The sequence below is a fragment of the Emydura macquarii genome, unplaced genomic scaffold, assembly GCF_026122565.2.
Source record: "Emydura macquarii macquarii isolate MOO-44397 ecotype Brisbane River unplaced genomic scaffold, CSIRO-AGI_Emac_v2 contig_67, whole genome shotgun sequence".
Lineage (NCBI taxonomy): Eukaryota > Metazoa > Chordata > Testudines > Chelidae > Emydura > Emydura macquarii.
The window spans coordinates 11,531,635-11,661,022 of NW_027130204.1; the positions used below are offsets into that span (position 1 = coordinate 11,531,635).

General features: G+C 41.2%; 1 long non-coding RNA gene across 1 annotated transcript; it reads left to right on the forward strand.

The window, feature by feature from the left end:
* The first annotated feature begins 55,052 nt into the window (after window positions 1-55,052).
* Window positions 55,053-85,288, forward strand: LOC137143624 (uncharacterized). The gene is made up of 3 exons (XR_010917223.1): window positions 55,053-55,172; window positions 78,371-78,487; window positions 85,217-85,288. It is a non-coding gene; the product is annotated as an uncharacterized lncRNA (long non-coding RNA).
* Window positions 85,289-129,388: the final 44,100 nt, after the last annotated feature.

A 129,388-nucleotide genomic window follows, 5' to 3' on the forward strand; every position in this document is an offset into this window, starting at 1 on the left:
ATTTTACATTTATAAGGCTACTTCCATCTCCAGTGATTTCGATGTGTTTTACTATCTGCACACGTTATATGGAAAGCACTTCACCCACCACTGAAGGGCAGCCACTTGTTTAACAATGCATAGCAGTCTTGAACTACCATTTAGGAAAGGAAGCCAAGTAGAATATCAAATCCAGTTGTAACTATGGAGGAATTTAGGTAGGCAGAAGAAAACTAAGCACACTGGAAACTGGCCTGAATACCATGATGTTCTGACTCTGTATAAGAAGTGCCCTGAATTCAAGTGTTGAGGAGGACTTCAGCATTTCCATGTTATCTGAAAGACAGCAGCTCCAAGCAGCACAGCATTCCCTTAACAACATGATGTGACGTTGGTTCTGTGCTGACTCAAAGAACACCATTTACTTAACATCTTACCCTAGATCACCTGGGTTTTCTCTGAACATCTTACACCAAAGGATGAGAAGGAACACATTAACAATATTACTCCATTTTCTTGTCTCTCTCATTCCTAACTGAGGTATTTAAACTGGAGGAAACATACATGTTCGGTTACCCAACACCTGTTACATGTGTCCTCACTCCCAAGGAGGATGAAGGTCGTCTAGTGGTCACAGCATTGGGATGGAACTCGGGAAGTCTAGTTCAATTGCTGGTTCTGCCACAGACTTTTTGTGTGACATTGGGCAAGTCACTTAGTCTCTCTGTGCCTCAGTTCCCCATCTGTATAATGAGATAATAGTACGTCCCTCTTTCACAAGGGCATTGTGAAGCATAGATGCACTCAAATACAGTCACTGGAGAATAAAATACCCATACCTCTCACAGTCAGAATCATTTTGGTGTTGCAGATAAACACATCCACATGCAAATAGCTACACCCAGTCAGAACTCGGTATAGAAAAGAACTGATGTTTGCTTGTGGTTAGGGAAATCTCATTCCCCTTTTTTCCAAGGCAGAGTTCAGCCTTCCATTTCCCTTTGCTGGCCTGCAGAAAAGATGGTTGCCATTAATCTGACAAGTTGTTTCCAGCTGCTGCAAGCATGTCATTAAAAGAACTTTCTAACCCACACATCAATCTATTTGACATCTGTCATGCAGCTTAGATCATATATAGAATATTTTTTCCCAATGAAAAAGAGTCATGCTGTAAACATTCTTTCATTCCTCTTAGGCTCATGTCAAAAAGAATCATTGACTTATTTTCAGCATGTCCAGCTTTCCATGCTAATGGTGTCTACAGATCTACAAACACTCTCCATGCTTATCCTTTCCTTATATTCCTTTCCAAGTTACTGACAAGCTTCAGGGAAAGACGATATAGAGCCTGCATGAAGTCTGCTGCTGCGTACATGGTGGACAATCTAATAATGAAGCCAATTAGCTCTGTTCTTTGCTTCTATTGATAGATGGGTGAAGACTGATCTCCGGCTAGGCTCTGGATACTCCCATTTCTATTTATGTTTCTTACTCTCAGTTCTCTTGACCTATTTCTCTTGAAGGTTTAGACCCTGAACTGTCTATAACTGACTGGATAATGCTTGTATTCCTTTAGCCCTCTCTTTGGTGTGCCATGTGCCAGAGAGTTTTAGCACCATTCAATATATATAGCATGTGATTATTTCCGTTTGCCATTTTTACCCATGCACTTTCACATTAACATCCAAAATCTGGCTTCGCTGTTCACTGTAACTCAGATGTCAGGATGGATTGAAGCCATTTTTTGGAGGATGTGCATTTGAACTGGCAGAGAGTAAATGATGGATAATGAACACAAGCGTTTATTTTGTCAGGACTTCAGCATATCATTTGTTGGAAAGCATATTCTAATGAATGCCACCCACACCTACCAGATGTGTCATCCGAGATTATGCCAGTTCCCTAATAAGACTATTGTTTGATACCCAATGCCACTCACTGGAGGGAAGTGGAGAGAGTCACAGGACTTTAAATTACTCATTATTTTATTTGTTAATTTCAAGAATTTTCATGAGAAGGTGCAAAAAGCTGGGTGTGGAGTGAAGATGCTCTCATAGATTCATGTTAAATTTGAAGCAAAAATGGTAATTGGTGTGTGACTAAAGCAGAACAAATTCAGCAGTTTCACTTTGTAGGGGTCCATGTGAATGTTTTCCTGGGTTTCATAATTGCAGCTTTGGTTTTGAATTTCAATTATCAACAAACCTCAAAACTCCAAAGTACACCTGCTAAGTTTCAACTTGTCTCATGCTGAAACCATGCAAAACTCTAAATTTGTGCATGGTTTTGATGCAGGAGCTTGTGTCAAGACTTGGTTCATGGGGTCTCCTGAAACCGTTGTGACCATTAACAAACCGTTCAGTTAGCATTAAAATCAAATGAATTTTAATATGGTTTAGAGTCATGTGTTTGCACCTTGTTGACATCAAGGTCTAAGGCTCTGTTAAACCAGGCTCTGTACCATGCAGTAGGGAGCTCAAAGGGTCTGTGTGATCTTGTAAGGAGTAGAGGAACTCTATATTTTGTAATACATGGTTTCCTGCACATCAAGGCCTGAAAAACCAGTGAAAACAGGTAGCCTTGTCTCTTCTTTCTCAGCAGATTTCCAGCACAGTTTTGCAATCTCAAGAATTTGGAACACTTGAGTGCTGAACTGAACTTCCTGCCACAACCAGGGCATTGTAAGCGTCAGGAGCAATGCAAGGATGTAGGGTCTGGCAGCTGTGGGAGGAGGCTGCTGCTTCCACTCAGCAGGAGATGGAGCGCAAAAACAGCAATGGGAACAGAAGCAGTCCTTTTCCCTGTTATTTCTCAAGTGCATAACAGCAACACAAAGGTCTGTGGGATGGAAGAAAATCCAGATGGAGGGGATTGTTAACCTGGATGGTTACAAAGGATTGAACTTCTCAGGAGTGAGACATCTGGGTAAAGCCAGAGGGGCTGGATTTTTAAAAGTTAAAATATTGTAAAATGTCAACCGCAGCAGACTGATCATCATGTTTTTATATTGCATCCTCCTCAGACCTTTTTATGTTGGCGTTCAGAATAGTTGCCTCTGAATCAACGGCTAATGTTGAATAGTACTGTACCTTATATTCTGTGTGAAGTTTCATGGTACTTCTCATGGAGTAAGATCCCACTAAATCTGAGTAAAGGCATCACAATCTGGCCCTAAATCTGAAGGTGTTTGGACCTTAGGTTTTGGCTCATATCTATTAGTAATTCAGAAGGTTTAAATAACATATATATTATTTGCACACATTGGTTTTGTGGAGACTCTAAATAGAGATGAATATTTATCTTTTGTTTCTATGTTAGGGTCTCATATGCCGCAACATGCCTGGATTGGCTAACGAGAGAGAGAGAGAGAGAGAGAGAGATGGGCTGATTGTCATCTAATTTAGACCAGTGAAATTTATGTTGAACTCCCAGAATTATGATGGTGTAAAACTCGTGTGAGAAGAGACTCAGGCCTGGAGTTTATATGTCAATGCTGCACTACATCCATCCCCCTGTAGGAAGGTGCAGTGGCCTTCCTCGAAGCCTGGGCCCGAGGAATGGCCGCAACAACTAGGCCAGACAGGGATAGGTCCGGTAGCCCAGTCTGCCTGGCAACAAGGGAGCCGGACAGAGATAGGTCCGGCAGCCCAGTCTGCCTGGCAACAAGGAGGCCAGACAGTGATAGCTCAGGCAGGCCAGCCAGCCTGGCAACAGAGGGGCGGAGCTTCCACCAGGGCAGGAAGTATAAAAGGCAGGCCCCGCAGCGCAGTAGGCTGCATCGCTAGTGGCTGAGTCAGGGGCAAGACCCCGTTGACATGTTGTGGTGGGAGCACCGCCAACTCAGTGGCAAACGTCTTTGCCACTGCTAGGTCCCTGGGCTGGGACGCAGTGGAGACAGGTGGACCTGACTACCCCTCCCCACTTCCCTAGACACCCCGGTAGAACGTATTCTCCCCTGCCTGAGGGTTGGAAGCCCTGGACTATTTGCTTGCTGGTCTCACCCTGCCTTAGGGTTGAGGACCCTAGACTGCTATCTGCCTCCCCTGCCTGCAGGCCAGAGGCAACAGACTGTTCATCGGTCTCACCCTGCCTAAGGGTTGGAGACCCCTGGACTACTTACCGGCTGGTCTCACCCTGCCTAAGGGTTGGAGACCCCAAGATTACTTGCTCGCCTGCCTCACCCTGCCCAAGGGCCCGAGGTGATAGGCTACTTGTTATTCCACCCTGCCTGGGGACCGGGGCTAGGACTCGTGCAGGGACACTAACACATTCCCCTTTTAGGAAGGTGCAGTGGCCTTCCTCAGAGCCTAGGCCCGAGGAAGGGCCGCAACCACTAGGCCGGACAGGACCACCAGCCTACACCTCCAAAATGTCATAAATGAATTCTCTCTGGAGCCATAGTTGACATGAAAAGAAGAGTATTGTTGTACATATGGCACGATGGGATTGGTATAAGAAAGATACAAAAAACTCAAAAAGTCATGTTGTCTTATAATTCATTCAAACAAACCTCTGCATGGTCCTACACTTCTCTTTCCTGTGGTGATCGCCTTCACTGGTGCATATGTAAAAAAACTGCGTTGGATTATGCTTCACATTGTTCTTCCTGCATTTTTTATGGTTACAATCATCAAGGGCAATAACACCAGAGATTGTGTAATATTTCTGTAGGGGAAAGGGGTGGAGAACTCATTAGGATTTGGTCTCAAGCTCTTGCAGAGCAGTGGCTAACATCCCATAAATACTTCCTGTTGGTCCAGCTGCTGCAGAAATGAGCAAAGGGTTTTTTTTCCCTTCTTCTTTCCAGCCCTCACACTATCATTTCTTCACCATGAACTGTATTTAATATGTAAATAAAAAGAAGGCTTTTAGGAGATTTAACTGTTTCCCTTGGTATTTAAATTATTCAATTATAACTAAAGCTATTAAAATACAGTTAATTAAAATTGTTAGATTGTTTTCCCTTGCACTGATCACAGCATTGCCCTACTTCTCCCTCTAGCTGTTTAATTCCTATTAAAAATGATAATGCTTTGCTTTATTCATAAGTGCAGTAACCTTACGCACATTCTTCAAGTGATCTCTTTGGTACAAACTGTGCCATTTTTTTTTCTTTTCTAGCAGTGAAGCGGAAATTTTGCTGTAGTCTTCAGAGGTTTAATCAGCAGTAAAAGGACTCAGAATTTAACATTACCAAGTCACGAGAAATAATGCAGCTACCCAGGAAAAAAATCTGCTTTATTTTGATGCAATATAATGTCATTAGAGACTAGAAGAGAACCCTGAAGTTTAATAAAAAGTGGGACCTAAATAAAGGTTTCATAACTCACAATATAAAAATACCAGATTTACATTTTAAATATTTAATTTGAAAGGTTGCACAGCATTCTGGTGGGAATAGCAATGTAGCTGAAGTACAGATGGGTAAGTGCTTTTAAAAAAATAAATAAATAAAGGATGCCAAGGCAAGTTCATATCTTCTTGACTTTATCTTAGTAGATAAAGGGCACTAAGTGACAATTCTTCCTCTCCTCTCCTCGCCCCTCCCCTCCCTTCCCCCGTCACTTTCTGTGGCAAAGAGGAGGCTATAATCATGTGCTGCTATCCTAAAGGTGAGGGAATAGGGGAATAGAACCAACACAGCTTGATCCCCCTCCTAGCCCCTGGCAGCCCTGCAGTCATCTGAGGCTCCAGGGGCTTTGGGAAGCAGGTCAAACCAGAAAGAAGGTGTGGCATGGAGGACTGGAATCCTCACTAATTATATGATTTTCAAGTGCAAAGTCAGTCTAGTTCCTTGCAGCCTAAACTTCTTACCCTAGTTTATAACCCACCTCCCCTTGTAGCATGAGTTGATTGTGTTCAGCTGTGGCACAGGGGCAAGTGTCTGCATGGGGGAGCAGTAAAACATCAAATGGAGTTGGATGTTCGGGCATCAAATGCAGATTCCTCAAGGGCCACAGGGTTAAAAATCTATGTTCTCCATTCATCTGTGGGCTGTTACACACCCAGCATCCTCTACTGGGTGGCTCACCTCTTCCCCTGTCTGTGGTAGTAGAGCAATACAAATGTTTGCTGCCATAGGGAGGGGGGGAACACTACAGTCAGGCCAGGGTAGGCTAAGAAATTGTGCTGGTTGTAACAGTTGGTGGTCTTCCCTTGCTGATGGAAGAAGATCAGATGTCCTTGCTGGTTACTGTAGCTATCTTAGATATAGCTGATCGTGAGGTTTTCACACTGCAATGAGTGGAAGTGGAGAAAGAGGGTCTGGGTTTCAGGAAGGACCAAGTTTAGGAAGATCCAGGGCCCTAGAAATGCAAATTGGGGCTAGACTGCTATCCCAATCTCTAGAGCACCTCAGCATGTTAAACTGACCTTTCAGCATGCCCAGTCAAGGTCTCTTTCCTTCAACTCTGCCTGCCTGTTGCATCCTTTATTGGTAATGAAACAGTGATCTCTCAATGAATCCTAGCAGGGGCAGGTGATGTAGTTCTATTCCTCTCTTTCCAGAAGATCCAAGATGTTAATTCCAGGAAATTACTCACCTGCCTTGTGGGCATTCATGTAGGGTAGCAAAGAATTCTCACCTGGCACCCCTCCTGCTCAGTGTGTATGTGTATTATTAACAGCCCTCCTATATAGATAAATAGATTGATATAGGTATAGATGTAGATATGATAACTCCACCTCTATATTTAGAGCTGATCAAAAAAACCAAACATTTCTAATGAATTTTTTAAAACTTCTCTTGAAGTGTTTGGTCAAAAAAAAAAAATTTCTTTTTTTTTGTGAAAATTGTATTGAAAACTTAAAAAAAAAAAAGACTGTGTCCATCTCTATTTCCGGTTTGTCTTACCTAGTTGTAATTGAGTGATTTACAAAGTGTCTGAAATTGTTTGGGGCTTTCGTGAGAGCTTGCTGGCAGGAGCTCAGCCTAGAGAAGATGAGTGGATGTTTATGGATTAGGAGATGCAGTGGAAGAAATAGCAGAGGCTATATCCATCCCTCTTAATTTTTCAACTTTACAATATAGGGGTCATGTTAAGTACCCCAGTAGCAGCAGTGGCCAGGACCATTGCTTCTCATTTGCACCAGGTGAGAAGAGTTCAGTGTGTTTCTTTTGTGAACCTGGCTACAAGTATCCATTAGTGATTTAGGCTACAGTAATCATTGGCAATCCCTCGATTCGAGGATGATCTCTATCACAGATTTACATATGGGTCTTGAGATGACTCAGGAGTCCAATCCTGGAACCACAGATCTACCTGCAATAGGAACAGACATTTCCTAGCGGGTCAGCTGCCTGCTGGTAGAAAGTTCTTTCTTTTTTTTTTTCTTCTCTCTCTTTTCAGCTTCAAGGGTAAGCATCTTGAATACAGTAATAGGTCCATGCTTGACTCAAATGTACTGCAGAAATTGGGTATTAAGTGGACCTACATATGGTGATTTTTATTTACAGGAACCTGTATTTTATCCACAGGTTCCATACATAAGGCTACATGAGTGATGGCCTCTCTCCCAGGGTTAGACAATGACAGTGTCAGTCTCTGGACATTAGCAAGCTTACTGTCGGCTGATGTTACAATAAGGGGCTGCTGTGGGGCATTTTTTTCTCATTTTTGGCCCTTTGATTCTAGAACTTGATTCCCTTCTTGGTTCTAAACAGATTTTTTTTTTCTTAAATTCTCTTAGAGTATACTCATGACGTATCTTTTTTTAACCAGATGTTATCCAGGAGGAGTGGATGAGGCATTTAGGCGTGGTTTGTTGGGAAGTCTCAGTTTTATTGTGGGCTTTTAATTATTACATATGTTTCATGCTATAGGCTTATTATATAATTATATTTATGTACTTACTGTATTACTCACTGTATTAGTTAACAAAACTTCTGATAATAGTATGGGGCTTGGCTGGTAGATTCTTGATCTATTTTCTCTTCTGACCTCTCACGGCTGCACTAGTATAACTCCATTGACTTCAGTGGGGTTACTCTTGATTTACACCAATAATTAGTATTGGAATCAGGCCCCTTGTACTTGTCATTGAGACTTGTTACCCCCTAATGTGCGTTAATATTTGTTTGGCACCTAGGGTCATGAAAAGTCCTTTATTAAATCCATTCTTGTCACCACTCTGCTTTGTGAACTGCTTAAATGCGCTTTTCATAAATAAATCAAGTCCAACTTTTGTTATGAAAAGTGAAAAGTTCATGGTTATTGTGCATTTGCCAAGTATGATATTAAAGTTAAAATGACAGAAGCTGACAGATATGATAGGAACGGGTAAGAGCAATACAAGTTTAATACTTCATAATGCATTGGCAGATGTGTTCATTTAAGCAGTGTCGCTATGTTCAGCTGGCCTAGTGTTGCTCCATTTCCAAGCTGCTGTTCTTACTCTTCCCTGTTTAGAGAGAAGTTTGCTCCCCCAAGAATTCTGAGTTCTAGTTTAAGTTAAATCACCTTATTTGACCTTAGGCAGTTCATTTGGCTTTCTTGTATCTTGATAAATTCAACTTTTAACATTGGGTAAAAGCAAGGGCTGACTCCAAGGCAGATCTTATAAGGAGTCCATCTTTCCTAGGTAAATTAAATGGCACAGCTATATCTGTTATATCTATCTACAGGGCATTTAATCATATCACCTTGAGCTGTGAACTTCCTGGATCTTATAAACTAAGCAAGTGCAGACCTGATTAGTACTTAGAAGGAAGAAGAAGGGAAACTCAGGCACTGAAAGCCATGTTCTTGGAGACTTAAACAGACTGTGAGGAAAGACTGAAAGCCTCATATACCAGCATGATGTTAGAGGACACTTTCCTTCATGAGATGCCATATTTTGCATTGGCCATATAACACTCCCACATTTGTAAAAGATCCCCAAGTATTTCTCACTCTATGATAAAGGTATTATCCCTAGCGTCCAAGCCAACATGCAGTTTAAAACAACATTTTTCCTAGCCAAAGTCCACACATTTGTAGTTTTAATTGGACAAAATATTCTTTACATCATCTCCTAAAACACTGATGTGTAGCTGTACTGGTGCAGAATGGCTGCTTTCTAGAGGTGGCCTATATTTTGAGAGGGCCTTGTCAGGGTCCACCAAATAAGATTAGTCAGGAATGCTGGTTGAAGTAAAAAAATGGAGAATAGTTTTATTACAGTTAGAAATGTATACAGTGAAAATTCCAGTACTGAGCTTCTTAAGGTATCATGAGAGGTTGGAGAGTTGATAATCTTGTAAGGTTCCCAACCTATAGCTTGTGTACCTCCCTTTAGTTAATTGTGCATATTGGCCCTGAATAAGGAAAGCATCCCTAAAGCACTTAAGCATGCACTTAATTTTAAGTGCCTACTTAGTGGGACTTAAGTACATGCTTCAGTGCTTTCTCTATCCAGGGCCCTTAAGAATATCCTTCCTATAATCTGTCCAATAACAAGTTGCTCTCTAGTTCTCCCTAGGAAATAATTTATATATACAGCCTCTAAAAGGCTTTGTCTCTCCTCATGGTGAAAGGTGCTTGTTTATATAATATACATTATTAATATTAACAGCAAGCATAAAACACTAGGTGGTCACTTATCCAGGTATTAACCAATCTCAGATCCACATAGCTTTTATTATAAGACAATGCCTAATCAGAGTGCTTTACAGCACTTACCCGGTAGCATTAACATACGTCTCTACCTATATAGGATACTTAGAACAGAACACGTACTGCTTTACACTAACATCCACTTCTAGATGGAAAAGCCTGACACAATGGATAAGTAGGTATTATGTTGTGCCTGGAAACTGACAGACCTAGCTCTGGTCACCAATCAGAATGAGTCATTCCAGAGATGTGCACCCATCTCCCGAGAACACATATGCAAGATGGGTACTCTAACAGTTTGTACTAACATGTCCACTGCTTTCCAGTCATTGTTCTGTTCAGTCAGTGTAGGCTTTCTGCTGGCTTATAGTATCTCTTACTATAATTTAGCTCATGGATATAGTGCCACTGCTTTACTTGTCACCCAATGGTCTGCAGCTTCGTTTTAATGTCGTTTCGTCTGATGTGGCATGTGTATATATATTTAGCATCCCTATTCTATCACCTGCTGCTATATGACCTGATTATTTATATTATGTATCAAGTGATGCATGTGATAGGGCACTCAAAGTGAAGGAGCGGCTGGAATGTCAGTATCTGTAACAATCATGTCAAAATACAGTAGGTACAGTGAAGCAATCAAGACTATCTCTGGAAATCTTTTTCAAATTTAAATATTTTTCATATACATTTGGCTTTAAAATTTCTTCATGGAGCACATTAATATTTCTTCTCATTCCCTTCTGAATTTTGAGTCAAAAAGCCGGTTCAGGATATTAGCATAACTTAAAGTCACAGTTTTGGTGGTCAGGAAGTTTTGGGTGATTATTCATATTGCAGAGTCAGAATCTTAAAAACAGATCTCGGGGGGAATACTGCAAATAATTTTCCATGACAATTTAATTAAATTTTTATACAAATTAGCTTTGACTGTTCAGGAGCCTCTTACGTTCGCTTTCTTCAAGTAGCCTTACAAGTGTGTTTACTGTTCACCTAAACAGTGAATTCTGAAGCAAATATTGTAATATGGAAAGTGAGTATCACAGAATGCCGTGGAGTAGAGTGGTAGGCCTCACTTTGCTCAGCCAATTATCCGCCCAGCTCTGTGGATTATTTTCGGCCAATACAGACATTGATGAGGAACCCATTTAGGACTTTTCCGTGCTGGAAATGACATTGTGTTAGAATATGTGCTAAATATAGAGAATGGGATTTTCGGAGGGCACTAACGAAACTGGGCACCTAGATCGCATAAACCCCCTTGAAATATCTTAGTCTTGTTTTCTGTAGACAAGGTCTGTCCTGGGTTTAAAAAAATATATATTGTCAGCTGAATATGATTAACCTTGGGGCATGGCTTAAGAGCTGACCTGATTTGAAATGCAGCAGTCCTTGTCCTCACTGAAGTCTAAGTCATCTTTAATTTTGTGCTAGTTAACACGTCATCTAACACTATGTAATTTTTGGCGTTGACAGGACCTTCTAGGGCTGATGCCTGTTATCTTCTGAGGAAACCTCACACCACAATCACCTCCTCATCAGTGGGCAAGAGTCTCTGGTCTAAATACGACATCAGGGTCAAAGGTAACCATCGCTCTGCAAAAACCTCATTGCAAACCCCTGATTGACTTAATTGTTCACAGGTAAAAAAACAGCTTGTTTTTTTTAACCACAAGGCTATGCAAAAGTTTTAATTCATAACTGAGATTTAATCCTTCCATGTGTAAAAGTTTGTTTACTACATTTATGGGTTTCCCATACATGTCACATCATAATAGATGTACCGTATTATGAATGGGACTGATTGTTCTCCCCCCAAATTTTACACCAATGTAACTCCATTGATTTAAATGGACTTAATCCCAGTTTACACCTGTACAAGCATATGAGGGAATTGGTTCCAGGAGTATTTGTGTGTATGGCATCAAATACATACATGCAGCCACGTTGACTATGTTTGAAGGCAGTTTGTGTTGGTGCACATGTGATAATCGCCATCTTGGCTGATATACCAGGGATCTTCAGAGCTACAAGCATCATCTACAGGTTGAGTTAGCAATGCTGTGTAGCTGGGGCTGTAACGGAGACATGTAACAGACACATGTCCTCTGTGGATTGGGTACAGAAGGGGGAACTAAGGAGTAGCCAAAAGAGATTATAAGTGCTTCTTTGGGCACAGTGGTGAAAGAACAAGAGAAAGAGCTCCTGTTCTGAGAGCTCACAGAGCTGATTGAAATATTTTAGTCAAAATATTTTTGACAAAAAATGGCTGTTTCATCAAAACAGAAATGTCTATGGGAAATAGCTGTTTTGTGTCAATTTTTGTTTGGGAGTGGGAGAGAAGGATTGGTATTCATCAAAAAACCAAAAGCCTGAACATGAAAACTTTCAGTTTTCAGCTGAAAATGGGAAATTTTCAGCCATTTAAGTGAAATTTTTTTTCCAGCTGGATGATATTTTTCATGGGGGAAATATTTCCTGACCAGCTGTGTCAGTCAGTTTTGTTTTCAGTTGAAACTCTATTTTAAGTCAGGCTGGGACTGCCTCTACGCAAGTGTGCATGGAGGTCAGAAAGCCCAAGCACACAACCTTCCCTGTGTCCCGGCACCGGGGTTAGTCAAAAATCACAGCACAGAACTGCTCTAGGCTACTGCCAACAGCTGTGCCAGGCTCCCTGGGGAAGGCTGAAGACAGAGGACAGAGCTGCTGTATCCATCAGCCAGTAGAGGTGAGCTAGCACAGAGGTAGTACATGCCGCACTGATTGAAAGGGTGCCACAGGGTGCTTTGGCCGAGGCATAAGTGAACCTGGATGTAATGTGCCTGAATCAAGGACACTATCTCAGAGTCCTGCTGAATTGATATCCCTTACTACTTTGCCCACTACTTTAACATACATATAAATATGAAATAATAAAAGCTTCCACTTAACTTCTGAAAGTGCTGCTGACGTTTTTGCTTCTGCATTTGCAAACTATTTGTCAAGTCTCTCTCACTTACCCACTGTCTCTCTTGGGCCAGTATGCAAAATCCAGTTGTATAACTAACCTATGAGTCATTCTTCCCTTTGCAAAATCTCTTTGGGTGGGCCTTTCTGTCTTTCAGTGACACTGTCTGTTATACTACTGGCAGTTCTTTATCCTCTCCTCTGGATAGCTGTTCTGTTCATAATCATGATTTTTCCATTACGCCAGTGAATGGGTGTCATGTTTAATTATAACAGCCATTTGAGATTTCAAAGTCTATAGCCTAGATATCAAGAAATGTAACAATTGCGGTAGTGTCTTACATTAGTAAATCTGACTATTTTCCAGCACCAATAACAACAAACCTCTTAATATTTTCATTACTTCAGTTAAATCATTTTTACTTGTCAAAGCTGTAGAATGACAGATACTAGGAAAACAAAAGGCTTGTTATGTTGCTTTCACCAAAGAAACATATCAGTTCATTAATAAAGGCTGAGAGCATGTGCTCCTTATTTTTAGATTAATTAGTACTGATTAGTCAGCATTTGTTTGTTTTAAATCATGATTTTCTATTGTAACAGAGCAAATCTGAAATCTGTACGGCAGATACCCAGTAATTACATGTTGAGGAGGTCAGCTGTGATTGGTTGGTGGTTCCCTTTTGTCTCATTATTGTTGTTGTGAGTTTAATGAAAATACCAATGGCCTTGCATACTCATGTGCAAGAGGTAGTCGTGAGAAAGTGGTGTGTGAATCAAGTGGGTGTACAAAAACACGGTATGTTTGAACATCACTGCCTACAGTTAAGCTAGGTTGGCTTTGTACTTTGTCTACTTTTACAAAATATTACCTATTCTGGGAATGGTTTTCATCAGGTTTTGAAAAAACAAAAGTGAGGTGAGGAGGTTTTTCTCAGAACTCGAGAACAAACCCAACAGATATGTCCTCCATGTTCCAGTCTGCAATCTGGACGTGCCAACTCACTTCCTGGATTATTGGCTTTGCAGCTTGATGGAAAGTGCTTATTATCTAGAAACGGGGGAACAATGAAAGACAAAAAGTGAATTTGTGGACACATTTGTGAATTCTGTCATGGTGTCAGCCAGGCCGCCTTTTCAGCCAGCTTCTGTTTTGTTTGGCACTTTTAAAAAGTAAGATTTCATATGTGTTCCTGTCAGCAAAGTTTTGTTTGTGTGAATGTTTGCAAAAATAAACTTCAAGCCAGAAACCAAGATTTATTTGAGCAGGAAACAATCTTTTTTGTGGAAAAACAAAATTAATTTTGAGTGAAAGCAGAAGTCGTTCATAAAGGTTGGGTCCATGCATTTAGGAAATGAAAGAATACCTCTGCATTCTGAATATCAAATGCTCCCCATGAAGGGTTTGCAAACATAGACTTATAGAAATGTAGGGCTAGAAGGGACATCGAGAAGTCATCAATTTCAGACCTCTGCACTGAGGCAGGACCAAGTAAACTTGAACCATCCTGACAGGTGCTTGTCTCTCCTGTTTTTTAAAAACCTCCAATGATGGGGATTCCACAATCTCCCTTGGAAGCCTATTCCAGAGCTTAACTACCTTACAGTTAAAAAGTTTTTCCTCATATCTAACCTAAAGCTCCTTTCCTGCAGATTCAGCCAATTACTTTTTCTCCTACCTTCAGTGGACATGGAGAAAAATTGATCACCATCCTCGCTATTAATAGCCCTTAACATATTTGAAGACTATCATCAGGTTCCCCCCTCAGTCTTCTTTTCTCAAGACCAAACCTGCCCAGTTTTTTAGCATTTCCTCATAGGTCTAGATTTTCTAAACTTTTTATCATTTTTATTGCTCTCCTCTGGATTCTCTCCAATTTATTTTTCTTTCCTCAAGTGTGGTGCCCAGAATTGGACACAGTACCCCAGCTGAGACCTCATCAATACTGAATAAAGTGGGACAGTTACCTCCCATGTTTTACATAGGACACTCCTGTACCCCAGAATGCTATTAGCCTTTTTTGCAGTTATATCACTTTGTTGTCTCATTCAATACTACCACCTAGCCAATTATTCTTCATTTCGTAGTTGTGCATTTGATTTTTCCTTCTACATGTAGTATTTTGCTCTTGTCGTTATTGAATTTCACCTTGTTGATTTCAGACCAATTCTCCAATTTGTCAAGGTTGTTTTGAATTCTAATCCTGTCCTCCAGCATGCTTGCAACCCCTCCCAGCTTGATGTCACCCACAAATTTTCTAAGCCTACTCTCCACTCCATTATCCAAGCCATTAATGAAAATATTGAACAATACTGGACTCAAGACAGACTGTGGTGGGACTCCATTAGATACACCCTCTCAGTTTGACAGTGAACCTACAGTAGTTTGACAGTAGTGGCAACCACTGTTTGAAAGACCTTATTCAACCAGTTGTGACCCACTTTATAGTAATTTCATATAGACCATATTTCCCTAATTTGCTTATGAGACTACCATGGGGCATTGTGTCAGAAGTCTTACTAAAATCAACATCTACAGCTTCCTCCCATCCACTAGGCCAGCAGCCTTGTCAGAGAAGGAAATTAGGTTGGTTTGGCACTGTTTGTTCTTGAGAAATCCTTGCTAGCTATTCCTTATAACCTTATTGTCTTCCAGATGCTTACAAATTGGTTGTTTAATAATTTGTTCCAGTATCTATTCAGCTATCGAAATTAGGCAGCCGGATTCCTCACATCTTCTTTGTTCCCCTTTTAAAGATAGGTATTATGTTTGCGCGTCTCCGGTCCTCTGGGAACTCCCCCATTCATGCTTGAAGTAACTGCTAACAATTCTGAGATTACTTCAGCTAGTTCCTTATATACGCTAGGAGAACTTCATCATCCCCAGGGACTTGAATACATCTAACTTATCCAAATATTCTTCAACCCAGGGGTGTCAAATATCCGGCCTGTGGGCTGCATACATCCCACCAATCTTTTTGGTCTGGACCCTGGCGGCAGCACGCGCTGCCACCAGAGAGTACAATGTCGTGCGCTGACGCCAGAGAGTGCAACACCGTGAGATGTTGTGGTGTCACGCGATTTGTGTACTCTGGCAGCAGCATATGGAGCGCTGTGTGCACGAGACACAGCACTCTGAAAAGGCGGGAGAGGGATTGTGTGGTCTTGGGGCATCGCGCAGTACTATAATTCTTAATCATTGATTGATTCTTTTAATCGTAAAATAGTAGTAGTTGTAGAAGTGAATTTAGTGCAGTTTTTATATCGCTGATATATAACAAATAAAATATACTACTACATAAAAATGGTTGTGCCTAGTATTTCAATTTATGGTATGTATGGCCCACTTGAAGTACATTTAATTCAAATCTGGCCCGCCATAGCAAATGAGTTTGACACCCCCGCTTTAACCTGTTCTTGCCCTATTTTGGCTTATGTTCCTTCCCCCTTGTTAATATTATGTTGAGTGTCTGGTCACAATTAAGCTTTTTAGTGAAGACTGAAGCAAAATATAACAGCAATCCTTCCCTGATTGGTAGAGGACCTACATTTTGCTTGGTCTTTCTCTTGCTCTAAAAAAATTATTTAAAAAAATCTATTCATATTGCCTTTAATGTGCCTTACTAGGTGTAACTCGTTTTGTGCCTTAGCCTTTCTCATTTTGTCCCTACATGCTTGTAGTATTCTTTGATGATCCTCTTTACATCTGATTGTCTAGAATATGTTTGGATGAATGGTTCATTGAAGAATATGGAATAATAATTTGTCAAAATTGTGATCCAGGCACAGATAATAGTTAGGGAAAGTGATGCTGTTCCACAAAATGTATCTTCTCCTATTTGAAGAAAATCTTTAGATTGTTTCAAACTGAGCCTTAGATTTAGACAAGCTGCAACTTGATGTGACTGAGGACTGGGTAGATAATGTGTCTGTAAGTCATTTTTGTGGCTCCCTGATCCTGGGGCTAGTCAAGGGCTGTCTTGGTCTCAAGAGTAATTTGGAGTAGCTTCAGTGTTGCTCTAAATCATGTTCTGATGCCCATTGCGATTAAAGGCAGTTCCAACCACAAGGGATCCATGGAACTCAACAGCACTCCAGCCTGGCTGCCTTTTCCTAGCCGGTAATGCAATGATATGGGCTGTAAGGACAGATGGCAGAGTGCAGGACCCATGGACTTCCCTTGTACTGGGAGGCCACATCCATTGGGTTTTCCAGCAACTTTGTGCCAGTAGATCAACACAAAGCAGCTGTTAATGGGCCAATAATTGGTCTCTTTAAAGGGGAAGAAGAAGGCATCGGCATCTACAGAGTAACAGGGACATTTCAGCTCTGCAGATTTCAAAAACCTTGAACTGAATCAGAAAACTGAATGTGAATGGTATGAGAACTTGGAATTGGGATAAATATATACAGAATACTAAATTTGTGTTCAATATGGAACAAAAATAGATCAATTGATAATAATTAAAAGCCAAGGAGTATATTTATCAGGGTCAAATGATACAAAACAGGACGATGAAGTACAAAGCTAGAAGATGTAATAATGTCATGAAAAATAGAACTCTTTACCCTAAGCCCATATGTTTTTGTCATCTTGTACTATAAGTCATGGCATATTAAGTAGAAACATGGGCTTTCAGGGAGATAGACAGTAAAACAAGCATTAAAATATATTATTGATAACTGCTATGACATGTAAAAGAGAGGGAAATAGACCAAATGGTCAGAGTGAGCGAAACCTTGGAAGATTATGAAGAAGCTCTAGTGGATATTATCTGAGTATCTAGCAAGAACAGGAGGTGAAAATAGAATAAGTACCACAGGGCTGAGATTTTCAAGGTCAAGTAACTCCATTTAAAATTAAACTTTTGGAAATCTGTCTTTACACGGTATGTAATAAGAGCCACCAGCAAACATATCGAGAGATGAAGATTTGCAGGACCTACATAATCATTTTTAGCCCAGATATGAATGTCTGCAACATTATTAATTATGAAATCTTGCCTCCTCCATTTAAGATGAATTAGGCTGTGGTGGCACTGATTGTGATAAGTTTCTCTTCCTATTAGGAGCCAAGTATCCTAGTCAAACACAATGATATGTGGTAATGTGATACAAATGACTAACAATTTCTTTGTGGAGATCCAACTACTTAAATAACCATCACTGTAAACAGAGGGTTGTTTTTTCTCTAGTTCTGTAAGTTTTTCTGTAATACTAGTATATTATTTTAAATTCTTTTCCTCTCTTTGAGTTATGATTCAACTAGGGAATTGCTCTGAAAAAGCAACTTCAGTTTCCTCATTTCTCTAATTTTTAACTAAAGCCAGCAACTAACCTCAATAACTAATATATCCCATTCCTCATCTTCTCGCTTATGTTATCCTAGCACGTTTTCTTGTATTCACATTTTCTTGTTTAGTGATAGACATTTTGTTCCTCCATTTTGATTTACTTTCTTAGTCCTTTTTGTGTTGGGCTCTAACCCAGAAAGCTCAATTAATACTGTGTGTGGATATCATTAACATAGTATACTGTAAATAGCATGGCACAGTAGTAATTTAGTTTGTACAAGAAGCCATTAACCTGTGTGGTGACAAATATCAGAGATACGTTAAGCCTTGTCAGCATTGTGAATTTGCCCCAATTTCAACCACCGGTGTAGTTGTATGGGTACAAAGACCTCTTTTAAGTAGGCAAAGCCACTTTTTACACTAGTGGAATTGAAAAAGTCACTTGAACCTGGGGAAACACCGCTCTTGGAATTTTACTTATCTATACTGTGCTACTGCATTGGTGCAACTATACTGGTTAATGGCTGAGATTGGGGCAACACCTTTATGTAGACAAGGCCTACAGTTGCTGACTTTTCTCCTACATGTTTACCATTTTACAAATTATTTTTAGTATAAGTTCTGACTCCATCAACCCTGTATATATTAAAGAATCAGTAAAAAGCCTTGGAACCCTTCTGAAAGGAGAGACATGGTTGAGATTTCCAGAAATAAGTGTCTAAAATAAGGCCCATAAGTCCGTATTTATGTTCCTAAATACAAAGGCTGATTTCAAAAGTGTTGAGCACTTAAATAGTTTCCAATAAAGTTTAGGAGCCTAACTTGAGGTACCTATTTTTGAAAATCTTGGCATATAAATAGAACTAATAATAATAGTATTATTATTATTACCATCCTAACTTTTCAAAATTGACTAGTGATTTTTGGAAGACACCCTTTTGTGAGGCACTGAGCACCATCATTTATTAGTCATCTTTGAAGTTTAGGCCATTATTACTGGTTGACAAGTGAGAGTAGCTATTAATGTAAATACCCATGATGTATTTGCTCACCTCAAACAATTTGATAAGTACCAGAGATTTCACATAGATTTAACTTCTCCAAATTGGAGGTCTAATGTTCTCAGCGCCACTAAAATGAATACAATAGTTGTAAATTATTAAACTGAGGATCTTTGTGGGACCTATGATAGGAATGTCACACTCCAAATTAGGGATTTTTTCCTGTACTAACCAGTTCATATTGAATAAGTATACGATAGTTCGAGATTGTAGGACATTTGGGCATTTGAAATCATAAACATTTCTGCTGGATTTTGGGTGACTTGTGATTGACGATTTAGATGTCAATATTAGGCTTTCTGCATACCCAATACACATATTTCTAGATTCTATTTCACTCTATTTCAAGATTCTAGTTCATCAAGAATATGGAAATTGAGTATGTTGTAGTTATCCTGTTATAAATGTCTATTTGATGGATGGGTTGGTATGGCAATTCCATAGTTAAGGTGTAGTTGAGCTTTTCAGTTAAATCACTCAGTTTCATTCATTGTTTTATCATTTGAATTTACTCTCCAAATTGAGTACATTTTGATTCAGGGGACATTGATGGATTCCACTGAAATTTAATCTGTTATAGGCACCAATTCAGCAAAGCATTTAAGCATATGCTTAAATCCATTGCTGTTCAGCAACATACTTACCCACGTGCTTAAGACCCACTGAGGTCAATGGGACATAAGTATATGTCCAAAATTAAGCACATGATTAAGCGCTTTGTTGAATACAGGTGGGCTGCTGAATTGAGGCAATACTGAGGTGGGAATGAAGTAGAATAGAATCCCTATATTCCACTATATTGCAAATTGCAGTTCCAGACATAAAGAATCTCTATGAGATGTGAAAAATGTAACTTTACCAAAAGTGTCCCATTGTTTATGATTAACAACCCAGGAACTCTCTAGTTTCAAGCTGCAATACATTACATTTTTTAAATTACTTTCCCCCTCAACCCCATCTTCATAGTAATTTCCATGTATGGTTTATGTAACTGAAATCAAAAGACCTACTTTATAATTAATACTCGTTGAAGTTGGCATTTAAAACAAAAGAATTAAGACAACATAAGCTGTTTTTCAATTTGACAAAGTAATTTACAAAAGGACAATTTTATTTTGACTGGAGTGTTTCTCCACATGACAATCCTTGCACATAATTTCCTTATTTTTCTTAGTTGAAGATAAGGCCCAGTCCTTTTATCTGCTGGGCAAGTTGCTATTTTTCTGGTGGGAGTATGTCTCATCTCCAGCACATGGGGCCTTTCTAGAATAAATATACCAGGAACAGAAATTTTTTGGCTGAAAAATAAATTTTTATCTGCAACAAACCAAACATTGTAGAACATTGTAATATAAGCTCCTATTTGCCCAAGGTAAATTGCAATAAGTGACCTACTAAAGAACATTTTCTGTGCAGCAACTCAAAATATATTTGATAATACAACAGAGCCCTAAAAATGAATACTTCTAAATTGAAGAAACATCTGCAAAGAGCTGAAAAAACAGAAAAGAATGTCCCTTAAGAAAGATTCATTTGGAAGACTAAATTCTTTTTTTAAAATACTACTTTTGTGAAAATTGCATGAGGAATTTGAAGATATTTTGCTTTTGATCACAAAAAGAGAAGGAACTTCACTAGAAGGACTGCTAGCAGTATTGTAATATCTGTGAAATTAATATAGAGCAAATTATAAGTAACTGCGTACTCTCCTTTAAATACCTTCAGATGTACAGGCCTTTGATGAAGCCACACTATTACTACTTAGTTTAAATAAACCTTAATCCTGGGCATACTTTATTCTAGTGTTCCATTTATAAATGGTTTATGAAGGGTTAAAAATTATTAGTAGATGTTACAGATATATGAGGAGTATATACTTAAAGCACGGCAACATTTTTGGGATGAAACTTTTTTTTGAAAAAAAAAATACAGATTCAGATTGATCAGAACTTTTCACAACTTTCTGTCAAATGCACTGAATTATTCTGATCGAAAACAAACACACACAAACAAAATTCTCAATAAATTGAAATGTTTCATTTTGACACTTTTTAAACAGAATTTTTTTTTATTTGAACCAGTTTCTGTTTTGAATTTTACTTCAATTTTATCTAAAAAAGACTTTTAAAAAATCTCTTGAAATGTTTTGTTCAATCCCTTAACCATTTTTTTTAAACTTTTTTGGTTTGGCAAGCAAACTGAAAAATCAGTTATTCGCCCTGCTCTGTGTATGGATGGGTCTGAGGACATCGACACATGGCATTATAGGTGTTTATAAAACAAGGTTTTAAGCAATCTGTTGGACTCTAACAATTGATTGACCATTTATTAAAAGATCAGGGCTCCCACAAGGGAGGCCCTGGGGAGCCCAGCCCAGGCTGCAACCCCCATTACCACGAGGAAAATATTTTCCATGGCTCATGAGATTGTATATCTGGGATGAGGGATTGTGGTATGTGTGTGGGAGGGAGCCCATCTTACAAGTTTGTATTGGGCTTGAAAAAATTATGCTTGAGCCCTGTAACAGATTATTGACCATCTATTAATCCTGTATATTTAGGCTCCCTTTATGAACAGTTTATAAAATATGACTTCTATTCTCATCCTCACAAATAAGGTAGAGCCACCAGATGCATTCTCACAACCAGACATCTTATCCATCTTGGTGTCCCATGGAACTAGAGCTTTTATAGAGAGCCTTTTCAACATTTATGAAACTCCAGTTCCTGCTTCAAGTTTGGTGTCTGCTCCTGATCTCAAAAGTGTTGGTCTTTCCATATGCAACAGAGTCTTCACAGAATGGTGCTTTGGTGATGACTTAGGACTGAGAATCAGGAGAACTGAAGTCTATTCCTGGCTTTGCCACAGACTTTCTGAATGTGCCATTCTGTCTAGCCAGCCAGTGGGCTGATTGCCTGATGCGTTTGCAGACTACAGTTTAAAAGGTCTACAGGTACCATCAGTTACTTCTTACACTCTCTATAAAACAAAGCTGCTGTGAAGTTATTGCAGTACATTTTAACACTCCAGAATGAATAGGTGACAGAGGCATTGACCAACTAGGCCAACACCATTGAGTCCACCAATGGACTCATGAGACAGGGCCCAGGAGAGTTGTGGAATACTGCTTCAGGAATGTGAGTCATCAAAGAAGTATTCTTCTCTCTGTATGTTGCTTTGCGATACGATCCAGGCTGACAATACATTTATGTAGTTTGGCAGCTCCAGTGACATCAATGGATTTTCAGTCATTTACAACAGCAAAGAATTTAGCCCACAGTTTTCATGAAATATACTGAAATGAAAATTTACAACATCTCCCCAGGTTTGGTTGCTTTCCTGGAACTGGGATTACATTCCACCTTGGAGACCGCCTCTTCAGTAGATCTCAGTGAGACTGTGTGTAGCCCGTTACCATAGTTAGGCACACATAGTCTTTATTTGGAACCTTCTGCATCACTGACATCTGTTCCTGGGGATGGAATTTTTCCTTTTGGCTACTGAAGATCACAGCCATCTGGTGTTCCTGGATCGGCTCCAGACTCAGTGAGCCAGCAGCATGAGACGCCCGTCACTCTGCACCTGTTCAGTACTGCAGCCCAAATGGTCTAGGACATTGAGGTGCAGCATGAGCTGGAGGCAGAAGTCTGAACCTTGGTCTGAGTCCTTTCCCTTTATTCTAGGAGTACCTACCTTTATAGAATCAGATAAAGTTGTGCTATCCATGACCCTTCCTACTGCATGAATTCAGTTTCTCCCCTCCCCCCTTGTGATATGACTGGCTCTGCATGGAGATGGGAAATAAAGAGGGGAAGTGGGTCTTAGCAATGGGAAAGAGATTTCCAGTTGAGATATCTCTGGCCTCCAAATCAAGTCCCAGGGGAGGTGGCCTGCACCAATTGCATTTCAGGGACTTTGAGGACTAGTTTGCCACTGGTGCACGTTAGGCTGGCCAGCAGGTCCCATTACTATAGTTTCTAAGGGTCTTGCAGCAGTGGGGAATCACTGTAGCGTAGGTCTGCTCTGGACACCCCCTTCCCACCCACTCCTGCCTCTGATCACCCTGATAAGTCCACTAGAGAAATTTCTGTGGGGGCATTTCTGTGCTCTGTTCCTGCCCTCTGCCAGTGGAAATTCACCAAGGGGGTCATGCAGCTGCTTTGAGGCCTCTTGATGCCCACAGCCACAGTCCAGGGACAAATTCCTACCCAAGCTGCGTTCTGCTTTCTCTTCCACTCTCTAATATCCGTCTGCCAAGCTCTGGACTTCAAGAGGTGGCTCAGTATTAAGACAGACCTCTTGCCACTACTGCATGTATGGTCCATGTTAACTTGTATATCTTAAAATGGGAAGTGATACAGAATGGGACAACAAAATATGTGAGAAAGCATTGACTGCCTTCGATGAGTGAACTAGGAACACTTACTCTGAATTTCTTAATTCTGCTGTTCCCAAAAGAATTCTCAGTGAGATTTAGCTTTTGTTGAATTCAATGGGGACTAATTGTCTGAGTAAGGGTTTGCAGGACCTAACTAAAGGTTCAACAAAAGTACTAGTAAGCGTTGTTGTTGTAATTGTGTTATTAATTTAGATTATGGTCAGAATTGGGACCCTCATTGTGCTGGGTCATGGGTGCTGAACAAGCCCAAAGGGAAAGACATTTCATGCCTTGGAGATGTCATATAATAAAGTTTCCAAAATATAGCTGAAATATCCTTTTTAAAACTAATGGAGAAATTATGTCTTTCACAGGCTCTTTGGTTACAAAATAGTAAGCTTGTAGTGACAATTTTCTTTTGATGCAGTGGTTTTAAAATATCTCCCCTCTTTTTTATGCTCTGTGCCATTGCACCAATATCTGCCAGTATCACTGTCTAAAACGCAGTTCCTTTCAGAGCCAACACTATATGCATTTCATGAATTGCTGGACAGTCCTAGGCACTACTAATGTATTACTTTTACCTTCATTAGCCAAAGGCCTAAAACCATATTCCAGATGAGAAAATCACCAAACTATCATCCAAAGTGTAATGATACTGTTCCTCCCTACCTGTTATATAGTAATGGCCTGATTTACAGAGGTGCTGAGCGTCTCAGTCAGGCCTGGTCTACACTGGCAATGGAAGTCGATGTAATGCCACTTACGTCCCCCTAAAGTATGCGTCTCCACTGGCAAGTAAGTTCTGCCGATCTAAATCGCGGTAAAAATCGACCTAATAAAACCACCTCCGCAAGTGGCGTAGCACTGAAGTCAAATTCCATGGATTGCATTTGCGTCAGCGTAGGCAGAGCGCAACATAAATCGACGCCATTGACCTCCGGGAGGTATCCCATAATGCTCTGTTGTGACCGCTCTGGACATTCACACTCTGCTGTAATGTGGCCCGTAAACAGGAAATAGCTCCTCCCCTCAAGCCCCAGGAAATTTTGAATTACCATTTCCGGTTTGGAGAGCATGGAGAGAGCTTTGTAGATGAACTGCTCATGGCGACTGCATGGCCCAAATGCACTCCAGCTTGGAGTCGACCAGAAGTCTTGGATCTCATCAGTCTGTGAGGTGAAGAGTCTGTTCTGGCTCAGCTCCAAGCCAGCAAAAGAAATTTAGATATCTACAAGAAGATATCTTGTGGCATATTGGAGAAGGGGCAAAAAAGGGACGCGCAGCAGTGCCGCATTAAGGTCAAAGAGCTGAGGCAGGCTTATCAGAAAAGCAGGGAAGCTAACAGTCGTTCTGGCTCCTTGCCCAAAACATGCCGCTATTACAAGGAGCTGCATGTGATTCTTGGCAATGACTGCACCACTGTGCCACCACGCAGCATAAAACCTCCACAGAATCCCAGTCCAGAACAAATTAGGAGGACTGTGTGGATGAGGAGGATGAGGAGAGCGGGGTACAGGAGAGTGAGGTATCCATTCTCCCTGAGGCCAGGTCCTGTTCGTTACCCCAGAGCAGCCCTGCCACACACAGGACAGTGGGACTGATCGAGATGCCAGGAAAGGCACATCTGGTGAGTATGTGTGGCAAATCTAATTTTTGTGGTTAAGTCCCCAGTCCAGCTTCTTAAAAGGAGTTTTTGAAGGAATGGGCTTCCTGGGTGTTGCCAAATTTCAGTGGAGGGTTACTCCCGGAACAGACTATTTATGTGCAGAGATATGCTCTGAGAATCCTCTGTGGATATATCAAGGAAATTTTCATGTAGGTAATCTGTAATCATTTGCAGAAGGTTTATGGGGAGGGCAGCCTTATTTCTTCCACCACAGTAGGAGACTTTACCCCACCACTCTGCTATTAAACGAGCAGGCATCACCACAGAACACAGTATAACAGCCAGGCCTGTACCCCAATGCTTGCAGCAACTCTTCCCTTTCCACCTACATTACCCTCAGAAGATTGATATCACACATGGTCACCTAGGGAAGATGGCACAAGTTTAAAATACTTGACCAATACAGTCACTCTGAGTTATTCCTCTGCCATGTCTGGTGTCCCTGGTCACCTCCCCAAGACAATTCCTAGTACTGGTATAGTTGCTATGGGTATTATGGGTCAGGACACTAGTTGCCCTATGTTTTCTGCTGCTAGACTTCACCTGCAGCATCCTCTAATCTGTTTTGCCCACCTCCTCCTAAACCGGTCCTTGGGAAGTTACAGGGGAGCTTGGTGATACTTCTCCTTGCTTAAGTGTAGATTGTGAATTTTAGTGCTAATTAAACCTTTCCATAATGGATGCAAGGGCCCCTTGCTTACCAAGTCTGGAACGCCACTTCGACCCATCCACTACTTACAGATTGGAATGCGGGTCTGGCTTAGCCTTGTGAACACGAAGGAGAGTTCTTTTTACATTGTAACATTTCTTTTACTACTTTGGGTCAGCTAACAATGGCAACTTTGTGCTTAGCTTTTCTTAAAGTCAACACTTCGTCCTTCACCTACCTTGCAGAACTCCTGCTGAAAGACTTTCCCAGATGAGGAAGCAGAAAAAAAAAACACGGGAAGACATGTTTAGCGAAATAATGAACGTCTCTGTGGCTGCTGACACAGAGCTCAGAGCCTAGAGGACGTCCTTGTCTGAAAAACTAGACATGGACTTGGAACATAGAAGATCAGCACAGGAGCAGGAGCGTGATACGCAACAGGAGATGATGCGTATTATGAGGGATCAATCTGACATGCTGAGGCATCTGGTAGAGCTCCAGGAAGAGCAGCAGTAGGACAGCCCTCTGAGCCCTTCCAAATTCTCAATGCTTCCGGTAGGCAAAGAGCTCCGCAGTTGACTCTGAGCGTAGCGCCGGAATCTGGCTGCTCAAAATTTGCGGCCAGCGTATCAGCCTCTACAGCCCAACCCTGGGGGAATTTTTCACCCTTTGTTTCACACAAATTATGGAGCACACAGCATGCAGATATAACTCATGGGATGTTCTTTTCATTGATGTCAAGCCTAGTGAGTAGACATCTCCATCTGGCCTTTAAATGCCCAAATGCACATTCCACCACCATTCTGCACTTGCTGAGCTGCTTGTTGAAACGCTCCTTCTTGCTGTCCAGGTTCCTGGTGTAGGGCTTCATTAACCAAGGGAGCAAGGGGTAGGCAGGATCCCCCAGGATCACTACTGGCATTTCAACATCCCCAATATTTATTTTTTGGTCAGGGAAGAAAGTGCCCGCCTGCACCTTATTGAACAGACCAGAGTTCCTAAAGATTCACCCTTCCTGACCACACCACACTGAAGTCAGTGAAATGTCCCTTGTAATTCACAAGGGCCTGCAACACCACTGAGAAGAATCCCTTCTGGTTTATGTACTCCTGTGGAAAGGTGGTCAGGTGCTAGGATAGCGATATGCATGCCATCTATTGCCCACCCACAGTTTGGAAACCCCATTGCAGCAAACCTGCACTATGTCCTGCACGTTTCCCAAAGTCACTACCCTTCGTAGCAGAAGTCTATTGATGGCCCTACACACTTGCGTCACAGGAACTTTGAATTGATTCCCAACTGACCAGTAGCAGTCTGGGGTTGCCAGCTTCCACAGATCGATGACACTCGCTTCTCCACTGTCAGAGCTGGTCTTCAAGTGAATATTCACACACTTCAGGGCTGGGGACAGCTCCACACAAAGTTCAAAGAAAGTAGCCTTTCTCATACAAAAGTTCTGCAGCCACAGTTCATCATCCCACACCTTCATAACGATGTGATCCCATCAGTTTATGCTTGTTTCCCAGGACTAGAACCGGCACACCATGGACTGAAGATGATGCGTGACAGCCTGCAGCAAATGGGAATTGTTTCGCTCTATGACTTGTAGCAGGGCAGCCTCCGTAACATTGCTATTTTCCTTGCTGCAGCTCCTGTCTCAGTCTTGAAAATACTGCAGGATAAGACGTGAGGTATTTGTGATGCTCACAATGATAGTGCAGAGTTAAGCAGGCTCCATGCCTCTCCAGCAATGGCATACATGTGGCATTAAAAAAAGGCACGAAAAAACGTTTGCAATTTGTTTGGGACAAGAAGGGAGGGGAAAAAACACGTTGCATCATGGGAGGACGACAAGCTTCCCAAAGGCCTCTGTGGCTAGTTGCACTGTGGGATAGCTACCCCCTATCTGCTTTGAATGTCAACCCAAGCGTTGAATATCTGCACTGCTTTGAATGTCAACCCAAGCGTGGTGAGAGGGACGTAAGAGCCCAACGCAAGAAGCGTGGTATGATCACGCTCCTGCAACTTCTACAGTTTGGCGGGTGAAAGTCGATTTAATGTAAATCGACTTCACTCTGCAGTGTAGACATATGCTCAGTGGCAATTTACAATACCTCTGTAAATCAGCCTAGATTTTAGTTAGTGTAAATTCCTTTTAGCTTTACTATGCTATACTGTACTATGGCTTTAGAAATATCTAATCTAAAAAAAAAAAAGAATAAAAACTATATGGGCTGATTTCCCCATTGCTGTGCACCATGTGGAGCCATTTAGACAAGTGCAGTGTGAGGGCAAAATGGGTGTGAAATGATTGGTAACATCTTCCACTCACTGTACACTGGTCTAAATGACTACACAATGCTCAGGGAAACAAACAGTTCACGGAGAATTTCTTTGTCTATGAGAATGCCGTAAAACAGAACAGGATTTTGGTTTGTTTGTTTTGTGTGTGTATCTTTTGGGGAAGGGTGAAGAAAACTCTGAATATTGCTCTGAGACTGCAAACAAAAGAATTCTACTTGTTCTTTAAAAAAATTACAATATATTTAGTTGAAGCTTTTAGCAAATGCCACTGTTTTGGCTCTTGACAGAAATCTTTGAGTAGATGCACATTCCTTAAAACTCATCTGTTTCCCTATATGTTTAATTTGTCAAGTTCCTAGTTATGCTAACACCCTTTCCCCCCACCCCTTTAAAACTATAACTGACAGAATGGTCTGGAAGATTTGTATTACTACTAGCCTGCAGTAGCCTCTAGTGGCCTGAGGCAACTGGTTATATGCAAAATATGAATCCTTCTGACACCCACGATTTTGTTTCTTTAGAATCCTAAGAGCTATATCTAACTCTGGTATATTTTAGATAATGTATGTTCTTGGGTGGTGTAGTGCAAGACGAAAGAAAGCTTAATGCGGACATTTAATTTCCCAGGGAAACAAGTCTGGGATCTGAATCCTTCCTTATTTTTCCTTAGCATAGCAGTGAAAGTGCTCACATTGAAGAAGTATTCAGGAGAATGAAGTAGGAGGGGTGGGTGTTATAGTGAGACCCAAAGGGTAATTACAGGAAGCTGGTCATGCTTTTAGGTTGATCAGCTAATGTCTGCTCAGCTTCTCTAAGGTTCTGGACCCCAGTTATTTATTGAAATAAATATGACTTAGTAGCAGATTTATACATTTTTATTAAAGCTATTAAACAATAATAAAATCAAGAAAACATATCACCCAAACCAAGCTCTGTTAACAACATTAAACTAATGAGGGCTTGTCTCCACATTGCCTCACAGTCCTATTTGAGGAGGGTTACATTAATGTGAGCTAGGAACCTTTTAGTGCACACTGCTATTCACCCCTCCATAATCCAAACTGCGGAGCAGTGTAGACATGCCCTAGAACTAAAAGAAGATAACTATCAAATCAAGATTTTAAAAAGGCCAAATCAACAAGTTACTCCTCATACTAAATTGCAATTTAATCATCAGGTGGCCTTCCTCAGAGCCTGGATCCGAGGAAGGGTCCCCCTACCCCTGGTGGACAGAACTGGCCCCTGCAGGCCCAGCCACCCGGAAACAGAGGGGTGGAGCCCAGCCTAGGCTTGGCAATATAAAAGAGAGGCCCCAGAGCTCAGTCTGGGAGAGATGGCCACCGGAGGCAGACTTGCTGCCCCACTGGCTGAGGCTTTGGCCGGAGTGGAGCACCGAGCTGATACCAGGGAAGCTCGCCTCCCGGAGCAGAGACTCCGACCATCCCCGGACCAACCCAGGCCTGGAGACTGGGTAGGGCCTTCACGTAGCTGGACCAGGCCACCTGGCCCCGGTGGCGGGACCTGGCCACCAGGCTCCAGCGACTGGCCTGAGCCACCCGACCCCCGGGACTGGCCCGAGACCCCTGAACAACCCGGATGGGAGATACCCCCTGAGGCCGGGCGGAACCTGGAGGAGCTGCCTGACGCTGAGCCATTGCCTGAGCCCTGTGACCTAGAGGAGCTGCCCCTCGCAGAGGAGCTCCTCGCCTTGCCACCTGTGGACAAGGAGGGACTGGCGGGCCTACCCCGGACCGAGCGCCTCAGCAACCCCGAGGACCCTGATGAGCCAGGTACCTGGAGACAGGGGGAGGAAGTGGCCCAGGGACAGCCATAATCAGTGGCTGGGACAGGGACAAGCCCCGTTGGCATGTTGCAGTGTTCCACCAACTGAGTGGCAATGCCTTTGCCACTACTAGGGCCCTAGGCTGGGATGCAGTGGAGACGGGTGGGCCTGCGTCTCCCACCCTCCTTCCCTAGCCACCCTGGGAGAGCCTCCTTCTCCCTACCACTCCAGAGAGTGGACCCACTGCTTGCCCGCCCTGCCTATACAACTGCTAATTCCCTTTAGCAGAGGCACTGTGGCCTTCCTCGGAGCCTGGGTCTGAGGAAGGGTCACAACGCACCCGCTGGGCCGTGCCGCCCTCTTACAAATCCTTAGAAATTCCAAGCAGGGATCTAAGGAGGTGGCTGGCTGTCTGGCTATACACCCCAACTAAAGAATTTTACCCAAGGAAATCAATCCTATAACTTGGAACTGGTTGAATATTTTGATACTTAATTTGGATTTTCTAATGTTTGAACCACAGACACAGGCCTGGTCTACACTGCCATTGGGAAATACATTGTGTATCCCCCATCAACCTACTTACATTGCTATACCGCAGCATCTTCACTGCGTTATGTCTATTGGAGATGCTCTCCAGTCAATGCAGCATTACTCCTTTCAGGGAGGTGGATTAATCGCATTGACTGGAGAGCACTTCCTGGATCGATTGAGCAGGTCTTCACAGCCCACTCAATCGATCCTGCTGAAGTGATCCCCACAGAGCTGGCACACCCTTTGAAGCAATTATAAAGCTTTCTTCTTAGATTTCAGTTCTATTGTGGTGGCTAACCTTTTCTTTCACACCCACCTCCTAACAGAGATATTAGAACACAGGCCTTCAAAGAGTACTCTGTTACATAGAAGTTGATTCTCTAATTTATCTGTTTACAACTGACTGACCGTTCTAAGTTTTGGAGGGTACTTTAAACACAGAATACAGCAAAGAACACATTTTCCCAAGTATCTTTGAGATCATGTTTTAGGGCTGTTTAAAACTTTGTGTCTGCTGATTCCCTGTGTGGACTCTACAGGGGTCCTGCTCCTATCCACACACACAGCTACATTTTCACAGCCTAAAATCAAAGAATTGAAAGGCTGGGATATCTGCCAGCTAATCAAAATAAAAGACCAAGATGGAAAAAGGAAAAATAAGACAACAGGAGAGTGGGAACTCTTCAGCTCTCAGTTTTCCAGAATCGTCTGGCATAGGAGCTGGAACTGCAGAGGAGCCAGAGGGTGATATTGCTGGCACTGCACTTCTTGCTGGTGGACTTTCTTCAGGTGCAAGGAGAGACTGGTCAAAGGGTGGGGTAGCCTATTCATTCATGTCACTGCATCCTTCCCCAAGCTTGGGATTCTGGAACATCAGTCTTCCTTCAGGTAGCTCGTTGACTGGAATGGCTAGGCTGCTTGGCCTTACCCTTGATTCTTATGATGAGCGAGCTTTGCTTGCTCTTCTTTCAGTGCCTTCCTCCAAGGCCTCCAAATGAATCAGGTGTGAGGCCTACCTTGAAGGCCTGCAACTTGGTCCAATCAGGTTCCAGTTAGGTCATTCTTAGCTAGTGTCATCTTGGAAACGTCCAGCTTAATCTAGCAGTTTTTAAAATATTCTGTGTTTTCATATCACAAAAGATTGTAAGTCTGCAATTTCCCCTCACACCTCCATCTCCACAAAAATACAAACCAGCAGACTATTTCTGAGGAATCTGACATGGCCTTTCCTGGGTGAAAAGGTCTTGAGGTGACATGAACACCAGTTTACAGAAAGTGCAATCTAAAATTCTATACAAATAACTAACTGAAAAGACTTGACAACAGCCAGCCGCTCAATGTTCATCCGTCCACAAAATTAAAAATAAATGTGAACATCGTATGACCAGAGTCATCTTTCTTCTTGAAAACAAGACAATTTAGTAATTGTTACATTTAGGAAGTAGGCAATAAGTCAGACAGCTTAGCTTTAAAAGTTTTTTCATCTTGATGGGAAACAAGTTACTTTAAAATGTCTTAAAATGAAACCCTCTGAAGAAATAAAATAATTAAATTTATACAAAATTGCTATTCCCATTTATGACATTTCTCTTGCAACTGTGGTTTTCCAAGTTTAATTCAATATGTTTGGCTGGAAATAAATAAAGATGCACGGGCATAAGCAAGAGTCACTTCAGTGTGTCTTTCAAGTGAGAGAGAGGTGTGAATGGGATTTAATAATCTGACAAAAATCCATGAAAGCTAAGGCCTTCCTTACAGGGGGAAATTGACTGATTGGCATAGCTATGGCAGAATAAGAATTCCACAACAGGTATTCTGGAACAGGTTATCATATAGACATTCTCTTCCAAAATAAATCACTTTTATTCCAGAATAGTGTGTCCATACAAGGAGCTATTCCAAAATACCTTTGCTGATCAATTTCCCATTGTAGATAAGCCCTAAGAGTACTGGCTGGTTTATTAGGAAAAAGCTCATATTTAGTGTTTGCCTCATTCTTGGAAGTTCTTAAAGCATTGACTCCAATAAGTAATGGTTCCAGTATGTATAGCACATTTACAGTCCATGAGCTTTGCTTGCCTTTTTGTTGTTGTTGTTGTTAAAATCTGAAAAGTGACTTTCATTCCTTTTCTGTTCTACTACAACGTAACTGTTCAGTTTAATTATTTGAAAGATCAGTCAAATGTATCCAGATACCTAAGAATCACAGGGACACATTGAGCAATTTAGCATTATATGTAAGACTGTTAATGCAACTCCACACTTCAGTAGAGCTGGAGTTCCCAATTACTAATCCTCCTTAAAACTCAGATAAACTAACCCAAATGTGCACACAATTTAGATACCAGAGTTTCAAGTTCCCCTGTTACTCATTAATATCACATGAAGGGGAATGCAAACCAGTCTGGATAGTATAAGACATACACTCCACCAGTGAAACTTTGCCCAGTACCTGAGCCAAACTCAAATCAAAGCTTTTTTGATGTTCAAAACAGTGCAGATATTTTTTTTTTCTTTTTGTCCATTTTTTTGCATTTCCAGGATCTGCCTAGAAGCAGAACTGGATGTGCCAGGACAGATGCTCTTCTAATGTTATGTAGCAAAAATCAGACTGGAGAGCCTTTTCTACCTAGGAGGGATGTTAAACACAAGGTCCTTAGATCCTCCTGGGATTGGGAACTTGAATACTGCAGCAAATCATCTGCAGAGCAGGAGCTGGTGGATTTATTATTGCCAGATACCTGGACTGCTTCACTTGGGAAAAAGCTGATGGGATCAAGAATGGAGAGGGGAGGGAGGAAAGGGGTGAAACAATGTTACTAACTCTTGTGATTTTTTTTTTTATCCTGAATTTTGCAATATTTGTTAAGTTTAAAAAATAAGTTTGTATCTCTCATTGTAACAGAGAAGAAGCTGGATCAATGTTACCCCAAAGCCTCATTAATTAGAAAGCAAATAAAAAAATTCCCAAAGTATTATTTTAAAAATCTTTTTTGCAGCCAGACTTGAGGTTTTTTTTAACATTTAGGGTTGGCGATACCAGAGACAAAATGTCAATTGGAAAGGTGGGAAGATATTTGTCCAAGATACCCCAAAACCTAGGTAGTTTTAGACCCCCCCCCCCTCCTTTTGCCTCAGTTCACCTCTGGCATTTGTGAAGAAAGGAAGGATAGTTTTGTGGTAAAGATACTAGGCTGGGATATAGGAGATTTCAGTTTCAGGCTCTGCCAGACTTCCTGTGTGACCCTTGGCAAGTCCCTTAAGGCCAGACTTTTCTTCAGAGCTGCTGCATACTCACAGTTCCAATTTAAGTTAGTGAGAACATATGTTTACTTGGCCTTCTGGAACACCAGGCCCTTAATCTCTCTCTGCCTCTCTTTCCTATATGTGTAATGGAGATAATGTGTTTCCTCCTACTCTGCCTGGCTTGTCTGCTTACTTTTAATACATAATAAATAAGTAATGATAATACATTAGTTACATAGGCAGCAGGTTTCATCCAAGGATGTCAAATTATTTTACAAACGCTAAGCCTCACAAACCCTTATGAGGTAGGTAAATGTATCGATTTTAAGGTCAGAAGGAACCATTATGATCCTATCATCTGGCCTCCATAACAAAGGCCAGAGAACCTCACCCCGTGACTTCTGTATCAAGCCCATAATTTCTGATGTTAGATGTTGTTTCATTTTATAGCTGGGTAAGTTGAAGCACAGAAAAATTAAGTGATACGCACAAGGTTACACAACAAGTCAGTGGCAGAACCAACTGTTTCATGTATAGTTTATGAAGGATTAATAAATATTTAGTAGATGTTTTAATAAATAGTTAATCCATTGTTATAGAGTCCAGCAGGTCAAAAGGTTGTTTATAACCATCTATCACCCCTTTACTGATGTACATACATACATCTACAAATATCTGACTGTAACACATTACTCGTGTCTATAACATGTTTAAAATGTCTATAAATCATTTATTAACCCTCTAGAAACCATGTTGAAATGGAAACTTAATGTAAAGTATAACTAGAGCTATGTCTACCTGGCAAGCTAAGGAGGTGAGTCCCCTGCTCATGTGCACATATTCATGGTAGCTCAATGAGAGCTAGTGAAGGTATAAAAAGTAGTGTAGCCCCAGTAGCACAGGTATTGAGGACATGGCTTAACCGTGACAACGACAAACACTCCTGAAGTGCATGGGTATGTACGCAGCATGGCTAAGTCATGCCACCAGAGCACAGGCTGGCATGGCTATATTACTATTTATTTTCATTGAGCTACCACGAGCATGTGCACGCAACCAGGAAAATCACACCACTAGCTCATAGTGTAGGCATAGCCTAAGTTAACTTCCAGTCTTCCGAGCTAAGCACCAGACAAGTAAGGATTTATGTTAAAAAAATGGAGTCTTATGTTGACAGTGTGCCTTTAAGATCAACACGTCCTGCCAGATATACAGCTCTAACTCTGCGTGTCTGTTATTATGTGCTTTAACATCATTACTTGTGTATAGCTTGTCTTTTCCCTTTCCAGGCTATATGGGAAGTGATGCTTCAACAAATAATGGACACCATTCACAGCAGGAGGTTTCGTGTTTTTATTACAAGCCCTGGGATACGTCTATAAAATGTTAAGAGCAGTAGTTAACCACTGGCTCCACCATTTGTTGCTCAAAACAACTGAAATACACTAAAATGAGCTGGTCAGCATATTGCACTCTCTCTCGCTTTCATGTTTTGTTACTGACAGTTCTTCTTGCTATTCGATTTTATATATATACTAGACAGATATCTTGAGTTAACTAGCTGCTATCTAGTCATTTCTACAGGGAAGAATAAAGGCACTTTTCCTCTTTGCAGCGTTTGCAGTCTTCTCAGTAAAAATCCCACTCAGAGAACTTTGAGGACTCAACAATAGCCAAATGGTTTAATTCAAAAGTTAGGTGTGTGACTGGGGGGAACAATGAGGAATTTCCATACCAGGGTGTTCTGTATCAAGTTAAACCCCTGAGGAGACTCTTATGGATGAGTTATGAGCCTAGAATATACACAAACTCTTTAATATAGAGCTATACCCAGTTGCATTGTAGCATTTTAATACTGAAGGTTTGAATCTCAAGTTGGTTAGTTGTTTGGCTCAGTTTTGAATCAGCAAACAAAACTAGCTGAACATCTAGGGTATGCAAAACTGGCCCAAAAATCTCATTGTTGTTTATTTATTTATTTGTTGGATTTGTATGATCATAATAGCAGTTCCAACCAACACTGGATGTGCTTAGGTGCTGTACAAACACATAGTAAGAGATGCTTTGTTGGGCTGAAGAACTTCTAAGTGCCACAGTGTGAACCCTGTACTTCTGTTGGTGGGCACACAATTGCTATGTCTTATTGCAGATTTCAAATGAGCACTCTCAGCGTTCCAGACCAACCATTCTGACAAATGAGATGTAGTGGGTTCACTACTGTGGTTAAATGAAATACAATGGCCTGCTTGATATTATACAGGGCTTTGTATTACTAGTTTTCCTTTCTGGGTCATCTGAGGGATGTAACCCTAGTGGGAAGGAACAGCATTCCATTAACATTGTTAATTAACTGACTGATTTTTCCAGAGACATGCTTTTAGGTGTCAATACTGTATGCAATGTACTATCCTATCCCAACGTGCTAGGCATTATGAATCAGACATAGTTGTCTTCCATAGCGTAATAGCTATATTATTCTTACCATGATTGTTCTTTCACTTTGATAACCTCACTTTTACTCATAAGTGTTGTTCTGATCTTAAGGTCTCTGTTCTAATTGCTGCATTAGTGTTATGCAAATTTCTAGTGATGTATAATTTAGAATTATCATAGAAAGCAGAATGGTCCTTTGGATTTATACCAGTGTGCAGAGAAGAAGTTGGTCCTCTGAGGTTCCTAATAGAGCAGGATGAATATCAAAACATTTGCCTGATATTTTAGTTTGAATGTTTAAATGCACTCACTTTTAATATGGTTGTGCCTTTTTTATGTTCATTTTATGTATGTATTCTATTGAATGAATTTACTAGTGGGAATGTTCACAGACACAGTGCATTTTAAGCAAATATTGCAAAATATTTATGGATAGTGGGCTCTGAATTCATAAAATGCATGTATTTACGCTTGATTCTTTGAGTTACATCCATCCAAGCAAGGAACATACCATGTCAGCTGTGCTGAATCAAAAAGCTCTTAACAGGTAGAATTTTTATTACTAGCGGTGACATGCATGCATAATCCACAGACTAAAAGTTACAGAGTTTACAAAAATTTTCAGTGAATAATATTGAGTAACAAATGTGAGAAAATTATTAATAATTTATGAACAGCTTACAAACAGGAAATAAATACATTATTGACTAAAAATTATTCTCCAGGTTATATTTCTAAGTTACCCTAATACATCCACGTTTCAACTAACATTAGTGTTTGTTCATAAGTTTTTTTGTGCTTCTTAACTCTGGTTTAAGTTGAAGAACCATTAAATCTATGCCTTTTTAGTACAAGGCTTTTTGATTTTTTTACCTGTAGATGTTCATAACTCACTAGAAGGAAAATTACTACATTTCCATTTAATTTGAATTGTTCTGCTGAAATTGTATTTTAGGAATTTTTTCAAAGATTTGGCATAATTTGTTACAAGATTTATTGTTTAAAATCATAAAAAAGTTTTTAGATAAATCTGTTTATTTGAAAGGAAGGGGAAATCTTTCTCTCCCATTTTTGCTTTCCAAAATGCAAGTATCAAAAATGTACAGAATCATTACATACTTTAATTCTTTTTTTCTAAAAATTTCTAAAGTAAATAGTATTGTAGGAAAGTTCCTCAATCACTGAAAATTTCAGTGTTACTTGGAGGGAAAACAGAACCACACTATTTTGGAATCTCAAGCATAATAGGGCCACTATGACCAAAATGGCTCCTCTATGTTTCGTGCGTGTGAAATGAGTTAACGGTCTTGGTCAAGTTCCTAAAGGACAAGAGTCCAAATTATAAATGTCATGATCATAACTGCCTGCGACTGCCTGATTTTAATAGTTAGCTGTCTCAGGAGCAGGGCTGAGGACTGAGCGGATGTGAAGACTGAGTTGCCATCTCATCCTTTCGCATGTTCTCTTCTAATCAGGCTTGAAGCCTGTGGAAAGCTTGCATTGCTGTGGTTCACACTGTGTGTGTGCTAGAGACTGTGGGGTTTGCACCAACTCCCAGTTGACAGCAGTGGGACTCTTTCCATTGCTTATGGAGGGGTTAGAATCAGGCCCATATAGAGGACTTGGGTTCTTGGGATTGCGAATAGGCCACGCGTCATAACCAAAATAAATACATTTTTAACGAAGAAAATTAGCTGCCATGTCCTAAAATGGTTTTTCCTGTTGCTTCTCAAAGTGAGGCAAAGGAATTGATTTTACCAGGTTTAAGAACACAGCTGACAGACTTTTTTCCTTTCTGCTAGTGATAGTGTAGGTAATTGCCACCTGTTATCTTTACATTCTGCTTCTACTACAGACATGTCAAAGTCAGTGTTAATAACAGCATACCAATACTAGTGCTTTATGGGTTCATTGTTATTGTTATACTGCTATAATACCATCATTACCATCTAAGCTTAAAATTACTAACTACATTCAGCAAAATATACCTTTCCTGGTGTTAATGCCAGGGCAGAAACTTGACAATATCCCATAAACTTAGCTATAATTTTCCCTCTAAGTAAGTTTCAGTTGTTACCAGAGCAGTGACTCAGTAGATTTAAAGATCATTCTAAAGTCAAGGTTTCTGATTACAAACTGAAGGGTTCTTCTTTCATCATACAAGGAAGTTAGACACTTTAAATGAATAAGTTGCCTGAACAATATGTCTGGTTCTGAGATGTACTGAGCTCCTGCTATTCTTACTGGCTGAGTTACAGATGTTCAGCAAAGGTAAAATTCATAGAACCCAATTCGGGAGATTTAAAGTGACCTGACCTTTTTTACTCAATGGGTTTCAAGACCACCTGAAATTGGTTCAGTAAAGATGAATCAGGCTCCTTAAACCACTTAAACTGGTCTACGCTATAGCTGTAACTGGTTTTAAAACCAATTAGACCAGTAAACAATTTATTTATAGTGGCCAAGGGGGATGTGGGAGTGGAAATCTCACTGAGAATGAAACTGACACATGGAATAAATCACATTTACTCTCATTTATGGAAAAGCTGGACATTTTGTGTGGGTTTGTTTTGCTTTTCCAAAGATGATGTTTTGCTGCAAAAAGCTCTTTTTTAGCTGCAAGACGTGAGCTTCCCCCAGTGGGAATTTTGCTTTCTTGTGCAACAAAAACAATAACATTCAACCTTGAACAAACTCCCTCTGATGTTTAGTGCCAGAAACTGCTCCCTGTCAGAATTTGCTACCTAGTTTGTATGAGCAGGCTCACAGAAGCTGAGCATGCTCAGTAACATCTGTTGAAGCTGCTGCGCTCAATCTGCCCTTACTTGGAGTCAGATTCTGCTGCCTGCTCTTTAGAGGGGTTAAAAAGTGGCAAAGGGGCCAAATTGGAGGAAGGGATGGGCAGAGTCTGAGTAGGGGGTGGAATTTTACTGACCTGGGGGGTCTAGCAGCTGGAAGCAGGGGAAGGAGAGGGCCTGAGGGGCAAAATCAGGGATGGGGCCAGTAGGAACCAAGGTTTACTCTAGGGGTGAGGCACTGCCAGTTGGTGGCAAAGGGCAAAATCCTGGCAGAGGAAGGGGCAGAGGGGGGGATAAGTTACTCCAATGGGATGAGCCACCTGCCCTGTTTGCAAACAGGGGGGAGGGGATTTTTTATTACTGTTCTCACAGGAGGGTATGTCTCAGCACCCACTTCCTAGGGCTTCTTTCTTAAGGGCACAGGCATCCCGATGCCTACACATAACAGCTCCTCTCTGTCTGATATAACATACTGAAGTGCTACAGGAGACTTAATTCAGTGAAATATTTTTCATTCAACCCCTCAAAAACTATGTGTCACACATTTTGAGTATTTAAAAGAATCCCTTATCAGTTTATATGTCTACACAAAGTCTCATACAGTTCAAAATTTGTCTTATTTGCTGGGGATTCCCTGAATTGCACTTTTCTTTCTTTCTTTCTTTCTAATACATTCGAAATATAGTTTTTCTACTTCTTAAATGTTATTCTTATTACTCTTACCGCTTCATCATTTACCGTTGTTGTCATTGTGTGGATGCATGTCATTGTGCTATTTATTTTAATAGCAAATACTCATAAAAATATTTTAGTAAATAATTGGTATTAGTTTTAGCAATATCTGTGTTTCTAGTATAGCACTTGTTTTGTGTTTTTAATTTGGAATTTTTAATTTTAACTTTTTCTTCTTATTTTCATAGCACAAGTTTATTCTGTTGGATCACCTGACTTCCATTCTGACTCATTTTCTGACCACGTGTCAAAACTGTGTTGAAACTGTTGTTTTGCCTCTCAATCCAGCCCTTGGTGCTTTTTCACATCATTGCTTGTGTGTAGAACTTGATTCTCAAATATTCACTAAGGGCAGTATACTATCTCATATTACATACTTCTCAAGGGCAAAAATCTTCTGTAATTTTTGCTAAACATAAGAACGACCATAGGGGGTCAGACCAATTGTCCATCTAGCCTAGTATCCTCTCTTCCGACAGTAGTCAGTGCCAGGTGCTTCAGAGGAAAGAACAGAACAGGCAAACATCGAGTGATCTATCCCCTGTCATCCACTTCCAGCATCTGGAAGTCAGAAGTTTAGCAATGTCCAAAGCATGGGATGTTCCATCCCTGATCATCTTGCCTAATAGCCATTGATGGACCTATTTAGTGAGGAACTTAGCTAATTCTTTTTTTAACCCAGTTAGAGTTTTGGCCTTCACAACATAATGAATTCACATCTACAACCCCAAGATAGCTTGACAACCACAAGAATTCAAAAATCAGGAGTTACAGACCCACAAGTCATGAAATCATTTAAAAAAAAAAGTGATGTTGGGATCTTTTTATATCCCTCTTTCTTCCTGAGCCTTTAGAGTTCAGTAGGCCTGGTTCCACAAAAGCAGGAGCCTAAACACCTGAATGAATCCTGGCCTATCCTCATACTTTTCCTGTTACCTCTCCCAAACATTGGGACACAGTAATAGCAGGGTGCAAAATATATCAGAAGAACAGAATAGGTCATACTGGTGGGAGAGTGGCACTGTATGTGAAAGAAAGCAAAGTTAAATGAAGCTAAAATCTTAAATGAACCAAACACTACCATAGAATCATTATGGATAGTAATTCCATGCTTGAATAATAAGAATATAGAAGTAGGGATAAACTACTGACCACCCGACCAGGATGGTGATAGTGACTGGGAAATGATCAGGGAGATTTAGAGAGGCTATAAAAATAAAAAAAACCTCAGTAGCAATGGTGAATTTCAACTATCCTCATATTTATTGGGTACATGTCACCTCAGGACAGGATGCAGAGATAAAGTTTCTGGACACCTTAAATGACTGCTTCTTGGAGCAGCTACTCCTGCAACTCACAAGAGGAGAGGCAATTTTTGATTTAGTCCTAAGTGGAGCACAAGATCTGATCCAAAAAGTGAATATAGCTGAACCGCTTGGTAATAATTACCATAACATAATAAAATTTAACATCCCGGGAATCGGAGAAAAAGATACCAGAGCAGCCCATCACCGTAGCATTTAATTTCAGAAAGGAAAACAACACAAAAATGAGGAAGTTAGTTAAACAAAAATTAAAAGATATAGTGCCAAAAGCGAAATCTCTACAAGTTGCATGAAAACTTTTAAAAGACACACTAGAGGATCATTTTAAATGTATACCCCAAATTTAAAAAAACAGAAAAAGGACCGAAAACAGTGCCACCAGGCTAAACAACAAAGTAAAAGAAGCAGTTAGAGGCAAAAAGGCATCCTTTAAAAAGTGGAAGTTACAACCTATCTGGGAAAATAGAAAGGAGCATAAACTCTGACAAGTGAAGTGTATTATATTTAATATAATATAATTAATTAGGAAGGCTGAAAAAGAATTTGAAGAACAGCTAGCCAAAAACTCAAAAAGTAACAGCAAAAAAAATTTTAAGTACATCAGGAAGGAAGCCTGCTAAACAACCAGTGGGGCCACTGGACAATCGAGATGCTAAAGGAGCACTCACAGAAGATAAGGCTATTGTAGAGAAACTAAATGAATTCTTTGCATCCGTCTTCACAGCTGAGGACCTGAGCCATTCTTTTTAGGTGGCAAATCTGCAGAATTATCCACACTGAGGTGGCATTAGAGGAGGTTTTGGAACAAACTTATAAATGAAACAATAATAAGTCACTAGGATCAGATGGCATTCACCCAAGCATTCTGAAGGAACTCAAATGTGAAATTGCATAACTACTAACTGTGGTATGTAACCTATCACTCAAATCAGCTTCTGTACCAGGTGACTGGAGGACAGCTAATGTGACACCAATTTTTTAAAAAGGCTACAGAAGTGATCCTGGCAATTACAGGCCAGTAAATCTAACTTCAGTACCAGGCAAATTGGTTGAAACTATAGTAAAGAACAGAATTATCAGACCACATAGATGAATACAGTTTGTTGGGGAACAGTCAACATGGTTTTTGTACAGGGAAATCATGCCTCATCAATCTATTAGAATTCTTGAGGGGGGTCAACAAGCATGTGGACAAGGGTGATCCAGTGGATATAATGTACTTAGATTTTCAAAAAACCTTTGACAAGATCCTCACCAAAGGCTCTTAAGCAAACTAAGCAGTCATGGGATAAGAGGGAAGGTCCTCTCACGTATCTGAAACAGGTTAAAAGATAGGAAACAAAGGGTAGGAATGAATGTCATTTTGCAGAATGGAGAGAGGTAAATAGTGGTGTCCCCCTGCAATCTGTACTGGGAACATTACTGTTCAACATATTCATAAATGATCTGGAAAAAGGGGTAAAACAGTGAGGTGGCAAAATTTGCAGTTGATACAAAAGTAGTAAGATAGTCAAGTCCAAAGCAGACTGCAAAGAGATCTCACAAAACGGAGTGATTGAGCAACAAAATGGCAGATGAAATTCAATGATGATAAATGCAAAGTAATGCATATTGGAAAACATAATCCCAGCTGTACATACAAAATGATGGGGTCTAAATTAGCTGTTACCACTCAAGAAAGACATTTTGGAGTCATTGTGGATAGTTCTCTGACAACATCTACTCAACGTGCAGCGGCAGTCAAAAAAGCTAACCGAATGTTGGGAATCATTAGGAAAGGGATAGATAATAAGACAGAAAATATCACATTGCCTCTTTGTAAATCCATGGTATGCCCATATCTTGAATATTGTATGCAGATCTGGTCACTTCATCTCAAAATATATATATTGGAAATGGATACAGTACAGAAAAGGGCAACTAAAATGAGTAGGGGTATGGAAAAGCTTACATATGAGGAGAGATTAATAAGACTGGGACTTTTCAGCTTGAAAAAGAGATGACTAAGGGGGATATGACAGAGGTCTATAAAATCATGACTGCTGTGGAGAAAGTAAATGAGGAAGTGTTATTTACTCCTTCACATAACATACGAACTAGGGGTCACCAAACGACATTAATAGGCAGCAGGTTTAAAACAAACAAAAGGAAGTATTTCTTCCCACAATGCACAGTCAGCCTGTGGAACTCTTTGTGAAGGCCAAGACTATAACAGGGTTCAAAAAAGAACTAGATAAATTCATGGAAGATAGGTCCTTTAATGACTATTAGCCACCATGGGCAGGGATGCAAAACCATGCTCTGAAGTGTTCCTAGCCTCTGTTTGCCAGAAACTGGGAATGGCTGATGGGAGGGATCACTTGATGATTTCCTGTTCTGTTCATTCACTCTGATGCACCTGCATTTGGCCACTGTCGGAAGACAGAATACTGGGCTAGATGGAGCATTGGGCTAACCCAGTGTGGCCATTTTTATTTTCTTATGTTTTTATTTGTGTTCATGTTTGCAATTGTGATTTCAAAATGATAGCAAATTGTGACTAGACATCAACATCCATCACGGCTTGCTACCTCACACTTTTCTCATCCTCTGGTCCAGGAGTAGCATATGCTGAGGGATGGGGTTACCTCTGTCACAATTTGGACCAGCCCCTTGAAAGGGATGTGATACACACTATGCAGGCATATTATGCTTCCTCCTATCTATTAAAAGCTACTGCCACCTTCCACCCAATTAAGGAGGTGTAGATGGTTCATTACAGACTCTGGGCCAGGGATTCCCAAAGTTTCTGCTGGCATGAACCCATTTTAATGAAGTCTTTCCTGCCAGGACCCCAGACAGCATGGAGAATACCATTTTGAACAGCAATATGTCATCCTCCACACACTATGACTTTGCATGCACCCTACGTATGAGGTCACAGCACATGGAGGATGCCATTTTGCTCTACAAAATAGCGTCCTCTGCACAGTGTGACCTCATACGTATGGTGTGTGTGAGTTCATGCTGTGCAGAAAATGCCAGTTAGTAGGGCAAAACGGTGTCCTCTCTGCATCATGACCTTGCATGTATTGTGCCTTCAAGGTCATGCTCTGCAAGCAAAATTAAGTCCTCTGCAAAGGGATCACCACGACCCCATCTGTTGATAGTGCAACCCCATTTGTGGTCGCAACCCATGCTTTTGGGGACCGCTGCTCTGGGCTTGATTAAGTCCAGTCCTACTAGCAGCATTGCAGGCTATGAATGTGGCCACACATTACCTTTATATTCCTCCTGCTCCCCATAAGACAAACTGGGGGGTCACCAAACTGCAATAGTATTCCAGCCATGTCCCTTATATTGGGGGCTATGAGTAGACGGTGGCCCAGAGCCAGCTGTGAAGGCTGTATAATGCCTGGGGATTCCCTCATGTTCAGCAGGCTAGCTGAACTGGCTTTTACAGCTCCTTCACACCACTGGAGCAGGCAGAAGGCTCATGGTGAGTGCTGGAAGCTGGGCCCTCTGACTACAGTGTTTGTTCATTCTCCGCTGCTCCATTCCTTCTTGACTCACAAAGGCAAACAAGCACTCTGGCTCTGCTTAGGCCACTTCATTTTCCAGCTTGCCTATCTTAGCTGGTTCATAATGCTTGGAAGTCATTCCTCCAGGGAAAGTCTTTAGATAGATTTAAAAAAGAAAAGAAAAGCCCAGTACTGTGATAAATGTTAAACAACTCTAATAACCTTTAGAACAGAGACTGGACAACTGAATACAGAAAGGTTCCCAAAACTGCCATGCTTCTTAAGTGAGAAGAAATAAGTGAGAGAATAATGTATAGTCTCAACCTGCTTAACTTTTCTTTAACTAGCAATTGTCCTAGAACATATGTCAGACTTTATTCCTGAAATGAGACACCTGTACACTCTGAAATGGTACCATAGACCACTCACTAGTAATTTTAAAATACTGGGAAGTGGTTTTAAAGACAAGTTCTCAGAATATGACAGCAGAGGCAAAGGCATGTGCGAGAGGCAGAGGAAATGTTGTGTCTGTGTCCTAAAGAACTGCAATTTTTTCATTTTACTGTTGTTAATCTGCTAAATGTTCCAGGCGCTGAAGATGGGGGCGAAAGTTTTTAGAAGGCAAGGGAGGCTAAAGAAAATGAAAAAAGGCCACAGTAAAACATGTGAACAGCCACAACTGCAGTGCAATTAGTGCAGTTGAGTCTGAACAATGCAAAGTGCAAGTCTTTGGGTAATAATACAATGTGGAAGAGAGACGCAGGATATTCTTGATGAGCCTTTATATCAAGTCCACTGCTATAGGCAACAATGGGAATTGGAGCACAGTCAGTCTGCCAGCTGCCGCTGTTCTTCCAAGCCCAATGTCAGTAAGAAGACTATTTAAAACACAGTTGCCAGTCAGCGTGCTCTACAGACGAGGGCGCCGGACATTGCTGACATCAGTGCAGCTGAACCAGCATCTGCAGCAGTTGGAAATGTTTGAAGAACGTCCCTAAAGAAACAAGGGGCTTATCAGAAGAAATTATTTGAAATTATCAGAAAAAAAGTTATTTCAAGGAAACCACCAGATTCATATGCTGGTGACTAGAGAGCCATCACTTACCAACTCAAATCAAATGAGTTGGTTTTCCAATTGTCTCCATCCCACAGGGCCTCCAGTTCCAAATGTAGTGCTTCCAATGGCACTGTGTTAAAAGGATGAATTCCCAGCTACTGCAGTCAGTGTTATCTACCTCATTTTCCTCAAAGTAGGTGTGGTTCAAAACCTGATCTGAACACACACAACCTTTGAGCAAAGTTAGATCCAGCTCTGAATTCTGTAGCTTGGGCTTATTCCTTCCCCCCAGAAAAACACAATAGAATTATGCCCTTTGCCTTATTGTTAAGGCAAATCTGTATCTGTATCTGATTGCAGATGAAGAGCAAGTGACAAACCTAAAATGTATAAATGAGCCAGAACTGAAAGCCTGGAACTAAACATCACACACTCAGGGACATTCAAAATCTATATCCACCTCTGCATTCTGCAGCTCAAATCCATCCTTAATGAATAATAGTGAATGGACAGTTGAAAATCCTTCACAATATGCTTAGTTGCACTATTCAAAGGTCTTAAGTCTGTAGAAATTGTGTTGGGAAACTTATGAGTTTTTGCGTTGGTCTGGAAAACATAAAAGAATGGCTTTTCTCAAAGTTATTCTGCGTTTCAGCTTCTGTAGTTCCATCAACATGGAAGAAAGCAAAGTTAATCCAAACTGATTGGACTATCCATCTAGGACAGGGGTGAGCAAAATATGGCCCGTGGGCTGGATCCAGCTCATCTAACATTTCTGTCTGGCCCGCCATGCAGGGGCGAAAGCAGGCCCACCTAATCTGTTGCTTCTGCTGCCCAAGCTCTGCTTAAGCTACCCTGGAGTGTCAGCCAGCTTTCGGCCGGTTAGTACCCGAACTTTTGGCTTCTGGTCACATGGCCAGAAGCAGGAAGTTCAGGAAGCGACCAAGCAAGAATCACTAAGCTTCCCAATGCTCCAGTTGCAAAGGTAACTGGAGCGTCGGGCAGCTTAGTTTCTCGGCCATGCGCTTCCCAAATTTCCGGCTCCTGGTCACGTGACCGGAAGCTGGAAGTGACTCTGGCTGGTGACGACTTACCAGAATTCATGGAGTGGCCCCTCAGCGATAATTATTGCCCACCCCTGGTCTAGGAACTTGGTTTCTTTAGCAGGGTGTGTTGGTGTGTGTGGCTGCACATGCAGATATGCACACAGAAACAGACTCCACACCACAAATGGAAAAATGAAAAACTTAGAAAGTTAAAGCTGCTTTTCCTCTCCCTTATATGGTTTATTCCTCTACAGAGGACAATGGGACCCTCAGTCCTTAGTTGTTTATGGGAAGTTTGCCTGAATAGGGATTGGAGAACAGAGCTATATGTGACAAGAATGTTGCTATAGGGCTTTGGACCGTTCTGTCAAGCACTGTTGTTTTTTAAACTGGGGTTCCAAACTGACCCTCTCGAGCTCTGCCTATCCCCTGCCTGCCTTTTTTAAAGGTGAGGAATCCCATGAACTCGCCTTCCTGAGGCAGCAAGAAAACAAAGAGATTGACTTGTTTACAAGACTTTATTCCATTCCTTCCCCTCACAAACAGCAGCCACAGCAAATGGTTCAATTAAGAGACGGAACAAAACCCTACAGATTTTAGATTAAAACCCTCTCCGGTTTTCCAGCAGCTCAGATAGCACACACTGTTTAACTGCTCCTTTTTGGCTGCTGTGTGGTCTGCAGGATACTTAAGATACAGGAGAAACATATATTGCAACTTGCAGCACAGACACAATGTGGACATACTGCACCCCTCGGGAGGGATTATACATATATTCAAGCCAGAAAGAAGCTCCTGTGTTACCCTCTCCCCTCCCATGTGACAACTCTGCTTTCTAAATACAAGAAACCGTTCGAAGCAGGCTAGTGGTGGTGGCTCCTTTGAAGTCCTGCCATCACACTGAGCTGTGGAAAGCCTTCTTGTCTTATGTAGGGAGCAGTTGAGGATATCAAAGGGAAGATGGGATGTTAAATTTTTATTGATGAATGTTTAATAGTCTGGGTTGTAAGCTGTCATGAGTAATGCTGTAAAGGGATTCAGTCTGAATCTTGCTGTTTGCTATACAGTGCCTGAAAGTGATTAGTCTTTAAAGAGCCCAAATCTTTTTTTTCCCCTCCAGCAATTTATTTTCTTCTTCAGATGAAAAGAAATCTATCATGATCCTTAGGAGAGAGTCAAGTGGGCATTGTAGGTTAACGCAGCAGCCTTTCTCAGCTGGAGATTTAGGTTTGAATCTGCTTTACAACACAATTGCAATGAATTTAACATTCTCACTCAATCAGCCCACCCATGTGATGTGTTTGGCCAAATCTCCTTGGGATTGGAGCATATTTGGGCTGTTGCACATTGTGGTTGAGGCGCATTAGCTGAACAATATGGAGAAATCTGGCTTGCATCATCCCAGAAGCATTGGCAGAGAAGAGATGGGGTAGTATGGGACCTCTTTCCCAGAAATCATGACTAACCCACTCTCCTTTCTCCCCGAAACATTAGGGTTTTAAAAGGAATGATACATTGGAGACTTTAAGACTATGCTTGGAAGGTAAGAGACAATGGCAACCCAAATTCTGAAAGGCTGGCTTCACCAGTACTAGAGACACTCACTCATGGGACAGACCCCTCTGCCACTCTGTGAATGTGAACCTATATTAAAATACGTGTGCTCACAGGGGAGCCTTTGGATAGGGTGAGATAAAATATTTCTAGTCTCTGATCACATGCTGGCCCTGTGACCAAGTGCCTGTAAAAAGACCAAGCAAACCAGTCCAGTGAATGAAGGAGGAATGGAGACTTTGGTGGCGGGGAGGGGTACAGTTGTCAAAGGAGATGGTGTGTGAGGTGTCAGTTTCACTGTGTTGTCATGAGAGATCTATTAATCTATGTGTGTCAGTCATGCAGAGGCACTGTGAAACCTGGTGGGTCTGAGTGAAGTTTGATAAGGACGTGGGAAACAGTCTGTGTACACTGCATCTCGGGGTGATTCTCCCACAGAATTGTGTTAGTAAGGCTCGTGCTAGCATGCTGACAATAACGCTGTAGATATTCTGGCTCAGGGTCTCAAGTTTGGTAGGGTATATGGGCGGGCAAGAGGGCCCAAGCTCCAGCCAGAGTCACAATCTCAAAACACCAGCTACACAGCTGTTTTTAGCATACTAACCCAAGGCTGTGGACCTGGGCTTGGACACTCGCTCCCTGATGCAGTGTTGACGCACACAAAAGATTTATTTTCTTGTATGCTGAATATGAGATGGGAAAACACAAGAAAGTTCAGCTAGTCTTGGGCGCCACATTTTTTTTAATATTCCAGTTGTTTCACAATTCTTCAAGATCATTCAAAAATAGACATATTTTTAAAAAGTGAATCTAACACTGGGAAAGGAGCCGAATTTGACAGCTTTGGACCTGAAGTCCTCAATTTAACCGTTGAACACGTACAGGAGCTTGCCATGCAAGATGTATGCGCATTGCCCTGTGACCTCCACCCTGTTCTGTAACCTCCCTTTTGGAGATGAGAGGGTAGTTCATCCTCCATGGCTATTCAGTCCTTGGTTAATACCGATGGTGAGGTGTTTGACACTTGGATGTGGATGGAACTGGAGTGAGACTCCCACTTCTTTCACATAGGTTACCAAACAATCACCATCAAAAGATAATTTTTGTTCACTACCATCTGAGCTGGATTAATAATCACTTATAATTAAAGCCCACTCAATAGCTCACTGCTTAAATGCCTGATCCATCCCATCCCCTGTCAATGGGATATTGTAGGATAATTTTCTTTCTGTCACTGATTATTTTTTGTTCCCCCCTGCTCCCATCATTTTTGATATGTTACTCTTGAAACACTCTGGGTCTAAATTTCCCAATAACCATACCACAATATGCCCATACAAACTGAAGGGTCATCTTAGACATTGGTTCTTTCATGGTGAGGAGCCTGTAGATGTGCCACCATGAACATCCACACATAGACATGCAAACCAGCTGTGGTCTGCACTTTGGAGTTTTGCATATGAGGAAAGGGGCCTTAGTGAAAACCTGTATCAAAATCTGTGCTGTACATCTATTGATTGAGGCCACATGGGGTATTCCTGATTCAGAATAGTTGGTTTTGTTTTCTCTTGGATTTCCACTTTTTAAGTGATTGCATACTGTTTGCATTGAGAAGTTTTTAATAAAACATGGCTTAATAGTCTCATCTTTAGAAACCACCACTCCTCGGCTGGCACCCCTGCTGGCAGACTCAGTAGAGCAGTAAAGATTTAAATGGCCCATGGAGACTGACTGATGTGATCAGGCATGAATATGGAATGTGCTGGTGAGAATCAAGATGAGAAAGAGGTTTTTCCCACTGTTTCTTGTGAGTGGTGAGAATCATTGGAATCCTTCCTCTGAGACTCTGGGCTGGGAAATTACAGTTTGTCTTTAAGAACCCCAGGATTCTATTTACTCCCACATCTGCAGGTTTCAGTAGAGGTCCCTCTCTCTTTCTATTCTGCCCCACCCCAGTTCTCCAACGATCTCTGAGGAAGGACATCTCACAGTTCAGTGGAGAATCAAGAACAAAACAGAGAACTAATTAAATTAGCATAAATGATTGTATGTAAATTAAATATACATATTATAACAGTTCCTTAGTACAAGCATCAAATCTTACAGTTACACGTGCTCATTTAAAATTAATCTCCATTAACACTGGGAATATTATTACTTCTAAGAATAAAAACTTGGGTTTTTTTACAGTGCTTTCCATCTCCCTCTCCCACCATCAAGGACAGGTGCTTCCAAGTGACTCCCTAATCTTTAAGAAATAAAGCTAGGAATTAGGTCCAGGCTTAAAAGAAGAACCTGTTCTCCTAACACTGTCTCCTAGGATCTTAATGATCTGTTTCTCAAGAGCCATCCAGATCAAGTAAACTGTTGTCCCCTGCACTGCAGCATATTGCTCTACGCAGGGTTTGATGTAATCAAAAAGCCCTTCATTTAAGGTTGGTCAAAAAAAAATTGATCAAACTAGTTTTTATGGAAAATTCTGTTTTCCCCACACCAGTTTTTTTTCCACTCACAAAAAGGCTCTGCTTTCCATGGAAAATTTTGACTTTTTGTTGAAAAATTGAATGCCTGGAAACCGAAAAATTTCTATTTGGAAATGCCTCTATGATTCTTCATGGGAGCTACTTGTCTGCTTCATGCTCATGTTCTCTGCTAGGGACTAGATTCCTCAGCCCAACTGCATCTCCCATAACGAAGCATGACCAGGGACTCCCAAGATGCATCAAGTATTGTATCCCCTCTTGTTGAGCCACTGTGCTGCATGATGGGAGATGTAGTTCAACCAGGGAGCTTGTTAAGTTTTGTGAGTACTGATTTTTATTTATTTATTTATTTATTTAATTCTGCCTTGATGTAGTCCTTATCTTCTAGTGGTGAACTGGCCAGATTTTCAAAAGTGCTTGATAACTAGCAGCTCTCATCTAGAAAAATGGAAGCTTCTGGATGCTTAGAAATTCTGAAATTTTGGCCACTTCACTTTTTATGCCTAAAGAAAGAGCTAGGCTGTTTTAAAAATTTAGCCACCTAGGCCTTATCTAGACTATGACCTAAAGGTAGGCTGTTAGCATGTGATAGCCGGCATATTTAACACATTTGAAAAGTCTAGTATAGATAAAACTGTGTATGCTTTACCACATGCTAAACTGGTTGAGTTAAAGACTAGGTTCACCTCTAGAGATTTAAAAAATATTAGAACATGCCAACCACACACTTTTTAACCTATTCTACACAAACTTGTACTTGGGAACCAAAATGGGAGTGATTAAGTGCTGAGCTCCTTTGAAAATCTGCCCTATATGTTCTGTATTATACATCTGGCTTCAGCTCTACTCACACCGTATATATTCACTTTATAATTGTTTATATTTCCAACAAATACAAAAATGCACATGATTTTATAGCAAAATACCAACATTTCATATTTGTCATGAACTACAAGTGATTAACTGAAAACCAAATGCTTAGATATACCTCATGAAATTACTGCATCCTACTCTACCTCTGTTAGGAATATCATGTAAATTAAACCTATGATTTAAAGTATTCAGCCAGAGACCATATTCCTCTGGGAGCACAACTCAGAATGATCAATTCCAGCACTATTTTTTTTAAATCATAGCATTTCCTCCACTCCGAGAGACCCAGTATCTTGACTGTGTCAGCCATCGATGGTTTCTGTAAGAACTGCCAAAACTTCCAAGTGTGACTTCCTATTATTTAGTGACAGGCCAAATGTATTCCAAGAAGAGTGTAGAATTTTGTGCAGATTCTGCTTTGCTGAGAGATCTGTCTGACTTCCTTTCTTCCTCTTAAGCCTAACTCTTGGGGAGCTTGCCATGGTTAAAAACATCAGCTGGACACACTTCTCCCTATGCAGAAAATGCTGAGGCAAACTTGGGCCCAAAATCTTGATCCTCTTCTATCTGATAAGATACAATATGCCTTCTCTTTTCTCAGAGAACTTTCAGCATATTAATACAGTAGTAGGAGAAAGGGCGAAGTAATTTTAAAGAAGGGTATTAAATGCATTATATGCCATCTTAGACATGTCTAAGGAATCGGTTAGAGGTTTGCAGGCACAAGTTAAAGACAGTGTAATTCTGTTCCTTTATGCTATTAGTTTACAATAAGGATCCTATTCAGCAAAGCACTTAAGCATGTGTTTGACTTTCAAGTACATGATTAAGTCTATCCATAGTCAGCAAAATACCTAAGCATGTACTTAAAGTTAAGCATGTGTTTGAGCTTTGCTGAACCAGGACCTAAGCTGATTTTATTAAACCACTTAAGCTCCAATCATGCAAACCTTTACAGTCAATGGTGCTATCCATGAACATAAATTAAGCACGTGCATAAATCTTTGCAGGATTAGGGCCTAAGAAAACAATCACTTCAATGTGTGTATCCAACTTGTGCAAAAATAGTAGAGAGACTTGTTGAGAGTGGTGGATTGTCAGGGTTGGAAGATAGTTTTAGTGTTTTACTTGCCTTGTTTGCTAGAGAAAGGATATATGAATGACATTTGTGTAACTTTAAGGTATGCCAAGCATGCTTCCCTGGAGCATATGGAGAGGAGCCCTTTTTCATGTGTGTAAAGCTGAAGAAAAAATATAATTTGAATGGCTAATAAAACAAATCAATTAACTTTTTAAACGTGTCTTTCTTCTTAGACAGCAGGCAGCCTGCTTGAGTTTGGAATTTCAAACAAAGAAGATAGTAAAGTAGCCAGTTTTAAGAAACTAAGAAACAAACTCTGTTGTGCTAACTAGTATATATTGAGGAGCAGCACGTGGCTGAGAGCTGCAGAGGATGTATTATACCTGAAGTAGTGTACATCCAATTTAGAGATGGGCCTAAGCCATCTGTCACCAGGTTTGGGTCTGGATTTCAAAGCCTTTCTTTCCAATGTGCATGGGGGTCTTTTATTGAAAGTTCAAGCTCAACCCATTATAGAAAGAAACAATGGACCAAAGAGTGTTAGGGTACATCTACACAGTACAGAAAAACCTGCAGTTGGCCCGTGCCAGCTGTCTCAGGCTTGCCAAGCTCCGGCTGTGAGGCTATTTCATTGCTCTAGACTTCAGGGCTCAGACTGGAGCCCAAGGTCTAGGACCCTGCGAGGTGGAAGAGTCCCAGAGCTCGGGATCCATCCCCAGCCCAGAACTCTACATAGCAATGAATCAGCCCGGGCCTAAGTCAGCTGGCACAGGACAGTCACGGGTTTTTCTTTGCTGTGTAAATGTACCTTTAGGGTCTATGCCCATTGCCCCAAAATTGGAAGTGTTCCCAGCCCAGTTTAATTAAGAGATTGCTAATCAAGAAGGGGCCATTGTGATCATCTGCTCTGGCTCCTACATAACAGAGGCCATAGGACTTCCTGGAATTAATTCCTGTTTGAACTAGAGCATATTTTCTAGAAAAACATCTGATCCTGATTTATAAATTTTCAGTGATGGAAATTACCACGACTACTGGTAAATTTTTCCAGTCGTTAAAAACTTTCACTGTTAAAAATCTCTGCCTTATTTCAAGTCTGAATTTATCTAGCTTCAGCTTCCAGCCATTGAATCTTGTTCTACCTTTGTCTGCTAGTTTGAAGAGCCCTCTCTCAGATTTCCGTTCCCACCTAGGTACTTATATATTGTGATCAAGTCAGCTCTTGGCCTTCTCTTTGATAAACTAAATAGACTGAGCTCCTGAAGTCTATCACCATAAGGCAGGTTTTCCAATCCTGTAATCATTCTCTGAACCCTCTCTAAATTTTCCACATCCTTCTTGAATTGCAGGCACCAGAATGGGACACAGCGTTTCAGTAGCAGTTGCACCAGTGACATATACAGAGGTAACATATCCTCTCTATTCCTACTCAGCATTCCTCTACTGCCACTCTTAGCTCCTACTCCATTTACTTCAGTGAAGCGATGGTGGTTTACTACAGCTGAGGATGGGGCCCAGGGCTCTTAATCATTCACATTTGTTCACAAATTGTATATAGAGAGGAAGAGATTAAGGAAAAAAAAGTCCGTATTTTTAGTCAGAGATTCTGCTGACACTGTGGATTCTGAAAGCACAACGTGCTTAGTGAAAGCATTTGAACCTTGAAATAGAAATACAGACCTCTTAATTAATCTCGCTGTTATTTTATAAAGTGTTAAGAAAACTAATGCAGAGACTTTTTCTCCATTTAATTACAAAAGGAAAAATGTGTGTGTGAGTGTGACGGGGAGGAGGGTGTGGACCAGGGCAGCACATTACACTTCTGAAGTAATTACGTAGGAGGGGAAGGTTTATTAGGCTGCAATAAGCCATCATTGAGGCTGCTTGGAATCTTTATTAGAGAGCGACCTCTTAGCATTGCTCCAGTTAAACTTGTCTCAGAAGGTATGTTCTAAATCATGGTTTTTCTTGAATTTTTACCAAGGCTGAAAATTGTTTCTTTAGGCAGAAACTGATCACATAAAAAAAGCGACTTACAGTGTGTTTAAATTGTGACTATTAGGGTTTTAATTGTGCTTGATGATTTTTAATTTTGTAGGTAATATATTTGTTTGCCCACAGCTCAGAACTTGCTTTTTTCTAGGGGACTTTGTGAAATCAACTGTGACAGGGTGTACTGGGCTCTTTGAGGACCCCTTAGTGGAGGCCTCAGGGTCCTACCACACCCTGCCCCAGAAAAGGAGCAGTGAAGGTGGGTCCTCCAGGCCTGTCAAGAGAGACTGTAAGGAAGCAGCCAATCAAAGTAACAGGAGCTGCAGAGGCAGAGTAGATCAGTTGTTGGCTGGAATAGGAAGGGTGAGTAATGGGAGGAGTTGAGATCTTCAGCCCTGAGGTTAGGGTGAAGTGGAAGGGGCTACAGGAAGTAGTAAGTGGTCCATGCATCAGGACCTGGAGTAGTGCGTGGGCTTAGGCCCCTCCCACTGGCAGGATGGCCTAAGCCCTGAGAAGGCGATAAGGCTTGTTTAGAGTCCCAAGTGAAGTGAAGTGAAGGCAGGACTTAGAGTCTCCAGGGACAGAGCCCTAAGGGCACTGCTTTATCTATACCAGGCTTAAAGCTAGCCCAGAAGAGGCTGAGCCCAGAGACAGGTTTGCAGATACCCACAAGGGCACAGGGAAAGGCCCTGCTGAACCTTTTGCCCCGGAAGGAGGTTCCTTCATGCGTTTGACTGTGTGTGACTTGGCTGGAGGGCTGAGCCACTGAAGACCCACCTGTCGAGGTTGACGGCCAGCAGGAGGAGCCACAAGCAAAGACAGTGCAGGTTCACACCCAACCGACAGGAGGCACTCTGAAGAGGTGAGTGTCCCCCTATCACACTAACTTTTAAAGGCATCAGCTTTGTTTTGCTGATCTGTGTGTCTCCTTGTCCTTCCACAGTGGTTGGCTAACTCTATTCTTCTGAGCAGCCAGGGTATTCTCTTCCTGACTTTTTTCCAGCTGCCCACTTGCTCCATGAAGCCAGCACAGAGTAAATGTGGACACCCATATACAAATACAAATCTGTTGCGATCAACCAGCTGAGCAGCTGGCATTGCACATATTTTATGTTGTAGAGTTCTTTTTCAGACACGGATGGAATTCCTGGGTTCGGGAGGGCAGTGTGTTTTATGTGTTTTATTGCAATGTTTTAATTGATCCTTGTTGTCTGGTGGGGTGCCCTGACTGAAAGCTATCAGGTTTACCCTTGTGCCAGATCTTCTGGTTCAGTTTGTCGACATAATTTATATTGTTATGTTATAATTGTTTTACTGTATGTCACTTTTAGAAACCTACTGATTGGTACATTTAGAAAGGCATTAAATCAAATAATGTCAGAATATTAACTCAGGGTGTGGGAGATGCTCTCTGAAGCAGTGTGATTACAAAGACTTGGTGATTTTTTTTATAAGCTTTATGTAGGCTTTAGCATCGTTAATTGAACAAAACTTCCAATCATTTGGAGGTTCACCCATCTCTAAGGCATGGCTGAGCTATCAACATTTAACTTTCCTCATTCTTAAGGTTTGTATCTTGCCAACGGATGTATTGTTTATATTAGCTATTACAGGCCCCAACAGACACTCACTCCAAACTCTTTTACATAAACGTAGCAAAGGACAGTCCCTCCCATGAAGAACTTACCTTCAAAATAGACAAGACAGAAACAAAAAGTATTACTATCATCCCCATTTTACAGACAGGAAATTGAAGCACAGGGAGACTAAGTGACTTGCCCAAGGTCACAGGGGAAATCGATAGCAGAGCTAGGTATTGAACTCAAGTATCCTGAATCCCTGTGTAGTACCCTGACCATTCTCCTGCTCAAAGAAAAATCTTGTTTTGAGTACCCTGGTTCCCATGGTATCACCCTTCCCTGTCCTCTCAGTGGTGCTTTGTTCCAAATCAATTCACACAATTTTGTAGAGTGTGTGTCTTTTAAACATGCTTTTCATGTTCTGACTTTTTCCCCAACCCCAAATTCTACTTTGCATGTTCCCCCAAACACGAATTATGGGAACCTTGTATGTCAGTCAGGGTACCAGTATAAAACAGTCAAAGAGAAAATTGGGTAACTGTAATCTACCTTGTGAATGAGATACTGGCAGAATGGGACCTCTTGAGTCTTGCTTTCCTTTTGCACAGCTATATGAGAAGTGAATTAACGTTCACTGTGTTAAAGCAGGGGCGAGAGCACTATTAGAGGAAGCATACTGGAAAGATAATTAAAATGATGGGTCACTATCATTTTAATCATTTGGACTCTCCTTCTTAAAGAGAGGTGAAATTTCTCCCATTGGTCTTCAGAGTGTGTGAATTTCATGCATGATTCTCCACTGACTTGTCTGCTGGATATAATTTTAAAAATGGGATTTCGTAACATGCTCTGTGTAACTCAGTTAGTAGCTTGTTGAGACAGATTTACAGTGTTTTGCTTTTTTTCCCATCATGTGTTCACTGTTCCTCTCCAAACAAACAAACAAAAAAACCCAACAACAACAATAACACAGCTTGCCAGATAGAAATACCAACTGTTCCTGGCACCAAGCAAACACATTCTCCAGAATCAAGAAGCACTTTTCTAAGAGATGGAGAGGGGGATAAAGGCAAAATCGAGCAATCCACTGGAAAAAACTGGGAATCATTAGTAAACTCTGGAAGAAATGTTGGGGTTAGGCTTTTCCTATAAGTAGGCAATTTCAGAACCCATATAAATGAGTGCATAGTTGTACTGCTCAGGAGAAGACCACAGTATTAATAGTCACTCTGACAGTCACTATTCAGTCCTTCATCTTCCACCTTGTCACAGTGGTGAAGTAAGCTCTATTACTGCTCTATTCCAGTAGCAGATCACTTCCCCCTCCACACTGACTCAGCTCTGTTGGCTGGTATGTTGGGCTTCATTCATTTCCCATCTTGGCCCTTACTCTTTGCCTGTCTCCATGAGATGGGAAGCAGTGGCTTCTTGGAGGCTGCTTTCTCCTCCACTTCCTTGGATGCATGAGGTAGCCAGTGCAATGGGATTAAAAAGGTGTCTTACATCTCCTAACTCCTCTGAGAGTTTGTAGGTCAACCTTCCACCTTATGCGGTGGTAGAAGATGATAAACAATAGCATTTTACATTTACATGGAGCCTTTAGTTCCTACTGATGCCTAAATGCTTTACAAATCCTTCTTCGCAAACCCCATTATTGATATGCCCCCAAATCTGACAGCTCTCTGGTCACTTATAGCAACATTATTAACGATTTAGGACAGGAACTGAAGAATACTAAGTGAGACTGCATAAGGATTTAAAGTTAGGCCCAATGTCATCACTTGGGCTTGGAGGCACAGTCTGCACAGAAGAACCCTCTGTAATTGGGGTGAATTTGTGAACATCAAGCCCAGGTTCAGAAATGTTTCACAAATCTGTGCCTGGATTGTTGCCTGACCTTCCTCATGTCCAACCTACAATGCTTCCACAAACAGCTGCACTGCCTTGAGTGAAGTATGAACCTCTAAACTGTGTGATTGTCTGCAGCTACTGCACCTTTAAAATTTCGAGCAGTCTCAGACACACAACTAAAGAAGACCGGTTATTGAAATCATTGATTCAACTGATTTCTTTGGGGCAACTCGTGTTAAAATTTAGCATATGCTTAAGTGCTTTGTTGGATGGGACTGTACTAAATTATCTCCTTAACATCAATCTTAGCTATTGTATAGCATTCTTCGCCCTCATATCTTTACATAGTTAACACTTGTCAGCAGTTACCCGTTCTTATTCCCTCTACTTTGAATAAGAAATAGCTCCAGTATGTCAGAAGCTGTCATATATTAGTTAACTTTTGAATGCTAGCTACTATATAAGCTTGTGTTTGTGTGTGCACCACACCTATCCAGTAGTCACCATTTAAAAAACAAAAACGCACATGAAGGACCTGATGCAAAGTCCATTGAAGTCAATAGGAGTCTTTCCATTGGCTTCAAAGGCCTTTGGCACAGGCGAGAGAAAAACTGTGTGTGCACGTGTACGTGCGTGTACATATACACAGGTCTATATTTGTGAGTGTGTGTACACATACACATTCTCGCAAACACAAATATATTTAAGATTCACTGTTCTGGAAAGTCTTGTGAATAATGTAAATGATTAAAGCAGATGCCTTGCAGAAAATATTGTACAGACCTCCTCATTTAAATTCAGCCTCTTATTCACACTTGGTAATACACTGTGCTGTATGAATTATGGATGCCTGTTTTTATCTCTCACACTACACATGAATGTTTGATAAAGATTGTTTCCAATATTATATTTTGTCAAATGCTCATCTAAAATTCACTCAAAAATACTTCCCAGTAATTATGCATTGATTTAGCACTTAAAACAAATGGTCGTATCATTGTTTTTCCTGAATATTTGTGCTGAATAAGTGTGAGAGACTGAGAACGTTTGAAGCCAAAATTCCTTGTTTATGCTCAGCCTGACTGGATACAAGGCAGTATGTTTTTCATACTGCTCTACAAATGCCTCAACCTTAGCTTTTTGTCTTTTGAGGAAAGAGGCTGCCTTTATGCTAAAATATCTGTAATGATGTTATAAAGTGGATTACTATCCAGAAGGGGTCCAGATTCATGTCAGAAGGATATCAAATTCATCTCCTTCAGGCATCAGGATACCTTTATTATGAGGTCTCTAGAAGAAGACAGCTCAGAAAGAACAGTATTTTGGTGCCCAACGTATTTTTATTTTCCATTTCTCTGGGTGAATTTAGTACTCCTGAACATGCAGGTCTATCAAAAGCAAAACAAGGTGTAGTTGAGTATTCAGAAAGCTCCCCCCCCAACTTGCCCCCCCACCCCCCACACACACACAAACTCTGCCAATAAAACTAGACCTACAGTGCCCCCCAGGTTACTCTAACCCCACCCCTTTTTGTGCAGAGTCACCTTAAATTGTGCCCGACTATCCAAGTGGTTTGTAACAGAAAAAACTGGCCTGATCCGAAGCCCACAGAAGTCATTGGAAAGATTTCCATTGGATAAGGTTATAAGATGAAACCTTCAGCCTCTTTTCTCTTTCAGAGGAAATCAGTTCAGAGAGGTTGATGCGGCCATCATGGGTGGACATATATTGCTGTGCACTTTGTGTGGAACCATTGCTACAGAAACACACACATGCAATAGCTGATATTGCTAATTATCTGTGAATCCCTGAATCACAGTTGCTTTGTGGAAAGCCTCTGAAGAGCTGCCCATACTTCTAGCATAGACCCCCCAAATTCTATTCCGCAGTCTGTGGTGGAACTGCATCAGAAACCTGCATGGAACTTGGAGGAAGGAGCACAGGCTCCAGGAGGGAAGAGTTTGGAGGAGGCACCTGCACGTTTGTCTGTATGTACATGGCTAGAATGGTAGCTGCAGTTGCAGCACCTTTGTAAGTAGTTCTCTCTCTCAAGAGAATTTAATTTGACAGACATGGAGTCCTCTCATGTTACTATCCAACAGGCAGCACATGAAACCAGGAGAACCATGCATCCATTAAGAAAACAGGGAAAACGTTGCTAAGTAGATGGAGGTTCTCGCTACTGTCTAAAAATCTCAGCACAAAATCAGGGACAGTGGACTCCTCTTTGAGGATCCATCTTTACCCGCCATTCATACCTACATGCTGGAGATCCAGTGGAGAGACCAGCACACCTTGGAACATAATCTACTGTGAGTAGATTAAAGCCAGTCATCTTTGTGCAAGGACCCTGATCTTCCTTTCTTATTCCTTAGTTTCCCCTCACCTGGCACCATCTGAAATATTTTCATGTTTGGAAGCCTGGAGTCTCAGCAGTTTTATTAAAAGATTGATCCAAGATGGACTAGTGAAATGATGACACTTTCCAGGCATCTGTATCCTCAGTGTTAGAGAAAATATATCTCATTTAATAATATTTATATATCTGAGGTAGTTTTTATGGCCCCTATTTCCATAGCATGTTAGCTGCATTACCATCTTTAATGTGTTCATTCTCACAGCACATTTGTGAGGTATTAAAGTACCATTATGGCCACATTACAGATGAAGTGATTTGCCCATGGTGTCTGTCTGTGCAGGGAATTGAAGTTGGCGCCTGTGGACTGGTAGGCTAACGTTCATTCTTCCTCTCTCTGCTCTGTGGTAGGTACTTAATACAATAGAAAGAAAAGGTCCCTAACCCTAAGAGCTTGCAATGTGATTTTTAGATGTGACACGACAGTTGACACAACAAGCATTGGGAGAAGTGAAGAAGGACAGGGGTCACAACAGCAAGTTGTAAGATGCAGCGTGTAATTCTTCCACCGTACCCTCTTCTGTCCAGTCATTTTTACTGCCGCCAAACAGTTGGACTCCAACTATTATTTATGATATGTCAGGGCTGCAACCTCTGAAGTACAAAAAGGGATATCTGGGATGATCTTGAGCCCATAAAACTGGACAGTTGGTACTGCACAGTAAGCATCCTTACAGATTTCCTGAGACAGCTACCTCAAAAGAGGGCTGATCTTCTACAGTTCCTACCTGAAAGAGCTCACAATCTAAATACACATATACAAGACCAACTAAGGAAGTAGTATTATCCCCATTTTTCAGTTGGAGAAATTGAGGCACAGAGAGATTCAGTGATTTGCTCAGGAAGTGCATGGCAGAGCTTGAAACTGAGTCCTTGTTTAAGGCCTTAACCACGATGCCATCCTTCATCACCTCCACTCCTTCAGTAGGGAGTGCAGCTTTTTGTGACATGCTGCATGTATGTCAGTGAAACAAAAAGTCGGGGACAAAGCAGGGATGCAAATCAGGCTGTTGGGTGCCACAAGTTAGCAGGGATATGGCAGAGCTAAAGAGATTTCATTGACTAGCCACTGATTTGCTGTATCATATTTTGAGCTCCGTTCTCTGGCAATTCTGAAAAACGGAAGGGGGAAAAAGGTTTCCTGACAAACAATGTTCTGATCAAGCATTTTTACATTTTTTAAATAAATAGAAGTGTAAGGTAATTTCAAAACAAAAAGTTATTTCACATAAAAATCAAGCAGCACATTCACAAAATGTTTTGGTGTTGCAAAATCTGCATTTTCCCTCTGATTAAAAAGTTTCAGCTGAAAATTTTACCCAAAAAGATGCCATATTCCATCTTGACATGTGATGTCTTACGTATCTAAGCCGGATAGTAATTCATTGATGATGGTTTCCATTTGGCTCCTCCTCACATAGGTCTGCATTTGGAAGTGACAATTCTCTTTGGTTTGTGTTTTGTTTACACAGTCTGTTAGATACACCAGAGGGGTGAAAAGTCTAACGTGCGCTAGAGTGTTGCACACTAACTGTCCTGATGGACCCTGTTGGCAGACACTAAAATGTTCCCTAGTGCGCATTGATGTATTACTGATTGAAACAGAACGACATTAACACATACTATGGAACTTGTAGTGGACCCCAGCAGGGTCCAGATGGGACCAAGTGTGACGCACTACTACGCACTGGAATATACACCCCCTCTGGTTCTGACTGACGCATCATGTAGACAAGCCTTTACATTGTTGCCCCTTTACTGAGTAGTAGAAGATTTCAGGGCCTTGTGGGCCAGTTTCCTATGTGGAGCAGAAACTGGTGATGCAGATTCAGGTGTCCTCAATGTAATTTTTGTATCTTTTTGTAAATAAAAGTCCTGTTTCCTTGAGCAGCAGTGGCAATAAGCTGTGCATAAACCACACCCTTTTTCAGATGCTTCATGTCAAGCACCTCTGCACTGTCCCCAGAAGCAGATTGCCTGGACCTCTATCACCTGAACAGTAACTGTTCAGCAGCTGCTTTCTGACACAAAGAGTATCCAAAAGGTCTAAGCAAAGGGAAAGTGCTTTACCCCAATCGGTGCCCTTAATGACCTTCTGGGTTCTGGAGGGCATCTTTAACTCTCTCTATTTAGAGTTCTATCCAGGGCCTTTATACATCAGTGACACTAACATGCAAGTCATTAGCACCTTTTTGCCATAACAATTTGATGACCATGTAGTTGTAGGTGGTCTCAGAAGACATGTCCTCCAGGGAGTGCCCAAAACTACCATCATGTTCTGGATTGCTCGTATTAGCTTCATGATCTTTATATCCACGGATCTGAATATGTGGATATGCATGTCTTGATTCATCTGCCTAATGTCTACAACATATCTGTATCTCCATCTAAGAGATCTTTTCTGCTTGACATGGTCATAATTTCAACAAGTTTCGAGGCAAAACATTGCATATTTATGGTGCCATAGGCTTAACAAAAGTCTTCTTTTGTGCCCATTTTGGAAAGCCATTGTGGTCAGCAATTCCAAGTTTAAAAGCATGGAAATCTGCGTGGAAGAACGAAGTCAACTTTTCCCCCTTGCAACCAAGAGAGATCATCATTTCTGCTTCTTACTCAGGATCCACCCCAGTGATCTTGAGAGAACTTCACATTAAATGACCATTACGTGTGCTGTAAGCAATATTGACATTGTCCAGGTAGGTGTCATCAGAGTGAAGTGTCCCAGTGCATGATATATAACTGCCTAGAATGACAACACTTAAACACTTCAGTAACAATTGTTGCAGGTGATTTTGATGTGTCAGAATCTTGAGCTGAATAGAATGTCCAAAGCAGCATTCTTTTGCTCGCAAGTGAGGACAGCATTCCCAGGACCAGATTCTCAGCCATTGTAAATCAGCATAGCTTCAGTGGCTTAAATGGAACTATGCCAATTTACACCAGCTGAAGATCTGACTCCCAAATCCCAGTAATTTTCCTTTATATTCTTGCATCAGTAATCCTAAGAAATCATTATCAGTGGATCTGCTATTGCATTCCCTTACTGTGGTTAAAGATGAGTTACTGCATGGTTTGGATTAATGGAGGCATATTCTCCTGAGATATAAGAACACGCTAGCTTTTAGATTGGGATGGGTACTTTTATTATGGTGTATGACTGATTTCAGTGCTGCTTTAGCAGCTGCCAGCATGCACACACAAACTAATAAGCTGTTCACTGTTTCTTGCCCCTGAGGGCACCTTTCAATGAGGAAAACCATTGATTTTATTTTTTTTAACCATCAGACACACAAACCATAAGCCGTTGCCTGTATTATTCTATCCCAGTGGTACATTATGTAGGGAAAGCCGGTCATTTTAGTCATCACAATCACACACTCAGATAAACTAGCTAGTAATAATCTACCTGTGATGCTCACACATTTTATTTTTCCTCCTCACGGAACAATTGCTTTTAACTTTTTGAGCAGTCAAATGGCCAAAATAATCCTTATTAACAATAATTTGATACAAGGCACAGGCATGTAAGAAGGATAAAATATGGATGATTTCTCTGACAGCATGACGTTTCCAGTGCATCACCAACTGGCTATCACTGTCACTCCTGGTGGCAGTCTCAGCAGAGAGGCCGAATGGCAAATAAGTATGTAATCATGCCTACTACCTTTTAGTTTGTTTGCCTTTCCACATGTAGGCAATGGTCCCTCTTCTATCTTGCTGTGGTGCTGTTTGAAGGGGAGAAGGCAACTTATTCTATGTCCTAGACCAGCAATTCTCAGACCCGGCTTACCACATCTAACACCCAGTTACTAGATGTACTGCCTCCCCTCTAACCCATGTAGCTATTGTGGTGTTCTTCTGTTACTACACTTTAAAACAACCAACTTTGCTTCTCAGCAGCTGGCCCAATTAAAAGGTCCCAGCTCCTCAGCAGCTGAAACTTCCATAACTCCATTGACTTCAGTGGAGATATGCTGCTGTACACCACGTGTGGATCTGGGTGGACTTCTGTCTCCTTTTCACTCCCCTCTTTAGCAAGTTGATCTTAGGGGAATCAGCAGACACGCTCGTTCCTCTCCAACCACAAAGAAGTGAGGAAGTGAACCAGTGCAGCAACTCCTCTTCAACTATCTGGCAAAAAACGCAAACTGAGTTTGGGGAATACCAGGCACACAGTCTATGATGCTTAGGATGCTAAAAGCATCCTGGCTTGTCTGGAAAATAGCCTGTGATGGTCTGAAGATTTTTAGCCTTGCCTGAAATACCAGAGTACCAGTTACAATTTCAAAGGATGATGTCTTCTGAGCTGGGGGGCTGAAAACATGTTATTCCAGCTTTCCAAAAATATACAGCAGTTTTCTTTTTAGGTTTATGGTGCATGAGACACCAGACCTTAAAATCACATTATCTGGATTATATTTTTCTATGTCTGATGTGTGTTGTCCCTATAGAGCAGTATCCTTCCTATCTCAAAACTCTAGGCATATCTGAATTTCAGATAACTGGAGTGTGAGTAGGGCTGGTTGAAATTTTTCCCATCCATCAGAAAATATGGTTTCATCAAAATCAAAATTTTCTGTGTGGAAAAAGCCAGGAGTCCATTTCAATGATTTTTTTCATTTTTCCAATCAGGAGTACCAAAACAAAAAATGTCATCTTTGAATCGACCATTTGAAAACAAAAAATGTCATTTAAACATGTGAAATAGTTTTGTTTAATTAAAAAAAATCTAAATTTTGACATTTCCAATACAAAACTTTTTGTAACATTTCATTTTCCCCCCTCCCCCCCCCCCCCCAAAAAAAAAAAAAAAGGCAATTTTTCATTCCGAGTCAGAAGGAAAAGTACATTGGAAATGTTGAAATTCCCTGTAAAAGGAAAAATCCATATTTTCAACCAGCTTCAAGCACAGAGTAACTGGAATTTGAAAACGCCATGGATCACGTTTTGAGGGAGGGAGTTGGGATGTCTGTGTGCACGGTGACACTATTGAGCAAACAGGGTATTAAAATGTGCTGATAACATTCTAGACACCAACTATCTGTGTTTAACAGGTAGGACAATTAGCCACTGGGACAATTTTCCAGGGGGTGTAGTGGACTCTCCATCACTGACAATTTTTTAATCAAGATGGGATGTTTTTCTGAAAGATGCGCCCTCGGCCTAGATAGTAACTTGGACTATGCAATCATGTGAGGGAGTATAAACCCTCCTCACACTTCAATCCAGACCTTGGGTCTGGGTGCAAAGAGTAAGCAGGGTTATGCACCGATTGCCAGTCTAACTAGTAATTTATTACATGCAGAGCCAACAATATATTAGTACGCCCAGGAGCAGTGGATGAGCAGAGATGTGATCAAATCTTAATGGAGTTGTAATAGGAGGTAGGGATTTATTTAGAAAGTGATTGCTGGGATGATTGGTATCCCAGTAACAAGCATACAACAAAAAAGTAGATTTTCATTTACACTTTGAGAGAACTGAGAAAGAGCAGGTCATTCATGAGACTCCTGGCCTTCCAGCTTGTGGTATGAGTGGTGAAAACCTGACTCCTGAAACCAGAGCATTAATTCACAAAGGAAAATGAGTTTAGAGTATCTTAATTTAATCCCCATTTATCGATTGTCACAAACGCAAACAATTTATCACAACTGGAAAATTCTGCTCAGAACTGGAGCATGAAGGCATGAGGTAAGTCAGAAATGAGATCATAGAAGATTAGAGATGGAAGGGACCTCAGGAGGTCATCTAGTCCAACCCCCTGCTCAAAGCAGGACCAACACCAACTCATTCAGCTCACCCATGAGCTGAATGTTATGTGGGGATCACACTAGGCCTTCCTTTATAATGCCCAGGTCAAGCCAAATCTGTTAGTCCCTCACTTTCATTAGAACTATACCCATTTGCTCTCCCCACCCTTTTAAAGACTATTTCAGTAGGAAAGGAATAAATTGCATTAGTAATCTCTTGCTAACAGGCAAGCAGAATATCCATATCAGTAGTCCTGGATAGCATGATGTCAATGAAAGTTGAAGATCATGTAGACAGAGGGAAGTGTTATGCTGTGTGCAAGTGCTCACAGATTCAAATCCTCCCAAGTCTTTTTACAGGGGTGGTGAATATTCTCTTCTGATACAAACTTTTAACAGTGATGGCGATTCATCATTGGAACTATCAAAGGAAGTGGTGAATTCTCCTCCACCTCTTGGTGCCATCTCATCAAGACAGGATGTCTTTCTTGAAGCTATTCTTTAGTCAATCATGGATTATTGGGTTCAATACAGGGGTAACTATTTCACATAGGCCTATGTTATGCAGTCATTAGATTAGATGATTTATTGGTCCCGTCTGGGTTTAAAATCTATTAATTTTGAATATTTAGCCAGGGATATTTCAGGTTAAGCATATTCAAAGCTGGACGGCTTGGAAAATTTGCTTGCAGAAAAATTATATAACAGGAAAAATATTATAAAAGTGGGGGGAGATGTGAAAAAAAACAAACCAAGAATAGCCCAGATCTGGGCACCAGTTCATGCAATGACAATAGAATGCAGCTTCTCCAGAGTTAGTATCAAAGGATAACCATTTCTAATGACAACGTCTCTGAGCAGAGCAGCTAAGCCTCTGATTGCTAATTAAACCATTGCAAAAGGCTCTTAAACAAAGCACCCTCATGCCTAACCAACAACTCAAATCTCAAAGACTTTCATAAGTGAAAGAGGAAGAGATTAAATTAAGAAAATATTAGGGAGTTAATGAATGTCAAAAATAGTATTTGGTCTGTTTATACTGGAACAAAATCAAGTAAGTTTTTTGCTCTGTCAGTAAGCTATGGAATGCTATTGAAATATCTATCTGTAAATTCAGTGCAAAGGATATAAAGTGCAGTATATCCTGCCAGATAGTCTCAGACCCATTGGCCATCTAGTTCAATATCCTGTCTCCATCAGTGGCCAGGGCAAACAAGTTCTCTTAATATGTTCTGTTGAAGTGAATGGGAGTCTTGCCTTGACTCCAGTGAGGCAAAGATTCATCCATAAAATTTAGGACTGTAAAAACCATATATTGGAAAAGTCAAGCAATGTAATTTGGTGTCCTTCTTCTAACCAAGGAAGATCATTAAAAACCCTATATTATACTTATTCATGCAATGCACCGTTGGGCCTGACTGCCCTTGTTAGGGTCATGACAGTAATAGCCAATGTGTTCCGTACAATGCAGCCCAACACGTGACTTGTGAGATGCTGACATGGACTGTTCATTGGAAGCTGATCAGCCATCTATTGGTGAGCCAGCGGTGGCTGACAACCTTTCCCATAGAGAAAGAAGTTGTAGAAAAATATGCGTGAACCCAATTCTTTTGAACTTTCTTAGTGACTATCATGTTCTCTGATACAGTAGGAACATAGTTAAACAACTAACACTTTTATTGACAGAGCTAGAGTAGTGCATCTGTGGATCAAAACTCTTTTTGTGCCTGACTCGAGATTAGAGCCTTTTCTTCTGTGGTGGGAGCCTGACGTATACCTACTTCTAAAATGGTAGTGCAGAATATGTTGTAGAACAATATAGCCTGTAGGAGTATTCTCTGAAACTTCTGATATGGGGAATGTGTAAAAGACTTCCACTGAATGGGAGATACTACTCAGTGCTCTGTTAGGTTTATACTGCATTCTGTACATGAGATAATAGAAAAGATTTATTTTGCGATGTAGTGGCATTTGCTGCTGTTATCACAAGTCACAGCTTTGCTGACAATGAAACAGAGCGCTGTTGCCAGCCCTCATCAAGATGTTGCTAACCTTTCCGAAATGGTGGGTGTTCGCTTTGGATGGAAAGGATTGGGTATGGGAAGCGGTGATGAAATGACAAGACCAAATTTACAGCCATGGCAGCAACACTCAAAATCATGTGTTCTCTGTAACATGAACCAGGGGTTCAGTTAGGGCTATATTTTAACATTGAACTACATGCCCAGGCAGGTGGGAGTAGGGGGGAGTGAGAACTGCACCTTAAACCACTGCATAAGCTAACCATACCTTGCAGTTAAGTGGAAGAGAGGAGAATAAGGAGGGCAGCTTTTTTTACCCCTCGGTAGCAGGTGGGTGGTGATGGATGAAGAATAGGTAGCACCTTGGCTCCACATCCGTAAGCCGGATCATATCTTTGCTGGTGATACAGACCAACAGCAAATTGCTATCTCCACTTCTGGAGCAGGGAGGGAATTGTGCCTCAGTTGTGTTTCTCGGTAACAGTGTCCAGGGGCCAATCCTAGGGAGGTGCAGTTTACACACTATCCCTTGCTCATGGCTGTGCCCCATAGATTTTGCAGGTGAAAGACTCTCCAGGCAAGGTGTTCACACTGAGTTGGAAAAAGAACTGGTGTCGTCCCCCCCCCCCTTCAAACAGCAATAAAGTACTAGGAGCAGTGGGTTTTTACTGCAGTTAGGATAAAACTGCCTGAGAAGGGGGCCTCGCCTGAAACCATCTGCTATCAGTGAGCTTTTGGATCTCAGCAAAGCCCTTCTCTGCAGGTTGCAAAGGATGAAGGCAAACTCTTTAAGCATTACTCACTTATCAGACCTCTGATGTCTGAGCTGGTAAAATATGATCTATGAACGGTGGAAAAGTGGCAGAAGATTTTCATGGAAGCTCCAGAAGTGCCTTTGCTGTAGACTCATAATTGTCCTGTAATGACTATGGACTATCAACTGCTTTTTTCCAACAAGCATTTTCTTCCCCCCTCCCCCTTTTTCCTTTAAAAAAAAAAAGGGGGGGGGGCTTTTGTTAATTAATGCTTTGAAGCTGGAGCCAGTGCCATCTGAAATTTCTTTTGTCTTGCTCTAAGAAATGATTCTCAACACAGTTTAAAGCATCCCACCTCCTCCTGACCCCCACAAAGACCAGGAACTGCATTCTGCTATCAGATACTCACACAGTTCCCACTGATACCAGTTCTCTCCTTGGAACACCCAAAAGTCCACAGGAGGAAACAACCACACAATCTCAATGTGAATTCTTTTAGGTCTTGTAGGGATTTTCATGCATTCACAGATCCTCACCAGTGAGGATCAAGATCCACTTCAGTGGAACGTCCTCCTGAATAAGGGCTGTCTAAGGATTTGGCCCATAGAAATTTAGGATCAGCTCGCGTAAATTGGCATAGGTCCTTTGACTTGTGGCTATGCTGATTTACACCAGCTTTGGATCTGGCCCTGGAGATGGGGAAGACTTGCTAGTGCATCTCCCATCCAGTACAGGACTGTTCCATGTAATATAGTGATGTGTCAAGATATTAGTCAAATTCCTAAGTGGCAAGGCTACTTCTGTTTCCTCTGGGAGATTATTCCACAGCCAGAAGATTGTCCTCATATTCAACCCAAATTTCCCCTTTCCCAGTTGCATTAGATTATTGTTAGTGATACCTCCTTGTTTGGGCCTAAATAATTCCTCTCCATTCCTGCTGTACAACACCCTTCAGAAACATACAAGTGATTTATAGCTTTTCCCCTTTGCCTGTTACTTAGCCAAGTTACACAGACCAAATTATAGAGATTTAACTCTTATAATCTTTCCTTTGAGCTGTCCTTCTGGCTCCCTGTTCCTTTCCCTCAACGAGGTGTCTAGAACTGAAAACTAAATATAATAGGTGTTGTCTTGCTATAGAAGGACTGTCCTATTTCTTATTCATGACATGCATCTGTATATTTCTCCATATCTCGTGTTTAACTTACACAGAACATACACTTGTCAGTGATCTGTGGGAACACTCACAAATAGGGGTAAAATGGCAAACAATAAAAAACAAAAACCAACCAACTGAAAGAGGACTCCCTTGCTCACCTATCCAAGCACAGGTACTCTCACAGAAACTTAGCCAGGTCAGGCAATAGGCTGTGATCCCTGAAAATGAACAAGCCCAGACTTTGCCGGACACATGAGAGAAGTGCACTCCAGAGCTCTGTGCCTATGAATTTCCCTGTTAGCATGTGTAGTGGTTAGTCTCCACAGTGTATCCCTTCGCTATCCTGCACCTGCATATTTCCCCTGGGCACAATGTTTCCCAGTGGTTTAACATTTAATCCAAGGAATTCTCAGCATGCCACAGTATTGGAGTCTTTATAAAAGTGAGAGCGTCTTATCTTAGTTGTTTGAATGCAATTCCTTACAAACTCTTGAGAATGGAAAGATCCCCTTTCACGCGGTGTATGATTTCATAGTTCTCTTTTGTCCTGCGAAACAAAAGAATGTTTTCAAAATATCTTACTGTGTAGATTATAAATATCCACCTTTACTTTAAAACTAGATCAGCGAACCTCATATGGTTTGTGAACAGTACTGGCCAATTCAGGGTTCACAGAATGGAAGCTGTTGAAGTTTATGACTATTTGGTTTCCCCTGTGCTTTATTTTTTTTCCAAGTTTGACTGAACTGGAAAAAATATTTTCTAGCTAAAATGGAAACCCATCATAAGGGAAAGAAGCCTTCCATGAAAGCTAGGTGGCAGGAGGGACTGTAATAAGCTATGTTCATTGTATCTATTTGTTCATTAGTCTCTCTCGCTCGTTCCCCACCCTCCCCGTGTTCTACTCCTTTTTTTCCCCCCACAGCGTCACTCGGTTCGCTTGTCACTCTGCCTGATCTTTGCTCTTTTTCACTCTTAATTTTTTCTCTCTCCCTTTGATCCTTTTTTCACTCTTTCCTAACAGGGTTGCAAGCTCAGTGATGCTCAAGTTGGAGTGTGACATCTGAACCCACAAACCCCAAATGAATGGAAAAATTAGGCAAAAGAAATGCAACCATCTTCTGATCAAGATGGTGAGCCAGATCCTTGGCTAGTGTAAATCCAAGTAACTTCATGACGTCCACTGAGAAACTGACCCTTCCTTTTATCATAGGTATGGTTTGAGCTGGTTAGTAATGTTTTCCACTGTGGGTCAAATTCGGCCCTGAAGTAAATTAACTAAATCCCATGGAAAGTCTCACTAAGGATGGATGTGGCTAGGTATGTGTATAGTGCAGATTGCTTTACCCACATGTTATCAGGAGGGGTGCCAGATTACGCTGCCTCCCTCTCTCGTTTCCAGGAAGAGCAGACTTGCAGTCAGAAGGGGTAGAGTTTGACAGAGCCATATAAATTGCTGCAAAAAGTGAAGGCCTGCCAAATTGTACAATACATTCTACTGGTGGCCACATCTGGTGCTCTTACTAGCTGGCTCTGCCGGTAGCCTGGGCAACTCAACTTGCTGCTCTGATTCTTTTTTCTCTGACTGTCTCTGGGTCAGGAGGCATCCTACCCTCCTCCCTATGGAAACCTTGTTCCTGAAATCAACTAATTGCAGTAAGGCTTTAATTTAAAGATCACCAAACGTACATTGAATGTACAGCTGCTAAAACACGGATGATTTGTTAATTATGAACTTGCTAGAATGGCCCATCCGCACTGTAGCATGAATATTCCTTCATTATCTCTCCGAGGAAGAGTCACACTGTGGGCCAGATCCTTAGCTGGTGTAAATCAGCAAGGCTGGATTGAAAGCAAGAGAAAAAAGCTTGATAACTTTTTGTCCTCTAGCGACAACACTGTGGAGATGAGTGTCACCCCTATTGGCTCCCATTTCCAGTCAACAACTACACTTACCGTTGCTCTTTCCTGCAATTACACTTCTGAAATACAGCACTAAGCTGTGATGCCAGTGGCCAAACATTGGAGAGTGCAAGGGAAATGTACCTCATGCTTTAAAAAAAGAAAGTATTTCCTTTTTTAATTGCCAAGAGTTAGACTTGTGAATACTAATACGGACTAGCCTTTTACTACATCCACCAGCTAAATACCTGATTTAATAATTACGTTCAGTTTCACCTTTTGGCCCTTAATGACCATCATCCACTTGCAATCTAAAGAAGAGGTGTTGTTGTTTTTTTATTATAGATCCAATCCTGCAAACATTTATGCACTTGCTTAACTTTGGAGTCAGAGAACTATTCACAGGCACAGAATTAAGGATCTCTTTGCAGGAACGGCCTAACTGATTAACAATACAACAGCTGCTAATACACCATTATGATTAAGCTACACCACAGCTGATTAGGCAGAGTGTGGTATGCCTTTAATAAAACTCAAGTGCATGCTATGGGCCTGATTCGCTGTTGCCCTGTTCCTTGCACAGTCATTTACACCTGGGCAAAATGGGTGTAAAATCTACTGCTCTGATCTGGTATACTTCACACCCGCTTTGTATGCCATTTGCGTTCATGTCATAAAATTCTCTAATCCTCGCACTTTGTATAATCAATTTCAGTTCAGTTGTGTTATCTACCACATAGAGCCAAATCCTGCTCTCAGGTAAATGAAGGGTAATGGTGGAATGACTCCCCTGGCTTCAGCAGAGTTACCCCAGAGCCAATCAGGAGTAATTGAATTTGGCCTATGGTGTGGGATGCTGTAAATACCATACATTTCAATAAGAATACCATACATTTCAATAAAATGTAAGAATATTTAACATGTTACTAATTTGCATTGATACGTATTTGGATTACTTTGAAAAAGAAGAATTTCCTCATATTACATCTGTGGCAGATTTAAATACAATACAGGCACAAGGCTCAGTGCAACAGGCACCAAAAGTATTAAGTAAACTGCTGCATCACTCATGTTGAGGAGGGATTCAAAACAATCTTTTGCTATGTAATATATCTCCTAGAGAACATGGATCAGACAAGAGTAGGCTGCAAATGTCTAATTAGAGGCTGTGACGTTGTGGGAGAGGTTTCCTTTAGAAATCACATGAAAGTGTTATTCGAACATAAATTATTTTGAAAGCTTAATTTAAATATAATCAGTCCATAATGTAGCTTTCTTTGGATTAATCTATCTTTATATAAAGGGAGACTATACAGAGACCAGAGGAACTGGTTGTCCCAGTGCCCTCCCTTTCACCCCTACCATCAAGTTATATTGCACATTAAGCTTCTTACAAGTCTTCTGTATTTTTCATCTGCTGGTTCTGTTCAAATATATCTCTGCTTTGCAACATTACAACCAACTACTCTTTGCAAAGTAAGCCTGTCAGATCACCCTAGCATTCTATGCACTGTGTATACATAGAACAAGCAAAAGATCTAGAAAATGATTGTGCTAGACATAAGAATGGCAATACTGGGTCAGGTCGATAGCCCAGTATCCTGTCTTCTGACAGTGTTCGGATGCCAGATGCTTTGGAGGACGTGAATAGAACAGGGCAATTTATTGAGTGATCATTCAATGACCTGTCATTCAGTCCCAGCTTCTAGCAGTCAGACACTCCTAACAGAAACACTGAATGCAAACAAATTAATTATAATTATTAGCATTCTTATTGTTCTCCCTCTACAAATAGACTTAGCTTTTTTCCCTTGCAGTTTTGAATTTGTCAGTGACTTTGCTGGACGATTAGAGGTTTTTACTCTCAAATTAAAGAAGTGTGGAATTTTTGCTGCAGTTGGAATCTCTGTAAATCTCTGGTGGAAAATCCCTGCATAGCATAAAAGCTTATGCAAATTGGATACAAAAAGCTATGGACCCCCCCTACATTCAGAGATGGATTGGACCTTCCACATACTGATCACACCCCACCCATGTGAAACCATCTGCCTTTCCCTCTGGTCCCCGAGAGGGCTCTTTGGGAATTCATATAGGTGGGGAGATGGGAATTGGATGGGGTCAACAGAGATTTGGTGGGAACTCAAACTAACCCACTTCTGGTCCCATTGAGCTTAGGAACATAGGTCCACATCCTCAGGTGGTTATTGTTATGAGCAGGGGTGTAATTTTAGAAAAATTCTGGGAGGGAGGCAAAGTTATGTCATAGAACATTATATGTGATGATATTATGTCCTGCAAAATTGGGGAGAAGTTGGAGGAAGTAAAGCATATGAACCTCTGAAAATTCTGGGAGGGAGCAAACCAAGATCTGGGAAGGAGGGGAGTAATTGCCTCCTTTGCCCTTTAATAAATGACACCCCTAGTTACAAGAGTGCTAAATCTGTATATATGTAAAGAGTTAATTTCTGCAGTGCCAGTAGATGGCACTCAAGCACATGTAGCACAGTTGTAGGATCAATAAAGCTTGTTGTGCAACAACAGATGGCTTCTTCTGTGCAGGTCCATTGACACTAGATTGATTTACACCAGCTGAGGATCTGGCCCAAAATGTAACATAGCCTGAGGCTGTGCAACCTTTCCTCTTCATAATGGGGTTCCCCTTTTATGGGGACCTATAGATGCTTCCTTTAGCTCCCTCCTGTGGGTCTTTAATTTGCATATGGCCAATAGTGTGCCCGTGCATCGAACAAATGACTGTGCTTAATAAATGGCGCCGTTACTCTTTGAAGTTCAGCCTTCACTGAAGAGAATGAGATGGGGGAGAAGTAAGTTCAGATCTTCGCTGCTGTCTCTATTAACTTAGAATTTGCAGAATGCAGAGAAACTGCAAGGTCTGTTGCTTTTTTTCTACTCCTTCCCCTGCCTGGATTAAGACAATAATTTGAAGGACTGTAATGGGTTGGTGTCTTCCATGAATACTCTCCCACCAGCAGTCCCAGTACTCACTGAATCGCTAGTCAAACCAGGTAGGGGAAAGGTGCACTCTAAGTGGGTGAGCATTTATTAAGGCTCTGCTAAAATTCCTAGTGTATGACTAATCAAATTTTCTCAGAAGTGACTTCTCAGTAGCTCATGAACTTTATTCTGCTCTCACTGGTATGTCTGACTTACTTCGGGGTGAGAGGGGAGTCTGTTGCTTTATTAGCCCTGGTCAAAAATGTCCAAATTTTGATTTTATTTTTTGACCAGCTGTACAGATGTATGGAAAATTTCAAAATTCCAATGAAAAAAATAGAACACATTTTTTTGCAGAATTGTTCCCAGAAAAATGTTCCCATTTTTCAGTCAGCTCCAATTATGATTTGTGTTCCAATTTCTTTTTAGACATGGTTGTGCAGTTACACCACAGGGGAGGACTATTTTCTTGCCAGATTTCTTCCCTGGAAAAAGCACATTCCCTCCAGCGCTCCATATTGCAAGCTTCATCACTGAGTTTGAGGATGCACCTTCAAAGCCCAGTTACATGTTCTCTTGGGAGTGTGTAATAAGCAGAAGCAGAGGCAAGAGGAGAAAAGCAAGTGAGATTGGGAGGAGTAGGTGACTAACCCCAATATTTCCACCTAGGGGAGTAAGCCACATACTAATAAAATCGCAGACAAACTTGATTAACTTTAGGATAAGGATGTGATAAAACCAACTGTAATACAACATTATAGAGTTTGGGGTTTTATTTAAAAGACGACATCCAAAAGATTGGAAATTGGCATTTAGGGTGTAAACACCCCCCCTTAATTTTGTCGTTAGAAACATCTCAGAAGTATCTGGAGCTGAAGTGTTGAGAACACGCCTTTCTGCCTGGGACTAGCTCTTGCACTGTGTGCACCTAGTGGCAGATGCAGAAAGCAACAAGTTGCTGTCGCTGGTCATAACTGCACTTCAAGGATATCTGCAGTGTGGTAAGGGTCAAAAACGCAGCAATCAGAGATTGTTGCCTAGCCTCTCTGTGAGAAGTCAGAAGCCAAAAGTGGCATCCATACTACTGCTGTTTCCAACATAATCATACTTCCTGAGGGCCCGGGTGGTGATAATGTAACCCACCTGTCAGTGTTTCTTCACAGCTCCCCTTCTGTGCCCAATCCAAACAGGGGCCTTGTTACAGCCCCACCTAGCAAGCTTTAGCTCAAGCGGTAGCAGCTCATGTTTTTAGGTTGGGAGGTCTCTGTTCAATCCTTGGTGTGTCAGCCAAGATAGCAGCCATCATGGAGGTGCCTCTGAAAGCCTTCTTACACCGATGCTTGACAGATTCAATTCACAGTTTAAATGTGGCTCACATCTTGGAGAACACTAGGACTTGTAGGCTTGCTTTCCATAGGCTCAAGTTACTGGGCCTGTTACAGAAGTAACTGGAGGAAGTGTTGCTGGCCTGTGTTCTATGGGAGCTCAGACTAGATGATCTAATGCTCCCTTCTGGCCTTAAATTCTGTTAATCTACTTTTCCAATGCTTGCACTATGAAGAATTTTCTAATGCTTTCATGCCTTCTCCATGTGCTTTTGCTGCACTGTGTTGGTAGCTTTAAAGGCCATAGAAGGTACAGGAGCAGCTCGTGTGCTTTAATGTTAACAGCAACAGTACAGCCAAAGCTCAGAAGGAAAGGAATATGTGTCACACTCCAGCAGTTTACATTCAACAAATCAGGATTTGTCAACAGCTACCATAAAGCATTATCTGAATTTGTCTAAGAACAGGAAATAACAGTGGGCAAATGGAAGGTACCTATGGACAAATATTGATATTTTAATGGGGAGGAAAGCAAATGGGATTTCAAATGTGTGTGTTTTCTGTCCACGTACAAAACATGAGGGAAAGAAACAATGAAGGCTAGAAACAGAAGAGGGAAAAAGAGAGAAGGAACAGACAGAGCTGGAACAAAAGAAAGGAGGAATGGAGGAAAAGTAGAGAGGGAGAAGGAATACAAGGAAATGAGAGAGAGAGAGAGAGAGAGAGAGAGGCCTTGTCTAGACTAGGAAAAGTGATTGAATGGGATATGGCCCCTCAGTTCCTGTCTGTCAGACATTTGAGCCCCGGGACTAAAAGATTTGTCCAGCTCCGACTTAGATTTAATAGCAAAAAGCTTCAAATATTCAGCTCTTGATAGGTGGAAATAGTCCAAGCCTAACACAGCAGATATATCCAAGGTTATTTGCTGTATTTGCAATAAAACTGTAGTGCTAGATTGTTCACTCTACCCGTACAATAACCGTGGGTGATTTCCTCCTTGCTTTTTCTGGAAGCTGGCTGGTGTTCAAGTGCCGAATCAAACCCAGCTATGGATACACACAGATGTACATGTGTCACTGCTGATCCATCAGCAGAACATGCTGCATACAGACTGCTTTATTTAAGGTGCTTTGGAAGGTGGGGTGTCCAGTGGGGAAGCTGTCCACAACCCTCTTTAAAAATAACACGTTTCTTTTTCCTTGACTTAAAAATCTCCAGCGATTCTGTTCGTTTGTTAAGCTCATCACAGGCTCCGAACCTTGCCAAACCTGGAGAACTTTCGGAAGAGCTTTTTGAAAGTTTTAATTATAATATTTCCCATTCCCGCTAACAACAAAAACAGTATCTGACCTAGTACTTGTCTTCATAATTGCTTGCTCATTCAAAGAGCTCTAATTAGAGTCGCTGTGTTTTTAAATCTGTAGAGTTTTTTATGCTCGGTTTGTTTGTTTGTTTCATGTTTGGACTGGATTTTAAAAGGAAGGGAGGAAAAAAAGCCCACTAATTATGAAGTACATCATTCAGCAAGTAAAAGTGTGAGGTGTTGGACTTCCCGCAGCTTTTTCAGGCTCTTGAAAAACCAAGTTAGCATCTCTGCTGCAGACACAGATGTCAGACATCTTGTGAAGAGAACCAGTGTGCTGGGGTATGATTTACTTGGCAACACAGTGCAGTGCAAGAGGAGAAATTGGTTGGCTCCAGAGCAGGCTGTTGATGTGAATGTCCCACCTAGAAAAGGGTAGCACTGAATCTAACTACATTAGACTTCATCTTTCTCCAGCAGAGCATGATGTCCCTCCACCCTTTGCTCTGCCTGCCCATTCCACCCAAGTCCTTGTCTCAGCCCATGTGTTCCAGAGACATTCCTTCTAATCTCCTTGGGCCAGGAAAAAAATTATAAAACCTATTTTCAATGAGTTTGTAAAAAGTAGGGGGAAAAGCCCAACCCATATGTGCTGGTCTATGCAGCTTTACCACAAGCAGAAAAGAACATCTCAAAGGAAAGGGCTGTAAAACCTCTAGATGGTATCATCCCCCACTTTACACATGGGGAGGCTGAGGCCCAGAGGGGTTAGCAGACTTGCTTGTGACATTCTTTTCTTGAAAGCTAGGAGAGTTTGAAGTCACCAGTTACATTCTTTTGTTCGTATTTTACAAAGCTTCACTGGTGCTGACACCAGAGCCTGCTCCTAGCAAATGATGTAAATAAACAATAAACAGTTTATTAATAAAACAACACCAAACCAGAGACCCAAGGGCCTAAAGCCCAGGAACCCAGGGTAAAATGTAGTAACGGGGGTAATGGACAAATAAACAAGAGAGATTTCTCTAATTTACACCCTCTAGCCAGACACAACAATACGAGACACACATGAGGATCCATTGGGTAATGCTGGACAGGAGCAGTGGCAGGTAGCAGGACAGACAACCAGAACAGATGAACAGGACAGGCGCAGCGAACAAGTAAGTCTCCTAGATGTCTTCTATCTTGACCTGAAGCTACGGGAAAATATGGGCTGCCACCTAAGAGAACAGCGCCTCTCATGCGGGTCTGCAAGTCTTAAACACTGAGTGTCCCAAACCATCCAATGGCCTTTTTCCCACCTTTGCACTTGTTATGCCAGCTATGCGCACGGTACCTTGATATAGTGCACGCGACACTACAGGATTGTGCATTGACATTTAAGGTTCAAATGTCTATGCCCTGGCCCACCTTGCAAATATGCAGGCCTACATGAGGGAATGCCAATCTAAATTTAAGGTCAGCCAGGGTTTATATTATGGAGGGGTACCCAAAGCTGCTAAAATCAGGTAACCTCATCTCAAGCTCTTCAAGCCAAGTTGTCTTGTTTCCTTTCATTCTGTCATTACCGGGTTCCATAAGGGTTCCTCATGCCCAATAATGCCCTTGTTTACAGCTGGACCATCCCACTGTCTTCAATGACACTCATGCACCTCCATTACCTTTGAGGGCATTGCACAGTCGCAACTGATCGCCACTTTGATGGGAATATTGGTAGATAATTCTGTTGATGACATGGAAGCTGGAAGAGAATCCTGCTTGCCCCTGTTTAGCTGTGTGGGTGCTGCAGGACTAACTGGAGTCAATAGCATTAAGGAGGGGATTTTTTAAGCACCCAAGGGAGTTAGGAGCATAAATCCCATTGAAAATCAAAGGAGCTTGTGCTCCTTACCTCCCTGGGGTGCTTCTCAAGATTCCAACCTAAAAGCTTCTTTTAGCCACTAGCATCATTAGACAGGACTCTGAATACACTCAGGGAGTAGGAAGGTGCCATTATCACATACTCTCCTTTCAGAGTAGAACTGCACTAGGTTGCCGACTTTCTCTTTAGCTAGTTGGTGCAAAGGGGAGAAGGTGGGGCCATGGTTTTGTCTTTGCTCTGCTCTTCCCAACCCTTCTTGGAGTAGCACATGCACAAGGAAGAGAGATGTGCTTGGCCTGTGGATGAAGGGCTCAACTGAGGTTTTTTGTAGCCTTCCCACCCACATAGGGGCAGCCAGAATTATAATTTACTATGGATGTTGCTGTAGATCAAGGTTCCCTGCTGCTAGACACTGTACAGACACCTAGGAAGAGATGGTCTATAATCTGAGAGCATTCAATGGTGGCAGACAAGGGTCAGAGAAAGGAAGTTTTATATTTTATAGATGAGGAACGGAGGCAAAGTGTGATTAAGTGACTTGCCTAGGAAAGGATTGATGGGGCCAGTGGCTAGGGCAGGAGTCTGGGATTCAAAGGTTTAATTCCCTCCCTTGCCACAGACTTCTTATGTGATGTTAGACAAATCACATAGTTGCTTTGTGCCTCAGTTTCCCATCTGTAAAATGAGGGTAACAGTATCTCTCAATGATGTGCAAGTAACTACCTTAAGGACTGGGAGGTGCTGCAATGCTGTGGGAGGAGGCGGGGCAAGGGAAGGCATAGAACTATCTAAGACGGAGAAAGAAAGAGGGCCGACAAGAAACCCATGATAGAGTTGGGAATTGAAGCCAGCTCTCCTGTGGCTGGGCTAGTACCTTAACCACAAGCCCATCCGTCCTTTCTTGGCTCAGGTTGATAATTATTTTGTGACCAGTCTGATCCTGTGAGGTGATTACCTTACTGACACACAGCCTGGAGCTCACTCTGTTTTTAAGGGTGAAGCTAAATATTTTAAGAGTCCTAGCCCCCTCTTTGGTGGGAAAACTAGAGTGGTACAAGTGAGCACACAGTGCTCCCATTCTGCAAAATTGGGACCTGCTGTTCTATCTAAAAATCCACCTGTAAGTTTTTTTCCCCCCCTTTTAAGAAGCAAATGATCATACTATGATCATGACAAGTATGCAAAAGCCTGATAGCCAACACTAAGCAATTTCAAAGATAATAATAATAATAATTAATAATGCATCCTTCTATTTTCTAACAGGGATAGTTGGCAACATTGGGTTTGGTTTTTTGTTTTTTTCCCCCAATTAAAATGATAGCATCTGGACTACTATAATCCTTAAAGTTGTAAACTGTGTCATGTTGCTCCTCTTTGAAGTGGATCCATCAGTCATCTGGCCAGAATTTTACTATGGGTGGTTGCTTTGTTCATTTCACTGTGGGAATTGATTGATTTAAAGTGCTGCATTTGGGGGGGTGGGGAAGAATCCTGTACAAAATTAATGATTCCTCCCTCTACAAAAAAACCAAAAACCTAATATAAAAGGGTTTAGCAGAGGATATAATAATTTTATTCTGAATTTTGTCACCCTGTGGATTATATTTTATGCTGGATCTTAGTCATATAGGATCGCAACAGCATATTAAGAGAGACTGGCAGCTTTAGGAAAGGAAGTAGCAGCATAGAAGTCGAGACAATCAGAAACGGAGAGACCCTCAGCACCATTAGTGAGAGGGGGTTATGCAGAAGCAATTTAAACGAAGCTGAGAGGAAGTGCAATGAATTTCACTAGCTTCGGTTGCCTCCATCCTTTCTTTAGCACCTAGCGCAACCTCTGGATTAGACATTTGTGTGGTGCCCCAATGCTTTTATCCTGCATCTGCACAATAACAGTTGCAAAATCGGCGACACATTCAGGAGGAGGCAGGGCATGGTGGCTGTGTTTGCACTGCATATTTGACGTACTTAAGCTCTGCGGCACAAATGGCAGAGTAGAGGAGACTAAGTGCTCGCCAGAAACACACCTTGGGAGCTACTAATAATTTTAGCACCTGTATTGCAGCCTGAGGATTTTTAATATCTTACAAGGGCTCATTTTAAGCTGTGTGTTTCAAGAGGGTTTCAGTTCAGTTTGAACAATTGACCAATACTTGGGATGCTTATCAGATGTACCTAAACTATTTAGATCTACCAAACTGGGCAGAGGAGTACTTGCGAGAACAGGCCTTCTACTGAGATACCCAGTGGCTTTCTGCTTCTTGTGGAGCTGGCGGCACCTCTCTCTGAGTCTGGATCTCTGACATCTTGCACCTTGGGTAATCATGTGCACTTGTGCTAAAATAGTGGTATTTGACACTCACTTGACACAGCTGTGAGAGAATGCACCCGATAGGGAGGGGGCATCCAGCCCTCAGCGCGTGTATGACCTCACTGGGAAGTGTAGGGCCTTCCAAAAATAATGCAAACAGTGGGAAAATAAAAGGCATTCCAACGCTTTTAAACCCCAGAGATTTTGTTTTAGGTTTGGAGCAGAGTTTCCAAGGGGGAGGGGAGTTTCTCATTTTATCCAGACCTGCTAGCTCATATTCAGTTTCAGCTCTTTCCTCTCCTGCCACGTGGTGCCCAATTCACCTTATCCCCGCATCCAGGGTAGTTCTCACACCAGTGCGAAGTGGGTGTAAACTGCTGCCCTTCTGATTTAGAGGATTCAGAGAGGGATTAGATGTCTACACTAACATCCAGAGTTATACTAGTAACGATTTGAACATAAACAAGAGTTTTGGAGGACTATAAACCCTCATGCTTCAGGACATAAGTCGGTATTTTTTTTTCCTTTGAGATGCTCTGTTGATGGCAAATTGATGATACTTCAGTTATCTCTGTTGAATTTTTAAAAGGGACTTTTCATATGAGTGTAACGCGCCAATTATGTGAACAGTGAAAGAATGACTCTTTACACTCTTAAATACTCTTCAGAACCATTGAGGAGCAAATGTTTTGCCTCTACTCATACATTACCAGCCAGTCTCTAGCCATCATCCTGCTAGCTATACCCGGAGGGCATGCCTGGCATATTATGTGGTGTCATAGCCCTAGAATGATGTAAAATCCTATCACTGAAAGCAGCTGAACTATAAAAGCATTGCCCAGCTGTGCTGCTGCGGAAAAGTGAAAGCAGCCCATCTTCTCCAGGTGACACCAGGGATTTGGTGTGGAGGAAAAGGACTTATCTGGACAGGCATTCATGGGATGGACAACCCACCTAGGCCTCTCCTGCAGTTCCATGAGACTTCACAGGGTGGAAAAAGAGTTGCAGGATATTTCTTTCATGCGCACACCTCAGCCCAACAGCAGGAAAAAGGGGAGAACAAGGGCTTGTTGAGGTTATGGGAATCTCCAAGAGGTTCAGACGAGTTCCTTTTGACAATGACAAAGCTCAGCGAGGTTTGTTGACTTTGTATTAAGCTTTGCTCGGAGTTGTGGGTATACACAACAACAAAGCACAGTGTGATACTCCTGGGTGTCCTGAAAGCAGCCTGAGACAGGTAGAAGGGACCTGGTTTAACATGCCTGCTATCTAAAGGAGAAGTTGCCACTTATAAAATAGCTCAGTGAGTAGAACACAAGCCTTTGGGGAACATGGATATGGTTACAAACGCAATGCAATCCGTGATTTGGGTATGAGCACTAGCCTTTGTAACCATATCCATGTATCCCAGAGACTTGTGTTCTACTCACTGAGCCATATTGTCTCATTAGAAAACTCCTAGAGCATGCATGTCATGGACTTTGAAGGAGGTATGGGTGAGATCTCATCTCGTCAGTGAAATGTTCTAAAGCTGGTTCCTTTGCTACTCTATCCCCACCGATAAGAGCAGCCATACAGGAAAAGCTTTGCTGGATGTTGCAGGAGTTTTTACATGTTTTTCGGGTGAGTGAACTGCAAATGGTTTTAGAGCTTAGCTCACATCATGGTCTCTCAAAAAATGTGAATTGACAGAATCAAACTGACTTCCATTAATCTTTGTTACATGTTGGTATGCTGACTCTGTTGCCAATCTGACTATGTTCTCCATCTGAATTAGTTTATTACTAAAAGATGTGTCAGGATGGAGTGGGGCGAGATGAGGGGACAATCCACCCCCACCCCACCATCTCCCTGCTGGTGGTAGGAATCTGTCTGCTCTTTTTGTAGGTGATTCAAGCTAATAACTTGCAGAGCTTTTGTTTGAATGCATCCTGCAGCTGAACTACACAACTAGGTGGGCATTTGTTGTCTCTGCTGCTAATCAATTGGCACCTGCAAATTAAACTGAAACAGAAAATCAAATGGTAGTTTTTAAAAGTATAAACCGGTTTTAATTCTTTGAAGGTGCAGGGAGCAACCTCTCTTCCTCCTATAGATGCTGCATCTATTATGATGATTAAACATTATTATTAATTATTTGTAGTGCTTGGGAGGTCTCATCATGAATCACAGTCCAGCTGAGGAAGGCACTGCACACACATACACAATGAAAAAACAAGGCAGTGACTTCTCCAGAGAGCTGTGTGCCTATGCTGTCTTTTCTCCAGTTTAAAAGACAATTGGACCAGCACTTATATTGAAAGCACACAATAGAAGCACCTTCCTTTCTGAAAATCACCATGCTATAGACCAGGGGTGGCCAAACTTACTGACCCCCCCTCCTCCCCGCCCGAGACCCCCCACCCTGCTGGGCAGAATCCTCTAGCCCCACCACCCTGCCGCAGGGCAGAAGTGACGAGCTCCCCACCTCAGTCTGGTAGGCCGTGGCGGAGAAGTGGGGGAGCATAGAGGGCTCTGCGAGCTGTACTTCAATTGTAAAAGAGCTGCAGGTAGCTCACAAGCCAGCATGACCACCCCTGCTATAGGCACATGCCTGGGGGGATATCTTAGGCCCTGATCCTTCAGTGATCTCCATGCAGATGGGCTCCCTGTGTCCTACTGAAAAGGAACAGATCCCTGAAGCATAAGAATGTAGAGCCTGATTATCCCCTGGGTAAGCAGTGGGCAAATAAGCTTTGATTTCTCTGTTATTTTATGGAAGGTCAAAGAGCTTTTACTGGTGTAAATGGTCACAGCTCCGTTGACTTTGGCAGAGCAGTGGGGTGCGACTGTCGTGTCTGGGAGGGGTGCAGTTGTAGAAAGCAACGGCCATCTTCCATTTTGGATGTCGGGGCTCTGAACTGCAGGGGTAGCTTAGACAGATAGTAGGAGGATGTAGTTTACAGCTAGCTCTGGCTGCTGTTATTGTTATTCCGTGGTTAAATCAAATATTTGAATTTTTAGATATAAACTCTTGTTGCTTTAATGCAAAGAACAACACGCCTGGTGTGGCTTTCCACCAGCTGAGGGGTTGTCCCAGGATATTCTGGTGGCATCATGTTTCTTTCACGTGCACAGCTGTATTTAGGAGGACTGTGGTATGAATGTTACATGATTCAATTTCTTTATGTATTTTGAGTGCTCCTTCTCCCTTTGTGTCCTTTTTTTGTACACAAAGGGCTGCTCAAATCACATTATTACCAAGCAGGTCATTCCCAATCGACCTTAGATATCCATCTAAAATGCTTAATTTTGATTTATTTTTACATTACACACTTTTTAAACAAAAGGCCAGATCCTTAGCCAGTGTAAATAGACTGTGGGGAGCACATTGAAGTCAAATGGTGCCACAACCAATTTGAGTTGAGAATCTGGCCCAAAGTTGTAGAATGCTTTGTGAATCATCTAGATCTTACTGAACAGTGGTAACAATTTAGCATCACTTCAGACTTTACACCATTGTTGTCTTGATTGAATCCCAGAGAGAAGCTTACAGTAGTAAACCTAGGTGACTCTAGGTTATTCCAGAAGTCAATCAGGGCCCCTCATTGGCCCAAGGTCACTCAAATAACAATACAATTTATATTGAATAAAATGAAGGCATGTTTATCTACCAGTTGATGATCACAAATATAAATACTAACGGTGAATGATTGTGATTCTTACATTATGATTCAGGCCATCCATCCTAGATCCATGCAGGAAGAGGACTGCACAAGCTTGGGGGAGAAAAAGGCAAGGAATGTAGATAATAATGGACTGTCTAAATAATTTAGGGTGAAATCCTCACTTCATTGCAGACAATGGGACTACTGCCATGGATTTACTTAGGTCCAGGATTTCATCCTTCATGCCTGAGCCTGATCCGACTTGCGCCAGTTTCACTCCAATGACTTCAGCGTACTTGCACATGATTTATACTGCTGTAAGTTCAGAATCAGGCCCTTACAATTCTCTTCCCCAAGAAAGTAGAAGCAGACTCCATATTAATGGAAGGGTGGCTCAGTGGCATAAGGAGCAAGCGTCAAACACCTTAAGTTCAAATCCCAGCACCATCAATGTTTCTCTTCTGAGGTAGACATCCAGAGTACCATGGGTTGTACTGGTTGGAAGATATTTCTGCTATTTCTGCTTCAAAATTTGAGTCTCACAGCATCTGTAGGATACAGAATCATTTCGGGTAAGAATTTGACCCCCATGTCCTTGGCTAAAATTGATCCACCTACCATTTTTGTGCAACAACTGGTTGATCTCTGCCACCCCTGAGGCATTTACATATGGATAGTTGATAAAGAGCTAGGAGACCCTTTGAGATAAAAGCTGCTTTTATACTGCATACACAAAATATTAGAATTGGGATTTCAAAAATGTTACTTGTTTGCAGCGCTGATATTAGAACTAGAAGCACCACCTTCTGGGAATAATAGGGCCATGAGGTTGCTTGGAGTACCACTAGGCACTCCTTTTAAGCAGGTAGCCAATTCATGTATTGGGATTTTTGAGTCAGGCTCACATCTGTTGAGAATCAACACTGAAAACCACTGGACTGGTAAAATATATAATCTACTTTTTATGACTTAAGTCGACTGAAGTCGTAGTATCAGTGAGGAGCACATTTTGAGTTGCAATAAAAACTGGTCTGTTTAAAGAAAGGCTCAGTCTGTGCATAGAGGAAATTTGCTGGGGTTTCTCTTTTTACATGCTGATGGGGGAACAGGAAGGTCTGCATCAAAAAGGAAACTGAAGAGAAAATAAAAATGGAAGAAAGAAAAAGAAAGAGAGATTTAAAGGCTAGATACAAGATTCAGGAGGAAATAGAGGGACAAGGAGAGGAAATGAAAGTGATGCAAATTGTGAAGGAGAAAAAAATGATACAGAAAAGAGCAAGAGAAAAATGATAGAATAAGATTAAGAAAAACAGCAGAGCAAGCAAGAGAGAAAACAGAAGAAATGGTGCACGAATTAGACGAGTGCTGAGCTGTGGTAGTTCAAGAAAGAGCCCTGATATCTCTCCTAATGGAGAGTCAGACCAATTGAAAATTGTCCAGCTCTAATTCTGATGATTAAATCAAAAAACTCATGACAGAGATGCATAAAAAAGAGTGCAGAATGAAGCTTCGGGCAAAGAGCTCTTCAGTATGGCAATGCTTATGCATGGAAAAAATTGAAAACGTCCAGTATGGGGGGAATGATACCATAGTTTTCCAAATTGCTATCACTCCAAAAAATTGAAATTGCTGAGGATGCTATAGGACTTTGAGACTGTGCTTAGCTAGAATTCTTCAAACTTTAAGATGCATGCATTCGAAGAGACTCCTCTGTCTTGTAAGTCATTTGGATATTAACATGCTATATTAACCAATTTACTTATAAATTCTCTGAAAATTCCGCCTGTGTTCAAAGAGTTTGAACTTTGGCAGGGATACATTGTATTCTTTATGTATAACAAAGTGAGTAAATCTCTTCTTTAAGTGCAAAACCCACTTTAACCTTAACTGGAGAACTTGCAACTGGTGCTTCCATAATGGGGGTAATTTTTTACAGATGTACTCCTATAACAATAGTGCAGAAAAGGAGAATGCTTCTAGGAACAGATTGCTAGCTGATAGTTTGCACCAGATGAGGATCAGCAGTCCCTCCCTCGTCCCCATTATCTATCATGAAATCATTCCAAGAAACAGATGAGACCTATAGATGTCCTGTCCCTGGGCCAAGGCTGAATTTCCCATTGATGTAAATGAGGCTTGTAAATGGCCATGGAGAGCAGTAGATGGTTCTAAGTATTGTACCGAAAGGAATATTTTAAATAACTCATTTTTACAATGAGTTCCAGGGTTAGTGGGAAAAAATTAGGTATAATACTAAACACACCTAGTAGCTTTTTACTAAAGGATTGGAGAGGTCCTCCAGTGTTGTCTATATTTACCAAGCCTGATTCTTGATTTCATTCACATCAGTGTAAATCAAAAGTAACAGCACTGGGTTTTTGCTTATGTGAATGAGAAGAGAGAAGCCACAGTTTAGAGGCCACAAGTCAGCAGAGCACTTAAGCGCATGCTTGAATCCATCCCTATTCAGCAAAACACATGCTTAAATGCCATTAAATGAATGGGGCTTAAGTACATGCTTAAGTGTGTTGCTGAATCAAGGCCTTAATTCCTACAAATAGGAAACACATGCAGGGCATTCAAACTGGCAGATGGCTGGATTCAGAATTGTAATTATAGTTCAGTCCAGTAACTAGAGAGTGTATGATTTCACCATGTATGCAGCTGGACAAAGCTGCAGACCGTAAATTTGGTGTTCCTATTGGTTTAAAAAGTGTGGGCCCCAGCAATGGTAAAAATTGTTAACTATTTCTGATCTCTGCCGCGGAAAATTCATTAGAGTTGTCCTGAGAACTGCTTCTCAGTAGAAAGAGAGAGTGCGTTTCTGTAGCTGGTTAGTTGTCTGTTTTGATCTTGCACCCTTTGGAATCTTTCTCTCTGTAATAAGAGTTAACCATTTTGTTAGTGCCTTTAGATAACATGGTGATCACTACGTTATAATGCACTTCAGATAAATAAAAGGAATTCCAAATGAGTGCTGTGTGAATTTTTAACACAGAGCTTTTGTATTGTCCAGTGATTAAAACAAATCCATGGAAAGACAAAACTGTTTCTACGAGTACCATGCACTGAGTATGTTTCTGTATATTGAGAGTCTGATAATATCATGAACTTAATCACTTTGTCATTTCCAATCGCAAGATACGTTACTTGACCGAAGCATATTTTTAATTACACTTTCATTCCATCTTCTCCTTTCTCCTCCTCAGCAAACGGTAGAAGCTGTCCTTTAAGATATGGTACTCATTAACTTTCTCATGCAATCAGGGAACAGACCTAATACCATGTGACTCATGCTTCTAGCCAAAACTAACACACCCGAAATGTGAACTATCACCTATTCATAACAACCCTCTCATGAACAATGTAGAGACAAAGCGTTCCAATCATTCAGTGAACATTATGGAATAACGACCAGTTTGAGAAAATCATAGACTGCTCACAGACAAGTTGTGAATAGAAAAACAGGCAAAATGTATTGAATAAATGATTCTCTATGAATTATTCACTCCGATTGTATCTTGATGGTCAGCACCTCAATAGGACTCTATCAATTGAAATCAAGTGTTGCAGGCAGTAATTAAGCCAGTTCAGTAGGTGACACTTTTTTCAGAATCAATACCAAGCCAGTGCATGGGGGGGGTGATGCAATTTAGTCCTGACTGCTTGTGTTCACTGAATATCCCATGAAACTTTGCACAAGTGTTTTTGTTCTGGCGCACTCTAGATGCACTTTACATTATTTTTACCTACATTTCTCTTGTCATTTAATCTTATAGTGATCGACTTAAGGAGCTCAATCTATTTAGTTTAACAGAGAAAAGATTTGGAGGTGACTTAATCACAGTCTATGCATACCTACATGGTGAACAAATATTTGATAGAGGACTCTTCAATCTAGCAGAGAAAGGTATAACACAATCCAATGGCTGGAAGTTGAAGCTAGACAAATACAGACTGGAAACAAGGTGTACATTTTTGACAGTGAGGGTAATTAAGCGTTGGTGCAATTTACCAGAGGTGGTGGTAGATTCTCCATTGTGGGCATTTTTTAAATCAAGATTGGATTTTTTTCCAGAAGGTACCGTATGCTCTAGGAATTATTTTATTTTATGGCTGATGTCATATGGGAGGTGATCAGAATGGTCCCTGGTGGGCTTGGAATGTATGCATCTATAAATTACACGTTACATCTCATCCCCAACCCCATTATGTAATCTTAAATGCAGAACTCATGTCAGCCTTAACTATGGAATTGTGATCTGCATCTCCACCATCATTCGTACAGTCATCCTAATACAATCTGTAAAACACTTTGGGATGAAATTTGTTAGATGAACAAATACAAGTTACTGTTAATAGTTATCTGTATACCATGTACCTATGAATTTTCTGAAGTCTGTGATAGGGCAGAGTAGCCCCACACCAGCAGAGAAGGGGTTAAGGAGAGCCTCATGGCCCAACCAGCCCTGCCCCACTCTACCTACCGCCAGTGCCAAGCCTGGAGGGGGAATAGAGTGAAGGAGTCTGGCTCAGTTGAGTGCTGGCTGGTCAGGAAGGAGGATGGAACTCTGCCTGAAGGGAGCATCACTTCCAGGAGCAGCTGCTGGGGAGGAACAGTTAGACCCCAAGGAGCAAATGATACACGAATCAGAGGCTGTTTGAGAACCAAAGCTGAAGAAAAGGCCAGGGACACCCCACTGGAGGACTGGGGGACAGCCCAGTTTTGAGTTAATTTGCTTTTTGTTGTAGAACATTTTGGAACTTAAGCCCTTCTCCCTCTCCCCCATCCACCAGAAGGGGATAATACACAGGGGACAATTAACCTGTGGGCTAGAGCCCACCTCCATGAATACTAGACACAGACTTCTTCCCCCCAGAGAGTCCTGTGGCTGTGTTAGGGTGCATGGAAGGTCCACAAGGGGGCACTGCACTAGCCATGCCGCTACACCCTTGAATGTTTTTCATTCAGTTAATCTTTTAATACTAATGACTATAAAAACATTATTTTATAAATGTACCCTATGTATTAACAAATAATATATTTTATAAGTTAATTTCAAGTTAATATTAACCAATGCTAAATTATTACGGAATTACACGTTACATATGCATTATTACCAAAAGAGTTCATCATTATTTATGTTATTACGGTGAACACCAAAGGAATTAATAATGATTTGTACTTATTATAAAGCGGTACCAATGTAGGGAAAAAAAAAGGTTAGCCTAATTAAATTCCAGAAACCACTTTAGGGCTCTACTGCATTGTGGATGCTGGTTCTCGCGTTAATTAATTCTCTCTGAAAGGTTGCTGAAGTGTTTTAATATTGTTCAAAGAGGCATGATTTTACAGCCAGAAAGCATTTCAGATGATTTTTTTCCACAAGGGATCACTGGCAAGGGACAGCACCTAGCACAATGGGGACCCACTTCATAAGTTGGGCTCCTAGATGCTATGGCAATACAGGCAATAAATAACAATAGCAATGATAGTTCTAAGATGTTTGGGTATATTGGAGGGCAGCAGATCCATGCGTTGTGAGGGCTTACTGTTTTGCAGGACCAGAGTGGGCAGGAATCACAGTCTCAGTCCAGCGAATCATAGGGGTACCTGCATAACTCCGCTCCCATCAGATTCCCACTGACCATATGCAGCTTGAACGTGGACATTATGAAACTCGGTACTGTATATGTCTTTATTAAGCTGGAGGACTCAAGTTTTCCAGCAGGGCTGAGCAGTGTGAAAATCCATGCTTACCATTACTCTCTATTGTCTCTGTTTTTTATTTATGTCAGTATAAATAAGTAAAAGATACTTAGCCACGTCTCTAGGCACCTTGCCACACCTTTAACAATGCAGTTAATTAATTAATGCAGTTAATGAATTAATTAACAGCAGCATTAATGCGATCAATTCAACAGGAACCCAGCCACCCACATACCAAAACTCCTTTCTACCCCTTCTACATTCAGAGAAGCATGCTGTCAGCCCCCTCCAAAAAACCCTAACCAACAGCTTGTTCAAAACTGAACCAAAGGTTCTGGAGTATCACTTTGTTCTCTGCACTTATTCAATTGCTTCAGACTCCCTGGCGGAGAATAGTATGTTATCCAGGGAGCGGAGTTGGAGCATGGACACCAGAACCTCTGAGTGCTATTCTTGTACCCTAATTTAAAATTTAAGGAAGTAACAATTGGTTTATGACAAGGAAATCTCCCAAGTCCTGGCCCAACCATGGGTTCCAGAATGTGCTTTGTGCTGTGAGCTGAGCCAAAGTCCACGTGGGACTGTTCCATGTTTGTAGTGGCACGTACGATGTGATGTGGAAAAATTGTCACCTGCATGGACAGTGAAGACATCAAGCAAAATAAACCTTGGCAACTGCAGCCCCACCACAGCAAATAATCCAGTCACCTTAGCTAAAGGCTTTATGGTGCAACAAGGTGATCTAGGCACCAACGAGCCTCATCTTAATCCTGTCCTAGGGCTCCGAAATATTTGGAGAGGGAGTTTTCCTACTTCTGATATCAGATGCAAAGTTGCACCACTTCATCAATGCTGTTTCCTGTACCATATGTGATTATGTTGACATATGAGGTAGTCGTGTTTTATTTTAGATAGAGCTGATCTATTGAGGGTTTTCTTTAAATCTTAGTTAGGATTGTAATCAGCTCCTTTTTTATCTAATCTATCTATCTATCTATCTCTCTATCATTCTTATAATTGCATTCATCATCTCCTCCTTTGTATGTCTGATTGTAACAAGCAGCATTGGGATAAAGCATTAAAAAGATCATTTAAATTGAGACCTATGTATATAGTGGAAGGATTCAAAAGGATCCCTGAGTGTTTTTCATGTACAAGAATTTAATCACCAGCTCTAGAGTGGAACACTGCCAATGTTTAATAACAACACTACACAGCAATCTGGCACGAAAGAGGTAAAGATTAATCTAGGCAACAGGGAAAGTAGATGGAGTCTAGATGCTCATATGGAATTTGACAAGATCACCTTTACACTGGAGAAAAGTGCCATAGGCACATGAATGACCATGATGGGTCTGGGACTCAGCTTTATATCTTATATGAATAACAGCACTCTAATAGCAGAGCATTCCCTAATATCCCATCGGAGAATTGGCTCTTGGACTTGGAGAACTCACCTATTGAATCACCAGCCTCACTTCCCTGTTATCCCTTCCCTCTGCACACCACATCTCTCATACAAGCACTAACCAGGCCTGTCTCTAATTAGCTGATTTTTGGAGGTTTCTCATTCTCTGAGGCCCATGCAGCTGATCTCATGGTAACTATGGTGCTTGGTTGTTATGGGTGAAAGGACAAAAAGTAAAACCAGTAACACTTTGTAAAACCCTTAAACATTTTAACAAATAATTTTATTGTAAACTCTGTAGCATCTTCACAATACATTATGGTAAAATGGTGATAAAAAAAGAATGTTGGCATCTATTTAGGATGACCTGCGTAACTCGCTGATGGTTTCAAAACTCCTGAATAGTATGAACAACCCAAACTCATTTAGATTCGCACCAATAATACAAGTTTTGAAAACATGGATGGAAATAGTTGCTTTGCTTCTGTCTCTGGTTCTGTTAAATTGGCTGAAAGGCTTTTGCTTTCATTTAACTGTAACTTGCAACCCATTGCTGTAGACCTACTTGAAAACCCTGTTCTAGCAAGGGTTTTTCTTTTCAGACCCCAGTTCACTTAAAGCATACGCTTGCTGTTAGGCATGTTTTTAAATTCTGTTGACTTAAAGTTAAGCATGCACTTAAGTGCTTTGTTGATGGATTTAAGAATGTGCTTAAATGCTTTGTTGAACTGGGGCCTAAACCTTTTAATCTGAGTATTGTTTACAGTAAATTAGAGTCTTTACCTGTTCTGTGGCGATCAAGAAGCTACCAACTATCACCAATAAAAACAACCAGTTCTTGTTTTAGTTGAAACTTGCAATCTAAGGAAGCAATAAAGAATATACGATACACTAACTTAATGTTTTGTTGCATCAACTATGAAGTGAATTTGCAAAATACCCCAGTCTAACATCAAATAAAGGAGGGGGAATGAATAAAGTTTAAAGTGGGGCTGTTTGTTAAATTCACGTATCCAATGTAATATAATGGAATGATACCATATCCTTTGTGCTCTAAATATGTGTTTCTTCCATGTGCAGTATGGGATGTAGTGCATCTCTCTCCCTCTTTCTCCTTCCACTAACAATTTATATTCAGGATACTCTAATGAAGTACATCTTGAGTCTCCTTTTCGTGGCTAATGAGGAGACAACAAGAATTTGACTAATACTAGTACAATTACTGGAGCAGTGAAGCATGCATCTCTGATTAGACGTGATAATTTGCAAGGCTGGGCTCTTCACATTAAGTTTGCAAACAGTTTAAAAATCACTTCCTCTATTTATCCAGCTAATCTCTGTTTAATGACTCCAGACCTGACAAAAGAAAGAGAAAATGTCTTTTAAAAATCCTATACTTCATTTATGAAGCTTGAATATGGAGCAGAGGTGTAATTTGTAGTAAATCTTTTCCAGAAGACTCTTTGATGAAGCCATGCAGCTGACTTTTCACATATGATGGTATTTTTATTCAGCCTAGAATACAGCCGCATTTCCTTTACACTGGGGCTTGTTGCCTTTCTCTGTTTCTGTATTGAATATCACCAATTTCTCAATCAACTTTAGGCATATTTTTACTGTATTATTTTTTATGCCATTGTTTGCTTTAATTTTCTTTTTAATACACCTTTTGGACTCATACTTGCCTATCTATACAAGGCAAATCACTTTATTTGATAAGCAAGTCTGATGATAGTTTTTACTCATCAATCAGCATCATTGTGAGCAAGTCGATTTTCATGACAATTTTGTAAGGCTGACACTTAGCATTCCCACGCTTCTACGAAGTTCCTTTTTCTCTGAGACACACACACATTTTCTACAGTCAGAGCTGAAGCATTCAGCTTCATAACTGCCCGTGATGTCCTTTACACACAATGTTCTCTGAGGCCACAGAACCTCAGGTCAGGGTTCTGGTCAGACTTCACAAGCTAAACAAGACCAGGTTGGTCCTTGGATGGAAATCTTCCCAACGCAACAATCACTATAGGAACTGGTGGCATTGCCTCAGTAGGTGGCACTCTTCCCTGTGTGAGGAATGTGGCTACAGCATGGCAGTAGGTGGCAAGACAATCTTTCAAATGGGCCTTCAACTGTACATCCTGAGGTAACACTGACCCTCTGGGCATGTCATCAGCAGCTGGTATTAAACCTGAGGTCTCTAGATCTCACAGAATGAGCTTCTACTATCTGAGCTAAAGGGACTATAGCAAGGCTCACCAACTGCTATATATGTCCCAGCCATTACTAAAGGCAGAGTGTTTCACTGTAAGTGGCTATGGATTACAATGACCATTTCTACAAAGTCACTGCTTCTATTAAGATCCCTTTAAGCCTCCTGCAAGAGGAAAGTCAGAATTGGTATCTGACTGCTCCCCCAGGGAGTCAGAGTATGATTCTGAGACCCATAGTTTCCTCCCGAGACGCTTTCTGAAATGTCAGCAGCGCTTGGAGCAAATGCTCCACCCAGGCCTTAGGGAATATAAATACAGTATATAGCTTTTTAACAGCATAATTGTGCAGGTGTATCTTGTTGAAGGAGCTGGTTCCTCTGGAGCCAGAAAACTGTTGGTTTGATGCCACCATGGACTTTGAGATTTGCCAGTCTTAGCTTATTTTTCGAGGTGGGGATAGTTGTTTGCTTTCAGAGAAAAAAACAGTAGTGTTCATAAATTGTAGTGGAAGGAGACAGAACATCAACTTCCTTCTGTAACTATGGAAGTTACTAGGGGGCATTCCCTGGGGAAGCCTTTGTATACAGATGGCACCTGTGTTTTCCTTCTACTCCCAACACAAAGAAGAGAGGTAAAATGAGAAAATGATATCACTTGTTGCAAGCTATGGGCTGGCAGGTTTCCAAACCTCAGTAGCAGAAAGTCCTCCCAGGGGGATTGGAGTTGAAGCAGTGCAAAGCACAGCCCCCTCCCCAATCCACTGCTATGGGGGAAGCCAGCCTATTCAGCTTCAAAAAATGGGCAGAACTAGTCAGGGATTCCCCTTAACTCTTTCCTGCAGCTTCTGCTGGTGAGCCTCCTCTCTGCCAATCTAGGTCTATCCAGAGCTTGGTTTTCAAAGAGGTTGACTATCTCTCTTTTCCACTGTCTTCCCAGGTGATTAATAGATTTTAAGGCCAGAAGGGATGTTTATTATCATCTCATCTGACCTAGAAAACACAGGCCAGAGAATTTCATCCACTGACTCTTGGTTTGATTACTGATTAAAGGCCTCTGAAAACCAGGCCCATGCTTCACTTGTCACTAAGGTATCTGAGCGTCTTAAAGCTGCCTTTACTGGGGAACACCCAGTAGAGGGCAGCAGTGTAATCACCACTGCTCTTCCTGGGGCGTGAATCCCAGCCCTGGTGCAGTGTCCCCCCTCCCCACTAGTGCAAAGAACAACTTGGCTTATGCATGTCTTAGGTGTGCTGTGTATAACTGACACTGCTTGATAAATAATCATGGTAATCATTTCCAGCTCCTAGCTGACTGTCTTGCTTTTTTTTTTTTTTTTCTGTACTTCCCCTATGGGTCCAGCCTGGAATCTGGAATATAGAGGTGGGTGAAGGTGAAAAATAATGGGTAGGTATAAGCAGATTTCTTTTTTCAAGTCCCCAAAAGTGTTGAGGTTGACAGGCTTGAGCAAAGTTCCAGATTACTTACCTTCATTTTTTTAACACCTCTCTGCAGATGAGTTATATTTTTTTATGAAACACATTTCTGTGTCCTGATACATATAACAAAAAACACTTTGTTTGTAATTCAGTCAGGGCCTGATCCACTGAAGTCAGAGAGGAGATAATATATTTTGTGTGTGGAAAAAGTTATTTGTGAGCCGAAATCTATAACTGGAGGATCATTTTCATTTTAAAAAGATAAAAAGGAAGGGAAGTAAATTTAAAAGGAACATTGTCACTTAAAAAGAAAACCAAGTTGTTCTCTGCTATATATCTCTGTAGCTATTAGGGGTAGAGAGAAAATACATCAAATACTCACATTAAAAACCCTAAATTAAATTAGGTGGTAGCTCTTTAAGGTGAAAAGGGTATGTGACTAAATTGAATACCCCTGACTGATATTTATTGCTATTAACTTTTATGAGGGGTGTTTTAGGTGTGCAGTTTAGAGGAGGTTTCTGTCTCTTCCATGCAGTGTGTCTGAATTCTTCAGAACAGTATCCTTGCTCATTTCCTCCAAATTGTTACAGTTCACACTCAAGAAAATTTTGAAACTAAATCAGCCATGCTAAATCCTCCTTTAAAAATTGTATCCAGAATTTACTGTGCTAGTGCAAATAGCTCACCAGGCAGCATGTACCAATGTACAAATTGATCACTGTACTCTTTGAGATCACTTTTATGGAACTACCTGAAAACATAGCAAGCTACTGGGGTATATCATGGCACAATACAAGTCAGTGTTCTGACACTGAATTCTCTAAAATGGGAAGGAGCAAGAGTACCCAGCGAGGAGGTGAGGGGCACATTATTTTCAGATCCCAGTTTTCCTGGTCTGGAGATTTACTGTGGATCTGCCATAGCACTGACAAAAATAAAGTTATCACAGTGTCAGTAGTTGTGGGGTTTCTCAATAGATTTTTGCAAGGCGATTTGAAATTCCAGATCTATGCTTGGAGTGAAGCAATGATTTCAGAAGACCAAAGAAGCCCTCTCTCCCCACCCCACCCCACCCCCATTAAAAAGAGTATTTTTCTCTACAAATTCCCGTTTGTTTCTTCCCCAAATTTGAAGTGGATTCTTAAAATGTTCACAACTGCAGAAAGCTGTGATCTCCCATTCTGCAGGTTTCATGCAAACCTCAGAGCATCTTTCATACAAAATCGCAGGCCGCTTCAGAATAGTGCCGAGCTATTTCTCAGATAACTGTATCACAAGATATTTTGAAAGGAGAGAGAGCCTGAGACAAAAAAAAGCCCTCTCCATTTAACTCTGGCTGTGCCATAAATATCAAGTTGGCCCTATGCTTTATCAGACTCATTCCTGTGGTGTCTCATCCAACTCCCTCACTTCACGCCACCTTTGAAGCTAGTTTGTGGTGTGTCCACTTTGGCCATTGTTGAGACTGTGGCCCATAATGCCTGGCCTTTGTCTGTCACATGAATGAGCTGTCCACTGTTTGTCCTTTCCTGTGTAGGTACATAGAGACAGTGATCAAGTTAAGTCTCTGGGCTTCTGAAGTCATTGCTTCACTCTAGGCGTAGATCTGGCATCTCAAACTGCCTTGCAATATCTATCAAGAAATTCCACCCCCATTGACACTGTGATTACTTCATTTTTGCAAATATTCTAGCAGATCAACAGACTTGCTCTTCATGTAGAACTATTCATACCTTGGGCATGGTACAGGCAACTACAATGGGATTTATATTCTAATATCAGTTAGCATTCTGCCCAGGTGAATCATGACCCATAAGGATGGGAGATCATTTTGTCCAATATCTCTGTTCATTATGGGCCTTCCTTGAGCTACAATATCCCAGTTCATAGTTGCTGGCATCTGGATGTGCACTACCGTTGAAAATGGGCAAAATGCCTGACATAATCTCAATTCAATGTTCTGATCACACTACTGACTGTATGTGAGAGCCTTAAACTTAATAACAGGAAAATTTATAAAACAAAGCACTAACTAACTATCCCGAAAAGCCTAATTTTGGAGTTTGTTGTCCTCTTGATCTGTGTGGAGAATTTATTTTAAGGGTATAATTCCCATTAACCCTGAAGTAAGCTCCTTGCTTTAGGAAATCTTAATGTCAAGAGTTTACTTTTTGCCATGAAAGTTAAAACAATTAACTCATTCATCGGAGAGGAATTTTAATTGAGATCAGTGGAGTTGAAAAACAAGTGTGTTATTCATAAGCAGAATAATTCCATCCCAGACCTTTCCTCTAAACATTTGGTCATAAAAGGGTTCATTTTAGACCAACTTTGGCAACAGCAGAGGTAAACATTGCTTTAAAACTTAATATTCTGTGAGCTAGTGGAAATGGGTGTGATCCAGCAAGATTTATCTTGTCCTGTCATTTCAAATGTAACTTACCTTTCTACAGAATCATTCCTTCCAGATACCAGCAGGAGTCCCACCATCTTAAACCTTTTGAAGCCAGTCTTGTTTATTTTAGACAGGTTGCTTCATACCCTGTTCAAAAATAAAATATTTTCTTTGTGCCGGGGCTTTGACAGAAATGAAGAAAAATCTCATCTATTTTCCTCAGATGTCCTTACCACATACAAAGGAAAACATTCACAGCTGTCTCTAGTGTCCTGCAGTGCAATAACTCTTCTCCAGATGTAGACTAATATCTGAAAACCTGCTGACATGGCCACTTTCCTCCAGTGATGCTGTAACTTCTGGACACTGAGAGCACAAGATTGATTTGTGTCGTTTTTCCATTAAGACCAATATCCCTTTAAACAAGTTGTTTAGAATGATGAAAAATACTCTACAAGACTCAGATATTTATCAGCAATGTTAAAGATTTAAGTGATTTTCAAAAATACATAAGAGAATTAGGCCGATGGGTCCTAGTGAAAGTCAATGGGATTTATTCGCCTCATTTGAAAACTCTACCCTTAGATTTTTTATTAACAATTACATTCCAAGACTCCACAAAATTTGGAAAGTTATTTTCTCTCTATTTGTACAAAGCTACTCACTCTTCCTTAACATGAATTACCATAATACAGTGATACATAATTGATGCAAATATAAAATGAATGTGAATTGGTCTGAATTTTAGCTGCGGTACAAAAAGTCATTTTTCAGGAGTCAGGAAGGAACACAAAAGAAGCCTTTTGTCTGCAGAAAGTGAAGGTAAAACAATTGTAAAATTAGATCCGATAACTAATGGACCTATGCAAAATACTTTTGACAAATCATGTTAAACTTCTCTGTTTGGTATTTAGTTACAAACAAAGACAGACAAGCTTCATAAGAAGATGAGAGGTTCCAGATTCTTTCCTTGAACCAGCAACAATTTATGATTTAGGGTGGAAAACATCTGAAATTTGGTGGTTTTTCATGGTGTCAATCCCAAACCACATAAAACTTGATGGTTTCAGCTTCAGTGAACAAATGAAACTAAGGCAGTGTGAAGTCACGTGAACTGAAAAAAGATAAGCAAGAAACCTCAGTAATAAAGTCACAAAAATTTTGTACATTTACACTAAAGAGATAGCAGTCTTGGTGGCAGAGGGGAAGCTAATAATCCAAAGATGTACAGGAGGGATAAAATTCCATCATGGGCTTCAGCCAAGCCATAAGGAGAAAAGTAGGACATACATACAATCTAATAACCCATGCCTAACTCTTCCAGCAGCAGTTGGAAGATTTCACTGTAAATCCAGGTGTTAAAATCAGGTATGTATTAGAAGAAAGGATTCTACAGGTTAAACACTGTGCACTGAAGTCAATGGAAATTACACTCAAGCAAGGGCAGAATTAGACTCTAAGCATTCATTATATTTTGTTAAATTGAAGCATGTAACTGTTATCCTGATGGTCAAAATTTTATTCCTGCCTGCAAATATAACATATTATCCTATTATAGATTGACCTCACTCATATAATTGGCAAAAGGGTATTCCATTAAAAGTAAAAGCTTTTTTATTTCATTTTCTCTCTATGCTTCTTTTTTTTTTTTTTGATAGTCCATCCTTTTAGTGACCAATTGTTTAGTAGGTTCACCAGCTTTCCATACACCTCTTTGTATCTTGACTATGTTGCACAGAAGTCAATTTCCTGGTATTTCAGCTTTATTTTTTACTCAGAGAGGTGACCAGATTCTCGTTGACCAGACTGCTCGTCGTCTTCGACTGCAAACAGCCGGGAGCAGGGACAGCATCTTTCTGTTTGTACTGACAGCTCCTAGTGCCATCACAATGTATGTAATAATATCAGCAATGCTGGAGTTCTTGGGTACAGATGTATGAAGGCTTAAAAAGGTACATTATTATAACAGGCCAGTGGAGGTTACTTGTTACTTAGAATAGGTAATTGCCTATCCTGTTTTAAGTCAGATATTGGTATGGCTGGTCTTTACGTGCTGCTACTAAGTGGCTCTGAACTCACTTTGTGTCTGTTTTGCTTAGCCACTTTCAGATATCATCAAAAGATGTCATTTAAAAAAAAAGGCATAAAAGTGCTTCCTGTTAAAGGTCAAAAAATGAACGCACTGTTTACTATTGCAGGACCTAGTTAATTCACCACCTTTTGTAAAGCTGAAAATAAACATGATGCGTTCATCTTCCATAAATGGTCATGTACTGTCACTGTTTGTGCATGATCAAGTACGTTTTGCCCTCAGTTGCGTTTTCCGTAGCTTCATTTTAATGTATTATTGAATTTGCCAACCATAATTTTGCAAAGGGTCTCTTAGTCATCAGTGAAACTTAATATGACCTTGTTGCATGTAAAAGTACCGTATAATGACAGGTGGAAGCTTTTAATTGTGAAAACTGTCTCTGAAAACAAAATTTCAGCAATGAACTTTAGGTGCAAGGAAGGCAGGTAGGGTAACCCCAAAGGGCGGAGAAGAATTTATTAAAAGTTCTGCAAAGAGCAAGCATCTGACTGGTGCCTCTTTGCATATCAAATGTGAATAGACAGCGCTCAAAGGATTGATCGTAGGACACAGAGTCTTTCATCTCTAGGTCATGGGTTAATATCTGGCCCAGTGTTTGAAATCAGTTACCACTTGATGGTCATTTAGTAGCCTATGTGACAAAATGAGTTGGTCTCAGTCCAGTCCCCAGTGAACAGCTGCCCATAACATATAAAGGATTACCACAAAGCACTAACTCACATCATTTGTTGGCAGTCTTAGCCGAGCGGCCAAATATTGAAAAGGTCTGGAGATGGAACTACTGCTTCCTATAGGTCCCTCCAGGTTAGAGTTGGTAAGAGAATAAAACGATAATACTTAGCATGTAAGGAAGTTGGCTTTGCTGCTCCCGCAGCAATACCAGAACCATGAAAAGAATAGAACTTGATTTTTTAGCACTGCCAATATGGTACATTTCACGAGCACAAAATGCCTTGGCCCCTTAGCATCGAGGAACTGATTGGATCCAAACAAGCTGACATCAAGGCTGCTCGTTCATTACCCATCCTAGTGTAGGGGGTATGCCTGGGCAGGAGGGAATATCAAAATGTTACTGTGCTCTGGCCATTTTCAGCAAGTAGACAGCAATTTGGAAACCATTACAGATTGATGTAGTTTAGAGCAGCCCACAGACTGCTCTAAACTGTGTTATGACCAGCACAGAGCCAGCCTGAAAATCAGGGAGCCACAACCAGCTTCTCTGAGCTTTGACCCCACAAGACTCGGTGCGGCGGATATGTTTAGATCATGTACTTCTAATGAGTACCAACAGATGCAATTACTAAATGGAAAAGGAGTTCATGAATGTAAATTCCCAGTAATAGCGATGAATCACATTTAGGGCCCAGTGTTTTAAAAATATGAAGTTACTTTTTACTTTTTTGTCCACTAAAGGGGAAAAAAAGACAAAGAGCATTATGGAAATGAGGCTAGGTTTTAGAAGCTTTGATTCGATTTTGTTTTCTAGAATTTTGTTGGAAATCCATATTTTGTTTTGAATTGTATTTAAAAATGTCTATTGGAAATCAAGTTTAACTATGTATTGCTATGAGTGAGATAAAACCTCATTGAGATTGGTAGGTGTGAACTCACCCTTCAGTTAACATAACTGTAAATGTAAGTCCATACCCAAGACAAAAAGTGGGGGGCACCCACCACCCTCCTGAGAGCTTTTGCTAAGTTTTTGTTTTGGGGAAGGGTGTATGTGTGGGAAGAGAGAACACACAGAAATGGAGGTTAGACAAAAACAGTGACAGCCTGAAGGAGCAGCAAAAAGTGTGTGGCTGTCTCTGGAAGAAATTTAGGGGAGGGGCGCTTTTGGGTAGGGGTCCAAGCAGAAAAGAGCACTTTTGGTGCTGTGAGCAAAAGAAGCTGTTTCCTGCTGTTTGCTTCCTTCTGTGTTCAGAGATCCAGGATTTTGTATATTCTCTGTAAATGAACAAAATTGCATCGAAGAAATACCTGACTATCACCCCAGTGGGAAAACCCCCAGGGCCCCAAACTTAGACTAGCCATTTGGGTCAATAAGGGACCACAGTACCGTGAGAGGCCAGAGTGAGGATTTTCAAAGACAAATAGGAAATTTAGCCACACAACTCACATTAACTTAACTGGAAGTTGTGTGGCTAAATCTCTTGGGGTATGTCTATGCTGCAATAAAAGAGACTCTTGGCATGGCTGCAACTGGCCCAAGTAATCTGAGTTGGGCTTCTGGGGCTTGGGCTGCAGGGCTAAAAATTACAGAGTAGATGTTCAGGCTCAGGCTGGGGCCTGGGCTCTGAAGCCCCATAAGGGGGTGTGGGTCTCAGAGTTTGGGGTCCAGCCTGAGCGTGAATGTCTATGCTGCAATTTTTAACCACATAGCCCGAGCTCCTTGAGTCTGAGTTAATTGACCCAGGATCTGAGACTCAGTGCCATGAGGTATTTTTTATTGGAGTGTAGACATAGCCTTGGTGTACTTTGAAAATCTTAACTCCATACCCTTTTCTTGTCTCACATATGGTACTTTACCCTGTACAGTTTGACAATCTGCTGCTACTTCTTCAAAGGCTTCTCCCATTTTCTTTTCATGCCTTCCAACTTTATGTCTAATCAGATTGTACCTCTTAGTGTGTGTATGTGTGAAACAAACATACTAACCCGATAATGGCCTTGTTAAAGCTTTTATAACACTTGGAGAATTTACACTTGGATTTCATCCAGGAATGAAATGTCTGAATGAAACAGAACTTAAAGGTTCATCCATTGCAACATATTCTCTTTCCTGGCTGATTTTCTTTTTAATTCAAATGATAAATTGTGTTTCAAGAAATGATGACCTGAGACTAGAAGAACTGAAGTCTGAGGTAAGATTTCAGGCCGAGGTATTAAATACTCTGCGTGCGTGCATGTGTGTGCATGCATAATGTATGTACATCAGTGTATATATCTTCTGGAGAATCACAAGTGTTTTATCTTTAATTTTCTTCATTGTTCCTGATGTTTCACCCATGTTAGACCACAAATTTCCCTAGAGGACAGAACTAACCAGTCTCTTGTAAGTTTAAACCCTTTATTCATTACTATCAAACATTATTCTTGCCAAGCCCAACTCCCCGTGTTTTCCATCTATTCTTGGTGAAGCGAGTGCAAGCATTTATTTCACATGCACACTTTGCTACACTCCTCAATGCCTCTGTCATATAAAGACTAGACTTCTCTTGTGCGCTTATCATGTCCAATCAGAAAGCCAAGTAGATGTAGTTCTCCATTCCATTTATTAACGGGGGCTCACACTGATCACACACAATACTAGTGCTTCAGGGGCTGCCCTGGCTGCCTTTATGGGTGGAATTCAAGTTGTTAATATTGATGTTTAAAGCCCGTAATGATCTGAGTCCATTCCATACTATGGCAGTTGTGATCTGTAGAGCTACTGGAGGTGGAGCTCTTAGATGGCTCATATTGGTGACCTTTTTATGCTGTAGGGGGCATTCACGTTTATGATGATTGATCAGTATTTATTTTTATGTGGGAAGAGCAGGTTCCTACCTGGTCTGGTCTCAACCAAATCTTGGGGACAGCCAGAGCATAGGATGGCCACTCATAAGCTGTCTTATGAAGTGAAATAAATTAATATGGAATAAAATACATTAGCAATGCCTGAGAGAGTTAATGGGGCTGATGCTGAATCCAGGCCGTTCATCTTTTCGAGGTTAGTTTCTCCTTTTGAGCCATCACTTGGCAAGTCTTATAGGCACAGTCTTAGCTATCCTCCCCTTGATTTGCAGAGGAAAATAAGATAATATAGTTATATGAATTTTTTTTGTCATTCTTATATGCCCTTCTTCTCTAGGATCAAAGTGCTTTCCAACCAGGAGCTCAATTGTCTCTTTAGGGCAAAGCCATACTTTGGGGGCTGAGAGGGACAGCACCACCTCAGAGGAGATCAGCAGGCAGGGAAAATTTCTGTCTTCCAAAGCCTCCAGCATGTAGGGACTCAAACCTGCTACAGTGTATCTTTATGGGATGCATCATACTCCCCACCGTGGATGGATCTGGAGATGGGGAAAAAGCCAAGGCCCTGATGACACCCTTTTGTGGTACTGTAGCTTCAGGGAACACAGAGCGAGGAGTTCTGCAGTCTTTGCACTCTCTCTCGCCAATGTGCACCCCCAGAAGGGCAGGCAGAGCCTGAATCATTTTGCCTACCACTGAAATGCAGCCAGTTGTGAAATACACCTAGACTCCTAGCCTGCAAACAACACACACCACAGTCATGAGGCCAACTGAGCGCAGTGCATATGTTTCTGCAATGTAAGATTGCACTCACTGCTGATGTATGCTTAAAGCATACGGTGGCTCACGTGACGCGTGACAATTCACAACTTGATCAGTCCTGGTGCGAAACTAGTGGAAAGACATTGTCTGGCTGACTTGCCTGGGCTGTAGTTCAGGCACTAGATAAGTGGTACCGCTCACTGTAATATTGCAGAAAGGACTCTCTTGGCTACCATGGCAGATAGGGTGATATGATTAGACAAATAGAATATTTTCCAGTTCATACCATTTCAGGTCAGCTTCTGAAATCTCTCGCTTCTTGCTCTAGCAGGAGATGTGTTTGGGCAAAGGAAGCAGCAAGCACGGACAAAGGAAAAATGTCCAGACTTAAATACGAACAAGCTGCTTTGGAGTAACTAATGTCTTTTTCGCTATTACATTGATTTATCTGCCAGCGTTTCATGTTTTACTTGGATAAGTACTACCAAATGGGGAAAAAGCTGAGATGCCCCATATGCCTTCTGATAAGCTATGAACATTTGGAGCTGATTGAAATGGAGGGAAGGTGGGGGCTCTCTGTGGGTATTTAGTGATACAATCTGGTTTACATTACGATGGAATTTCTGAGATCCAGAACATACTTCACTAACAAACATTGGTTGCTATAGGAAATGTATAATCATTCATATTGTTTTACATATAGAAAGATGTACATATTGACAATCCTGTGAGATTTGAATTTGGGAGAGGCCAAGGGGTTATAAAAGTATGAGCCATTGTTCATAATTTGAGTGCGTCTTTGTTTGTCAACTTCCTGGTGATCTGTGGTGGCCTTAATCCTACAGAATCTATGCAGACACCTTGGTTCCTGCACTGCAAACCAGTGGGCAGCTGCTATACCATTTCCAGTTTCTCATGTTCAGTCCCATCAGTTTCTAGGGCAATAGATTAAATTTCCTGACTTCCCTCCTTACTGAACTCTTGGAAAGTTGCTTCTTGGTTTCTAATTCTGGATTCTTGCTCCATTTATGGGAGGTAGGTCAATGTAAACTACGTAGAAAAGCTTGAGAGGCTAGGGAGAGGGGATGACATAGGCAAGCCAGTAGACGGCAATGGAGATTTTCATACCTCTGCTATGCTGGGGGAGGGAGGACTCCCTCATAGATGAAGAGGTAACTGGATGCTACATTCCAAGTGTTACTTTGCATAAGACCTCAAAAAACCTAGAGACTGCCTTGGTGGTGGTGAAAGGTGTCAAATGGACATTCCTGAACATTTAAGACAATCAGTTTTTCCACCAAAGAGTTACAGATCAAGCAGAAAGAGTGCAAAATTCCCAATATTAACTTATCCAGTTTCCCACAATCTTGATCTGGAGGTCAAGGGAGAAGGGGAGTAATGCAGTTTCTAGGCCCATTCATTTTGTGGTGCCTCCAATGAAATTGCCAGCAACGGTGTTAACTGTTGTGAAGGTGGAGATCCGGTCCACTAGCAACTAGTTCAAGGCCACCATCTCACTTCTCATAGACCATTAAAGGTGGTAACAGCATTCATTTATTTCTAACCTGGGCCACATTCAAACCAACAGTCCAAAAGGCTCCATACCCTTTAACGATCACCTGAGCCACTCACACTCCCAATTTACATTCACGTTTACATTAGAGGCATGCAAAGGCATTGGCAGACAAATCAGGTAAACTGATTCTTATTCTGAACCAAGTCAATCAACACTGAGTCTGTTAAACCCCAAAATTGAGGGATTACTACAGTACTGGAATAGAGCAGAATACTTACCAGTAGATTAAACATAAAGTTATTAAGGGCTTTAAAAATTTCACTGAAATAAGAGGAAAAATGAAATACAGAATATAAGACATGCCAACCCTGGTTGACTTCTACTTTTTTTTTTTTAATGGCTGACTCTGATGGCAGAGCAAGGAATTTTTTTCTCCTTGTTCATCTGGATTGTTGATCAAGATACAGGGAGGTTACAGAGTCTCCATGGCTTTTTTGCCAAAGACAAATTCAGACTGAAAATACGGTGTACCTTTTTAACCGTGAAGGTAATGAACCATTGGAACAATTTACCAATTCTCCACTCCAGGCAATTTTTAAATTGACATTGGATGTAAAAAAACAGATACTGTAGTTCAAAGAAGAAATATTTGGGGCAAGTTCTCTGGCCTGTGTTATCCAGGAGGTCAGACTAAATGGCCCCAGTGCTCCCTTCTGGCCTTGGAATCTATGAATCTGCGAAAACAGGTTTAAGCTTATGGGGAGCTCTCTTCCCTTACCATTCTGAAAGAAACCTGAATTGTCCAGGTACAGTACGTAGTTACCCAAGGATTTCCACAGGATCCTGCTTTGCTATCTATGGGCCTGATCCAGGAAGGTGCTGAGCAGCCAGCTCTCACTGATTACAGCAGAAGTCAAGGTCAGTCAGCAGTCACTGGATTCTGCTTCCGTTGGGGTAGAAATTTCTATACCACCAAAAAGAAGGAAATGGCTAATGGAAAAGCCCACAGACTGAGTGAACCCTTCCCCGCCTTACAAGTCACATACGGGCCAGTTCTTTGTTTGATTTCCTTCCAATGAATGACATGACAGATCAGTCTCTGTAGGGTGGCCCATACTGTGATGGCACAACCACTACTTGCCAAAAGTTTGCCTTGAGAAAACAAATGCAGCCCAGCTTTACAGGTGATGTCCTCCTGCGGTATGACATGGCATGCTTGCTGATGGAGCTGTCTCCTGAAGAAATCGGTGCCACCGAAACAGCCTTTCAATAACATGCAAATTCCTGTCTCCTGGAGTCTCTTTAGCTCTGTGATGCAGGTGACAGGCCTCCAGAGCAGGAAACAGAAAGCGTGAAGGAGAAAAAAGTCTCCAGCCTGAACAAGAATTGTTGATATTATAGGTACAAAACTGCTACTGATGAGTACTGCACCATTCAAAGCTTGGTCACCGGGTCAAAGGTACAGCCCTCAAAAAAAACAATCTACTTTTGAGACTCCAATTTGCCTAAGGCCTGTCTCAGCAGATGCTCAGCTTCCCTGATACAGTCCAGCCCTTCTCAATTGCTGTGTAAAATCAGCTTATTCAAGGAAAAAACAAAGTGTAGCTCAAGATGTCTGTTTGTGGCCATTTTTTCTGTAATCCCAGACACCCTAAAGGCAACTGAATCTGTGACAAAAAGGTGTGAGGACTGTGAAGCGGAGGGTAGTGATGCTGAACTTCCACGAACATCTGGCCATTAATCTTAGCTTTTGGGACTTCCACAGTGTTGACAAGCAGAGCTCCAGCTGGCCTGGGGACCGCTGCTTCTCCATGAGCAGGTAAATAGGCCAGATGGTCTCTAATTTTACTACTGTTTCTAGTATGGATTATGAGCCCTGATCCCCAGCGAGCAGTACGCCTTCCAAACGCTGAACATTTTTATTCACCTTTTGACCACACAGAAACAATGTAATTATTAAAGGAGCAGCATAACAACTACAGCTGCCGCCAAAAAGGGAAAGTTTGATAAGGAAAAGAAAAGCAGGAAAGATTGGTTTGCTTTTCTATCCTCAATGCGAAACAGCAAGACCTAGAAATCCATTTTAGGCAGTTGCATTCGTTTTTGCTATAAATCTTAAAACTCCTTCCCCTCCCCCACTGAAGCTGTTCTTTTGCACCTCTAGCTCCTGTCAAAAAAAAAAAAAAAAAACCAAAACATCCCAGAACTTTCATGACATGTGAAAGTGAATGAGGAGATCATGTCTCTTTTCATGACATGTAGCATTGACTCATAACAAGGTGGGAGAGTGTGGGGGCAGTTCAAGTTGCCATCTTGTCAGACAATATGTCGGATCATTATTTATGTATTTGTATTACAATAGCACCTAGAACAGGACTGCACTGCGCTAGGTACTGTACAACTTGTGAGCAGGGAGCTCTTACTCACCTCAATGATCACTTACTGACAGGAGCTGTCCCATCAAAAGAAGGGTGGTGCAATCATGCTCTTGGGGAATAGCATACTACACATCATCATTGTTCCTATGGCGTAAAAATCAGCAAACTCACCATTTTAGAAAGATAGTGGTCTTGTAAATGTTGCTGTCTTGGTTTCTCAGTGGAGGAAAAAGAGGAGGAAAGTGTAGGGATGCTGCAGTTTTTGGTAAGGCAGGGAGACAGGAAGATTCATTGTACACTAGCTTGGGCATGGCAGGAAAGAACATGGTGTTTGCTTCCTTAGGGAAGGATGGAGGTGGGGGCCTGAATGATTATTATGGACTGTAATTGATGTGATATTTGTCACTGCTTTGGAGACAGACCAAAAATGTTGGGGTGGGCAAAAGAGAAGGGAAACGGTCAAAACCAGTCCTAATTTTTCATCAGACTGCAAGTTCCCTCTCATGCTTTCCTACCCAGAAAGCTGCTAGGCAACAGGATTCATTCCCAAAGGCTGGAAAAGTCTGAATGTTATCAAAATGACAACTGGAGGAGCAGGTGCAGCTGCCTCTCCCACCCCAGATTATAAAGCCCCTGTGACTACAATGGGGCATCTATTACTACAGAAACTACAACCACACTGCTCACATGAGGCAGATCAGATCCCAGACTCCCTAACTTAGGGTCCGTTCCTACTCATGCCAATGGCAATGAGAGTCTTGACTGAGTCCTGTGGAAACAGGATCGGGTCCTTAGCTTTTTCTGTATTCATGACAGAGGAAGCAGCAGCAGCTGGCGCTAGCAAATTTAAAGTCACAGCCGCTGCCAAAATAACAACAGCAACAGCATCTCTCTTAGCTGTTTCTATGGCATTAGCTAGGCAGTAACAGAAACCACAAATTGAATCTGGCGTCATTTCCAAGGGCCAGCCCCGTGGTTGGGCAAGGGCTGCTTCCAGGGATGGCACTGTGCTCCACCTTCAAAACCGATGTGCCATCTCCAGCAACTTTGCCAGTCATGAGGCTTTGGAGCGTTTCTAAGGAATCCCCGCAAAGGAGACAGCCCCAGCAGCACCAAGGCTAATACTGACACTGCTGCAAAAAACAGTCCATTAAATAGCTGACATGTGAAGTTTCAGCAATAGAGGTAAAGGCTGCAAAAAACATGTGGGTTTAAACGGATCTGAAGACAGTGGGCAGAAAAAATGGAAGCTGAAATTTGACTTGGGTAAATGGAAAGTGGTGCTCATTGCTAAAAATAGTCTGAACTTTTACATGCTGCTGGGCTAAGAATTTGCACGATTCTCTGTGGGGAAAAGACTTAAGAGACACCACAACTAGTTGAATAAAGATACCAACCCGGTGTGCAGCAGCATTTGAAAAAACAAATCCATTGCACTAAACAAGGGATTGAAAAGTAATTGTAGAACATCAGTCTCCTCCATCAGTTTGCTTCTAGCTGTATTTGTTTTCTTTCAGAATCTTTTAGAATAGGAGGGTTTATGACCATTTCCTGAGCAAATAGACTTAGTAGAAGATCATGAGAAATAGTATAGTTAAGGCTATTGCTATCTGACAATCTAAGAGGGCTTCTGGCTTCAAGGGTGATTGTGAGGCAATCTTCCCATCCTGGGTTTATTTTGTCCTATACATATATATATAAGAGTAGTAGTACACTGTGTTTTTATATCTCTGGTGTCTTCTTGGATGTGTACAATAGATTGTATGTTATCTCACGACATTGTTTGCATGCATGCTATATTCACGGGAATGCAGATTTCTCTTTTGCTAGCCAGCAAACGTCCTTTGCTTTCTTGAGTGTCCCTGAGTTATGCTAACATGCAAACTCTTCAGCATCTGCTAGGAAACACATTGGGAAGAGCCATTACAAACAGATCCCACACCTTTAAGAAGAGCTTTTGAGTCTCTGGGAGTTTGCATTTTCATTGTTTGGAGAGGTAATGGACCCGATCCACAGCTGATGTAAAAGTGTATCGCTCTGCTGAAGTAAGTGGATCTGCACCTATTCACACAGCACAAGATCTGTTCCATTGTACCAGCAATGTCCCACACACAGGTATGTAGCTACAGCTGCCCTCAAAGCCCAGAAAGATTGTGGTGATTCAATTTCTCTAAACACTTATACAATGTGTTAACTTTCATCTCTCTCTTTCTGTTTGTTTGTCTCTCTTTTTATGCAAACATGTGCCCAGTCACATCTAGAAAACTTTACTACTTTATTTGTTCCCTTCTCTGATAAGTGGGGTTCCCTGTCAGGGGCAAGAGATGCCAACTACCAAAGGGGATCCTGATAATGGAAATTATTCTCACTTTTGGCTTTGTGGTGGTCTGCTCAATGTGGCCCACTGGCTGATGGATCCTCGTAAACTGCAGAAGTGATGCAGCAAAATTCTATTAATCACTGAATTTAGTTTTCGCTGGATTGTGACTCAGGAGATCTCGCCTCAACAAAAATCACCAACCCAGCATATGATTCAGTTGATTGATGTTCTCCCCTGGGCATTCTTCCAATCTGTAACTGTGACCAGGAGCCTAACTCTTCCCCAGGCACCTATGCAAAGGAAGAGGAAGGGGAAGCTGAAGTTTAACCCCTTATGTAATTATGCCATAGTATATATTATTTTCATTTGTATTTTTCCTACAGAGCGTTATTTCTATGATTGGGCCATATAGTGGTGCCATGGACTGTATCTTGTCTATCATGCTCAAGATGCCCTCTGTTACACTCAGTACATCTTCCATCCATGGCTTAAAGTTTATCTTCAACTTTATGTAGAGGGGAAAGGCTAGTTCTTTAAGGCGTGGGATTCTGGGTAATTTCATGGATATAAAGAATGGGCTTGTGGTGATGGTTCAGAGGACTATTTCCTGTCTGAGTTGTGTCTGTACTGGAGGCACAAGAAATGTGGGAGCAGTACTACTTAGTAGCAAGCCCTATGCAAAAGGAAAAGCAATTCTTTGTGCCCTTGTATATCAGCAGGTAACTTCTTCCACTCTTTTGTTGTTTTCTGTGTTTATTTTAGCTGCCTAAGCATAAAAAATAATTACTATTCTCTACAATAAACCACGTCCTGGTGTTAGTGACTCCTCACTAAGCCTTTTCAGACTCTGACAATATTATAATGACATGATCCTGAATGGATGAATAATGAATGAATGCTTATTATCTGAGTTACTGAATCCAGCTCTAGTTATAGAAAAATCCCGGGCAGGAAAGGTTAGTCTGGAAAGGAGAAGAGTTAAGGAAGGTTTCTTTGTGATACAGTGTTCAAAAGGTGGCTAATACTGGATGATACAGTTCTTCCTTCTTTTTCCAATGTTCCCCCATGTGTTTCTCCTAGGGTTCAGATTTCCTGATGGTGGTTAATAAAAGAAATGTACACAAGAAATGCTGCCTTCTCTTGAACTTTAATAACTTGGAAAGAGCTAAAAATAAAAATATTCAATTAAAGCTGAGATTTTCAGAGCAAAATACTTTACCTTGAAATGCACCAGATTCTCATAAAATCTCCTGGCTGATACAAAATCCAGTTGCATCAATTTTTGTTTCCAGTGTCTCTGGAAAAGATCAGAACTTAATTCCATGAAGCCAAATCAGGCCACAACCCTGTCCCCATTGTTCCCATTCCTAGCTTTTTCACGCATTTCTCAGTTCACTTTACTGCCCCAATTTATCTGTGTTCAATATTTTCCTGTTATCCCATCCCTCAGGTTCCTGAGTCTTCCACCTGTCGTTCAGTTCCCAAATCCTGAATTTCATAGGGCCCCTTTCCCACGGATTATTATTGTTTTACAATGCTATTAAGAAGATACTAAACACCTCACAATACAGGTAAATAGTCTGTGTCTTTATTTGACAGACTTAGCAGAAAGGCAATAAGACAGTAAGAAGGAGAAGAGGCGTGATGCTCAATACAAGCACTGATGAGGCTACAAGGTTGACTGGTGAGAATGGACTATAGACCTTGAGACTTGGCAGGAAGAAGTTGCTAGAGACCTTGATGAGTGCAGTTTTCAAGGAATGCAGCTTCAATGGAGTGAAAGCTTGTTATCTTTCCTGCCTGGAAATCCAATGTCCTTCTTTATGATTGCTACCTATGAAGATTTGGGGCTTTTCACTGCTTCTGTACTCAGAAAACCAATACTTAGTCAGTTTTAGGGTTGCATTTGCATAACTTATATCTAGGGATTCACCAAAATGGAAATTAAAACCAGATAATTGCTAAAAAACACTAAAATTCATTACAAAAGTTATATTTTTGCTTTGGGTTAGTAAAATTATTGGTTTTGTTAAGGTCCTAGCACAATGATGTCCTGATATCCGAATAAGGCCCCTAGATGCTATGGTAACACAAGCTAATAATAATGTAGCACCATCTAACAATGTTAAGCTTTGCCCATTGGACCCAAGCTACCAGAGTTTTCATAGCTGCTTTGGTACAGTTTAAGCACAAGAAGACAATGCACAAAACTGATAGGGCAGCAAATTAGAAACCAATTAAAGGAAATCCTCCGTCATGCCTGTGTGGCCAAAATGTGGAATTCATCCCTATTGAAATCATCAAGACAAATACTGTTTGCTGGACTTTAAAAAGATCTGGTTAATCTTAGCACCACTAATATCATGCTAGAATATAATATAATATAATATAATATCAGGTTATAGGATGCTTGCTGATTAGCTGAATGACTCAAAGGATATTTTTTTCTCTCCATGTACAGCATTGCCCAGTTGGTTTGGTGTATTCTACAGGGGATTTGTTGTCTTCTGAAGCATCTGACTGGAGGAAGAATCCTGGATTAGTTGAACCAGTAAGTCAGATCTGATATGGCAAATCTCATGTTCTTATTGCCTAAAACAATATCAATCACTTTAGTGATCTAGATAACAAGATACGTGAATCTGGATATACCAAGCAGAAGACATGTATGGTTTGTCTACAGTTCACAAAGCCTTATAAGCACCCAAGTAAACCCCAATATATACCAGGAGAATGTCAGAAAAGTAGTGGTCATGGGCACAACTTAGAAAAAAATCACATTGTGAGGCCTACACTATGGTGAAGTCATTTATCCCTCTCCACTCTTATTTAGATACAGGTTTTGGAAACCTCCATATCTATTGGGTGTATTCTCTGAAACCCTATGAAAATGAGTAACACATTGAGGAAACAACAACTGCTGCAAAAGTCTTCTCCAGATCTTCTGGCACTCTTTTGAGACTGGCACCCTTTGATAATCACATAGCTTACCTGAGCTGTGACGAGCACTTGTGTCATGATTTCTAAAGTACTTTGTCCAGCATGAGCATAAAAGCTGAAGGCCTGGGAGCTGAGTTAAGTGAACTGGAGAATAAATCTGGAATAAATTGGATTCTTCAGTAAAATATCTCTAGACAGTGGATAGGTCAATACTTTGAGACTTGAAAACAGACTGCAGCTGAGGAATTTTAGTGTAATAGAATTGAAGGAAAAACTGGCTAGAGAGGATTCAAGAGTGTATATGAATTGGATGTGTGGATGTCAACTTTCTGTCAGTGTGTTTAGACTCTTATAACACTCATTTATGTAGAATTGAAGTGCCTATCGGTAATTTTAGCAAGGTGCTATGAAAATAAAAATGTTGAATTTTATTTTGGATTCAGAAATACACAGTAGAACCTCAGAGTTATGAACTCCTGGGGAATGAAGGTTGCTCATAAGTCTGAAACGTTCGTAACTTAGAACAAAACGTTAAGCTTGTTCTTTCAACAGTTTACAGCTGAACATTGATTTAATACAGCTTTGAAACTTTCATATGCAGAAGAAAAATGCTGTTTTTAACCCATCTTAATTTAAATGAAACAAGTACAGAAACAATTTCCTTACCTTGTCAAATCTTTTTTTAAATTTTCCCTTTATTTTTATAGTAGTTTATATTTAACACTATACTGTATGTGCTTTTCTTTTTTTTTTTTTTTTTTTTTTTTGTTTTTGCTGCTGCCTGATGTCGTGCTTCTGGTTCCAAATGAGGTGTGTGATTGATTGATTGATTGATTGGTCAGTTCATAACTCTGGTGTTCATAAATCTGAAGTTCTACTGAATAAAGATTTGATTGTCATTCTGTTAGTTTCTCTGCTCCGTAAAAAGGGTCCCGTCTGATACTCTTCCTTATAAGGGGGAATGCTCAACAAAATGGCAGATGAAATTCAGTGCTGATAAATGCAAAGCAATACACATTAGAAAACATAATTTCAACTCTACATACATACAAAAGGATGGTGTCTAAATTAGCTGTCAAAAGAGAGATGTTGGAATCATCATAGAGCATTTTCTGAAAACATCCGCTCAGTGTGTAGTGGCAGTAAAAAAGCTAACAATGTTAGGAACCATTAGGAAAGGGATAGATAATAAGACAGAAAATATCATAGAGCCACTATATTAAATCCAAGGTACACCCACACCTTGACTACAGTGTGCAGTTCTGGTCATCCCCATCTCAAAAAAGATAAATTAGAATTGGAAAAGATACAAAGAAGAGCAACAAAAATGATTGAGGGTATGGAACAGCTTCCATATGAGGAGAGATTTAAAAGACTGACATTAGTCATTTTAGAAAAGAGATGACTGATGGTGGGGAAGGGGATATGGGAGAGGTCTATAAAGTCATGAATGGTGTGAAGAAAGTGAATAGAGAAGTATTATTTGCCCATTCACATAACACAAGAGCCACAGGTCACCCAATGAAATTAACAGGCAACAGGCTTAAAACACACATAAGAAAGCACTTCACCCAACCCACAGTCAACCTGTGAAACTCATTGAGATCCAAAAGTATAACTAGGTTCAAAAAATAATGAGATAAGTTCACGGAGGATAGGTCCATCAATGGCTATTAGCCAAGATGGTCAGGGATGCAACCCCACGCTCTGGGTGTCCCTAAACCTCCAACTGCCAAAAGATGGATCTGGATTAGAGGGGATGGATCACTCAATAATTGCCCTGTTCTGTTTGTTTCCTCTGAAGCATCCGGCACTGGCCACTGTCAGAAGACCAGATACTGGGCTAGATGAATTATTAATCTGTCCCAATATGGCTATTCTTATGTTCTTATGCTCCTTTCTTATATCTTTTTCACGTGGTCCTGAGCTGCAAGGCAGGTGTTTATCACATGAAACACACATGATAAAAATCCATACAAAGCATTAAAATTGCGGAAGCCCAAATATTGTGCAATCAGTCCAAAGGATCAGGCACTGGCAAACACCATAGTCCTCGGGTAGGATGACGTACAAGGTTAAATTAATTAATTCCCAAGAGTCCTATCTTGCAATGTAGAAAGGAACAGAGGAAGGGGCTCTAAAAGACAGGTGAAATAAGTGGGACAAGCACTGTGTTCTAAAGACAGCCATTCAGACTCCAGTGGGGAGAGATCCACCGTTGAGGATCCTGCTCTGACCTGGTCAAGAACTTAAGGACAATGAGCAGATGCCTCTGTTGGTGGTAACTTTCTAGCAGGGACAAAGGATAAGAAATTTCAGAAATAAAAGGAATAATTTTCCATTCCTAGGATGCTTGTTTTCTCTTCCAGTGTAAGCAACCACTTTGCTGTCAGTTGGACTCTGGCTTTTCAGTCTATTTAATATTGCAATGTGACTCACCAAATGGCAGGTGGTTGAGTTGGCCATTAGCCATTTAAAACTAAAGTGACAATGGCCATGTGAAGTTGGTCAGTTCCTTCCTGGTTTGCATTTGCATAATATCTAGTGCAGGAACAGGTGCTTCATCAATAGTTTATTGCTGGTGTATTGTATAAAAATAGTAGGGAGTTTGCCTGGATGCAAGTTCATTTCCGATTGCAATGGAAATTGCTCCCTGATTGTCCCCCTTGAAAGCTAACATAACAGATTCTCTCTCAATTACCATGTCAACATTTGGTAAACTGAACTGGACAGTGTAAAAAAAATCATGAGTGAAAAATATTTCCTTTCTGTACCAACTTTGATTCCAACCCAGAATGCAAATAAAGCATTTTCCAGACAGCATGAGATCATTCAAAACTGCAGTGCAGGAACATCTTGTTGTGCCCAGAGCGAAGGAGCTACCAAATAGAACTCAGCAATATATTTGCCTCTGACCTGCAACCCGGTCAAGCATGGCCCTAGATCCAAGGTTCAGTGTGTTTGCAAAACTCCAGTCAGCCTCTTGAAAATATTGCAAACATGAGTTATTTTGGTTGCCCAGCTGCTCTCTTTAATCCCCAGCTGGTCTCTTTCCCTGCCTGTCTCTCCACCTCCACCTTAAGCCCACTCCTCCTATGGAGTGTTTCCCTTAGGTCTGCAGAGATGTGTTGGCACTCAACTATAAATACCCTTTGTGAAGCTCACATTGCACAACCAAACAGAAGTAAAGGGCTGTGTGTTCATATTAGACAATTTACATGACCAAACTACCAAACAAAAGTCACATGGGGGAGCAAATTATGAAACATGTAAATAACATTGCTGAACAGATCAAGGTGAAAAGAGCCAAACAGCTGCATGATCCGAGAGAAAATTCCATTAGAATAATTTGTAAAGGCATTTATTTTCCTTACAATCATAAGTTAATCACATAATATGCCTCTGACAGATATTCATGCACATGCTAAACAGCTCTTTAATTTCTCATTCTGTCAGACATGCTGATAAGCCATGCCAGTAAGTTCACCAACCCTCTCTGGCTGAAATGCTATTTCCTCACCATATACTACTTACTGTTTAAAAGTACTTGTGTTACTAAATGAAATGTAATCATTTTAAAAGAATCACCTATATCTTTATTATATATTAGGTTCCAACAGCATATTTTGGGAGGTGCAGTGAAAATATGTTGTGTGCAACAGCTGGGGAACTGCTACTGTTGTTAGTTATTAGAGCAGCATAAATGTGTGAATTTTGGGACCAGAAAGATGGAAAATATTTGTTTGTTGCCATGATAATTAGGGTGATTACTATGGGGACTGGAAACAAACTAGTAAGTTACCATTAACTACTAGTTTCAGTAATAGAGAACTTTTTTGGGGGGTAGAGAGTTGGGGGTTTTGGGAGGGGGGGTTGTTTTGTTTTTTTAAGTCACTAATCTGAGCTTCATAGATTTGTCCAAAGCCTTTTCACTTATTTAGCTTCTTTCTCTGCACTGAAAAGGGGGAGAGTGGGAACAGAGGGGAAATCCCTGGTGGAAACTATTATCTGAAGTTATAGCTGAATGAAAGCACACAAGGTGACTATGAGATAAAGGGGAGGGTGGGGAAAATGCTTACAACAATTGATCCAGACAAAAGAAATTGGAAATCTAAACCCATAGCGCTCATCGTTTAAGTTCTTTAGGATGAACGGCGTTAACAAGATACTCATAAAATCCTGGCTCTTCTCTGCCTTTTCAATGACTCTGCCTTTTCAATGATTCGCTATGTTGTACATTACATAGCCATTTTGTATATTCATTTGCAAAATAATCCTATCTTGTAGCTACAACAGACTTGAAATGTTATAATACCTACACGTAGAGCTTCTGTTTTAATAGCAAGAGAGAGGGATGTTACATAAAGAATGCTGTGTATGTGGGACAAAATACAAAACCCTATGCAAATCAGACATGTTGAAAGCAATCTATTCTGCAAAATAAAAATCAGTGTCTGGCTCGCAATGCTATACAAATATGATAGTGTTTCTCAATTATCCAAAGGTACAAAGAGGATTAGTTTCTTCATTTAGTTTTACTGATTATGGACCTAACAACCCCTGTTCCTTCACAATCTCACTGTTTCCAGCAGTTGTGATTTTTCTGATGAGTCTCACAATCATTAGGTTTTTTTCTTAAAGCCCTAGCTCTCAGAAGCATATGGTTACATGAGACTCTCAACTTAACATTTAAAAACAAAAAAGTAAATTTCTAGCCTTCGTGGTTGCAGAGAGAAGTTGAAAATGTGACTCCTTAAGGCTCAAAATATAAAGGGCAAATAATTATGCATTATGTTTAAACATAAAGATATTTTTAAATGATCTCATATTGAACGCTTGGGGTTGGCGAATCTGTGCTGGTATGCACAGGGCCCTTTGACCCTGGAGAAACCCCTCCTTTCAGTGGGTATTAGGTACATGGCTGAAGCAGGAGAGGATTGGTGCTGAGGACCTACGGCCACTCTCTACACCATGTTCCTATCACCCCAAAATCCCTGAAACTTTAGCAAGCAATATAATACTGGTGAGCATTAATTTATCCACTTTGCTCAGTGTCATCTGACTCCACCCTGAGAGGCATTGTGGGGGAAATAGCCATCTGGGAAGCCCCTGGCAACATAGCTCTTGCAAGAAACCCCACACTCAGATAGACAGGATTCATCATGGAAGCACAAAGCCCCCATTAGGGTGCAATTTAAATACAGTCTATCATATGCTCTGCAGTTTGTCACATTGGGTGATTACTATAGTACATAAATAGTGTGTGTGTATATGTATTTTAAACCGCTAGGTATAGATATGTGTATCTATATTAGCAGTGTGAAATGTGTGAGTACACTATCTAGCTATCTATTTCCAGACACACACAACTTTGGCTTCCTATTTCATTACAAACTCAACACTCAGACCAAGTTTCCAGGAAGAAGCATTCTTAGTGACTAACCTTTTGAGAGAAACTGAGCTGATTTATACTTTTGCTTCTTGAATCATTTGAAATCCATAGTTTTGCAGAGCTTAAATGTAATACTGGGTAAAACATGAGTGATTCAACCTTGCTTTGCTTTGAGATTTTGAAGGCCTTCAAATCCACACAGACAGAAACAAAAGAAGTATTTACATGATTCACAAAGAAGAAGAAACACTGAATTTGACATGGCTCTGACTTTTTCATAAGGGGCTGGATCCTGTGTGAGGACCTTCAGCTGTAATGGGCTTGAATAAGAGCTGCAGGCACTCAGCATCTTGTAGGATTACAGCGTTAAATTGAAATCTCTCTTATGGTACATGTAAGATCTTTGGGGCAGGAACTGGTTGTTTTGGTTCCGGGGGGAAGCGGAGGGTTTTGTTTGTTTGTTTGTTCAGTGCCACAACAAGATGAAAGCCGGGACTGTCATACAGATGTAATTCATAAAGTATAAAAAAGCTGAAGACTGAGAAATTAAAAACTGGGCAATAGTAGGCTGAGAATCACAGTGATGATTCAACTTGGTGATATTCTAAACAAAGAGCCCTCAACCATCCTTGTAGCTATTTCTATTGCATCACACTGACTCAGACATTCTAGGCTGCAGAGTGACAATCCTGGGATCTTATTATATAGATACTATGTGTGTGATGTAATTATTTTGGGGGTAAATGTCGAAATGTCTGTCATCAGTGATCAATGGCAGTGTTGCTAACTCTTGTGATTTTACTGTGAGTCCTGCAATGTTTGGTGATTTTCTTAAAGTTCCAGCCCTTGGATTCATGTGATTACATGTGAATTTCAGCTTTCATTTTTAAAAGGAATTAAGTTTCTAACCCTCATGGTTGCAGAAAAAGGCTTGAGAACATGACACAAGTGCACCCTAACAGCTCAGAAACCAGAAAGCAAAGGAAAAGAACCTCAAATCTACAATTTTTAAAAAGTCTTGTGATTATTAACTCATGATAATTTGGGGCCTGTCTGATGATTTTTGGATGCTGGTGGTTGTGATACTAGAAATGTGTGAATAGTCATAATCCTGTCCACACTCTGCAACAACGTGATTCATTTTCTTCTGGTTAAAATTGTGTTTACTGGAGAGAACAAATTGCCTCACCATTGTATTTTCCAAGGTAGAATTACCAACATTGGGAGACCAGAGCAAAGATCACAGATTGTGGTGCAATTTCAGTAGTTCCATGGAGACAGCACCACTTGCCTGCCTGCTGAACTTCCAGTGGCCTCCCTGATCACCAATACTGTTTGGGAGAGTTACCTGGCAACCAGCTGCAAAAATACTGCACCTGGTCTCTCTGAGGAGGAAGCTCCTGCACTTGCAAATCTAAAAGCCTTCTGTGTACACAAACATGGCAGATAAACACCAGACTGGAGACTGGCTCTGTAGCCAATTAAACAAACAGCTGTTAGGGGTTTGGGTTTTTTTGTATTTTGTTCTTGTTTTTGCTTTGTAGACAGACTGTGGAAGCACAAAGAAAGCATCTGCAAGGAGCATTCAGAACAAATAATAATTTCCACTTAGCAGTGCAGGGAAAGCTACTTACGGGCAGGACCTTAGGACACTAAATGGTGCTTTTAACAGGTATTGGCAAGAGGAGAAGTGCAGAGCCCTGTCCCCTGGCCTTCCCTCGAACAGAAACCCCTCGTCTGGCACAGAACAAAGAAATACTGTTGTCAAAGAAGCCTGTTTGTTGGTTCCTTTTAGAAGTCATAACAAAATAAAGTTCCTCTATAAAGGCTTTGAGTTCCCAGGGCTGCATATTTAATCAAGGGCCACAGTGCCAAATAAGCAAACAAAAGTGCACACCTTTGGCGCATTCCTTCAGGAAGTGGAGAGTTGTTTTCTGCACACTGCAGCAGCCCCTCCCTAGGAGACTGCCTTCTTTATATCTCCGGCAGATGTTACCTCCCCTTGTTAGGGAACTTGGGAGAACCAATGAAGGTGTAAGGCAGCTAGGGCAATAGTGAATGACAAAGGATTCTCTGGGTGTGGGACATTGGCTGGATCGGTAGCTCTTTGGGGCAGGAAATGCCTTTTTGTTCTGTTTGGACAGCCCCTAGTACAATGGGGTCCTGGTCTTAGCTGTTGTGATAATGTAAATAAATACTAATTAGCTGCATTCCCAGACATTCTAATACTTCTGACTCCCTTTAAAAGAGTAGAATTTTGCAAAGAATATTACAGTATTGTTTGTTGGAATGTTAGCCAGACTCCATTAAAATACACTTTCCACTTTAACTCTTTGTTAGAAATATCCTGAGTTTGCCCTTGTAACATTCTGAGGTATCATTGAGATTACATTGCAAGTAGACATTGTTTGAGCCATTTTTCTGGGTTTTCAGTCTCAGCCTGTTATATTGTGTAGCATCAAATAGAAGATTCTCTAGATTCTCTTCCCAGCTCCTGCCTTTTTATGTCACTCCAGTGGTGCAAAGGGGCTGGAAACTGATGGGTCATCTCCGCAAGGCACTGTTGGCTGGGGAGAATTCCTAGGTGGCACACAACCAATGTAGCCAGCTCCTACAGCCCCACCCCTGCTGCAGTGGAAGGGCTGATCAGACCATACTGCACTCCAGCAGTGTCCAGTCAGCACACAGCAGGGGAGCCAGTGTCAAGGTTGTTCTAAACTGCAACTGGCTTAGAACCAGCATCAGCAACCTGCTTGCTTTGTGCTCGCCTTGCTGTGCCTAGTGGGAAATACATATTCATTATTTTTCAATTATACAGCAAGTTATTAAAAGGTGCTCTCTTGAACACCTTTGGGATTACATGCAACTGGCTTTTCCCCATGAATGCACTCTCTTTTAACAGTGCCGGTTGGGTTGTGTCATCCAGCCGAAAAGATGGTCTCTCATGCTCTCCCAGTCTTCTCATTTCTTAAATCTAAACTTTCAACATCATTTTTCTCGGCGCTGACCCTCCTCCAGCTCTTACTCACTGACTCGTGAATATTTGATGGGTTTAATGAGTAGACTCAACGAACATACAGTCTAAATGCATCTGTCCCACATGCCCAGGCTGTCCACAGGTCAAATTTCATAATGTTTGGCATTAGCAAAGTAGAATAATGGTTTATAACATGGCTCTGGCAAGGGCTTCACATGACATCCATAGTCCTAACAAGGGACCTGAGAAAGTTGCTTATTTGTAAGGGAAAAGAAAAAATTGATTCACATTTGCAAATCTTTCTGAGAACTGGGTTTGTGTAGAACCTGATGCAGAGTCCACCAAATCATTGGACTGGCTCCCCTTGATGTCATTAGGATTTGGACCAGTCCTGTAATTTCTGCTGTCATATTTGAGGCTACTTTTTTGATTTCCCAGTGTCAAATAACTACGGTGGTGCAGCTGTGTGAGAGACCGATTGTCCTCTGAGGCTACGCACAGAGACAGCTCTTGTAAGGCCATCCTATCCGTAAGGTGGACCGGGGGAGTTAGCCATAGATGTGGCACAATCCTAAGACTCAGTAGAGGGCTATTTGCAGGCCCCAGGGATCTATGCCTGAGCAGGGGGTAGCCTGGGATGGATGGTAAACATAATGCCTTCTTGCTGCCGGTGGGGAATACATGCATATGGAAATATAACATCAGGGAGTATTAATCCTTTGTGCCCGTTATTTCATTCCAGGCTCCTAGGAATAGCTACTTTTGGAGGACTCCAGAGTTTCAGTAAGAGGCAGTGAGCTCTGTAGCTAGTGTTGGATACGCCTCTGTCTCCAGTGGCTCCTTCTGAGATGTATGCAGCCATCAGGGATCCATGATGTCTGGGCAAAAGGCCTTCTTTCCTATTGGAAGAATTTGAAGGTGTTTTTGTTTTCTTCCCATCATGCACACACCCTCCACACAGGGTTTCCTGCCATTTAGCACTATCTGACCCAGTGATGGGCCCATGTTATCAGATTTAGATTTTTCAATTGCTCGCTCAGTTATAAACCACGAAGCTGTGAAAGATAAACCAAGAGCAGTGTTCTATGCAAAAACAAATGTCCACATGAGAACATCAGAATCCCATTAATGTATTTAAAGAGACCAGAATGCAGCCAGTTATTTATACCACCGTTATAAAACAGTCTGGAGGAGAGTTTTGAAGATTTAGATTCAGCCCACCACAGGCACACTTTCAAAATATGTAAAAATTCTAAGACATTTCAGCAGCCTATATCCTTACTTAGCAAATCCCTCTCCGTCATTTTTTCCATCCATTCAAATTTCAATCAAGAATGTACTATGTAAAGAAAAATTGCAATTTGGGCAGGAGTGGTTAGGGCAGAAGGACCGGGCCTTAGGACCAGTAGGTTGCAAAACTGTCATAATTAAATTAACTTTGTCCTTCAACAGCAGCTTCCATCCAGGAACCTCAGAGTGCTTTAGTAACCTTGATGGATGTAACTTCAAAACACTTCTGTGAGATCTGAAAGTTTTATCCCCATTTTGTAGGTGGGGAAATTGAGGCACCGCACTCTGTTTCTTTTGTCACCTCCATCTCCCACCCTTCCCCATTCTGTTTGTCTGTTTTGTCCACCTGTCTTGTCCTGTCTGACATTTAGACTGTAAGTTCTCTGGGATAGAAGCTGACTTCTTAGTTACTTATCTGTACACTACAGCAGCTGGGCACCAGTACTCGACTGGTGTTCCTACTGTAATAGACATAAAGGTCACACTTTATATTAAGGTTCCATTTATAAAGAGTTAATAAATTATTAATAAACATTACAGGCATGTTGCAGACATGAGTAGTATGTGTTATAGCTGGTTATTAAAATCCAGGGTTATTTACCCTTTATAAACAATTTATCAATGGAATCACTATTCAAAGGGTGACTGAAATAAAAAAGATTAACTTCCCTGGCTCCCACAGAATCAGTGTCAAAACCAGGAATGGTAAATGCAAACCTCTTCAAAATTCTTGTTTTTCCTCATTTCACTGTAAACACAAAAATGGGCCCAAATTCTTAAAAATCCCATTTGCCATTTTCCAAGTGGCAACAGGTTTGTTGTTTGCGCAAAAGTGGGGGGAGAGGGGGGTGCATTAAAAAGGGACACAAATATCCATTTGGAGCATAAGTTGGGTGATGTAAAGTTACACACAACACAACAGCAACCATTTTGATATGAAGTTTCATGAAACTGAAAACTGTGACCATTTGCCCAGTTGTAGGCAGGAGTGTAGGACCCATTCTTGGCTCCATGTGACCCTGGGAAAATCAATGGGGGGACAGATTCTGCCGTCCTTATCTGCATTGGAAGTTTTCTGGACGTCATCCCACTGAGCTTCTCGAGGAGTCAGGTACCATTTAGTGTTAGTAAGTGGGCAGATTCTGTCCCTTATCTCGTAAAATGGGTCTAATAATGCTTGCCAGCCTCATAGGGACGTTGAGAGTTTTCATGTTGGTGAAAAGTTGTGAAGCTCAGATGAAAGATACAATAGACCCAATCTAGCACCCATTGAAATTAATGGGAAAAGTACAATTGGCTTCAGTGGTGGCTGGAGTTTGGTGTCTGGTGAGTGCATATAAAGGGCTACCAGAGCTTGTTGAAATTTTTTTCAATGTCATCAGAAAAAAATGGCTTTTCTTTACCAAATGTTTTCATTTTCCATAGAAACTTTTGTGCCTTTTCTTATTGGTATTTTTGTTGAAAAGGTCATCAAATTTCTAAATTTTGCCAACTTTTTTTTCATTGCTCCACAGCCCCACTGCCCAACTCATTTTCCCTTTTCAGAAAAGGCTATGGAAATATGAGTGCAGAGCAGGGATGGTGACGTAGAAAGATGGGACCTTAGCTATTCCACTCCTGCCTTACTACAGGCCCAATGGCGAAAATTGGAACAACTTTTCACACAGAGTTTTTGTGGAACGTCCACAGCCTCCATTGGGGGAATCATGTTGGGGAACAGTACCACAGAGTCTCAGGTCAGACGCTGCACCCCATTCGTGCTAGAAGGGTGACCATCCAACTAGTATTAATAACTCAAGCTGATTAAAATTTTTCAGTTGGAAAATTATCCCTTTGAACTATGAGGCTTTGTCAAAAATAATATTTTTTTCATGTGAAAATCTGGTTTTTGATGAAATTTCTCAGCAAGAAATTTCCATTTTAAAATAATTCCTTTGAAATTTCTCACACTAAAGTATACATTATTTTGTCCAGCTCTATTAATAACAAAACAACAAATCGGCAAGCTTCAGAAACTTAACTTTACAAAGAGGCCTGAGGATCTCCCCTGTCTGGAGCTAACTTAAGAGACAGGACCTCAAGTGGAGAAAAGGAGGGAGAGATCTTACAGTGAAGAAAAACATTATCCTGGATCAGTAGCTATGATAAGATTAGCAGCCAATTAACCTAAGCCAGGCTGTATCAAGAGTTTTATAAAATTATGTCAACTGAATCTGGCATGACCAAGTAATGTAAAGGGTGTGAACTGGGAGCTGGTTTGGGAATTAGTAATTGGAGTGCTGCTGCCAGTATGTGTACCATATATGCTGTTTATTACAATTTTACCTGAAATTGGAGCAGCTCACCTTTTCCTTGACTGTCATTCTTACTCATTGGAGTAGTCCCATTGACTGCATAGGGGCTGCATATCTGAATAAAGATACTTGTGTGTGTCAGTGATAGCAGGATGGGGCTGTGGTTTGTGTTCAGTGCAAGGGTGAGCCATAGCAGTATAAGCCATAATGGTATATCTACACTCATGCAACATCAGTGCATCTGCTACAATAGCCCTCTGGTTTCTAATGTCCAAAACAGAACACGGATCTGTGTTAATACCTGCTTATGGCACATCCTTCCTGTCTTCTCTTCCTTTGATATTGAGCAAAATGTGATAAGAACTGAAGACTTTTCCACAACAGAAAATATCTTTAGCCTTCAACTTCTACCCAAAAACTATTTCTCTGCTACCCTCCTCAAGCGCGGAGGGGGGTTTGAAAGTGGCATATAGAACAACAGCTCAAGCAATGAGCTTCTCATGAAATGAGATTATTATCGATCCCAGTGGACATGGACTACTGTCTTTCTTTCTCTCTGTCTCATTCTATGAGTGATGCCCCAATTCTTTGCCCAGCTGCTGCTGTACTAAGAAGGCACATTAATTTATCTTCTACTGGTGACCCTCCTGCAAAATATGCCATAGGCTAATTGCTTTATGGAAAGTGGGGCAGATTTTAAGCCCTATCCCCAGTTTTGGTGCCAAACTCATTGATTTGAGAACATGGCTGAATGTGTTTATTCTGTTAGCATCCTAGTTATTGCCCCTCTTTTTGTGTTTCTCTACCGACTTCTGCTTACTTTATCTCACCCAAATCTTGTGCACTTGATGAACTGAGCATAATGTTTCTCAGAGCTATTTTCTCTCAACTACATTTCCATTTCTTTGAATTCTACTTTTAACATCGAATTCCATTTCTTTGAATTCTTTGGATCAGCAGGACTTGAACGCAGGCCTGTAGCACTACTAGGCAACCAACTGCCTTACACTTGCACCCTGTGACAGCGCTAATCTAGTTTCTCCCTGCAACTCACAATCCAGAGAGGCTGAATGCAACATGAAGTTCCGCCTCAAGTGATCCAACTGACAACTGTCTTTGATATTCTTGATTGCTCCGTGCTCCTATATAAGCATCCCCGCAAGTATCCTTGCAACAAGGAGGATTTCTAACTAGCTGTATGGCTCTCCTGCTTCTGAACTCCTGGTAGTGACCTTGGCTTTGACTTAATCTTGATTGACCGCCAGACCCCTAACACTGACCCTGATACCTAATATTGACCCTTAGTTTGCCTCTCAGCTGGCTTCTTGACTCTGACATCAGTTCTGACTCCTAGCTTTGGTTCCCAAATTCTTGCCACTAGCCCTGCCTACCTTCACCCAGGATTATAACACTTTAGAAGTTAAAATATTTTTTTCCAGTTCAACCAGTGATCTGCAGAGCCCTTTTCCTAGTGCCTCTTACAGCACCACCTAGTAAGAGCGATTCTGCACTCAAAATCTTCACTGACACTTTTGCTGCTGAATAAAGCCCTAGTTCACTGCTCATTGAAATGGTTCAGCAGGGCTAACAGGAGCGACCTTACCTTGTGTAGTCACTTACACCAGTGCAAAGAGGGTATAAAACACTCCTGTGATGATTCTATAGCATGTTACACCACTTTGCACCAATGAAAATGATGACATAAGGGGCAGAACAATGGAGAATCAGGCCCTTTGTTTTTATCAGGTCAAGTAAACAGCTGTTACTCCAAGACAGGCACACAACCTCCAACTGAAATCAACTGGAGTTTTGCTACTGACTTTAATAGAAGCAGGCTTGACTCAGGAGGAAGTTTCTAGTTTTAATACAGACACATTTTTGATAGAGGCTGTTTGAAAAAAGAGGGGGAAAAAACCATGATTTATTTTTTTAATTCCCACTTTTATCATTTGGAATTTTTTCCAAACTTTGGGTAAATTTCATCCAGCTCTATTCTTGGATCACAGCTATGTTGTGAAGACAACTTGAGTACCATAGGCCAAGTTCTGCAGTTCATATTCCATCCTTAATCAGGCAAAATCTATGCTGAGCACAATGGGAGCTTTGTTGAGTATGCATTTCATAAGGAATGTAGGGCATGACTCACTCTGAGCTTTTTCAAATTCATCCATCTTTAGCCCATAACAAATTAGTTGTGAGTTGCAAACATCACTTGGATGTATTGAAAAGAAAGGGATATAAAATATAAGAAATTTGTCTTAGAGAAAGAAGCTTTAGTATACGAAAACACGTGTTGGGTTGGTGTTCTCCATCAGGGCCCCTTTACTTTGAATGCTCTGCCCTTTGATCCAAAATAACTTGAATCTGTTGACATTCAGCAATGGAAAATGGGCCATGAAAGCTCTGTACTCAGTCAGGGAAGATTTACCAAGTGCAGGCTCTGGATAGGACATAGGTTACATAGGGGATAATCCAGGAGTAGGAGGTAGTGTATTGGAGACAAGAGGGCTATCTAGAGCAGAAGTTCCCAAACATTTTTTTGATGTGCCCCCTTCTCTGTGGGAGTCACATATCAGCCTCCTCCTCTGCCCCCAAAATTTCACCTGTTTGGGACAGGAAGTGACTCACTGCAGGAAGCAGGTGGTCTTCATGCTCAGGGCGGTGGCAGGATCTGTCTGGTTCCATCCTCCAAGAAGCCCGTGGCAGCACGCCTGCCCTGCCCAGAGCCTCTCGCTCCTGTAGGCTCTGGAGGGTTTCAAATTTGCAGGTCTGTGCCCAAGCCAAGCCAGGGCAGCTATGGGGAGAGCATGCAGGGAGTCACCAGCAGCCAGGGAGGGGAGGAAGAGGAGAGCAGCAGGCTGCTGCCAGGGCAGGGTGGGGATGCACTCCCTGCTCCTTCCTGACCACTGGGGACTCTCTGTGCTTTCTCCCCATTGCGGCTCAGACACCAGGCCAGCTACAGCCATCTCCCAATAATCTCCTTTCACCCTTAAGGGATGGTGCACTCTACAGTTTGAAAACCAATGCTCCATAGCAAACACATCTGTGAAGACCAGCCCTTAGACATCTAGGGATCTAAGAGGGGGTTCTATGACCTGCACCATCTCCCAGAGCAGTGTCCCAGCCCAGAGTCAGTCGAGCGCATTGGTGGCTTAAAGACAGTTTTGTGCTGCCTCCCCTCAGGCTGCAGGAGGCCCCAACACAGACTCTTCAGCTGTGGTGTGGTGTGGTAGTTTTCATTGCTAGAAGGTCTGCCAGCTGCTGCTGCTTAAGCCATGCCTACACTGCCACTTTTGTCGGCAAAACTTAGGTCACACAAGGCGTGAATATTCCACCCCCTTGAGTGACACAAGTTAGACCAACATAAGCGCTGGAGTGGACAACGCTGTGTCGACAGGAGAGCTTCTCCCACCAAGATAGCTAACGGCACAGAACGGCTATCCTAGAGATCTTACATTGCTGCATTGGTACAGCTGTGCCGCTGTAAACTCCCTAGTGCAGACATGACCTAAGGCCATGAGTATTAGCATGAGACATGGCTGGGGGTGGGGAAGGAGAAGGGCGGCTGCTGCTTGGAACATGTAAGTCTCCTGTGTTGCA